A 144,179-nucleotide genomic window follows, 5' to 3' on the forward strand; every position below is an offset into this window, starting at 1 on the left:
TTGAAGTCTGTCACATCAAGACTTATCATAAAAGGCCAGCCCAGGAAAGAGTAACAAGCATATTTGTTAATGTGCCATTCAGGGTGGCTAAGGGGAGGATTTAGCCTCTATGGGCAAAACACAGAGATCAATGTACACACCAGTATCACTGTATTCATTCAATGGCTTTCAGACTTAACCAGGTCTGAGAATGATTTTAATTATTATTTGCCTTCACCTCAAGAACTGATAGTAACTCTGTATCAGTGATTGAATCAGGGGCTGCATGAGAAGGAGAAACTGGATTATCAGCAGTAACTTTTGTATAGCACAAATTATAGTTACTTTCTCTCTGATCCTAAATCCTTAAACTTTTTCTCAGATCCAAAGAGCCAAAAAATGAACTATGGAAGCTTAGCCTAGCCTGGTGAGTCTGACTGATCCTCCCCACTCCTCATATCCATTTCAGCTCCCAGAACTAGTCCCAGACTCCAACCCAGGACCAGGAATCCTATATGAAATGGACAGTCATGAAGATACATCCATACAAACAGCATTATGCAGATTGAACAGATTGTATTTATATATTTAGGGACACACATGCACACACACAAACAATGACTAGTTGTTCCTGTGTCCAGTCAACAAATGTACTTAATGAATTAGGTAAAAGTAAGGGATTTCTACTTAGGGGATTGCACTTTTAAAAACCAAGAATAATGAATAAATAACATTTTCTTCATGGTTTTCAGTATTTAAGAATCAATACAGTGTAGGTTAATAAAGCAGTAAGAAAGTTTATACTAAAGAAGGATGGAGGAAAGAGAACCATCTTAGGATTTAGAGTGTTGGAGAGGTTCCCCCAATATCCTCAAAATTGTTAGCGTATTTAAGGGTGGAAATGGCAGGAACCAATGCTTTTGACTAACTGTAGAAATTAATTAACTGTAGGAAGCCACAAAAGATAACTTGCTATTAGTTGTCTTTATGCCTTGGAAAAGCAAAAGCCACTCTGAACACATTCAGGGTAGAAGCATTTTTGCTTTGAAGACTGTGATAGATGGTAGATATTTCAAAGTTAGTAATGTGTGGATAAACATCTTTGATGAAGTAATATTTCTAGAGTTTACTTATCTAAATAAATGCCTATACATTAAGCCAAATATTAATGAGATTCAACTCTTCTGTAAGTATTTGGGGGAACAAAGCCCTAATGCTGATGTGGACTTATGATGAAACAGAGGTCAGCGATTCTCTGAATGGAACCAAAAGGGGAGGAAAACTCTCTGTCTCTGTTTTGACCACACCACTCATGTTTAAAGAATGCCCTGAGAACAATCACATTTCCCAGAAGTTCTAGACAAAAGCCTTAGCAACAAGCCAGTTAGAGTCACCTGCCTGGCGACTATACATTGCTGTATAGCCATTCCAGGGAAAAGGATGCCCAGAAGGTACAAATTTTCTCTGAAGCCAAAGACTGGCAAGATTCAGTATTGGTGGCATGTTCATCTTCATGAGATATTCCTTCACAAAATCCAGAGTTTAGTATCAAAAAATGCTTTAAAATTTTAAATATGTTTTTTGATGCATCTCCAGTTTAGCTGAATTATGCAGTTGAGCCTAGTTGGTATTTCACCAGTGAAAATGGACAGGAGAGTGAGATCAGTAATGCAATGAGCATAGATGGCCTTTGAAGGGCTTTGCATGACAGAGAGACGGAGAGTTTTAACAATGGCCATTTTCAGACTGAGAAATGAGTCAGGAAACAACAAAATATTTAAAGCACAGAAGGAAAGATGTGTCCTGGGAGACAGAGGAGGATGAACACACAAGTGAAGAGGGAGAGGAAGGCTGGACAAAGAAGGCAGTTCCTGTTTGCATTTAGGAAGCAAACATGCAAATGTAAAAATTAATGAAGGATAGACCTTAAGGTAGAAATCCAGCAGAAGCTAGGATTAATTTTGCTGTCACTCACCACTAGACTCTCTACAAAGACTGGAGGATGGAAGTGAAGGCCTAATGAAATCAGTAATGAATTTTAAATCTGCTTCGATGAATTCATTAATTGCTCCTCAGAAACTCAGACTACTATGGAGAATTGTGGTTAGCCTATTCAGAGATAGCAAATATAGAAATAACTTTAGTAAACACATGCAGGATACTAGGCTGATTTATGTTATATTTGCATACTCAAAATGTTTTCAGAAGATGGGTGTGGCAGCTTGTGCCTATAATCACGGGCAGGAAGATCATCTCCAATGAAATTAAAGTCAGTCAGAGATCTCTCTCAAAGAAAATTAGAAACAGAAAACAAGAAAATAAAACCAGAAAATTCAAACAAAAACCCCAAACCAACTAAAGACACACACACACACACACACACACACACACACACACAGAGGGCAGGGAAAATTAATGCTCCTAGCATGTGATTACATTTGGAAGAACTCAATATCAACAACCAAGTTAATTAAAAACTCATTTAAATATTTACTTTTGGTATGCACAAAAAAAGATAACTACACATTACACAAATCTTTTAATTCCTTTGAATTTTTTTTTCCAAAAAAAAAAAAAAAGCCATTCACTGTTTCATGAGCGGATACACTACTGTGGGAACTAAAAGGGGGCAGGGAAAGGAGGGGGAAGGGAGGATAGCCCACCGGTGTCTGGCCAGAGTTCCTCCTATGCTCTGGGCAGGCAGACTCAGGAGGACTGCCAGACGCTTTCCACTTGGCCCTGGGTGGGCATCTAAGCTACTGACCCTAAGCCACTGACCCCACTTATTGGGGGTGGACAAGGGACAGCCCCCGAAAACAGGGGGCCCCAGGGCAACACCCTGTAGCCCCGGGTTTATGGGAGAGAGGGCTGAGGGAGAGAGGTTCCCACACAGGCGAGAGTCTGCATGGTTGAACAGAGTCAGTCTATGTTTTTAGAGCTTTATTATAGAAAGGCAGAGAGAAAGAGAAAAGGTAGAAGAGAGACAGGCCATGGCCAAGAGGAGAGAAAAGGGAAATGGAGATAGAGAAGAAAGGCTAGAGAGTAAGAGGTAGAGAAAGGAAGAGAAGATCAAGGAGAGAGGAGAGGAGAGAAGAGAGTAAGGGGAGTAAGAGCAAGAGAGCGAGAGTGAGGAGGGGCCAAACAGCCCCTCTTATAGTGGGGCTGCTTTATCTTACTGTTGCTAGGTAACTGGGGAGGAGTTTAGCCTGAAGGTCAGAAGCTTGGGACATTGTCTACTTGACTACTAACCATGCTTCTTTTGTGGGGGGCTGAGGGGGTGGTAACTTTAACAGGAGCCAGGGTTCCAGGAGACATGAGAGAACTCCTTCTGTCCCATGTAGGTGAGTTATCACCACCGGGTCCCAGGGTTCAACATCTAGCCTCAACTGGAAACCAAGCTGTCTGTGTATAGCCCAATGCCCCACATACTACTTCTATTTTTTTTTCAAAATTCTTTGACATTATCTTCATCAAATGACCTGGTTTTATTTTTATTCCCCCAACCCTTTCTGCCAGACTTCTTTATAGGGATTCCATGTGCAATCATTTGCCTCTATCTGTTCATTATCTTGAGCTTTATAGATGATCAAGCCATAAGTAGCTTTTTTGATTTAGAAGTGGGGCTTGGGAAGGAGAGAAATTTTGTGAATATTCATATTATAGTATCAGACTATCCCAAGTGGCAACCAATGCACTGTCCCTTTGTCTCCAAACACAACCTTTGGAACCCTCTGAAAACACACCCTGGCCCTTTAATTACTATTGTCTTGCTGTAGCTAGTGTCGAAAGTCACTTCAGAATGAAAGAACTTTGCTTCTTGTTTCCTGGGTGTGTTTGCACTAAAGGAAACTCCAGCCTCCACTGCTCTGATGGCACCTGCTACTGGCAGTGCTTTGTAGTAGGCAGCTCTCCTGGCTACACACTTAAGCAGTTGTGTTTAGTGCTGCTGGTGAGATATCTGCTGTGAAGTTTCCCCTGGTACTTTCCAGGGCACCTCCCATGAAACTCCAGTGACTTCACGCATCTTCATTATTCAATGGCTCTCACGAACTCCTCCAGAGATGTCTGGATCTTGGTCTCACGTTCTATCATAGTTCTAAGAGTGGTAATCAACAACATGTCCTGAGTCCCAAGTGGAGAAAATGTGTTCTAGTCAAAGAACTGAATGAACAGAGCAAAGTAGTTAAGCAGGCACCTACAAAGAATGGCTGCAGCTGTGGAGCTGGAGTGGAGGGGAGGCTACAGGAGACCCTGGTGACTACTGTCTAGGGTTGCATTTAAGCCAAAATGATCAGAAGCCACTGGGCATTTTCATCAGGGGAGTGGAAGGAATTGATTTTTTCTGTAGTCACTCTGATGAAGCAGTAGAAAGGGGCAACACAGACCCAGAGAGAACAGTTGGATGGTATCAGGCTAGTTTACCAGTATGGATCAGTGTAATGAAAATGGAATGACAGAAAGGAGGTATTTTGATGGGAGATTTGTTGATACCAAGATACAGAGAATCAAGGAAGAGAAAAATCAAGGATTCAGAAAGGAGAAACCCTCTAATGCATTGCTGTGGTATTAACCTGTGTGATAAGGTATGGACTTTCAGGAAGGAGCCAAATGGCCTGTTCTTGTGGAGAGGGCAAGGATCCCCAGCAAAGAAGCCTCCATTTCCATGAGAGGAGTAGGTCACTGGTCTTCAATTCCCCTCTCTCAGTAAGAATAGCAACGTCCAGTGTTTGGGATCAAACCGCCTCTGTTTTTAATTAGGACACTTTCGATTATCCTTCAAGTTTTCTGATACAATTGCTTACTTTCACTCTCAAGTCTGTAAAATGTGAAGAAGAGTAATAGTGTTTATAGTTCAGGCGTAATCAGATAACAGACAGCACACCCAGGGCAGCTCGGGTGCAAAGTAAACACCCAGTAAATGTTTATTGCTAGCTGCTGAGAAGTGAATTAGTGAGAGGATCAAATGAGAAAATGTGTGTGGCCTAGAAAATGAAGCACTTACTACACGAAGAAAGCATCCCAAGGCAAAGTGTCTGGTCTTAAGAACTCTTTCATGGGTGTATTTTTCTATTAAAAGGAAGCTTTCTGTGTGTGTCTTTATTGGGAATGAATTTCCTTTTAAAAAAAGATAGCTCAAATGTCTTGCATAAAATAGGATCGCTTAGAAGTAGCTAGAGAAAGGGGAGGGATGTTGACAAGGAATGGTGGGGAGGGTGTTGTAGAAACAAGGCGAGGAGGCTGCAGCCCAAGTGGAAGAGCTGGCTTGTGGAAATCCCACCATTGTCTCAAACACCAGTAAATCTGCTCCAGACTACTTGAGCCAGTGGCATTTGGCTCCAGTCGTCACGGCTGTCAGGGATGATATAGACATCACACACATAGGAAAGAGATACAGGGAATTCTGAATAACAAATGCTAAACACACCATACAGTGAGTGGCACAGAAGTAGTTAATAAATATGAATTTCCTTTCGGACTGAGGTATAAGCCAACATCTCTGATCTTGAGGAGTTCGTGAGTTGGTTAAGGGTTCGATAATGAGAGGTGTGAGGGTATCAGAGGGAAAAAAAATGGGCATACCAGAGAGTGTGACACAGTACAGGCATCAGAGTTCAGAACAGCCAGCCATCAGCTGAAAACTTCCCTTGATTATTTGAGAAACCCTTCTGAATTAGAAGAAGTAAGCAATGTAAGTAATACCATATATATTAAGTGTTTCATCTATATTAATTTAATACAGTTTCAAGCATAGATTGTGGTAGGAAGTGTGTTCTAAATGGGAAAGACAGAAGAAGAAAGACTAACATATTTTACACGTCTATTGGAATGCCATGCTGTGTCTGCATTTGATGGAGTGCCATACTGTGTCTGGGCTTGCCATACTGTCTGGACAATATGATGTCATTCTAGTTTCTTAAGCAAGGAAATGACATGTTTTAGGAAAAGAAAATGACATGTTTCTTGTTATTCTAGCTTCTTGAGCAGGAAAATGACATGTTTTGGAAAAGATGACCTACAAGGAGTTAACAGGCTAAATCATTGAAGGGGGGAAATTTGGAAAGAAAAAGATTAAGAAAGGAGTTGGAAGCCATCATCCTGGCTGAGGTAACAGAAATCTGGACTTGGTCATTGGCAGTGGGAATGGAAGGAAAGAGTGATTCTGGATGCTTCTGTAATAAAATCACTAGCTAAGAAAAATACTGCTGGCACGAGATTGATGGCAATATATAAAATAAATACAAAAGTGCAGCCCAGTTGGTGACAGAAACAAATACAAGTCATTTATTTGCATTACCTTATTTTTGCCCTGAATATGACTCATAGCTCTGTTTGACTGTCGTCTGCTGCCATGAGCCCTTGTGTTGCTGGCATATGGAATCACTATTTCATTGCTCCCGAGAACTTGTTCAGTGAGCTCTAGCTGTTTCCTATTCAAGACACACTGATGCCTGGCTTATGGCTCATGCGATGCTCTTGTATTGAGAAAAGGGTTTAGAGTGAGTCGGAATCTTCCTTAGTTGTCAATGAGGTCAACCCATTGGCTTCCAAAGAACTCTGCTTCCCTGGAGGAGTGGCCAGTGGATGGTGGTGACTGACTCCCTGTGTTCATCTCCAGTTTAGCAATAAAAGAAAACCGAGCTACAGCTTCCTGCCATTGAGCATAATGCAGAAAAGCGGCCAGCTGTAAGGAAGAGAACGGTCACAGCCGTACCTTGTTCTTTGACTTACAGCCGCCAGAACTCTCTATGTACTGGGGGGTAGCTTCCTATCACATAGACTACCCAGTGTATGGTGTTTTGTTATGGCAGCAGAGGCTGGCTGATGTAGTCTCTCAACAGCCAAGTAAAGAGTTTGAGACTAAAATTGTAACACTCCAGAAAAAAAGTTGTTGGATATCTTTAAAAGGTTTTTTGGTTTACCTTAAACTTTTATCTGAGATAATGATAGTGTTAATACTTTCAGATTCTTTTGGGGTAAAGTTATAGCTTGGTGGTAGGATACTTGCTCAGCATTGGTGAGATCCTGTCTTTGATCTCTTAAACTGAAAGAAAAAGAGAGGGGAGATGGGGAGAAAGAGGAAGGAGGAAGAGGAAGCAGAGGAAGATGGTGAAGCAGAAGCAGCAGAAGGAGGAGGAGGAGGAGGAGGAGGAAGAGAAGAAGAAGAAGAAGAAGAAGAAGAAGAAGAAGAAGAAGAAGAAGAAGAAGAAGAAGAAGAAGAAGCACCAAACCAGAAGCAGAGGCAGAAGCACAAGCACAAGCACAAGCACAAGCACAAGCAGAAGCAGGTGGCAGAGAAACCCTCTAGACCAAGTTTATAATTATCTAATAGCCACATTTTAAAGTTAAATAGACAAAATTAGAAAAAAAACTTGTTATCTAACTCTTTAGATATACTTTCAAGATGAAACTTATTAAGAAAATGTTTCTTATTTTATTTTTCCAAGTTTTCAAAAAGCCGATGTGTATTTCATGCAGGCTATACTGCAAGTGATCAGCAAGCGTGTGTGTCTGGTGACCATAGCAGTGGATGCCGCAGCTCTAGACACTTTACTTTTTAAAAGAAAAATGTAGACAGAGTTTAGCTTAAATGCGAAGTTTTCAATCCACTCCTTGAAGGTTATTTAACTCTAAAGTCTTTCCTTTTTCTCTTCCTTTTAGCTTTCATATATTCCAGTTGTGCACACACACTCCACTAAATAATAGTTGGTAATAGATGGTTTGAGTCTCCTGTGGTTTAAGCATGTCTTACCCCCAGTTTCATGTTGTGATCTAAAACCTAATACACATGTACCAAGATGGGGCCATACGAAGCCTTAAGAGCTCTGCCTGCACAGATGGGATTTGTTACCCTGTGAACAGCTTGAGAGACTCTAAGTAGAACTTTCTGCCCTTCTTCCGTCTGCCATCAGATGCTACAGAAACAAGGAACTGCCCCATACCAAGTGACTTGATCTTGGACTTAGGAGCCTCTACAACTCTGGGAAATAAACTTGCATTGCTCCTAAGTTTCCCAGTCTCGTGTTTTTGTTAGAACAGTGCCCCAGACACAGAGAAATCTCTTTAGGGCCAGATTCCAGTACCTGAGCCTGACCGTTCACAGCTGCCACCCTATAGCTACTATCCTAGGCTGTGTCAAGTGCCTCAACTAGCATCGCTCCCCTTTGCGGCTGGCTTGAAGCCAAGTAGGAAACACCTAATGGGGAACACAAATCTGTTTTATTCACTCCAGTTTTGACAACTGTGAAGGGACATCCCAACTCCTGAGATCCTGGTCAGGCTGGGTGAGGCTACCTCTAAGATGTACTTCCAGCTAGCATTTCGTTCTGCGCCATCCTGTCTCCTTCAACTTCTCTACAGGAAACCGAGAGCAATGCCCCGCCCCTATTCAATAACCAAACAAATCCTGCTTGCATCACTCCACCTTTTGGGTCTGGGTACAATGAACTCTGCTTACGAAAGAATATTGTCTCTCTCTGCAGTGTGGAGTTGTGGCAGGAAAGGGCCAGGCTTCCTCTGATTTCTCTTATCTTGTAAATAAAAATTTCTCCACGACGTAGATAAGACCATAGCTCCTTCTGGCCCTTTCTCTTTACGTTCCTTTACTTTTACCACCGTTCTTTTTCTAAGCATTAACCTTCTTAAAGACCAAAAATATCAATGGGAGAGAGAGATAGCACGTTCAAAACAGTCAGTTCCATCATCGGGCTGAAGCGCGAGACAATTATCACCAGACTAATTGGTCATTAACAGAATCGTGTGATTGTTACTCTTCACTTGACTTGACAGGTTTGGCGTCATCTAACAAGGTGCGCGCGCCTCGGGTTGCATTTCAGAGAGCATATCCTGAGAGCTTTAACTAAAGAGGGGAACAAATGTAGGCAGCACCATCCCATGGGCTCGGTACAGACTGCTTAAAAGACTGAAACAAACAGAGAAAGCCACATGACCGCCGGCAGCCCTCACCACCTGCCTCTGAAGATGGACACAGGGTGCTCACCTACTTCCCCGCTGTGGCCATCATTCCTTCTATGGAGAGCTGTATTTCCTTGTGAGTCATTAGATAAACCATTTACCTACTAAGCCCCACTTTGTCAGGTGTTTGGTCACAGAAACAAGGGAAGCAGCTAATACACCATACAGAAAGCAGGGCATCCACTAAAAACATGGCTGCTTCTATTTTCTTGGTTCTTCAGGGTCTATCTGCTGGAGTGGAGATGCAGCTCAGTTGCACGGTTTGCACCGGATTTAGTTATTAACATTAGCGCTGCAACCTCTAACACAGTCCTCACCTATTTTTCATCCCTGAAAGAGCTCTACCTTTCCAGACACTCTTTCTATTTCAATGTTATTAATTCTGGCTCTTTGCCTTCACTTCCCAGAATGCTCCATTCACGAATGGACTCCTGAAAGCCTTAGGCTGGCAGACAGTCCTTTCACGAGGCTAAGTCCGGGGCAGAGAGCGGAGATACAAAGATCCTCTTTATCTTGAAGCTTGGTTTTATCTGTTACGTACTAGTGTCTGTCCCTGCATAGTAGAGCAAAACCAATCTTAGAGCAGTGTCACCCACGGAGACCACAGCCTCTTGCTTTTTCCTTTCGTTGTTTTACTGGTTCTCTGTCCTTCCTCAAAACTGAGGCCACACCAAGAGTGCTTTTACCAGAACAGAAGAGGAGCAATGAGGAAAGGTAGAGATGGCTATGAGAGTTTGAGTAGAAGGGAGGAAAATCCAACCCCGTCACAACCATTGGGTCCCAATAGCTTCAGAGGTTCTACAGAGCTCTGAGGTGCCCTTTGCAACACAGCATCAGCTAGGCATGGTGCCGCCAACCCATCAGCTCAACCAAGGTAAATAATTTATTAAAACTCATCCCACGGTTCTGAGCTGCACAATGATTTTCCAGATTTCTACCACTTCTGAAGTTCAATTAAATAGCTTTTTTTTAATGATTAAATGATATTCCAGTAAGATCGCACAATTTTAAAGACCCTAGTTGCTAGAACCACAGTATTGATGCTTAGACTGCACGTTTTGAAATTCACTGATCAAAATGTCATAGGAAGGTGACACGGAGTTTGGTTAAATCTCAGTTTACTAATCCATAAAAGAGATACTTCCAATAAATAGCGGGTAAGATTTTCTCCATTCTCAGGGAGAAAAAAAAAATTAGCTGCAGTAAAGTCTCCTCTTACTAATGCCCCACTTATAATCTAAACCCTACAACTGTGTAGAAAGACACCCTGATGCAGTAGCACGGGATTACATGTCCATTGTGTGATAACAATGGCTGGTATCTGATTGCATCTCAGAAACAAACTGGACCGTTTACTAATAACACCTGAAGGCGTCCCCTTGGGATCCACTGGGAGCCCAGGCAACACTCAGCCTCTCTCCTCTCCCTCATTTATTTGGCCATGAGTATTTATTAAACACGTATTTTAAGCCAAGAGCTGTCTCTAAGCCCTGGGTATGTGGATAAAATAAATATCTGCCTAATGGAGTTGTGTAGGGGTGAGAGCCAAAATCCAGTAAGTGAGAACAATGTTACAGGATGTTAGAGTGTGGTGAGCTCTTTAGAGGCTAGAAAGAGTAAGAAACAGTAGAAGGTTTTAAAAAAAGAGGGAGTTTTATCTTTATTTCCTTATTTAGTTATATATTTATTTACTTTTGCAGTACTGAGTATTGAACCCAGGGCCTTGGGATTATGGGAAAAGCACAGTACTAATGGCTCAGCTATCTCAGTATTTGCATACCTTCCCGCCCCACAAGAGGTCAGTGATATCATATTACATTTTATTTAGTTTCATTTATTCAATTATTTCCACCATCATCATTATCATCATTATTTGTGGGTTCTCTAAGGGGGACAGTTTTTGTTTGTTTAATGTTTTAAATATAATTGCATTATGTAGTTCACTCGGGTCTGGAACTTCCTACATAGCCCAAGCTGTCCTAAATCTGGTAAGCTTTCTGCTTTGCCTTCTTTCCCAGTGCTAAAAGCAAGTTATCTCAACCAGAAAGATGGACTGATTTTAAATGGGTAATAAGGCAACATTAAAAAGAGAACATCTGAACAAGGGCTTTAGCACATTTACTGTGTCCTTAGCCATAAATTTTACATCCTCATCTCTCTAGTTCTTTCCTGAAGTCTACTAGACATTGAAACTTGCTTGTAATTTAAGATCAGGACAAGTCCAGTTTATATTTCTCTTTTGACTGTTAGTCCTTAAACTCTCTGAGTTTTTATTTTATGTCGTTTATCTTTTCTATCATACTATGTGTTGTGAAAAATCTACCACAGAAGTCTGTTTGGACATGAATTTGTAGAACAGTAGTTCTCAATCTCTGAGTCATGGTGCCCTAGGGGGTCATATATCAGATATCCTGCAGATCCAATATTTATATTACAATTCATGAGAGATGTAACTTTACAGTTATGAACTCCCATTGAAACAATCTTATTGGGGGGGTCACCACAAATGAAGGACTGTATTAAAGGGCCATAGTGTTCGGAAGGTTGAGAACCACTGTAGTAAAAAGTCTTCATTAACTGGCCAGCAACTACACTGGATATTCACCAGCCTAGCAAGGAGCCTTTCTCAGGGTGAACTTTTAAGCACAATCACTCATGTGTGTGTGTGTGTGTGTGTGTGTGTGTGTGTGTATGTGTGTGTGTATGTATGGGTTGGCATTCCTTAGTTAACAAAATCATCCAGAAATAGAACTTCAAAAACCAAAAAACAAGATTTAAAGACATTTTCAGAACTATAGACTTTGGTGGATTATATCTTTGTTTTCTTTTTGGCATGGGTCCTATCTATAGGCTGAGTTTTACAACCTGAATGGCACTTCCATCTTGGGGTCAGCTGTTCTAAGGTCTGGGAGCCTACTAAGGTCTAGGGCTCTGTTACATGATCCATCTTTGCTATATATGGATAACAACAGATGTAGAAAACAGATGGTCAGATAGGTACATATATGATAAATAGATAATATTTTTGGTTGTGAGCCTAGCCTTTAATGGCTGAGCCATCTCTCCAGCCTGATATATAGATAATAGACAAGTAAATTAAAAAGATAATTTTACAAATACACAGATAATAGGTAGAGAAAGGATAGATGATAAATGATTAATAAGTAGATGGATAAATGATCCATGACTGATGGGTAGATGATTAGAGTGAGAGAGAGAGAGAGAGAGAGAGAGAGAGAGAGAGAGAGAGAGAGAGAGAGAGAGAGAGAGAGAGAGAGAACATGATAGATTGATAGATGTGTTCTGGACATGATAGATTTGTTCTTCCTTTTATTTTTTCTTTCTTTTTTCTTTTTATCTTTCCTTTTATCTTTCCTTTTATCTTTCTTTTTTTATTTTCCAGACTCTTAAGAGTTCAGGTGATTCTTGTGCACCTTGGTTAGGACCGATATTTCATTGCTGTTATTCTTCACACTATGGCTTCAGCTGTTAAGCCTTCTGGAGGAACGCAGAAGTAATGTTTCATCAACTATTCAGACATCCCCTGGAACAATTCCACTGATAACCAAAATTATCCATTGTGAAGACACTTTTTGTCTTAGTCAGGGTTTCTATTCCTGCACAAACATCATGACCAGGAAGCAAGTTGGGGAGGAAAGGGTTTATTCGGCTTACACTTCCATACTGCTGTTCATCACCAAGGAAGTCAGGACTGGAACTCAAGGAGGTCAGAAAGCAGGAGCTGATGCAGAGTCCATGGAGGGATGTTCTTTACTGTCTTGCTTCCCCTGACTTGCTCAGCCTGCTCTCTTATAGAACCCAAGACTGCCAGTCCAGACATGGTCCCACCCACAAGGGGCCTTTCCCCTTGATCACTAATTGAGAAAATACCTCACAGCTGGATCTCATGGAGGCACTTCTCCAACTGAAGCTCCTTTCTCTGTGATAACCCCAGCCTGTGCCAAGTTGACACATAAAACCAGCCAGTACACTTTTACAGTCTTCTTTTAAATATATTTTCTAATAGCCTAGCATTTACATGATGGGACTGATGAGAGTGATAGAGCTGAGGAGATTCAACAAGGTTTCATAAAAAAAATAATTTAAATAAATGTATGCTTCAACTCCCATGATTATCTAATGGCTCTTTCTTGTTCTCTCCTTTGGATGTTTTTTTTCTCCTACTTATTCAACTTGTATGAATAAGTTGTATTCATGTAATGCTGTATTCATTTTTTCATGCTTTAGAGTTTAGATTTGAAAATAAGAATAAGAACAAGCTGGGCAGTGGTGGCACACGCCTTTAATCCCAGCACTTGGGAGGCAGAGGCAGGCGGATTTCTGAGTTCAAGGCCAGCCTACAGAGTGAGTTCCAGGATATCCAGGGCTACACAGAGAAACCCTGTCTCGGAAAACAAAACAAAACAAAATAAACAAACAAAAAAGAATAAGAACAAATACCCTTGTACAGGGATGTCAGATCTAAGGGTACAGATGAAGCCATTAAACTGGAGGATGACTTCGCTTTGGTGTGCTAGAGTCTTGATACTCTTTTGGTAACACCTTGATATCATTTAAATGTAAATCTACTTCTAGTTTGGCATTAGTGCCTGGTTGCAAATTCCTTTGCAAACAAAGGGAAAATGTCCATATATTTGTGTCCAACTGGTCTTTTCTGTTCCATCTCATCCTCCTACCTTCTGTTATAAATGTCAGGTAAGTTCTGGTTTCCCTCATGTCTTCCAAGCAAAGTAGTCCATTTTTAGGTGTGTCTCTGATAGATGCTTATCCTCTGCACAGTTGTCCCATGATGCCTTCTCCACTTTCTTCACTGCTACTTGACTGATCCCTTTTCCTCTGTATTATACTCTAATGGAAGAAATATCAATGGACACGTTCAGCTGGCCAATTTGGACTCCTGTTTCTCCCACTCTTTTATAAAGGACTTGCAATGTGACTCAAGACAGCTCTCCTCTGCTTCCAATTGTTGGCAATAACTTGTCTCTTACCCACTGGTATCTTCTGAGTCTACCCTTGTCAGCAAGGACTTACTTCTTAGCTGTTCAGATGACAGCTCTTTCCTTCCCGTTTGTTCACATCAGGGCATGTTCTTTTCAATGTAAAGGTCCAGTGTACTAGCTCATGCAAAGCCTTCCTTCTGTTTCATTCATTATACAAGTCAGTCATGGGCCTCAAATTCTCTCCAGGCAGAACCTTAGCACTCATAGACTACTTGGTTTGTGTTCTACACCATTCAAAGGCTGTGTAACTTTGTAAAGCTGCTTGAATGTCCCATGCATCTCTGCTCTCACCTGAAAATTGGGGACAGTAAAGACAATAAGTTCTGTGGATGAACTGAGATGGTAATTTTAAAATGTTTATTAAAATGTCAGACTCAAGAGAGGTTTCCAATGAACACTGACTATGAATCATGGCATTCTCTAACTTTACAAACTAGTGAAATGGTTTCATTTATGAGCTACAGTAAATAAGGTATAAAGTTATATTGATGAACCACTTAAAAAGAGATGTACTTCCAGTGTCATTGAAGACAGTCATGGTGAATTCCTACAGTTCTGGCTCCTTCAGGAAGCAGAGTTGGAAGGATCGGGTATTTGAGGCTAGCCTGGACTATGCTGTGAATTCCAAACAGAAAAATAAAAATAAAAAACAAAATACAACATCAATTTAATTGAAGCATTAGTTTATCTTTTGAGTCTTTGTGTCCATAGCCTGGAAGGGAATAATTGTTTATTTTCTTTCCAGTTCTAATTTAATAGATAACTCTCTCTGCTTCCAGAACTCATTCTAATCGTGATAGGATAATGAACCATTGGCATTTAATTATGACATTTATGAAGGTGGTGGGTACCAATTATAATCTGAGAGACATGTTTCTTCATATTCTTCCTTACATCAAAATCATAATTTTAGAAATTAGATTAGATTTTTAAAGTAGTTTAAGTGATATCCTCTCTCATCGACACCATATCACACCACCCCTCCAGATCTATAACTATGTGACAGCTATTATGTGCTCTCAAGATGTCAGGACACATTCTTGCTTGGATCTGAGAAATCTCTTTGATGATAATCTGACAAATTCCTTACATTACTCACATATTTGAAGAGAAATCACATAGCCCCCAGAAAATATGTATCTCTCTGATTACTAGGCTTCTTTTCTAACAAAACTCTGTCCAACTTAATACTGTAGCCATGGTCTTTGTGGCGTGAGATTGTGTTCTTTTGAGAAATGCACAGTGATGATGCAGACCAAGGATGTGAAGGTTGGCTAAGTTTAAATTTTAATAATACTATGACACTCCCAAGGAGTGTCCCAGTAGGAAAGCAGTAGTGCATTCAATAATGCAATTAATCAATATTACTTTAGAAGCAACCTAAGTAATTAGATTAAATTAATGTATTTATTTCCATCCATGCACTGTTTGAATCCTGGGCAACCTATCTAATTTTTAATCTGGATTCTGTTTTCTAATTAGTAAATGAGTTTGGACACAGGTAAAATGAAATTATATATTAAAGTACTGTGTTTAGAATAGGGAAGAAGTGATCATTATAACTGAAGATCTGAACATCAAGCTTTTAGGAACTCTTAGGTTTGTTCATTCTCTATTGAGGATCAAGCAGAGAGACTTTGATGTCCTGGCTAAGCATGCTTCCCAAGCAACAGCCCTATAGCTTTTGGACTTTTTAGGAACAAATTTGTAATTGAAAGAGTATACAATCCAGGTTTCTAGTATAGCCTCCACCTGTAGCCTTATGCTTCTTATAACTAGTTCGTTAAAGGACATTGCTGTTTTATTTAATAAATTAACCTTTCATTCGCACCCCTAGGTAAAAAATGTATGATCTTTACTTATGTTCTTAGAATGTACCTTTTTTATGCTCTCAAGAATCATAACTAAATGTGTTTTTAGGGAAAACTGTGTTGATCACCTTTCATCATTTCCATCAATGGACATGAGTAGTTTCAAGGAAAACAGGTCTATTTTGAATCACAGTTTCAGCCTGTGATTTGCTGACTCCATCGTTTCTCAGTCTGTGGTTGGCAAAACATTATGGCAAAAGGGTGGTACTGCAAACTTGCTCACCTGATGGTGCCTGGGAAGCAAACGCAGACAGGAATGGGCCAGGGTTCCCGTATGTCTCCTCCAAGGATACATTCCCAGTGGCCTAGCTTCTTCACTTCAGCTTAAGTTTCTAGAGTGTTCCATACCTCCCCTCAATTCCAGCAGCTATGGGCCAACCCTTCAATATGAGTCTCTAGCGGCCATTCCAGCTCTAAACTACTACAGAGTCGTTTTTTGAAAAACAACTACTGTTTGTTAGTAAATACCTTTAGCAAGATCTATTCATAGCCTGGAGATGTAGAATTGCTCACTTACTCAATGTTCTCATGTCATCATATTCCAAACTAAGCCTTACATGTCCCCTATTTGGAAAGAGGTGGATCATAGCCTATATTATGCTACTATGCCTTTAACTTTTAATGGATCCATGTCATTCTGTCTGTTTCTGTATAATTTCAGATTTGCTTCATGAGAAAAGTTCTCATGCTGACAAATGATACGATTGTGTTTTAGGATAATGCAAATGCATCACATGTCTCTTCTGTCCCCTTTCACAGGTCCATACAGAAATGTCCAACTAATCAGGGTGCTCCTTCCAAGCTCACCTCCAGGCTGAAATACTCAGCAGGAGCTCCAAGATAGGAAAAAAAATGAATGAACCTTGCATGCTTATAGGAGAGCATGCTCACTGAGTAAACAGACCCTCTCATGGTTATCTTTGTACACACACACACACACACACACACACACACATCTTTACTTAGTGGAAAAGCAAGAACAAAAACCTTGTTAAAAGTATTTTTATTTTGACCCCAAAAGAGAGAGAGAAAGGTAAAGCTATTGAATGGTTAAATGTACACACCTTTTGAACACCTCTCTTAGATATAACCTAGATCAGAAGCCCATCTATAACTCTGTTACAAGAAATATATTCCTAATTTATGAAATTATATGCAAGAGACCATCTTTATTTATTTACCCAGTCACATCCTCCTTAAAAGAGTTCAAACAGCTAGAACTATTCCAGATGTTTTAGTTAGATTCAACCAGCTTTCTAAAGAAAATACAAACATAAATAAAATGTTTATTCAACCTTAAAATGTCCCTGTATACTAGTACTTTCAATTTAATGTTGCTTCTTAAGATGTCCCAATTTCTCCATAAAACCTGTCAGACAAGTCTCTGGAGTCCTAAGTGGTACCCATTACCAGTCATGTGACAATGACTAATTGCTAAAGCTAGCAGTATGCATTTTAATTATACCTTAATCACTTATTGCATTTAGTTTCTGTCCAGAAAAGAAGGTCTTGGAAATCACTCACTACAAAGGACTTGCTGATTTTTTTTGGGGGGGGGGGCGTTGGGGAGCTGGGACAGAAGTTCTGAGAAAGTACTATGTGGATGTTCCAAAGAAAGCAACAAATTTGAGAAGACTCTCTAGAGGGCAGTTCACGTGGGACCCGGCTGATGGCTTTCTCTCAGATTGACGCCTCACCATCAAGGCACATAGAGATGTCTGTAAGTGCACTGTACACCTGTGATGACGCCCGGTACTGCTTCAATTTGTAAATCTATAGCTCATTAACCGCATGGGGAGTGGGGTTCATCTGGGAGCTGCAGTGGGCTGCGAGGACTCTTCTCTGCCAATGCATACAAGTGACTCACTCTGCTCACCAGAACTTTCCTAAGGCTAGAATTCAGGGACAGCTGTCTGGAGAATGGCAGGGAGGAAGTTCACAAGCCACTGTGCCGGTTTGTGGTGGAGAAAGTTTCCTGTGGCAGCCAGAGCAGTCAACTAAAGCAAACATCAACATAGAACAGTGATGTTTTCTCATTATTTTTCATACACAGTTTGTGAAAGATCAGCATGAAACTTAGCATAGTCAGGCAAAGATATTACAAGCTTCTTGAGAAAGCCAGCAATGGAAAAACTGGAGACACCGTATTCTAGCAACAGTGTCCATGTGGAAACCAGGAATCTGTCCTAGGAAATTGCTCTGGACCACAGAGAAGGTTTAAAAAAAATTGGTGTGTGTGTGTGTGTGTGTCTGTGTGTGTGTGTGCATTTATATGTGTGTGTGTGTGCGTGCTGTGAATTCAGTCATTTTACTGATCTGCCAAGATGACCGATCACTTTGAAATATGTGGACTTAGCCAAAATGAAGTACACATGACTTCTCTTTTCACTTGCCTTTTTAAAATTTATTTTAAGGTCTTTATAATTACTAAATGTTCTCCTTTCTCAGAAGATATTCTGAGAGCAAAGCAAAAATATCACTCTTGTAAAGCCATTTCCATTCTTCCAAAGGTCTGCTGGCAAATTATTCCCGCTGATCTTTCCATCTTTCTAGCCTGTGCAAACACACCTAACCCATACTACATTTCAACAGATGGCGCTTCATTTCTTTAAAGGAAAGCAGCCGTGGGTTTAGACAGTTGAATTTTTAAACTTCTGTATTTACTGAAAGTGCATATGGTGCTATATGGACAAAGAAATTGTGCTGAAAGAAAAACATTTGTGCCTGCAGCACCTCAGAGGCTCCCGGGAGGAGAGTGTGCAGTCACACAGTGTACCTCTCACAAAGCCGGATTTGGCTCCACTGTTCTTCCCTTCCCCCAAAATTTGATATGTACAATGCACCCTCAAAAAGTTTCTTCATTTGAAATCCTTCCTCTCAGCTGCAAACAAGAGAAGTGTAGAAAAGATTGTTACCAAAGTGACTCGAGTGATTTTTGAGGAGAAAATGAAACATAAACCTGAACAATAACAAAAAGGTGAAATAAAATGGCCTCTGTATGACAATTTAAGCAGATGTTGGTGTAAATTTACAAGGATGAGAGAGCTCTAGAGCCTCCCTCCATCCACTCATAGTTCACTTAAAGGCCAAGAACGCCCCCAAAATCTGTTTCTAATTTTACAGAAATCTTTCGAAATTTGGCACGGTAGTCAAAAGTCCGTGGAAAAGGGAGGGGGCGGGTAAGCAACTCATGTCCCGACTTCAGCTTCCAAGTGGAAGACAGACTTGCTTCTTTTCAACAGTTTTCACAGATGCGGTGACCCACGCTGTGCAGTGAAAATCAGCTAACTTGCAAAAACATCTGGAAAAATGAAGGTTAGTGCGTGCCGTCTCGGGGACGGCCACAGAGTAGAGGCTGCCTGGGCTGAGTATGGTCAGAGTTTTCTCTTCTTTAGAGAAGGTGGGGATGTGTGTGTTGAGTATCACTTCCCGGTGTGTGTTAGGATTAGAAAATGGCTCTAAATATACTGTAGAAACATTTGTCTTAGCAGAACTGGAAAGGCTCCAGCAATTACCGCCAGATCAGTGGAACACAATCAAAAGCTCTGTGGGGAAGGAGAAGTAGGATCTAGGGTTAGACAAAATCTTGCCAATTTTCAGGAGGAACTAAGCCCAAACCGAATTTTCTTTCTTCTATGTAGACATGGCTGAAAACTGTCTTTGGAGTTACCACCCTGGCTGCGCTTGCTTTAGTGGTGATATGCATTGTCTTACGTCCCTCAAGAGGTAAGAAATTTTCTGATTCACTCCATCTGCCTAGCGTAGCCTGGAAAATGTACCAATGTGTGAACTCAAATGGGTGAACATTTCCTAAGTGCCTATTTTCCAAAGTAAGCCTGTTATTTCTAAGAAGACGTATGAGTTCACAGTTATGTTGTGTGTAAGACCAGAAATACTGGAGATTTAAGGGTAGGAAGAGCTTTACAGTGCTTTTTCAGCAATAGAAAAACCTGAGAGCTATTCTGTACCCCTCCCACCACCCCCCAAAATACACGCAGAAGACAAGCTTTGATAGGCCTCTCAAGACTATATTTTTAACTAGCATTGTTTTCTATTACTAGATTTGCCTGGTAGCAAGAAAAAATAATGAGTAAGAATAGAAACGTTAAAAAAAGAACCTATGGAGGCTTTGAAATCACTAAATAGTGCTTCCAAAAAATTTAAGGAAGATGTTCAGAATAGAAATCTCAGGAATAGCCATATAGGAAAAAAGTTAAACTCTTGTTCTATATATAGTAGCAACTAGCTATTCAATTAAGAGGCTTGTTACAGTTACACAAACATTATCAAGGTAAATTGGTTGGTTTTTTTTTGTTTGTTCGTTTGTTTTAGGTTTTTTGTTTTGTTTTTGTTTTTTTCTTTTTTTGTACAGAAAGGCTTAGGCTGGCAACAATGTCACTTGACTGAGACCTAGAAGATGTTATGCACTGATTTTGAAACTAGTTTTAATTTTAATATTATCAATTGGTAATAAACTATGTCCCTATCATTCCAAACCTTCTTATGAATAGCAATGTGAGCTTTTAAAGCAGAGATGTCATGTAACAGTGACAGAGACTGGACTATAGGATCTGGGAAGAACAAATGCTCAAAGTTGATCAGAACCAGGGAACATCTGTGGGTAAAGTGAACTGACTCTGCATAAGGGTTAGTGGTCCAGCCTGAGCCAGCGAACACGTCAGTCCTGAATTCTCTGTTGCTTTTTAAAATTGAAACATGTACAACGTACAAAAGCTTGAAGAGTTCAAAAATGTCCACGTCCTTTCACAGAATTGCAATGTGCAGAATAACCTGATGAAGGCAGTCTCCTTGGAGCTGCACTTTTAATTTTTAGCTTGCATCTTTATGTCCTAAAGCACAAGATTTCCCCTGGGCCATCAAGGTGTATCCTCCTATTGTCATTTTATTTAGCTAGACTCTCACCTCAATTCTTAGAGGACACACTCCCTCCAACCAGGAGCTTCTGAGTGCCTGGCCAGGTCTCTGACCCCTTTAATCCAGTCTAGTAGAAACCAGCCTCTGGCTTTTGCAGATACTCACCAGAGCTTGAGATGGATATTCTGCTCCCTCAAAAATTAACAGTTTTTGGAAGCAAAAGTACATGAATTTTGTTGAGACAGCCTTTTCTGTCCACAAGTGTTGCCCTTTGGACTTTGAAGAATATTCCCAATGAGAAGCATATTTATCCATTGCAAATAGCATATAAGGATAGATATTTGGGTCTATACTTACATTTATAGATATAGACATTTGTGTAATTACATATAATCCCAATCTTTATCTTCTTTCCAAGTTTTTTATGAATAGCATACTCAAAAATATGTTATAAACTATATATAACATAAAAGTCCTGTGTTTTTTTTATAACATAGATTTCTATTTTCAATGGAAAAGATAATTCTCTAAGTAATTTCCTGTTATTGTGAAATAATCAAATTAACCTCAAGATGAATTTTTTTGCATTCATTTACTTCTACTGCAGAAGTAAACAATGCTTAGGCCTGCTATCTGCACTGTAAAGTCACTGCCTCTTCATTGTTGCGGACACCTCAGCATGTCACCTGAGCAGCATTGTCTTCTTGTGTCCATACCTTCACCATGTCCAGGCTGGGGACCAGGCCCAACCTTACTCACATTTCTTCCATGGGAAGGAATGAACTAAAAAGTATGAAAAAGTGAAGACTTCCCATGGGAAGTCAAGGAAAAGTAGTAACGGAACAGAAAGGAGAAGAAAAAGCTAGGTAGGCCCCCTATACCACGTCATCAGAAATGTCACCACCGTACATTTGTCTCCTGTGCCCTTGGGTTGCTAGTCCAGGAGCTACTTGGCAAGGTAACAGAAGTCAAGAAATATCCATCTATTCCATTATTTATCAACTCAATGCACTGGGTCCCCCAAAATACCTCCTATCACTTGCTGTTGCTGAAGTTACAAAGCTTAGTAGTCTCAATTTCCCTCAGACAGGCAAACAAGGAATCATTTGTCACTCTACACACCCTAAAACACATGGCCCCAGCCATCATTATGGAGAAAGGTCTCTGTCGCTCACGTATAAGTGAAATGAATAGAGTTGGGGCAGAGGGGTCTTTTTGTTCTCAGGTGGAAGTCCACAAAGAATCAGCCTTCACTTTAAAGAAGTTGTGGGGGAGAGAAGAGACGCAGACAGTGGGAATGAGTGGAAGTGGAGTAGTGAATGAGAATTCCTGTTTAGCTCACTTACATATTAAAAATAAATGTGTTGCAGCTCTTTCTGGAAATCCTAAGGTATTTCATTTTCATTTTAATTTTAATCTAAACTGAAGACAAACATGCCTTTCTGCCCTGCAGGCCATGTGGTCCTTGGCTTCTGCCCCTTCACCTGACTGACTCCCTTTATTTTCCTGCCTCCATTTATTCTCTCTTGAGGATTTTTTTCCTTGCACCCTTACTCCAGGATGAAGATGGAACCAGGTAAAAAGTCAGCACAATATCCCTCGGCTTCCCTTTGTCTATCCTGATGCCAATCATACACACTTTCTTGCTTCAAGAGATTTACAAAGATGATAAAAATGAAAACCAGAACTAGAAAGTTTCAGAGGTCTTAGAATTAAAAAAAAAATCTCTATAGCCTTCTTTGAGTCATGATTTACATTTTATGAATATCACCCTTTCTTCCTCCATTTGTTTGTTTGTCTGTTTGTTTGTTTGTTTGTTTTTATGGTACATTACCCTAAGGAGTGATATATAAGCACTCAATACATGTTAGCTATAATTTTTCACATTTATTTATTTCATATGTGTGCCTCTGTGTATGTATGTAGGCATGTTTGTATGGATGTCAGAGGGCAATCTTTAGGGGTTGATTCTTTCCTTCTACCATAGGAGTTCCTGAGACCAAACTCAGGTAGTCAAGCCTACTGGCTGTAACCTTTACTTGCTAAACCATCTCAATTTCCCAACTATGATTTTTTAATTTCAAAATTTATCACACAAAAGGAATTGTGCCTACAACTCTCTCTTTTTTCTTTTACCTCCTAATATGGGGATATATATGTGATAAAATATGCTTCTTAGACTTTTCTGTTTGGTATATTAATTTTTTAAACATTTTCTCCTCAATTCTGGTTGTAGTAACCATTACTCTTGAGTGTTACCATGCTTCTATACTCAGTCTGCTTGGACCTAAAGCAATAAATAGTTTAGAAACTTGTGTGTGTGTGTGTGTGTGTGTGTGTGTGTGTGTGTGTGTATGTGTGTGTGTGTGTGTGTGAGAGAGAGAGAGAGAGAGAGAGAGAAAGAGAGAAAGAGAGAGAGAGGCAGACAGACAGACAGACAGACATAGACACAGAGACACAGAGACTGACAAAGAGAGGGAGCCTTAAAATTAAAAAAAAAACACAGAAAGATAAGGGGAGTTAGGGGCAGAAAGATAAGGGGAGTTCGGGTGTGAAGATGAAGGAGAGAAAGCATAAAGGACACACCATGTGGAAGATCACAGAGTCTCTAGAAGTGCAACTCTGGTGCTTCCTAAGGAAGTGCAGACACTGCCACTATAGCCTTGAGCCATCCAGACATTCTCTTCTCTGCCTTTGCACTCTCTTCCTCTGTTGGCCATTGCTGTCAATTTGGCTTAATACATTTTCTGGAAATTTGTATTGGATGCCAATTTTAAAGTCAGATTTCAAATAAAAAAAAAAGAAGACTTGGGCTGCTTTACAAGGTACTTGCCACAGCAGCTTCTTATTGCCTAGGACTGAAAGTAGTCTGTTCTGGCCGCCAGGACAACTTGAACAGAACTTTATTTTCTCACAGTTCTGAGGTTTGGAAGTCTAAGATCAAAGTGCCAACTTGTTTCTTTCTGTAGACTGCCTTTGGCTTACAGGCCACTGTATCCTTGCTGGACCTTTCCCTTATGTAGGTTTGTGTCTGGTATTGCTTTACCGTCTTATAATGACAACAATCCTCCTGGATTAGAGCTCTGCCATTGTGATGTCATGTAACTTTAATTACATCCTTAAAGGACCTATTTCTAAATACAATCACATTGTGATTGCCCTTTAACTTAGAACCTTTCAAAAGCTTTATTACATATGTATGTTTTATTTACGTATTATTTATTCATTCATTTGTTTGATGTGTGTGTGTATGAGAGAGGGAGGGAGGGAGAGAGAGAGAAAGAGGGAGGGAGGGAGGGAGGGAAGGAGAGAGAGAGAGAAAGAGAGAAAGAGAGAAAGAGAGAGAGAGAGAGAGAGAGAGAGAGAGAGAGAGAGAGAGAGAGAGAGATCTAGGTCTTTCTTCCTTCTTCCACTACATGGGTCCCATGATTGAACTCAGGTCTTCAGACTTGGAGGCAAGCACCTTTACTGCTGAGCCATCTCATTAGCCTTCACATTGGCACTTTTTAGGGGGCACAGTTCCACTCATAACAGCATAAGAACAATGCTCCATAACACCTTCTTTGAGATGTTGTCTGAACAAATTATTTAAGAACAAAAGGATAAAAGCTCATGACAAGCCCTCATTACAGGGAAAATAAAGTACAAATCCTTGACTAATGAATGCTTTGAGAAATCTCACAAAACCAGAAAGAACTATGAATCCAGAAATTGTTTCAATGAATTAGCAAAGAAATAACTACACATAGAAAAAGATATTATATAAAAATGTATTACTATTAATATGTATTACTCAATAATAGCTACTTATAACTTCTATAATGTACTGCAGAAGGTTTTAAATTCATAAATAATTTAAATAGAAAAGGGATTAATATCTTGTAAAAAGAATATTTTCAATGCTGTTTTTAGACAAAAATATTATAATTATAACTGTTATCACTCAACAATTACTTTTTAAAAAATCAGTTTGGTGTAATGCAACAATTTTGAAAGACGTGAATGTTTTCGAGATTTGCCCAGTATTAACACAGCTGTGAAGCAAACTCTCCATTTCTGAAGAGTTTAAAGCTTATTTATATGCTCTTACTTTGAAGGAGAAATGGGGAATTCAAAAGGTTAAGGGAAAGAACCAGAAAGGTCATGGGCATAAAAAATTTTCTGAGTGGAATGTATATAAATCAAAGTTGTAGATCATATTTCTCTAATTGTTACTCTAAAACAGAAAATGAATCTTAACAAAGTCCCTTTGAATATTGCCAGGTTCTCACTAATTTTATAAAAATAGTCAAAAGCTTTAGATAATTATATAATCCAAAGAAATTTATCTGCCTCAGATTTCCAAAGAAAATTCTTGTACACCTTCCACAGGGATGTCCAACCAGAGGCATACCTTGAAAAAAATACTAATCATGCTCTAAAGTTCAAGTTGAGGACATGTAAAAGCAAGCTGGGTTTTCTTTTTAAAGCCACAGAAGGTCCAACTGGGATTTAAGTATAGTAGAAATCAACACAGTAGGTACAACTTATGTAGAGTAGAAATCAAATAAACACAGTAGGTACAAAGTGAAATGATCTCTTTATAGATCAACCAATTAAATACAAAATCTCCCCCTTTCTTGCTACTCAAAGAAAAGAGCATATTGCTTATTTTTATATCTTACTGAAATGATTGAAATGATGTAGCAAAATAGAATAACTCATAATCTCTATTCACCTTTATTCCTATTCACAAGTAGAAGAATAGCATTAAGATCTGAATTGATTTTATACATACCAGGATTTTATATTTGGCAGAAAAGCTAATGTGCTGCACATGGCCAAAACCAAAATGAAGCAGACAAGCATCTAGGCAAGTTAAATGAGACAAGTTGGTCCAACCCTTTTAGATATAAAAACTCACCCTCCCAAAAGTTAATAGAAGACTGGAATGGTACTACAATATTTAAAGAAACTGGGTGAGCCGGCCTGTTGTCATGTGTGTGCAACCCCAGGACTCCAGGACTCTAAACAGAGGGTCCCAGTCATCTGTCTGAAGTTCAATAACACAGGTCTGTGCTATAAGCTGTGACCTTGTCTCAAAATACTAAATAAAAGAAGATTGAGTTACTACTTTTAATACTCCCCCCTCAAAAAAAATCTAATAAGTCCAGATGACTTCAACAGAAAGAAAAATTTCCCAACTCATTTTAGATTCTAGAAGCCAGTGTTGTATGACATTAAAATAAGCACAACAAAAGAACTCAAGAAGATAGAAATGCAGTTTAGCATACTTTATGACTATAATCCCTAAAATTCTCAACAAATTATGATAGCAAACCAAATTCAGTGATATTTTAAAAAATTATGCATCAGATCCATGGGATTTCTCCCAAGAATATAAGGTTGTTTTAACATTTTAAAATGAATATAATAAGCTTTCTAAACTGAAAAAGCCACACCATTAGCATAAGTACAGATAAAGGAATTTAGAATATCTTGACCATTTTAACACAAAATGAAATAAACTAGAGAGAAGGAATAGCGGAACACACCTACAATCAAAGCACTGGAGATGCAGAGGCAGAAGAATAGCTGCGAGTTTGAGGCTAGCCTAATCTTCTTAGCCAATTTTAGGCCAGCCATATAGGAGACCCACTCTCAAAACTCAGAACAAGAAAACAACAGAATCAACACATGAAGACATATTTATGATGGGGATTTATTAGATTAGCTTTCATGATATAGTCTTGAGAGTCCAGCAATAGCTCTTAGCATGTGGGAGAAGCTGAGAATTTGATAGCTGTTGAGCTTACATGGCTGGATGTTTGAGCATTCCCAATTGGAGTCCTGTAGAACTGATAGTTTTCAGTCCATGCTGGAAATGGAAAAGGTTGGGTTTAATGACTGTTACAATGGTGATGACAGTAGCAGCAAGGCAGTAGAGGCACACACATGCAAGAACAGAAGGTGGGCAGGCAAAACGGAGTATTACATTTCCCTCAGACTTCTTTATATATGGACCACCCTTGAAGGTGATGGTGGCTATTATAGGAGATGGATTTCCCTTCTCAGTTAATCCTTTAAAACATATCATCACAGATATGCTCAGAAGCACACATTTAGTTCATTCCAGATCCAATCAAATTTGACAACCATAACTAACCCAAAGTATATACATGAACAGTGAAAGTTCCAGAAAGAAGATACAAATAAGTGGGGAACTATCCCAAGTTCAGTGATTAGAAAGCAATATTTTAACATGGCAAAGATCTCTAAATGTGTTTATAGAATAAAATCTATATTTATATTCTACAGAATTTTAACAGAAATTGATAAATTGATCCTCAAACCCATAAACTAGCTGAACATTACTGAAAAATAAACCACAGGGACTTGTACTTCATACCTCAGAAATAATTACAAAACACTAGGCAATCAAAACATAATGTTACTAGCAGAAAAGGAGGTTTGTGAATGTGCAGAGTAACATAGTACACAAGTAAAGCTTTATGATGGAAGATTGCTCAGTGGGTAGAAACACTGACCCTGACACCTGGCAATCCACACTTGATATCTTGATGAAGGATCTCAGGTAAGAAACAGGATGCAGTATATGTATCTGTACACCCAGGATTCCTGCAAGGAGATGGAGTACTCACTGGCCAGATACTGTGCTGCAGAACAGACAAGAGAAGTTCTGCCTCAACAAGGTAGAATTCCTGAGTTGACTCTCAAAAGTTTTCTGGCCTCTACAAATGAATCCTGATCTTTTCTCTCTCTCTCTCTCTCTCTCTCTCTCTCTCTCTCTCTCTCTCTCTCTCTCTCTCTCTCTCTCTCTCACACACACACACACACACACACACACACACACAGAGGTGCACACATAGGCACACATACAAGCAATAATAATTAATTTTTTAGCTATCTCGACAAATCAGGTGGGACAAATATTAACAGAAACTTCAGTTGGAACAATAGGATGTTCATATGTAAAATGATAACTCCTGCCCTCATCCCCTGCAAATAAAAATTAACTTTAAGTGGACCAAAGACCTTAATAAAAGACCAAATTATTCAAACTCTCAAAACTCAGAGAAAATCCTAGGACATTGGGCAGAGTGATATTTCTAAACTATACCCAATTATACAAACCTCAAAAGACAAAGCAGATATATTAAAACATTTCAAAAGTTAACACATTTACGTTGCCAAGAATAACACCACGACACTGAAAAAGGCTGTCACAAAGTGGGAAGACATATTTATGAAGGATGTACCCAACAAACTAGTGATCCGGGGTCTATAAAGACTTTTAGCAACTCATAACAAGGAGGGAAATAGGTGTTTGAAAGTATGACTGAGGATGTACAGAGAAAATTAGCCAGCGCCTAATAAGCATGTGGATGGTGCTCAACAAAATCCAATATTCATAATTCATCATTAGAAAACTGCAAATCAAATCTACAAGGAAATGCCAACAAGGAAATAGCAGGAAAGTAAGTCATCCACTGAGACACAGTATGCAGAGGAAATGCAGGACAGCAGAACAGAGGGAACCAGAAAAAGGGAAGGTCAAGGGCCACTGCCAATCATTTCAATGGAGGATTTGTAGAGGGCACACAGTACCCTTTATGGTGCAGAATCGCCATATCTAGATAAGGAGCATGGGGATTATTTCTTTTTATTTATTCTTTCTTTCTGTTTTCTTTTTTGTATTTCCTCCTCCTTCTCCCCTTCCTCCCCTTCCTCCTCCTCCCATTCCTCCTCCTCCTCCCCTTCCTCCCCCTCCTCCTCCTCCTCCTCCTCCTCCTCCTCCTCCTCCTTCTTCTTCTTCTTCTTCTTCTTCTTCTTCTTCTTCTTCTTCTTCTTCTTCTTCTTCTTCTTCTTCTTCTTCTTCTTCTTCTTCTTCTTCCTTCTCTCTCCATCTATCTCTGTGTGTATATGTGTAACCACTCTACCATCAAACTATACCTCTAGCTCCATGTTACATAAAGATGTTAAGAAGTTTCACAGGCAGGACTGGAGTGCATAGAAGTGGGGTTCAACTTTGGTAATGGTCCTAGGGTGGGTTCCCCAAAACAAAGAATGAAATGATTTCTGAATATAGCCCTTCCTCAGTTCATATGCAGTAGCAATAAAGGAGTTACATCACAAGGGCAAGCAGGAATTAGAAGAAGATGTCTCACCGAAGGAGACTGACACTTAAATAGACAAGGATGGTTTTGTTTATGAATTCCCACAAAGTTCTTGCATGCCCTCTTAGACTTTATACTGACCATGTCCCATGATCTTATGAAAGTTTACAGTGGAAAAGCTTGCTGCTTCCTTTGAATAACTTGTTATTCGGTATAGATGCTACCTTCCAAGATGAAGAGCTACTCCCCTCTTTAACTACTCAGTAAGTCCTCTAAACTAGAAAGCTCTTTGCTCACAAGCAGTTCAGATTTCTTTCTTTTCTTGTCATCTATGCTTTGAAGCATAACTTTTCTACGTGTAGTGTGTTTTTTGGTTCTTGCTCTAGTTTTTATATTTGTTATTGTTTTACTACAAGTGTGCTTTCATGTAAACAATAATGGTAATGTACTCAGCCTCTATAATCCAAGTTTAAAGTCCAAGTTTGTACTGGTTGGTTTTGTGTGTCAACTTGACACAGGCTGGAGTTATCACAGAGAAGGGAGCTTCAGTTGGAGAAATGCCTCCATGAGATGCAGCTGTAAGGCATTTTCTCAATTAATGATCAAGGGGGAGGGTCCCTTGTGGATGGTACCAACTCTGAGCTGGTAGTCTTGGGTTCTATAAGAAAGCAAGCTGAACAAGCCAGTAAAGAACATCCCTCCATGGGCTCTGCATCAGCTCCTGTTTCCTGACCTGTTTGAGTTCCAGTCCTGACTTCCTTTGGTGATGAACAGCAACGTGGAAGTGTAAGCTGTATAAACCCTTTCCTCCCCAACTTATTTTTGGGTTTGTGCAGGAATAGAAACCTTGACTAAGACACAATGCATTAAGCATGTTTGTTAGCCTATCTAGTTCTCAATTCCTAACTTGTAAGGAGTGTTCACAACAGTATACATCTCAGAGGGATGTTAGGAAGACTTAATACACTCATATGTGAGAGTGCTTGCAACTTGTCAAAACTTAGTTGTAATATATCCTCTTCCTGACAGAAAATAGCTCCAGATCCTTTTTCAAAGTTGTCGGTCTTGACTCATATTTCATTTTAAATAGCTTTAGATACATTTTTCACTTACCTATTTCCTGCACGTATTCCTTTGGACCTACTCCAGAAATGAGCATGACCCATGTGATGCTTAGACTAGAGCCTCCATTAGAACAGGCTCTTCAGAAAGCTGGCTAGAGTATGGGACCAGTGATCTGGGGCCCTTTGGCCTCCACAGAGTGGCCTTGTGGCATCAATCCCAAGTCATTCATAAAAATGAGAACAAAAAGATCTGCTCGTCATTGTGTGCCTACTTAATACAGCCCACGCCTTCTCATGTTTCCTGACAAATGTGAGCATAAAGCTTGGCTGTTTCTGCTCTGATAAACATGCTCAATCTTTTAGGATTAGTCAATTAAATGGCAGACACAGCTTCATAAAGACACAAAGTTTTCAGAAAGAACTAGGGCGACAGCAGCTCATCACTTCCTTCTGAATCATCTCACAATTCATAATTTCTTAGATACATAATGGAGCTAACTTCCAGCTTTGCTTAATACGTTGAAAATTCAAATAATTAAAGCACGGCTAATTAGGGCATTTAAGTGCTGTATGAATAACCATGCTAAAGAGGAGCCAAATTGAATTGAAGGCACAGCCGAAGATGAAGTGTTAGATGGGCCAGTGTCAGTTGGTTAGAGTAGACAGATATACTTTGACAGTTACACTCTATTTCTTTTAAGCCCACAGAGTTTGTGACTGCAGGTGCAAAGCCTCCATTCTAAAATCACCCGATCATTATATTCCAGCATCAATCATTGTTTGGGAAATGATTATAAAACCCATTTATTCAGTCATTTGAATAATGAAATGTTTTAATGCAGCAGTGATCAAACTTGTTTAGCATGTTTATTTTCATATAAATTTTATATTGTTTTACACACATGCATGCATGCACACACACATACACACACACACACACACACACACACACACACACACACCACAATGACCAGAGTGCTTTCCCTGTGGTCATCCACTTAATCTAGGGCAGGATCATCCACTTGCCATTTCTTCTCTTCTTTGGGATCTGTAAAGTGGTTTGTGCCTGAAGGAAATCCCACCGTAGGCAACGCACAGGATCAATTTACAGGCATGCAAATGTTGAAAGAGATCATCCACATTTTCTGAGTGCTGTGATCACTATTTAGTCTGGTAGGAACTATTTTCTGTAACATGCAGATGCTATACAACCTTCAAGCTCTCAGAAACTTGTAGTTAGGAGGCAGATCTGATGCTGTGCAGAGGGACACATTGAATAAAGCAGATGTAGTAAAGTAAGTCAGAATTATCCAGAAGCATGGAAAACATTACCAACTACCAGACCTCACACAGAGGCTCTGTTTCAGTGAGTTTCAATTTGAGAAAAACTAAGAATCTTTTTTTTTTTAAATTATACTGGCCTTATTTAAATGTTTGTGTTTTCTTACTTATTTTTAATTTTTAATTTTTATTTATTTATTTATTTGAGACAGGGTTTCACACTGTAACCCAAGCCGGCCTGGAACTTACTTTGTAACATGTGCTACCCACAGAGGCATAAGAATTTCCCTGTCTGGGCCCTCCTGGTGCTAGGACCATAGGCAGAAGTGGCCATGCTGGGCTTTAGAAACATGTTTTCTTTGTCTGTTGCAATACTGAAGAGTGAACCCTGAACGTTGTCCATATTAGACAAGTGCTCAAACTCTGGGATATATCCATGGCCCCTTCCTTTTCACCTTTTATTTTGACAAAGCTTCTCAGTAAGTTGTCTAGACTGACTGTGAATATATTCAGTAGAATGTATAGGCCTTGAATTTTCTATCCCCTTACCTCAGAATGGCTAGGACTAAAGGATAGTGCCACCTGGCATAGAAGTTGATCTTTTAAATAGCACTCCAGATGACTCCAAGGACCATTTAGGGCAAACATTCAAATAAAGCAACACAAGGGTGAAAGATAGTGTATGTGTATGTGTGTGCATGTGTGTATGCATATGTGTATGTATATTACCATATGGATGGGTATATTTTTTAGAGAGAATGGTCAAAAACAAGGTAACATAATATCTATAAACTTGGTATTATTATTATCATTATCTAAAGATATTTCTTGTGTCTCTGCTTTTTGTAGAAGCAGGCACATATTAGTAAGAAAAATCAAACATGGCTCTGGATTTATAGTTGGAACCTTATGCCTTATGGAACTCATAGCCAGACATGAAAAATACACATGTTCAATAATGAAGTCCAACTCCAGTGACCCCTTTGTGGGGGATTAGGTGAATGACAAATGACAGTGGATGGTGCATGTCCCGGTGCTACACTCATGATCTTTGTTGTTCTATTTCTACCTCAATGCAATGTGACTCCACCTCCTCTAGTAGAGATGTGATAGCCACTGAGGTAGACACTTAGCAATCCCACATGGAACAGAGCACCCAATTCCAATTCTCCTTGTTCCCCTGGGGATGGATGCAACTGGGCTCAGCCTAACAACAGCACAGCTATGCCTCACATACTCTTACCTACAAAGGTACCGTGAGGTTAGAAATGACCTTACTGCCCAGTCTGTGCCATGAACCTTATCGTGTGTCTGCACATGTATATGTTATATATCATGCTTGTGGAGGTAAGTACTGTTCTCACTATGGCAATTAGTAATATGATTAATGCTATTTAAACACTTTACTGATATTTTTGAGCCATAATTAGACATATGCCAAGTTCTCTAAATAGATTGCTGGCATTTGCAACTAGTGTGTGCCCATATACATAAGTGACTAACTAGGAAATCATATGAAATATTCTATCAAGCACAACCTTTCTCTATCGTGTAATTCCAAGATTTTAAAAAGAGAATAGCAAACCCTGGTCATATTCCTGAGAAATCCAATAAATACCAAATGACCAATAATGATATGAAAGAAAATAATGTATGGGTCTTAAAAATCTTTTGGAAAATTGGCCATAAGCGCAGTATTGGTACTGGTTTTATTTACAATCCTAACTGTGATGCGTTAGTTAAGGAGCAGGCAAAGAGTAACTGATGCATTTTGTTACACTAGAATACAAGTGCACTTTTGTTCTCTGCCCTGCACACTAGCCTCCACCAGATCTGCATGGATCAAACTGAGGTTTAGTACATGTTCAACAATTACACAAACAAAAAGCTCCAAGGATCAAATTTCTTGGGAAACATTAAATAATTTTTGGAAGGAGTGGCTAGATGGCTCAGTGGGTAAGATATTTAATAAATATCTTATAAAATTGAGGACCAAAGTCTGGATTCCTAGCACCCACATGAAGGCTGGACACTAGGGGGGGGGCGGCAAGCATTTGCAACCTCAGTGTTGCAGGTAGAGTAGAGGCAGAAGGATACTGGGGACTTTACAGCCAGAGCAGCAAGCTCAGGCTCTCTGAGAAACCTTCACTCAGTAAATAAGACAGAAGATAAAGGAAAACACCAACATTAACTTCTGGCATCCATGTGTGTGTATTTGTGTACACACATGCAAACAGACACAGACACAGACAGACCAACAGAGAGATGCACACACACACACACACACACACACACACACACGGCACAGAGACAGACACATGTGAAAAGGGGGTACATTATTTAAAGATTACTACTGGGCTGACGAGACAGGGAGACCTGAGCTCAAATCCTCAAATATCATATTTTTAAAAGTCCAGGTATAGTCCCATGTGCCTGCAACACCTATTTTGCAGAGGGTAAGACAGGAGTAGTGTTGTAGAGGGTTGCTGGACCTTTCTGGTAGACACCTTAACTTTAGTCTTAGAGAGAGATGCTGTTAAAAGGAGTAAGGAAGAAAGCGAGAAGCAGGGTATTCAACTTCTGACTAAGTCATATCCCATCCATACACAGGAAGCACACACACACACACACACACACACACACACACACACAGAGAGAGAGAGAGAGAGAGAGAGAGACAGACAGACAGACAGACAGACAGACAGACAGACAGAGACAGAGACAGAGAGACAGAGAGGCAGAGACAGAGAAAGAGAAATGGAAGCAAGGTGAGGCTATAAACACTTAATGACTCACCAATAAAGTACCTTCTTCCACAAGGGTCCACATCCTAAATATTTTGTAATCTTCCCAACAGTGCCAGACGCTGTGGACCAAATATTCAAATACTTGAGTCTTGTAGGAAACGTTGTTTTTGTTTTCTTTTAAACCACAATAGCAATAAAAACCCATCGTCACATCAAATGCGTGGATCATATGCACACCTGTGGGAATATGGAATACACTAAAATAGCCTAGGCTGTTATTGTTCATTTAGTAACTTAGTTGTGATTGTGGGGCATGCTTGAACGTTCCTTCAAAGTGAATGAAGCATGAGCCTCATATTTTCAAGTGTAACCTAGTAAGCTGGGATAATCAGTGCCTTCTATCAGATCCTTTATTTTTATGTGAACAAGCTAGGGCTTAGGAGATTTACCAACGTATTATAGGAAACTAGTGGAAGAATACATGCCCATCCACTTATACTTACATGCCTCTTCCTTTCATACACATATCTATTCGATGAGTTCTTATAAATGTCTGTACAGGCTAGACACCAAAGATATGATGGCCAATGAAATAAGTTGGGGTCTTCGGGTTTGTGACAATGATTTGGGTTGCATAGGAGTTATAGAGCCATTAATAAAAGTCACTCAAATACACTTATAATTAATTTCAAAGACAATTTCTCTAAAATAAAATAGCTAATGCTTTGTTATTGTGACAATGCAACCTGGCTTAAAGGAGAGGGTCATGGAGAGCTTTTCAGAAGTAAAAGAATAAAAAACATTGAAGCCTAAGTGGAAATCATAAGGCAAAGAAGAAGGGTAGAAAGTGGTACAGAAGTCCTCCAAAGAGACAGGGGTGTTGGGGTGGTTTAAAGGAGAAAAGTTCCCCATAGTTGCCTGCATTTGAACATATTTTCTCCAGTAGGTGTCGCTGCTTGAGGCAGTTTAGATGGTGCAGCCTTGCTGGAGGAAATTTGTCACTGAGGTGGTGGGCTTTGAGAGTAAAGCTTCATGTGCCTTCTAGTTTGCACTCTCTTCTTCATGCTTTTATTTAAAAGTGTGAGATCTCAGCTACCTGGTCCTGTTGCCATCCTGTAACTTGTTGACATCCCTTCCTGCTACAATGGGCTCTTATCCCTTTGGAAAATCATAAAACCAAACAATCTTCCTTAAATTGTTTTGTTCGGGCCAGTTTATCACAGCAACAGAAAAGTAACTAATGCTGATGTTTATGGGCTAGAATTAAAGCCCAGCTTGTTTGGGGTCAAGAAAGTTATGAGGGAGGAGCAGGAAAGGCTGGTGAGAGAGGCTGCCCTAGACCTGCCAGAACCTGTAGTCCTTGTTTAGAATTTTATCTTTATAATGAGAGTCATGGCAAGCTATGCAAGACTGTTAGCAGAAGGATAATATTATGGTTCTCATCTTTAACAGTTTTATTTTCACCTGGGTGAATGCCAGACTCATAAATGCTATTTTGAGGTATTGGGCTTTCCTGTAACTTTGAGGTTCTAAGTGGTGGCCTGGAGAAGAAGGAGGTGGGAGGTAGGGAGGACAGAAGCAGGTCCATGAGGGGACACTGGGAGGGCATCACCTTATTGCCCATCTTGCTTAACCTGGCTGCCTTGGGCCTCTCTAATGAGATTCTGAGGAGGAAATAAAGCCATGCTAAAAAAAAATATGACAGCTTAGAAGGGTTCACATGTAGAAGAAATTTACATGTGGTTTGTAAGGTTACCCTTTCCATGAATTTACAGAGAATTTTATGATACTTAATGTGGTAGTCCTTGTTCTATTTCTTTTTGTAAAAGTGTGTATCACAATGGACTAAGAAACTTGTCTGAATTATCTACGGCCCTTCTTAAAAATTCAGAGAGTAAGAATTCTTGGTGATCTCATTCAACTGAGTGGGATTCTAAAATCCTTGAAAAGTGAATAGAAAGCCTAGCCAAGCTTTGCAAGAGAGGAAATGTGGCCGAGTACAGAGACAGGTTTGGGAAGTTCTGAGCTGTGTCTGAGCCTGGCTGTTAGAGTCACTTATGTAAGGTCCAATGTCATTGGAATTTTGCTTCCTGTCCTAGAAGTCCTCGATGGGTTTATTTTACTTCTGGAAGATAGTGTTCCAACAGTTCTACAATCTTCACATTTTTCTACATAATCCTCCAATCCATCCTCCCCCTACCCCCATTTGCTCATGACTGTCAGCAAACCAGCATCTATTCAGGCATTAAACAGGCACTTTGCAAAGGAGGAGAGGCTACCATTACCTGAGGGTGAACAGATGAAGAACAAGTTTAGAATTTAGTTGGACGATTAACCTTGTTGCTAATTATATGTTTCTTCCTCCCCCTAAGTTTACAACCCTGAAGGAAGCACAAGGAGAGCCCTTACCCTGAAGGATATTTTAAACGGAACATTCTCATATAAAACATATTTTCCCAACTGGATTTCAGGTAAATGGATCATTTCTTCTGTGAGTTTGTAAAATATATATTCTTGTCTTGTCAGTGCTAAGGCTCTTTTATAATATTTGGAGCTATTGTTCATCAGTTGAACTGAACAAAGAGATGGATTGTTAGGACTGTTCATGGAAACTTCTTATGCCACCGTTCATTCTGGGCTTGCACAATTGTTAGGAAGCTCCCTTGAATCTTAGCAAGAAAGCAGAAGTTAGCAGTGCTGTGTGGGAATATTGTCAGTGAATGACATTGCTCTTCAGAGTAAGTAAGAAGCAGGGCCTCACTTAGAGGAAATCAAGAGAATTTGACCCCATTGGAGCATCCATCATTATTCTTAACACTGGAAGGACAAGACAGTTAGTTCCCTCTTAGCTAGAGAAAGGACTGAAGGAACTGAAAAGGTTTGCAGCCCCATAGGAGGTACAACAATATGAACCAACCAGTACTTCTAGAGCTCCCAGGAACTAAACCACCAACCAAAGAGTACACATGGCTGCCACATATGTAGCAGAGGATGGGATTGTGAGACATCAATGGGAGGAGAGGCTCTTGGTTCCATGAAGGCTCAATGCCCCAGTGTAGGGGAATGCCAGGACAGGGAAGAGAGAGTGGGTGAGTTGGTGAGCTGGGGGAAAGGGGGAGGGGACGGGGGGTTGGAGGGGAAATGAGGAAAGTGGATAACATTCAAAATGTAAATTTTTTAAAAATCTAAGAAAAAGAAAAAAAGACAGTTCCCTCCTGTCAAAATACCTTTAAGGGTTACAGAAATGATATTCATAGTTCTTGTAATTAGAGCATGATCAAAGAAATGGTGAGGTTAAGTGGATGACATTATACTTGTGTATATAAAGGGTCATTTACGAAGATAGAGTATTGCCATTTTTCTTTTTTAAAACGAACATTTATGTGAAGTATTTGTTGTGCTAAATTAAAACAAAGGCCAAATACATGTATATTCATTATTGTAAAAGAAACCTGCCATTTTAAACTAGCTTGTCTCCTTTGTAATTCAGATAAAATAAAGTGTTATCATGAGCACCTGAATCAGTTAGAACAGGGAGGCTCTGGCAAACATGTCATCTTTATGAGATACAGAAGGGGCACATTATCTTCCCTTCCATCATCAGCTTCTGGGCGCTGGACAGGGAGGAAGACAAGGTATATCTGTGGAGCAGAGAGGGTTCTTTTGTTGTAAATATCATTTTTAAGAGCAATCACTTTCTGTTTTGCTTTCTTTTGTATTTAAAGAACAAGAATATCTTCATCAGTCTGAGGATGATAACATAGTATTTTATAATATTGAAACAAGAGAATCATATATCATTTTGAGTAATAGCACCATGGTATGTATCACCATTGTTCGACTCCCTCAGAAACCCTTGCCAGCACGCTACTGACCTAAGACCGCATTCAATCTCTCAGTGGGTGATCTGGAGACAACCCATCTTCCCACCTCCACCCCCCCAACCGCCTTCTTCTAGACACACTAAGCCTCTGCCCTCTTCTTCTGCTCTACCACATAATATCTTTTTCCCTTCTGTGTAAATATATGGCATCAGATATAAATTAGGAACTTAGGGTCAAGTGAACTGAGATTCAGCTCTTGTCATTAGTATGAAACATTATAACCTAGTAATGTAATTACCCTTGCTTGTTGTACCTGTTTCTTCTACTACAAAGTGAGACCAATAATACTTTTTAGGTTAACATGAAAATTAAATCCAATAACATCGTAAAGTGCTTAGGACATTTCTTAACATAGAATAAATGTTCAAAGAAGGGTAGCTGTGATGTCTGGTGCATGCTGGCCTCTCTTCCTGGGTTTCCAAGCCTGCTACATCCCTACCCTCGAAGGCCTACTAATCTTTCAAACTGAGCTTAGAGGATAGCCCTGTAGTCTCTGTAACCACTTGTAGAACATAAGTTCAATTCCATCACCCCTCCCTTCATGATTTTGCAGTGTTATACTGAATCACTTCTAGACCTGTTTAATTTGCTCTCTCAGTCATCTGTAAGATCTAATATCATAGGCTTTTAAAATTGTGTTTTAATTTTATTACATCCTCCCATAGTGTCTAGGAATTTCCCTCCTATGTACTAGGTATGGCATCTACTCCTTGAAATCATACTGAAAATGCATGTGAGTTTGTCAATGGTATGGTATCGCTTTATAATGAAAAAGTTATGATGGAGTATGGTTCCTATGTTCTAACCAATTTCTTCGTATTTCAGAAAAGTGTGAATGCTACAGATTATGGTTTGTCACCTGATCGGCAATTTGTGTATCTAGAAAGTGATTATTCAAAGGTATCAACTATTTAATTTTGATAAATGCATATATATAATCATTTCTCCCATTAATATACAGATTACTATATTAAAATTTAAGCTGTGTAAGAAATTTTAAATGAAACTATGAGAGAAGGCTCCTACCAGAAAGAGTCTACATCTATCTCTAAATATGTAAAAAGGAAATCGATCAATCCATAAAGCACAGCTGGAACACACACAATAATCTAACATACTTTTTAAAATTCTGAATATCTGATTATTCTCAAGTAGCAGAAAACACTTTTTTTTCCTAAGGTAAGGGAATTTTATTTTGGGATACTGATATACATCAGAAACAGATGAATTACGTTGTTTTTTGAGAACTCTTTGACACCATAACACATTGGTAAATTCTTGCTCAGGTTAACCCCCCCCCAAACTATACTGATATTCGAAATGGAAGAATCATTGTGTAGCATATTGTCATATAATCAAACAGGTATGCACGTTCAATATACCAAAGAAGAGGGCTCAGATTGCATATTTGAAAGTCTAATCCTTTCATGTGACTGACACTGAGGAATAAATGGTAGATAACTGACAATTATTTCGTTTCTCCCTCTGTTTGTGACAAATGCACAAAGAGACTTATTTACTTTCAAATTAAAAATTCTAGTAGCTCTTCTGAGATCACGAAACTTTTGACTCCAGTTTTCAGACCTTCCCTGAGATGGAGTTTCCTAGTAAGCTCTTCTTCCTTTTCAGATGGGAAAGCCATTCTGACCACTACCATCCTGGGGCCAGGGGCTTATTCTCCAGTAAACCAGGTCCATATGACTTAAATCCTCAGAAATATGCATTTCAGCCTAGTGGGAAATATCAAGGGATTGAAAGCCCTTTAAGAAACAAAATCCAAAACAATGCTTGCTTTATTCACTGAACCCAGCGCATACTCAAGGAGATAAAAAGTGGCTCTGTTCAGGAGGATTATTAAAATTAAAGGCTACTATTTATTTTCCAAGTTCTATGACTAATTTTATATAATATATATATATATGCATAATATATATATATATGCATATCCAAAGAAAGGAAGGCATTTTGTACATTTTGTAACAGGCTGTCAGGTGAAATTCACACTGACCAATTTCAGAGAGTAGTATCCCTTGCAGAGACTTCTGCAGACCCTAGAGGCTATGAGCATCACAGGGGCGCTCCTCAATCCAGAGAACAAAATGCATCAAGATGAGCCTTTTATACTATGAAATGATTTGGGGGTATTTTTTTTAATGGAGTGAAGTTTAGATAACACTGAGGTGCCCTCTGGGACCTGGACAAACAGCGCACAGGTATACAATACACATACCCGAAACCCTACTTTGCACTGAAATGCATCTGCTGTAGTGCCCAGTGAGGATCAATCATTGCACATTATTATTTGAATGAGCTTTTAAAGCTTTGTCCTCTGTCTTTGCCCCTCTCCCTAACAGCTCTGGCGATATTCATACACAGCGACATACTACATCTACGATCTTCAGAATGGGTAAAACACCACTACATTCATGTGGCTTATTTCTAAGACTTCTGGCTCTGATACGGGTTTAAGGCTATGTGATCTTATTACTGATAGTATGTAATTTGAAATATAAGTCAATCCACAGAAGAGCACAAACTTCCTATGACATATTCACCTGTTTATTCAACTACTATCATGCATTTTATACACAAAAGATCTTTAAACTTTCGAATTTCAAATAGAAAAATATAGATGTGCTATTTATGGAAATAAACACAGGTAATAAAAAGGTTTTTTTTAAATGCATGGGAATGTCACAATTTTAAGGAAGGAACCCACCACGTTAGAAATATGCAGGAGAAAGGACTTATAGCAACAGCCATTGTCTTGATTCATAGGCCACTGAGTAGTTTAAAACTGATAGTTTTTAAAAATGACAAAATGCTTTCTTTAATGCTCAAAGTGTTAAGTAACTCCTAGTTAAAGAAGGAATAATTGCCATTTGTATATTATTTTAATGTGAATTTCAGCTACATGAAATAGTTAGCAGGTAAAAGGAAAGCATGACTGTGTAGGAAGATTGAAGGAGGAGTGTACAATGGCTTCCAGGCAGAACACACAAAGTGTTAAAAACAATCCACAGGTATTTCACTTCACCTGATTAGAGGAGAGCTGCCTCCTAGGGAGGATGGATAGCCTTGAAAAGGAGTAAGGAACTGAAAACGGGGTAGCAATGTCTATGCAACCATTTAAAAGAGTTTAGACCTACTTTTGAGGACAAAAGGAAATCCCTGAAAGATTTTACAGGAAATGACATGATCAGATTTGTACTTTAGAAAACTCACGCTGGCTAATTGAGGAAATGGATTAGTGTGGTTCCTCATCTTAATATGATACCCTCTCTGCTGTTATATAAAAAGTAAGAAAAATTTCATGGCTTGCAGAGGTATTGCTTCTGGTCTACTGCCCCTTTTGTCAAGCAAAGAACTTTTTTTTTTTTTTTTTTGTCATCTCCTTATTTTAAATGTTCAGGGAAGAAACAAGACCTGCTTTTTTTTAAAAACATAGTCTCAGTTGATCTAGTGGATTTGGAGTCTCTTTTCTGTTTCAATACCATCATTAGGCAAGAAGTATTCACAGAGCTCCATAGCCTGAAAAGCATATACAGAAAAATACAAATAAGCTTCAGGAACCAAACCTACTCCTAAGAACCCTGCAGTCTGCTCAGATCGGAAGTGGAGCCCTGCAGAACAGTTTGGTTTGGGCTTTAATCATGTCCTTTTAAAAAAAAATTTTTTTTTTTGTGGTAAACATGCAATGTACACTAGCGTTTATTATAATGATTACTGAGCACATTATCTAATCATCATATAACCGTATGACTAACTCATAAACCCATGATAGCAGAATAGTCTAGTAGCACAACCTACTGACATTCATTTTGTTTTTTTTTTTCACTGTTCCACATGTGTGTTTCGCTTTTATTTTTTTGTTTGTTTTGTTTTGTTTTTCCAATTTTTATTAGGTTTTTTTTAATATTTTTATTACATATTTTCCTCAATTACATTTCCAATACTATCCCAAAAGTCCCCCATAGCGCCCCCCATTTCCCTACCCACCCATTCCCATTCTTTTGGCCCTAGCATTTCCCTATATTGGGGCATATAAAGTTTGCAAGTCCAATGGGCCTCTCTTTCCATTGATGGCCGACTAGGCCATCTTTCGATACATATGCAGCTAGAGACAAGAGCTCCAGGGTTCTGGTTAGTACATCATGTTGTTCCAACAATAGGGTTGCAGATCCCTTTAGCTCCTTGGGTACTTTCTCTAGCTTCTCCATTGGGAGCCCTGTGATACATCCAATAGCTGACTGTGAACATCCACTCCTGTGTTTGCTAGGCCCCGGCATCGTCTCACAAGAGACAGCTATATTTGGGTCCTTTCAGCAAAATCTTGCTAGTGTATGCAATGGTGTCAGCGTTTAGAAGCTGATTATGGGACGGATCACTGGATACAGCAGTCTCTAAATGGTCCATCCTTTCATCACAGCTACGAACTTTGTCTCTGTAACTCCTTCCCTGGGTGTTTTGTTCCCAATTCTAAGAAGGTGCACAGTGTCCACACTTTGGTCTTCATTCTTCTTGAGTTTCATGCGTTTATCAAATTGTATCTTATATCTTGGGTATCCTAAGTTTTGGGCTAATATCCACTTATCAATGAATACATATTGTGTGAGTTCTTTTGTGATTGTGTTACTTCACTCAAGATGATGCCCTCCAGGTCCATCCATTTGGCTAGGAATTTCATAAATTCATTCTTTTTAATAGCTGAGTAGTACTCCATTGTGTAAATGTACCATAATTTCTGTATCCATTCCTCTGTTGAGGGACATCTGGGTTCTTTCCAGCTTCTGGCTATATTCTTGATGTCCACCAAATTAAAAAGTACGCAAATAAAGATATCCCCAGATCAAATAATGATCATTAATTTCTTCGCAGTGGCTTAGATAAGATTTATGCCCTGCAACCATATTACCCATTTAGCTTTTCTGTAGTAAATCTAATCAAACTACTGTTTTTTTGTTTGTTTGTTTGTTTATGTGTAAACATTATGTGTATGTCTCTTGTTTTTTCACAACTATTTAATTTCCAGATATTTTCCTCCAGGTAAAACAATATCATTTTAGTTGGAGATGACAAATTGGCTGAAAGTCAAGTTTGATTAAATACTACTACTCCTACTTGTCTCTCTCTGAAGATTACTAAAAATCTCTAATCAAAAAGCTATTAGCAACTGATACCTACCACACAGGAGCAATTATGTTTCTCTGGTCTAGGGACGCTGGAGTTTACCAGTCACACCCAAAGGCAGGCCCTAGACCCAAAGGCAGGCCCTAGACCCAAGAATTCCATCCGATGTTTTTGCTGACTTTTTGTAGGTTATTTGTTAATTTTTATCTTCATTTTTGTGTTTTTTGAGAGAGAGACAGAGACAGAGAGACAGAAAGAGATAGAAAGTTGAGTGTAGAGAAGTTGAAAGAATCTTGGGAAAAAAAGTATGATCAAAATATATTCTATGAAAAAATTAGTCAAAAAAAAAAAAGAAAAAGAAAGTCTAGCACAAAGTAAAGAAGATAGTTCTGGTTTAAACAAGAAAATTTGTAGACGACAGCTTTTATAATACATCCCCTTTCTCCATCTTTTATGGCATTAGTGAATCATATAACCCCAAAATGGCAGCTCAGATGGCTTTCCAGTCATGAAGATTTGGATTTGTAGACTGACATTGCTCATGCCATTGCATAGCTTAACTGTACTCCATGGAGAGAACCTAGGCAGTGTTGCAGTGTCAGCCAAAAGTAATCTTAGAGCATTAATTTGATACAGAATTGTAAACCAGGTAAAGACTGTCTTCGGACTCATTGCCTTTACTAGATCCTTACATATCCATTGGACCCTGGCCCGCATGTGCCTGGTGTTCATGGACTGCCCTCTGGCTGCCAGAGTTCCCACTGCAGTGCACCTCCATAATGTCCTTCTTCTGAAAGCATCACCCTTTCTGATCAATGTTTTGCCTCATTGCTAGGTATTTATTTTTCTGTGTGACATAACAAATTCAGCAAAGATAAAGTGTATTCCGGGTCTTCCCAGGTGTCCAAGTGGGAAGGAGTAAGCAAGCAAGGTAGAACTGATACAAACCTGGGACCCAAAGACCAGAGGCTGTGAACGGAAACAAATGGGGTCTTTGAAAAGTCTCTTCAAATTGGTCTTAGGAGTAGCTACTGCTTTGCTGCCCCACAAAAACAGTCTTGATGAGACTACTAAGATGATTTTCAAGCAGTCAACCTTTCAGCCTGGCAACTTGCGGTTCTTTAGTACATAAACATTTGATATGTTCTCCTTGAAAAATCTGCAAGAGCTCCACAATGCAATTCTCCTGGCTGAAGCCAGCAGTGGGACATTAAACATCAAAGTGAGATTTTTGGCCAATAGAATATCTGAAATTTCCCCATGGGTGGAGAACTTTGCAAGCTTAAGGCACACTGCCCAGTATACGATCTGTTTTTCAGTTTAGCTTGAGATCAGATGTTCCTTTCCTTTTCTGATTTCAAGTCAGATCCCTGGGGAGATTGTCAAATGGCATCTTATTTTCAAAAATTTGAAATTCATATGCATTCACAGAGATGGGGGTTGTGAATGAGAATGTGGAAGAGCACATATTAAACTAGAGCACAATTATAGAAACTCGGAGCTGGAAGGCACGTCAACGACCATCTTAGTCTGGTGTGTGCAAATTTTACAGTCTCAGGGGTTAAATGACTTGAGCTTTATTTGGGGTCTGCCCAAGAACCACCAATGCAATTTTTAAGTCATTCTTATTTCTCTGTGTCTCATGGTTGTCTCCTATAAGACGGTGGGGCTCTATTGGAGAACTTTAAGATAATCCAGTCTATTGGTGTGTTGCCCACTTACTTCACCGTGAAGGTCAGAAAACAGAGAAGTTGGGTGACTTAAACCACAAATGAGCTGGGCTTCAACGCCTTATTCCCATGTACTCCTCTTTTGAACTTGCAGAAGTGAGGATGTTTCATACAGATGTCCTTAATTTTAATTGTCTTGTTTACTTATTCTGTTTATGAAGATTTTTTTTATTTTGAACACCAAGAGTTGTTGTGTTTTTACATATTTATTTTTTTCTTTCTTTCTTTCTAGGGAATTTGTAAGAGGATACGAGCTCCCTCGTCCAATTCAGTATCTATGCTGGTCGCCTGTTGGGAGTAAATTAGTAAGTGTTTAGATTATAGAAGTGTTTGATCATTTAAATAAAAGAGGAGCCATTTGATTTTGGCCTTTGTTAAATTTCCCTGCCTAAAAGGAAAGAGAGAGAGAGAGAGAGAGAGAGAGAGAGAGAGAGAGAGAGAGAGACATCATGACTATTTCAGTGGCTAAAAACGGGAAGAGTTTGGATAAATTGAAACCCGTTTGAGAATTCCGCAAAATCTCAAGCTCATGGATAGACTTCTTTAAATATCGCAGTCAAAAACTTTATCCTTATACTCAGCCAGAATGCGTTGTGCCAGAAAACTCAGGAAAAATATGGTTTTCACAAGTTTCCCAGACTAGCTTCAGACAACATGAAATTTTGTCCAAGCTCTTATTTAAGGGCTCTAAATAAAGATTAGATCTGGTTAGCTATTAATATTCAGGGGTTTATTTGACTACCTGTCAATATGCACAATTGCTTATTGGATAACAAAATAATTATATTATAGTAGACATTAATTCTTATTTGATGCAGATTTTAAATCATAATTAATGTGGGTTGGTTATATTTTTAACCTTATTAAATTATTTTAGTTGTGAATCCTTTTGCATCTGAATTACGAGCCCTTTTAAAGATAGTAGGTAAATAATTAAATCTATATTATCACTGTATTTTGGGGTAAATTTCCCTTATTGAATAAATTTCTACCATTTTAGGCATATGTATATCAAAACAATATTTATTTGAAACAAAGACCAGGAGATCCACCTTTTCAAATAACTTATACTGGAAGAGAAAATAGAATATTTAATGGAATACCAGACTGGGTTTATGAAGGTAAGCTATATTTCTTTTCTACTGTTGATATATTAGGCTTATGATTGAAAACAGTTTCATATACTCAGTAAAAATTAGTTGAATGCAATATTCTTTTAATGAGCTGGTTGTCCTGAAAATAGGTTGTATTAATAGCTTATGGATAGAAGGAGGCTAGTCTTAAAGAAGAAAACCTTGTCAAAGACCAGTAGAATCGATATTCATGAATGTTACTATAAAGTGGAGAAGATTTATATTCCAAGAAGTGGTCCTAGGCTGCTGAGTTAATGCATTATCCAATGTTTGTTTTGCTTAGGAAAGATACCTTTCCTCCCCCACCCAAGCTAAACAGCCTCATTATTTTGCAAGAAAATGTTCTTAGGGTTTTTTTTTTATTAATATATCAACACCCTCTTGAATTTTATCCTTATTCTAGGTCATGAAGGACACAGGACTTAATTAGACTTTAAGAGGTTGTCTACTCTCTATTCCTCAAGTTTATTTCTTTAAAAAGATACATGTGTAAATGTATTTTTACACAGACACACAGACACATGCATACATACCTGCATACACACAAGCACATACAAACAAATTAACCCTGGTTGGAAAAATTCTTGGGAATGAAACTCAAACTCTGTTGGTAATATCACTTGCCAATACAAATCACAGCCTTCTTTGCCTGCTTCAGGTATTGTCTACTTACTATCCTACTTTGTCTATCTATGGCTATACTATAGTCTCTTTGGGCTACTTTAGGTTATTTTTTTTTAATTGCTCCAAGGGGAAAATTAATTATTACCAATGTGTTTATTATTTATTTTAAATGTTACATTTCTGGTTAACAGCAATTACTAACAAGACTAATTGACATTTGATATAGAATGAAATTTAAACTGTTCCTCTTAATTCACAGTATTTTTTTTAATAAGCAAAGTATGGCATATGTTACAAACACATTAAAGACATGATTTAAGTTAATAAATATTTGTTTAGAAGTATTAACAATGGTTTTAAAAATAAGCTATAATTATAAATACTATGTAAATTCATATTTTTTCAGAGGAAATGCTTGCCACAAAATATGCTCTTTGGTGGTCTCCAGATGGAAAATTTTTGGCATATGTAGAATTTAATGATTCAGATATACCAATTATTGCCTATTCTTATTATGGCGATGGACAGTATCCTAGAACTATAAATATTCCATATCCAAAGGTATGTGAAATGCTTCTAATAAAGGGCTTCATTCCCTTGATATCCAAATGAGCAATCATTACCATGAATAGAGGTGGGACCAACACACTTGGAAAGCTTCTTGTCCTTGTATGTCATAAAGCAAACACTGTACTGTGCTCTATTGTTTATGTGGACATCTGTTGCTTTGGACATCTGGCTATGCTGGAAGAAGTAGTCTTTGCAAAATCTATTGCAGAATCTTTGAAAAAAACATATGGTCTAGATCATGGAGGAAAAACAAGCTTAACTTAGTTTTAATTATATATATATATATATATATATATATATATATATATATATATATATGTTCTATGTTCCAAATTCAGGGTAAAAGTTCTGTTTCACAATTCTCTCTTGAATTCTCCTGTAAATGCAAACCAGAAAGGAAAATTCAAATATTGAATTTGATGTCTTTGTCAGGTAGTGTCAGGCAAGATCTCTTGTGGACAGGTAAGTGACATTTTTGAGCCTCCATTTCCTCCTTAAGACAAGGAAAATAAACATCATACATATTATTTATTTACTTCCAAAACTAGAGGAAAAGGGACTGAGTATGCAGCAGAAAGGCTAAGTGACATGGAGAAAGCATTGTGACCTATTTTAAAATCTAGTCAAAGGCATGAAAGAGGAAAGTCAGGAAAGTAATTTACCTCTTATAAAATAATTCGGTATTTTTTAAAAATATATATATATATATATATAGTTTTTGGTGCTTTGATTTTCCAAACCCTGTTGATGAATGACTCCAGCAGGTCCCAATATGAGATAGGATGGATGTGGCATTTGCAAAACTGGCTTTTGAAACAAGCCAAAGACACCCCAAAGAGAGAAGTAGAAACATCATAGTTATGTTAAAAGTCACTGAAGAAAAGGAATGAGATAGGAGACAAATGTTGAGATGTAAGTCCCCTCAAGGGCAGAGGTAAAGAAATGGAGAGGCTTGGAAGTGGAAAGCCTGATACTTGGAATACAAAATTAAGAGAACGGAATGTGAGCAGGAAGAAGTGAGGATGCGCAGAACTGAGAAGTGACTCCCACTTATCTGTAAGTGTGTGCCTAAGTCTTCGTGTTTCTTTACAAACTGGGGAAACTAAAACCTCTAGCACTGGATGGAGAGATGAGAAAATTCCAAAAACCCTTTAAATGTCTCAAGAAAGACTTTAGATCTGTAATTCCCAACCTATAGGTGTCAACGCCTTCGGCAGGTAGTCGAAAAGATTCTTTCACGGGGGTTGGCTAAGAACTTTGGAAAATATGAATATTTTCATTACAGTCACAACAAAATTACAGTTATGAAGTAGCAACAAAAACTAATTTTATGGTTTGGGGTCACCACGACACGGGGAACTGTAATAAAGGGTCACGGCCTTCAGGAGGTTGAGAATCTCTGCTTTGGTTCAATAAAAATTAGCATTTAGTCACCGCACACGCACACTCTGCTCTCAAGTGTGGTGGGCTCACATTTTAACTGCAAGATTCTTTCCGAAGTAAAATAACATCCATTCAAAGACAGTGTCTAGGCATGAGACATGCTGTCACGTAAATTTTAGGTATGCGGTAGCACACGAAATGCAAATCAAGAAAAAAATGTAAAAGCCCACAGACACCTTATTTGCCAGTAAGATTTCCCCCATCCATTGAGAAGGAAGCAATAGTAGGCTGTGAGGTATAGGGAGGACAGGAAATTTGGTCATTCAATCGGTACGTTTCATTTAGCTCTGCTTTTTATTCTCTTTCAGACAGATTTCCCTACCCTTCAGAACATATGGGTATATTGGTTACTCTCTTCGTACCAATAATGAAACACCTGTCTCGACAATCAGGATAGAGGGTAGGGGTTTTAGACGTGGACTTTCGAATTCCTGATCATTTCTCCTATAAATCAATTCTCTCATTAAACACCTGATACACGGTTGACTCTGGTTGAGACAACATGGGTAACTGCCTTGCAAGTAAAGCAGAAATGAAGTTCCTGGCCACTATGCAGAACATCTTCGACTGTTATTTATTTAGCTTTGTTCACTTTTTAAAATATGCCATGAATCCTGAGGTGACTTTAAAATATTGGTGGTCAGTAAAACTGTATGAGCTTGTAAATTTCCATTTTCTTGGCAGGCTGGGGCTAAGAATCCGGTTGTTCGTGTTTTTATTGTTGACACTACCTACCCTCACCACGTGGGCCCAATGGAAGTACCAGTTCCAGAAATGATAGCCTCGAGGTCAGTGATCTCAAACCCCTGTCTCATATTTAACCAAATTTTACCATGTTGAACTTTCTACATCAGGTTAGACATCATTTCTAGTGAGTTGAAGATACACACACCAGAAAGCAGAAAATTAGCATGCAAGATGCATGCAAATTAAAAGTCACAAAATACGTTTCTTGAACTAGTTTTTAAAATACTCTGTTATCCATTTAAAGACACGTTTAAAGATGACCACAGTGATAAAGCTAAAGCTTTCTGGGATTTTCCTTGGAGGTAGAAGTGTTGGGACCAACGTGCAGATGAACAAGTCTTCAGCATGAGCCCATAAAATCTGATCAAGTTTCCCACAAGCCAGGATTTATGGATCTATGTGCTTCCTGGGACATTATAACCCAGAAAAGACAACTTTTCTCAAACATTAGCATTTGTCTTATTTTGAAAAAGTCTGTGTTGATTATCTTGATGCAGGATTATATGCCAAGAAAATATTTTCTGACAGACAGAAAAATGAAGTATTTGGGATAGAGAGATGTTTCAGTCTTTAGGACTACAGTGATCTTGCAGAAGACTGGAGTTTACTTCCCAGGACTCACATAGGGCAGCTCCAGGAGACCTGATGCCCTCTTCTTGCCTCTGATAGCACTGGGCTCATGTGTACAAACCTATACTCAACCCAATGCATAAACACACAGTCAAAAATCAATTCTTTTTTTTCTTTCTTTCTTTCTAAGTTTTGGGTTGGTTTGGGTTTGGGTTTGGTTGGAGATAGGGTTTCTCTGTAACAGAGCCCTGGATGCCCTGGAACTTGCTTTGTACACCAAGCTGGTCTTGAACTTGAGGTGATTGCCTGCCTCTACCTCCTCAGTACTGGAATTAATGTTCTCAATTCTCTAGTATAACTCAGATATGCCTCTCTAAGTGCCCTTGATTATAGCAAGCTTTCAGACCTAAGTTTGACCTCTGTGTCCTTCTGGTGAAAATAAAGGACCCCGAGAGCCCCACCTGCTGAGCACAGAGGGCCTGGCTCTTCTCCTTCAGCTATACCAAGGAGAATTAGACAGAGGCAAATGACTGCTCACAACAACCTAGTTAATAGAACCTTGAGTATGTATTTTTTTTAATATTATTTTCTTTTTTTCCTCCAATTTTTACTAGGTATTTACTTCATTTACATTTAAAATGCTACCCCAAAAGTCCCCTATACCCTCCCCCCACCCCCGCTCCACTACCCACCCACTCCCACTTCTTGGCCCTGGTGTTTCCCCTATACTGGGTCAAGTAATAGAAACAGCACTTGAGTCAAGAGGCATGTTAAGCACACTCAGCTCATCTTTACATATTCTAATCAGTACATTATTATTTCAAATTGATACAGAAGCAAAGGCCTACACGGCTAAATAATTTCACTGAGGATGGATACTGTGATAGAATATTATGAGATCAGGATTTGAGCCCTAAGCTCCTTCTAGCTTCTAGCAAAATATTAGAAAGTTCTAGAATTTGGGCTGTGAATTTTCATTCACAGTCAAGTATAATCATGACATTAATTGACACTTAAATATGTTATAAAGTCCATCAAAGCTTTTTAGATCATCTGATTATTATTAATATATTTTCAACACTTGACAATAATAACAGCTAAAACTTGGCTTCCACATGAACCCACAAGGAAACAACGGTGAACTTTTCACTATATTTGGTTCCTCTGCACCAATTAGAAAGTTTTTAAAAAATGGGATTATAGGCAGAGCATAGAAAATGTAACACTTTCATCCCTCTTCGATAGATATATAGCGTTGCCCTTACATCTTAATTTTGTTTTCCAAAGATTGGGAGAAAGCTCAAGTACAAATAATTTTCTTAGATGAATAACTTCTTACTTATTTTAGCCTGCAGATCTATTTAAATACTATTCTCACAGAAAGTCTGTCTTTCTTACCTACTAAACATATATCCTATAATAACAACTGTCTTTTAGAAACTATAAATGAAGATTATTATTTAAATGTGGTAATGACCTGATGGTTGAGACTGTCTGTTTTGGTTTGTTGGCAGTGACTATTATTTCAGCTGGCTCACATGGGTGTCCAGTGAACGAATATGTTTGCAGTGGCTAAAAAGAGTGCAGAATGTCTCAGTCCTGTCTATATGCGATTTCAGGGAAGACTGGCATGCATGGGAATGTCCAAAGGTAAAGTGTACTAAAGCTACTGGCAAGTACTTCTGAAAATGGAAACGGGTTACAGTTTGATTTATTAAGCAGGATTTGGTGTATTCAACCGCTGATTGTCAGGTCGACCAATGTACTGTGTGTTCACAGAAATTCCACCATTTTTATCAAATATAGCACAGCAGTCGTTTTCTTGAATGGCTTTTGCTTTGAATACAAAAAGACATGATGCCGGGTGGTGGTGGCGCACGCCTTTAATCCCAGCACTTGGGAGGCAGAGGCAGGCGGATTTCTGAGTTCGAGGCCAGCCTGGTCTACAAAGTGAGTTCCAGGACAGCCAGGGCTATACAGAGAAACCCTGTCTCGAAAAACCAAAAAAAAAAGACATGAAATGAGCCAACGTGACATTAGGATGATGATCCATCCATTGGAGATCATCAAGGCAGTAGTCAACAGAAGCGAAACAAAATAAATCATAGAAAGAATGGGTTTGTTCCAGAAATAGATGTTTCACACAAAATTGGAAAAGAAATGAAAATTGGAAAAAATTGTTAAAATTGAAAAAATTACAAAAGTGAAGCAGCGTCTAGTTTAAAAATTAAAGGTGGGTGCTTGAGAGCAGGGCATGAACCGCTTGATCGCTCTGCACTTTATGCTGCTGTCCAGGTATCTTTGAGAACACTCCCTACTATACTAATCTAAAGATGGAGAGCTTGAAAATAAGGTACAAACTTACCATCAAGCTTCAGTTGTTTTTATTCTTCAAATTCAAACATAGCCTGTTGAAATTAATGATTCCAAAGGAACTGTGCCAGTTGGAGTCATTGAAATATGCCTGTCTCTAAGTACTCATTTTAGATACTAAATTTTTAAATTAAAAATGGTTTCTTTAAATAAAAATATTGCTGAGTACATTTTGGGAGAGTTCTAATTATGAAAAAATATTTTATTAAACAAATGTAGAGTTAACTTATTTTATGAAGCTAAAGTCCAGATCAATCAAAGTAAGTCATTAAATTCCATCTAAGATTTAAAACATTTTATTTTATAAGGAGAATGATTTATTCTGCTTGGAAATATATCAAAGCCATACTAGGTAGCATTCCCTAAGCTAAAACTGCTTTTAGGTCCTTATCTTGTCAAAAAAAAAAAAAAAAAAAAAGTCTTGTCTAAGCTTACAATGATTTGCACGAAACCAAGTTGTTGTTGTTTTTTTTAACTTATGAGTTTATAACAAAGCAAAAGGATACATTTTAAACAGTAGCATTGGAAAAACTTGATCTCAATTAAACTAGCTAGTTAGAACTCACTGATCTGATCTGATTGACTGGCCCCGGTTGGATATATCTGAAACATCCTGGAATCTAAGCATTATTAACTCAGCTTTAACATGACTAACTTGGAAACTATGAACAGACAAATAAAAAAAGTGATTCATTTGCAATCTGAAATTCTAATTTATCAAAATCTGAGACAACATAACTTAAATGGACAGAAAATATAAAATGTCCTCACAAAGGGAAATCGAAGTTTCTGGAAAATAACCTTTATGGCTAGAGAAGTCATTGCATTTAGAATATTTTGACTGAACTAACTTATAATTTTCCACCTACCATACTCAGGATAATGTGCTTGTGTTTTGAAAACCAATAATGTTTGAGGTAATCAATGTTTCACTCATGTTGCCAGACATGAAAGAGGTAAAGAGCTTGCAAAGTTATTCTATAAAAAAAAAAATTGGCAAGCTTTATTAAGAAATGTATAGCTTGTTGTGTAGTGGTGGTGTACACCTTTAATCCCTACACTCAGAAGGTAGAGGAAGGCAGATGTCTGTGAGTTTGAGGTCAGCTGATCTACAGAGTGAATTCCAGGACAACCAAGGCTACACCAGACAGAAACAAAAATGCTGTATCAAACAAACAAACAACCCCAAACAACAACAAACAAAAAAGGAAGAAAAGAAATTTATAGCATAACAAACAACCATCTTTTATGTTATTCTCGCCTCTCTAAAAATAGGCTAAATTAATTTTTATTTTCATGACTGAAGATTGTCAAAAGGTTTCACTCCCCCCCTCCCCATCTTGAAATCTTTTTCTCTGTGAGGTACTAGCCTACCACTATAGCACTCAGGAAACTCTTCTTAAGTGCTCCAAACTCTTCTTAAGATTGCCGGTATTTGAAGAGTATATATTTCTCAAGGTCTTCTTTTTGTTTTGGCTCTGTGTGTGTGTGTGTGTGTGTGTGTGTGTGTGTGTGTGTGTGTGTGTGTGTGTGTGTGTTTGATTATGAGGATGTTGGTGCATATGTGTCAGGAGACAACCTCAAGTGCTATCCTTGGGAATGTTAACCAGTGTCTTTGTACAGTCTCTCATGACACTGGAGTTCATCATTTAGACTAGACTGGCATGCAAGTGACATGCAACATACCTCAGGGGACAGTGCTGTGATTACAAGTGCATGCCAACATTTTGGCCTCTCGTTTAAGTGAATTTTAGTGCTGGGACTCAGGTTATTACTCTAGAATGCAAGCACATTCCCAGTATGATAGAGATCCATTCTTGAAATTTTATCATTACAATTCTTCTCTTTCTTTCTTCCAAATACTTCCATATATCCCTCTCCACTTTCCTTCGTATTCATGGCCTCTTCTTAATTGTCACTGTATACACATATGTATATATATATATATATAAAACCAGGTTATGTCTCTATATAACTTGGTTAGCCTGCACAATGTTACTTGTTTGTATGTTTCCAAGGATATTTGTTACTGGACAACCAATGGGTATGCTCCTTTCTTTTTCTTTTCTTTCTTTCTTTATTCATTCATTCATTTAAAACTCCAGACTTTATTCCCCTCTCGGTCCACCCTCCGACTGTTCCACATCCCATACCTACCACCTCCCTGGCCCCTGTCTTCACAAGGATGTCTCACCCCCACCCGGACCCACCAGATATCTAAACTCCCTGCAGCCTCCAGTCTCTTGAGGGTTAGGTGCATCTTCTCTGACTAAAACCAAACCTGGAGTCCTCTGAGGTATATGTGTTGCGGGGGGCAAGGGGGGCGTATGTCAGCTGGTATGTGCTTTCTGGTTGGTGATCCAGTGTCTGAGAGATCTCAGGGGTCCAGGTTAATTGAGACTGCTGGTCCTCCTATAGGATTGCCCTCCTCCTCAGCTTCTCCAGCTTTCCCTTAATTCAACAACATGGATCATCAGTTTCTGTACTTTGGTTGGGTGCGAATATCTGCATCTGACTCTTTCAGCTGCTTGTTGGATCTTTTAGGGGGCAGTCATGATAGGCCCCTTTTTATGAGTACTCCATAGCCTCTGTAATAGTGTCAGGTCTTGGGGCCTCTCCTTGAGCTGGATCCCACTTTGGGTCTGTCACTGGACCTTCTTTTCTCCAGTCTCTTGTCCATTTCCATCCCTGCAGTTCTTTCAGACAGAAACAGTTGTGGGTCAATGTTTTGACTGTGGGATGGCAACCTCATCCCTCCTTGATGCCCTGTCTTTCTGCTGGAGGTGGGCTCTACAAGTTCCCTCTCCCAATGTAGGACATTTCATCTAAGGTCCCTCACTTTGAGTCCTGAGAGTCTCTCACCTCCCATGTCTCTGGTACATTCTGGAGAGTCCCCCCAGTCTCCTACCTCCCGAGGTTACCTGTTTCCATTCTTTCTGCTGCCCTCAGAACTTCAGTCCTTTCCCCCACCCTCTCCTAGGTGAGGTTGCTCCTTTCTTGGAGATCACTGTTCCAGTTCCCAGCTTTCCTGAGTTGCCTAGAGTTCCTTATGTAAGGGTGAGGCCTTGTAGGCTTTTCCCTATCTACCTTGGCACGTCCATTAGTGTTATCCTTGTTGAGCTTGTTTGGGCAGTCATGTTAACCACCTACGTAGAAACGTTATTTTCTAGTTAATGCATTTCCAAGGAAAGCCAACAACACTTCTGTAGGAGGAAATTCCAATGATTAATTGGCTTAATATAGTAGGGATTCATGGTTCATTTATACAACCAATGGCAAGTCCAAGAAAATGAGGCATTGTCAGAGTAGGTCTTCTACTCCATAATGCAGTTCAGAAACCCAGCTGATGGCATTTCTGTTATCTTAATGTGTGGTTCTAAGTCATTAACATTCAACTGGAGCAGAAAGAAAGGAATGGGGGGTAGGGTGGATGGTCTGAGTGAGATGTTTTTATGGGAAGGGCTACAAACGGCTTTTTTCTCTTTCTGTTCGTACTGTTTCTAGACCTTACCACTTGACTATGTCCCGCTGTAAGAAAAACAGGGAAACATGATTCAGCTACAGAAAGACAATCCTGTCCCAGAGTATAACTGGTGTTTCTTTCACAACTGTCTACTTAACTCCCTCTGGGTGGTCTTTATCCATAGCAGATGTTTCCAGAACTATTTGTCAAAAAATTCTCAAAATTATTTCTGTTGATCTGAAGGTTCAATATCTCCTTACTCTATCCCCACTACTGTATCCTTGGTCTGAGTCTTTATCAGTATTTCCTAAAAACCAGAATTTAAGTGGCATTTTTGGCCTCCTTCCACCTTAGCCACTACCAAATACGCATTGTCTCTCATGCTTATGATTACATTTTCTATATTAGGTAAGTGAAGTCCTTCATGGAATTTACTCACAGACCAAACTGCCTGGATGGCACCACAGTTTCTCCAAGATCTTGCTGATGCCTTTCCTCTTCCAAATTCCCTGCGGCACTTTCCTTTCTGACCCCTAAGCTTACCACACTAATCTATGCCTAGTAACTCAACCCATAATGTTCTTTATCTATCTAGAAAAAAGGACTATTTACATTTTATGGCTTCTAAGTATTTATATATGAAGTGATACTTCTGCCTCTTGCTAAAACCTAAAAATACGAATGTTTAGGTTTCTAGCTACCTCATAAGGAAAAAGGACACAATGGGAACTTCACTGTGGACTGCCTTCTTCTGTGTCACATCACATGCTTTATTTGGGCTGAATTTCCACACATATGTGATGATTCTAAGACCAGCCACATGGAAGAGTGAAGGAGAAAAACATCTGAAATTAGGTTTCTCAATGATTTGTCTGTATATACTGAGCATGCTGCTCTAAAACACCTTTAACAAAGTCTCCTGAACTGGAGGCTGGGTTGTAGAACACCATGCCCAGGCAGATTAACTGTTCAAAATGTCCAAATTATACATTTGAAAAAACTATTCTTTTTGTGCTTTAATCTGATCTTTCTTTGTTTGTAGAACCAGGAGCATGTAGAAGAAAGCAGAACAGGATGGGCTGGTGGAGTATGATTTTTCTATCTTTTCCTTTACTTTAACGGCACCCAGCATATTCAGTGAACTGACTTTTACACGGTGTATGTGTTCCATGTCGTGCTTAGGTATCAAACAAGGAAATGTGTTTGGTATGATTTGTGATTAGTTGTGTCTGGAATTTTTCAATGGAGTTAGTGATATATATGGTTTGTTTCATATAAAAATAATCATCGTTTAAGGAAACCAATTGTATTTTGTCTCCTACATTAATTACTACAAAATAAGTTGGAGAATTAGACAATGCCACATGTCACAAAAGTACATCAAGCAATCATTTGCATCAGGTTGGCTGCTGGGCTGAGATTTAGGCACACTGTACAAAAGGGGACACAGGTATCAATTTTAACCTTTGGAAGTATATTTAGTAATGAAAATTCTATAGTCCAGAAAAAGAGTATAAAAAAATACTTCAAGTGAAAACTTTTGGAAATAATTTCTCATCCTCTGAATGCATCTGCTTTATTGGATAGCTTTCCTAACTAGCATCAATGAAATTAACCTGAGAAAATATAGATTATGTATATGATTTAAAAACTCATTCAGGTAATTGTGTGGGTGTGAGTGTGCTCACACACATGCATGTGTGTAGTTCTTGGGATCAACAAGGGCCAAATATACTGGACAAGTATCCTATCTCAAGCTACCTCTACAATCCTTGTTTTCGGTCTTTAAACAAATTTAAAAAGCTGGTCATAATAGTATATATTAAATGGTAATTTTTAAAAAGTGGTTTCTTTAGAATTTATTCAAGATATTTAAACAGCAAAAGACACAAGAAATTAACTGGAGATGTTTTCCTGTAAATGATGTACAAAACAAAAGAACCTAAATTTTATTTCTTTACATTTAGACATAAGCTCTGAAATCATAATGGTTTCAACCCTGACTAGGGTTGCAACCAAACTATCACCAGCTATTTAAACAATGCTACATACCTCTTTGGTCTGTGGCTAAAACCTCTTGGTTAAAAACAGAACATGAATTTTATGGTTTGGTGTCTGAAAGCCTGTACTTCTGTCTAATCGTTAGCTCAGCTTACACATTATCTTTTGCCATTTAGTGAGGATGGCAAAAAAAAAAAAAAAAAAAAAAAAAACTGTGAGAAGTAACCTTACTTCCTAGGTAAGGTATTTTAAATGGCTTTGCACTTCACTCAGAGATAAGCAATTTATCAGAAAAAAATCTAAGCGTGATAAAGAAACCAGGGCAGGGCCCTGTTACAACTGAGGTCATCACAGTTGAATGTCTTATCTAGTGTCCAGGTGTGACTTGCTGCAAGAAGCACTTAACTCAGAATGCATTATGGCCCTAGCTCTGACAACGTGAGAGCGGAAATATTTCACACCCTCTTTACCTGACCTAAGTTACCTGCTCATCGGAAGCAACTGTCTTCCATGTGCGCAGAGAAAGGGACGAGATAACAGCCTTTGCCCAGCAAAAGATTCTTCCTGTTGGCCTGCTCCTAATATCTTAAAACAGAACAGTCTGTCCTGGTAATTTTTTATTTTCAGTACAAATGAAATTGTAAGCTTTACTCAGAATACAATCTTTTTAGAAGTCCCTTAATTGACTCACTAGGTATGTGAGGAATATCTGTTATTATTATTATTATTATTATTATTATTATTATTATTATTTGTTATTACTAAAGGCAGCTTTATTGGGAAGCTGCTCTCAGGTAGGTGAGTTCACTGGCCCTAAGGACCAAGGATGGGGAAGACACCATGGGGAAAGAAGGGGTAGGCGAGGGAGAGATAAAGAGAGAAAGGGGTCTGCATACAGAGAGGAGAAGCAAGGAATAACTTTTCACCATGTTACATTAAAGTGGTCTTTGGTGGCTTGGGTTCCATTTGAACAACTAAACCACACAGAACCCATTGTTTTTCACACTATACAGTATGAGGGAGTAAAGAAGCTGCGTATTATAATGCTGCCATTCCTTGCTTGAGAGCAAAACCTTTCTGAAATGAAGAAGCAGCTTTGTCAATGGCCCAAACTAGAGCAGTGCACCCACCAAACACTTAGACTCAAGATGCAAACTGATCTGAAGCAGCTTTTCTGATGACTTATGGTGATGGATGCATAAGCCATCTCACCTTACTCAACTTTCCACTGTTACAAATGTATTCAAAGATACACCAGACATTTCTATTTCTATTTAGCGAAGTTTTCTTCAGCAATGATTATTCATGGCTGAGGCAGTGTCCAGGATATAGAATCTTTTCCTGTGCCTCTCATGCTGCCTTATGTCTTTTCTCTTATTAGAACTGTGGTCCTTGGATCTAGAGCTAATGCTAATCTAGTAGGGCCACATCTTTCATTTTTATCACAATTGTATCTGTAAATCTTCCATCCAGGTGGAAACAAATTTATAGAAACATTAGTTACCCAGTAGAAATATGAGACCCATTGCATTTTAACAATGTATGATCACAACATAGGAGAAATAATTTTATCAAAAATATTTCCAGCTTCAGATCACATCCAAATGTCATCAATAAATAAGTCAATATAACTTCTCCCTACTACCTGTTTGATCAGAAATTGATCTCAGAAAAGATATAAATAAGAACAAATGTTTGAAGGTAGGAGATACTACTGGTATGTGTGGATGCTTAGTATTTTCTTCACTCATAAAATAATGGAACAGCTTGGGCTACTGTTCCATGGACTTAAACCAGACAGAGAGATCAGGTTTTAAGTTCCTCCTGTATGATATAGAGAAGCTCTACTCTCATGAGATTTTTCTCAGTAAGTTGTCATCATTTCACCAGAGGACAACATGTAAGAATAGTCATAAAGATAGAGCAGGTCATTTTATTTTACAACAGGAGACATATTACCCTATGAGGCATTTTCAGAATTCAGATGTCTGTACTGGTTAGGATATTGAGTTGCCACTAGCTCTGTTCCAGGAAACTTGAGTGACTGGGAGTTGAGTGCAATAAGATCATTCCCAGCAGTGTGTGCTGAACTTCACAAACTCAGGTTACACGGTCATTGTGTTTCCTGAGCTCAGAGCTAACCCTAACCATGCTTCACTGTTCCTCTCAAAAGTGCTACTAAAATCTGTGGCTTCTAGACCATCATATTTGAATCGTTCAAATGTCTTCATTAAGTTGTTGACATTAGGAGCTTAGCATTAGACAACTCAAAAATCCAAAGTACATCTGGGGCTGGAGAGACATCTCAGTAGTTAAAAGAACTGGCTGCTCTTTTCAAGTACCAGGTTTAATTCCCAGCACACACATGGTGGCTCACAACTCTAACTCCAATTCCAGGGGACCTGAACACCTCACTCAGACATACATACAGGCAAAAGACCAATGCACATAAAAATAACAATAAATTGTTTAAAAAAATATACTTTGATCAAATGCCCCCATTTTAAAGTTTGGTTTGATTAAATGTCAACATTTGTTTGTGATTCCTGCAACTCAGTCCAAACCGTATCACCTTACGTCAGAAATTTATTAAATCAGGTGTCGCAAAGCTTGGGCCTCCAGGGGTGGTAGGGTGGGGTAGAGGTGTGCATTAGCAAACAAGCACCAGTCAGCACCTGCAAGTTCCTATTAGATTGACTGGAAAAGCTGTCCTTTGAAAATCTGGAATTTCAGGTGTGGATGACAGGTGATAGGAGAGGTGACACACCAGGACTCTTAGCCACACATGACTTATAAAAATAACTGGCTTTTGTGCAGTTTGTCTTTTATATATAACCTCTGTTCATTTCTTTCAGTTCTTTGTTTCAACACCAGCTTTTAGCCAGGATGCCACTTCATACTACAAAATATTTAGCGACAAGGATGGTTACAAACATATTCACTACATCAAAGACACTGTGGTACGTTCCTTCCAAGATTTCTCTCCTCAAAGATCATTCACTTGAGGTTGCTCAAGTGACGCTCAGCTTCACACAACATAATGTTTGTCTTTTTATAGGAAAATGCTATTCAAATTACAAGTGGCAAGTGGGAGGCCATATATATATTCCGCGTAACACAGGATTCACTGTAAGTACCGCATGCAGCACGATGTACCGTTTAAGTTTTAATTGGAATCAACCAATGGGCGTACAAGCAATGGACTGTACTGTCTATTCAGCTAACTGAAAACCATTCTGTTGCTCTTTGGTTACTTTCAAACAGCTATGGTTTCATGAAGACTGCATATTCTTTAGTCACTCAACAGCAAGATTTCTTTCTGAAAAAAAAATTTTTATTAGGAACTTGTATGAAAAGTCTAAAAATTCTCAGATAGCTATTGATTCTAAAGACTAATTTTACTCTTCAGCACTTAGACCCATGAACAAGCTTCAAAGAGCCATAGCAGGTAGCCCACAGATATGGAGACCCCTTTGTAGTGATTTGGTGCTGTCTGTAAAAGCCATCAGTTATTGAGGGATTACTACCTATCAGATACTGTAAGTTAGGAATGGCTGCTCAGAGGTTGTAGATGAGAGAACAGGTAGCCAGAGCATGTAATTCACTTGGCTAAAGGCCATTGAATTAGTGAAAGATGAGACTTTGGACCTAAAGCTTATGAATCCAAGACTATTGCTGTTACTCTCAGGAATTCTTTAAGTCTTTTCCTTTCGATCTGTCCTACACACTGTCTCACAGAGCTGCCTCAAGACAGTCGTTTATGGTACATTTAACTAATCAGAAGTCCCTGCCTCTTTTTTTCAGTCTGTCAATTCTTATGCTGTGTAAATTGGGGATATTCCCTCGATACTCATAATCCGATTGCCATTAGATGGAATTCGGGAGCAAAGGAACCGAATTAGTCTGATCTTCTTACTATGCAGACAGTGTTAGAAACCTATTGCTAATCTATGAAATCATTTGAATGGGAGTCAAAGGAGTTTGACTTACATAGAGCAGCCAGAAAAGTGACTAGAGTCAGGAAAATGAGGAGATAAAAAATGAATGGAAGATAGATTTCAGGCATTTTGGAGAGGGGGCAGGCTGAAGACTTGGAGATCCTGCCATGGTACTAATGATGGCCAGGGGTAACTGAGACCTGAGCTCAGTGAGCTGGATGATGACAGTGAACTGTTGACTAGAAAAACAAGACTATGCCTCCTTTCTTCTGTGTCCTTGGAACCAAGGCTGACATGGGAGAGGTCCTGTTCCTATTTTTTTTAAGTGGATGAAAGGAAAGGGTAGATATTTAGGAAAGATGGGATAGAATATTATCATCTGTGAGGGGGAAGAGAGAGGTGGGAAAGTGGACAGGCTGCAGTGTTAGAGAGGGAGACAGTGCTGGGAACTTTGACAGCCTGGGAATGCTACAAGGGGTCGCTGGGGGAAAAGACTGAGCAGTTAATTCACACACTGTTTGAAAGGATGTGGGAAAGGCAAGGGACAGTGAAGACTGGAGCCCTGTGACATTAGTACACACATAAATAAAAGAGACACACGCGGGTTTTGAATTTCATACTGGAAATGCGTTGCATTGTGTTGTCTCCTTTTTTTAAAGGAACTTGTTTATGACACTGAGGACACCTGGACAGCTAAGCCCTCCTGAGAATTAAAACAAACCTTGTTTACGCTAAACTTTTCACACTCTATTATGCTCTTCTTGAGGGAAGAGTGAAAAAAACAAAACAAAACAGACAGCTACTTTCAGATATTCAGATATATTCACAGAGGAATCAAGTTATGTCACCAAACTGGATTTTCCACTTCATCATCTATTAAGGCAGAAAGGAGCCTGCACCTGGGCAGTTAGGTAGCAAGTTTGCTCTCCTGTGGTTTGTTCCACAGCTCAGTGAATTAACATGGCCTATGATACCTTCAGTTCATCTAGCTCAGATGAGTTTCCTGGCATGCTAAGTTTATCTACTACTGGGTGTGTAGAATAAAATCAAAATGTGTTCTCGGTCATAGACAAATAGCATAGTCCTGAGAAACCAGTAAACATTTATAATGGGAAAGGAAAAGTGTAATATTAATTTAAGTAAGTCAGTTTTCATGGTTCATACTTAATGAATCAGAGTAAGATACATGGGTCACAAAAACAGTGCTGAGCTCAGTTTTACCCTCTCCGATGATTTGTAAGTTACAGTAAATGCCCCAACACAGTTGTGCACAGCAGTAATTCTACAGAATTTCATTAAATACATGTTTCTGTCCATGCTACTTATTTATATTAATGATGGTACGTTTGTACTTCAATAATCAATACTTAATATTTTGTAAATTCATTTCAGGTTTTATTCTAGCAATGAATTTGAAGGTTACCCTGGAAGAAGAAACATCTACAGGTAATTTAGACCAACCAAAATAGCACTTACCGGTAGACACACACAGAGATAAATGAGTAAAATTGAATAATAACCCTGGGTAGATGTAGAATACTTTTTGAAGTGTGAAATGTCATAAAATCCACTTGTAAGTTAGGGCAACTAATTCGGAAAATGACATATACAATATCAGCATAAAGTCATATGCACCCAAAGAATTAGCCAACTTATCCTGAAAAGAGTCATATGGGAATTCTTATGGTGATATAAATAATAATTTTACTTAATTATAAGACACTTGAGAAGTTTGGAGTTGAGCTGGGCGGTGGTGGCGCACACCTTTAATCCCAGCACTTGGGAGGCAGAGGCAGGCAGATTTCTGAGTTCAAGGCCAGCCTGGTCTACGAAGTGAGTTCCAGGACAGCCAGGGCTACACAGAGAAAGAAAAGAAGAGTAGAGAAAAGAAGAGAAAGTTTGGAGTTAATTCAGGACTTTTATTTACTAATGCACATTCATTGAGCACTGGCTATGTGCTACACTGTTTTTACTTTTGTAGTGTGAGCTTTGCTAGGGCTCAATTTGCTATAGCCACATGCATCTCTCCATTAATTATTAAAATCTGATCCAATTGTCCTGTTGATGGGTGGAATAATAACCAAAAGACTCCTCTCTGCATACAGAAATAAAAACAGTGGTTAACATTGTTGGTGCTCTGCTGTAAACCAAATAGCTTCTTAGCTGACTTGCACCTGTAATCACATTTAATTTTCATAACTCTATGTCGCATATAATATTATTGAGGCTGAGATTTGAACATGGGTAATGCTGTTCTCTGAGCCGTTACTGTTAACTCTCCTCTTTACAATTCCAAAATCACACAAAAATTCATTCATGTAATCTGTAAGAGGAAAGAAAATAAAACCTATTATTTATAGTCCTGTATTCACACCTGGATACACACTTACCTTTCAGTTGGGGATTCTCCTTCTCTGGAGACAACAGTATCTCTATACCCCCTGTGTCATGCTCAAGGCTATCTCAGGCTAAAAGAGAAAGACTTTGGAGGTGGAAAAACTCACCCTGGCAGTCAGTATGGGCTCTTGGCAGAGCACCACCCAGTATTCCCAAAAGGGGAATCTGATACAGTGTGGGATGAGAGATCCAGAAGCCTATTATTTATTAAAACTAATCACTCTATTCCAGGGCCACACAGAAGGCTCTGCTCATGTGAGTATGGGGACATAGAGGAATCAAAGTGTAGCTTGCCCTGTGTGGGATGGAGGAGGCATCCTCCCTAGTTGGAACTTCCAAAAGCCATGTGTCCCGTTGAAGGGATGAAAAACGCAGAAGACAAACAGACTTACTTCCCATTTGCTCGTTACTAAAGTCCTTCCCCAGATAGAGAGAAAAAGAGGGATCCTTTCTTGGTAATGCTGCCAGAGTGTTTTGTATGTTTTGACTTGGAGAAAGGGAGGGAGAGAAAGAGAGAGAGGAGGCGGGTGGGAGGGATGGACACCGAGAGAGAGAGGGACACACACAGAAAGACTTCTAACTACTTCAGAAGCACTTAATGGATATGAAAAACATGACTACCTCACTCCCAGTGCAAGTGTTCTATAGCTCTCCCATTTCAGGAAAACCACAGAGGGCTTCTCTCTCAAACATTGTGCGTATTCAGGCAAAAAATGGATCAAACATCAAGCTACATCAAAACACTGTGATTCCCCTCTACTTTAAATGATATTGGCAACAGAAAAAATAGAGTGGGTTTGATGTCAATATGTAAATTAGTCACTTTACATGGAGTAGTACATTTTGATAAATACAATCTCAAAATTTCAGCTTAGCTTTATTTTCATTTCCCTCTAGAATTAGCATTGGAAACTCTCCTCCGAGCAAGAAGTGTGTTACTTGCCATCTAAGGAAAGAAAGGTGCCAATATTACACAGCAAGTTTCAGCTACAAAGCCAAGTACTATGCACTCGTCTGCTATGGTAGGTGACGGACCTGATGTAAGCATGGCCATCCTCACTGCCTCTGTCATCAGCCTTGTCACTCCATCGGATCACTTACAAGCTTTTCCTTTTTGGAGCACTTGTTACATATAAGAATCTTACTGAATGCCCAAGGCTTGCCGAATGAAAAGAATAGGAAGGTATTAATCTCTCTTTTGCATTTGAGGAAACTGAGCTTACCAGCTAAGGTATGTGCCTCTGCCAGGGCTGAAGCAAGAGCTGTCTTCCTCTTATCCACATCACTATGAAGTTGCACGCAGATACCATCTACCAGATAGGCACAGAAGGAGAAATATCCAAACAGAAGTGTTCTCTCTGATAAAAGGGGTTGTTCTGCTTCGGCCTCATTTGTGGGGAAAGCACAATGAAGACAGATTATTCTTCTAAATCTAGTTTCAGTGATGACAGAAAATGAATCGTTGTCATCTAATCCTTCCTTAAAAGTTGGAAGATATTTTGAGTAACCCATTCAAATATTGACAAATGAGCCATGGTTGAACAACCCAGAAAGAATTTTCTGGTTGTTTAGAGCATGGTTTCATTTCACAAATAATTTGCTTTGTAGACAAGTTAATTTCATGCACATGTTATCTTGAATAAATAACAAGAAATATAGGCTAAAATAAGACTACAAACCAATGAAATCAGTGACAATTGGGGGTTTAGTAGAATCTCCACTTCTATAATTGTTGCTTTCTCACCCTAGCTAACCCCAGCTTAAGGGTATAGGTAACATACTTGGGTAATATACATAGCAGGAAATTTAACAAAGTGCACACCACCCTCCTGTTTCTGTTATTAATGGCTCTGATGCAGGTAGGTGACTGAGAGAACAATGGAGCTTTTCATCATTTGAAATCTCTACTCAGATGCAGAGGCCTCCTGTGGGTTTCCTGTAAAATGGACAAGAATTAAGGCCACCATGATATGTCACTTCCCTTAATCCAACAATCTGGTTCTAGAACCAGAGCCACAACTCATTTGCCTGTGTAGACATGAATAAGCATTTTAACCTGAATGCTCCCTTCAAGATGGCATAAGATGTCAGTTTGAAATAACACTTTCATAAAATGTTTGGTCAGTGGAATCTTTGAAATGTCAAGAGATTGTTGTTCGTGGCCATATGTGCTGATTGTGATTATGGCATTTAAAGGTAAACATTAAATGTCCCTCTCAAGTTATATGCAACATTTTCCAACCCCAACTCTATATTTATGTAACATGTATCAAAAGCTTTCATGTCAAGCACATAGCATCCTTGAACTAAGGATGCTGAGGCATCTGCTTATCTCTTTCTCTCTCCTGGAAGGCTGGGTGCGGCTGATCTCTTTAGTTGTTCTATTTATAACTGTAAGAAGACTGTCCAACAGAATACACAGCGGCATCATGAAGCATCAAAAGAGTTACTGTCATCTGAAAACTCTACCAAGATAGTCAGGTTTTTTTTTTTCTATTCCATTGGCTGATAAAGGCACCAGGGTCACATTAGCATACATGCATTCATACTGCTATGTACTCTGTATTTGAACAATGCTATAACTCTCTGGAAAAGCATGCTTATACATTTTATATCACCTCTCTTTTAGTATCTACTTGAGGCTAAATGTTCACTGAAGAATAGGTAAGGAACCAAAGACTAAACCCTGATCAAAAGTTGGTGGGAGAGTCCTTTCTAGAACTTGAATCGCCTGACTTTTCTACCACTCACCCTTCCTCGGCAGTATGGTAATTTCCCATTTAGCAAAAAATACACTGTGTGGGAAGCACCACATCGTCTGGTGTTTTTGAAGCTCCAGTAAAGTGAGTCACTCCGCCATCATAGGAAAAACCTTGAAATCTTTCCCTTTAGGGTAAGAGTAACGCCTCGTTATGTAACTTTCAAACTCTCTAAAGGACTGTTGAGCCCTGGAAGACAAGACGAATGCAGGTAAAACCATATCAGTAAAGTAGATAGAGTAAAAACAGTACAAAATAGGAATTTTAGGTACTGATGCTGCGTCTCTAGAGCCGTGTCCTCACCCTGCTGTGTCATGGGTCATTACTTTGTCTCGTAGTTAAGGATAAAAAAGAGATGCAGGTTTCCACTGCTAGAAACATATGCCCATGAAAATTCCATATGATGGATGTTAATAAAGCCTAGAGATTTAAACGGCCTTGTTTCCTTAGATTCTGGCCCTAAATATCACATGCCTGTGTGTCCCTTTTGAAAACTTTTAGGAACCACTAACTCTCAGGAAAAGCTTTTCAGTTACATTCTCTATTACTCTCAAGTGTCACAGACAGGCTGCTGGTTTTGGAGAAAGCCACAATAAAAAGCTCTTTCTTCTATCCTCAAGTCATAATAAGAAGTAGGGCAGGAAATAACAATATTAGCTTTATTATTTATAAAGGCTAGTTGGGGAATGTGGTGAAGGAAAGGTATGTGCCTTCCAACATTGTAGCCCACAAGTACAGTTTTACAAACATGGGTACCCTTGTACCTGCAGAATTTGCCCATGGGGCTTGGCACCTAATACGCGAAGGAATAAATCCAAAGCATGTTTTCCACAGGGAGTAGGCTGCCAGGAGCAAGCCAGAAGGCTCCATTCATAAGCAGCTCTCCTTAGAACATGGAGAAGTCCTTCTTCTGCTTTATTTGGATCTAAGGACACTGTTCTTTTTCGTTTGTTTGTTTTGTTTTGCTTTTATATTTTGGTTTGGTTTGGTTTTTCCAGACACGGTTTCTCTGTGTAACCCTGGCTGTCCTGGAACTCACTCTGTGACCAGGCTGGCCTCGAACTCAGAAATCCACCTGCCTCTGCTTCCCGAGTGCTGGGATTAAAGGCGTGTGCCACCATGCCCGGTTAAAGACACTGTTCTAGGGGCTGGTGAGATGGCTCAGTGGGTAAGAGCACCCGACTGCTCTTCCAAAGGTCCAGAGTTCAAATCCCAGCAACCACATGGTGGCTCACAACCATCCGTAACAAGATCTGACTCTATCTTCTGGAGTGTCTGAAGACAGCTACAGTGTACTTACATATAATAAATAAATAAATAAATCTTAAAAAAAAAAGACACTGTTCTAATGGGGCTCCCATAAGGTGGAAGAAAATATTAGGAATGACAAAAGCATCTATTCCAACCACTACATGTGTTGCTTCCTAACCCACTGAATCCCTTGGCCAATGTGCTCTTTAAAAGTACTCTGAGAATTATTTTATTCTGTATTTCAGATGAATAATAGTGTTTGTTTGTTTGTTTGTTTGTTTATGTGCATCTCATCAAGCTGTGTGTGGTGGCGCACGCCTTTAATCCCAGCATTCGGGAGGCAGAGGCAGGTGGATTTCTGAGTTCGAGGCCAGCCTGGTCTACAGAGTGAGTTCCAGGACAGCCAGGACTATACAGAGAAACCCTGTCTCGAAAAAACAAAAACAACAACAAAACAAAACAAAACAAAACAAAACCAACCAACCAACCAAACAAACAAACAAAAAAAAAACCCAGCCAGTTTCTGAATGTTATGATACATTGTAAGCAGTGAGTTACTGTGTAGACAGCCTCCACTTTGAGGACTGATTTATCAATCACTCATTACAAAAGATGCTGACAGTTTATATCCCAAGTCTTCAAGTCTAGAGGTTGATCTAATAACAGACCACATCCAATGGTTATTCTCTGTGCTGGAGGATAAAATCCTGTCTGTTGCTCCATTGCATCAATTCAGCAGACTTCCCAGCTCTTGGAGCCTTGGCTCGAATCTCTGTAACAAACCCTGAAGCCCACCTGTCCTCATGACCCCATCCTTCCTTCTTTTTTTTTTAATTTTTAATTTTTTTATTATGTATTTTCCTCAATTACATTTCCAATGCTATCCCAAAAGTCCCCCATACCCTCCCCCCCTCTTCCCTACCCACCCATTCCTATTTTTTTGGCCCTGGCGTTCCCCTGTACTGGGGCATATAAAGTTTGTGTGTCCAATGGGCCTCTCTTTCCAGAGATGGCCGACTAGGCCATATTTTGATACATATGCAGCTAGAGTCAAGAGCTCCGGGGTACTGGTAGTGCATAATGTTGTTCCACCTATAGGGTTGCAGATCCCTTAAGCTCCTTGGGTACTTTCTCTAGCTCCTCCATTGGGAGCCCTGTGATCCATCCACTAGCTGTCTGTGAGCATTCACTTCTGTGTTTGGTAGGCCCCGGCATAGTCTCACAAGAGACAGCTATATCTGGGTCCTTTCAGCAAAATCTTGCTAGTGTATGCACTGGTGTCGCATTTCAATAGCCTCTTCCTCCTGCCTTAACTTACTAACCCCCAAAAATATGACCTAAAATAGCATATTAGAAAAGGAAGCAATGTAAAAAAATTTATTTGTGCGTGTCATAGTCACAAGGATAAAAGATGTTAGCTTTTATCCACCAAAGCAAACTGAACATTCAACAAATGAGACGAAATCTAGGTACTGATGAAAGTCACTTAGAAATAAATATACAGCTGGAACTTTTCCAGTGCGGTGTGACAGCTTCCCGGAAGGCCACTTGCAGCTTCTGAGGCCTTTCTGTGTAACTAATTAGGTTTTTAACTATTAAGGCTCACTCTGGAAAAGCTACAGCGCTGGTAAGGCTTCTCATAGTTCTGTTCTTTGATTGGGCTTTGACCTGATGGGTGTGGTTTAAATGAAACTTAAAATGTCTGCTTCTCTAGGGTTAAAAAGAAATGTTCATAAAGGCAGCAAAGAGTTAAAAGATGTACTCGTCTTGGCGCTCGTCGTAATACTACAAGCAGTCCTGGCTGACAGTGACCTGTTGTTTCTGACAGTAATCACAATTTTGTTTCTGTTCTGCACACAGGCCCTGGCCTCCCCATTTCCACCCTCCATGATGGCCGCACAGACCAAGGTATTGTCTTGCATCTAAAGGTATCCTGAGTTCTCTAGTGTCAGCCCCTTCAGAGGGCAGGATAGTTAGCCAACCCAGGCGAGGTGAATTGTGATGCCATGTTATCATCATAAAGTTCATTATTCCACAGATTGAAATATTGTTTGCTTTAAACCTGGTCACATGAAGTCAAGGACTTCTTGGTAGTGGGGCCGTGACATAATAGAAACCACACCACAGAGATCAATTCTTTCTTCTTCCCTGGCTTTCTAACACCACAGAAGATTAGAATTAGAAGGAAAGCATATTCGTGTAACTTCTTTCTCCTCAAAAAAGAATTCCTGCTTTTCCAGGAGGAGGTTTTTTTTGTTTTTTTTTTTTCCTTTTATCACCCCACACTGGCAAAAATTTCTAGACATCACTTCTTACTTCTCCAATTTGGTTCAGAGCAGAGGGTGATTATCACGCCAGCTCTTTTGTTTGTTTTGCTTTGTGTTAACAGCTATATCACATTGTTGCCATGTGTGAAAGTCCTGGAATTTGGGGATACGTTCCATTTTTGACTGCTGTCATCATAGCTCTCCTATACCTTGAATTTGCGATGGTGCTTAAAACGATTCACAGGTCAAAGATGGCCATTTTTGCTTTCCACAAAGTTATCTGTATTTAATTTTCTGGTGTTCTTCCTGCTGGTTCTGCATTATCCTCTGATTGGTCGTTAAACAACACAACCAGATTGGAGTTGCTGGAGAACAGGGGGGATGTGGGGCAAGGGGATGCTCCTGCCTTCAGCACTCAGACCTGCAGCTGTCCCTGGACACTTGGCTGACAAGTCAGGACACTACTTGGGGATTACTTTTGTGTCAGTTTAATGGATCAAGAATAGGTGAAAATGAAGTCATGAAGAAAAGGCCAGCTGCTCCGGATAGGACAGGGAGTCTGAAGTAGGACAGTAGATTTCATTTCATTTTGAAGTTATTTTTAATCTGGATTCTAATATTGATGAAAAATAGGTTAGATGTGTTTATAAGACACATTCAACATTGAGAGAACATTTCAAAGCAATACTACATTCAAGTCCTGAATTTTTGTTTTAATAGAAATCTCCATAGATATTTAAAGTTCTCTTTATCACCACTCTAAAATATAACTCAACTTCCTTTCCCCCATAACATGAATTTCTATATCCTAGCTTTTTTTTCTTGATGTTCTCGTTACATTCCAGGCAGATACTAATCTTTTTAATGCTTTTGAAGTTTTATTATACCACTCTCCATATACATCACATATATTTTTATGTTTTCTAATTTAAGAAATGACTCAAATTCTTTTAGAGAACAGAGCCACCAACTTGTCTAATGAATCAGTATTCATCTGCGATGTATTTGTTATTTTTCTCATTCTGTCAATCAAATCTCTGAGAAGAAGGCAACTTGAGGGCATCCAGGTCGCTGTGATCAGAAGGCGTGGTTGCAGGGTTTTAAGCTATCTGGTCACATTATGCCTGCAGAGAGCAGAAAGAATACAGGAAAGGGGCAAGGTAGACCGGCCTCTCAGACTTTAACTTACTTCTAGAAAGCCTCTACCTCTTAAAGATTCTAGAACCTTCCAAAACAGTGCCAGTAACGGGAAAGCAAGTATCCAAACACAGGAGCCTAATGAGAAACAATATTCATATTCAAACCATACCATATGCTTATCACAAATATAGATTCTTAGAGCCTCCAGTCAGGTAGATTTTAAACTGTGCTCGGTAATCTATACTTTTGATTAAGATCTAACTGCTATTTTATATCAAATTCTGTGCATTACATTTTTTTAAGTTTTTTTTTTAAACCCACTATCCTTTTCATTTGGTGCCAGCAATATTCATTCAGCAAATATTTTTTGAGCATTTACTAAATTAGGCCATCCACTGTGGTACTATTTCTCTAAAATGATGGAGACCAGATTGGACATTTATTCCTACCCTCAAAGAATTTAGAGATTAGTGGGTGATGCAAATGTATGAGCAGGCAACAATGAGAAAATGAAATGCAGTGCTAAGAGAAAGGAAATATAGGAAACATAAAGACATACAGGGAAAGCCCATATCTGGGTTATTTCAGGTAAGAAATGTATCTTAATGCTCCTCATCAAACCTGAGATACTTGAATACAAAAGAAATTGATGCTGTTTGAATAGCAGTGTTGGTTGGCGGATTGAAATAGCTGCTTTTACTCACAAAGTACTCACTGTAGAGAACAGAACTTGGGGGAGATGGTAAAATTTGTTTAGCATACCAATAGGATATTCAGGTGGAACTGGTTGGCCTACAGTGAGCTGATTTGGTGATCTGAGTGTCAGAGTAGCAATTGTACTGAAGATGATCATGAAGAAGCTCTGAGCTTATGGACATCTTGGTGTCAATGGCCTTGAAAGTGCTGAGATGGTAAATTAGTAAAAAGTGAGCCAACTGCCATTTAGAGCAGAGTCTAGAAAACAGGGGTAGAGGAAACAAGGCTAAAGCAAGGTAGGACCTGCCTAAGAAATTAGTGGGAGTTTGTTTCGACAAAGCCACCAGTGCTTCTAGTGCATATGTCTGTGAAGAGAGAAGAAAGGCTGGCTGCTAGCTGGGAACAGTTAGTGTTTTGTAAGATGATAAATACTTGTTGTGTGTTGACTGAAGAAATTACGAGGCTAAAGGAGATTGAAGAATGCTAGGTGCAGAACATGGCACACGTCTGCAATTCCAATGCTGAGAGGTAGAGAAACGGCATCAGAAATTGGAGCCTAGTCTTGACTACATATGTATCCTATACTGTACAAGCCCCAAGAGATAGAATAAGAAAAGTCCTTGACAGGTGGGGGGCGGTCGGGTTCAGAAATACATGAAGAGATTAATCTCCTGTGAGGAGAAAGGATGAAGAGGTTGTGGTGGGTTCATGAAAGTTTGAAAACCTAAAGAAAACAGTGGCTTTCATTTCCATTCAAAGAAGAAAGTTGTTTGAAAACAGCAGATTATACTGGATACTATGGAAACCCAGAGAGTTGGCACTTAATATTGAGGTCCCATTTGAAGTTTAGTTGCTTTGGGCAGTGCAGGTTCTCATTAAAATAAGTAACCGAATGACCTTACTTATCGGTTTCTCCACAGATTCTTTACAAAGTTTAATTAATAGAAATGCATTTCCTTAATATGACTTTTACAAAAAACAGAATATAAGATCTATCACTTTTAAAGTTCAACTGAGTTTTATCATAATAAAGTATGTACAAACATATGGAATATGGACTCCATACCTTATACTAGACCCTCGGTGAGAGAGCAGTGAGCATAGGAAGATGAGCAAAGGAAAAAATGTGGTGGACTATAACCACCCCTTACAAAGTGAGGGCTCATAATGCTCCATAGAAAAGTTCAGTCGCCACCTCTCACTGTTACCATACTCCTGTGAAGTTCAATTTGTGCTTTAAGAAGCAGGACAACTTTTTGCTCACTATTTAGAAGAACGTGGCTCCAACTACAGAGGCATTGATTAGGTTTTCAACCAAACCTGGTACTTCATTAAGTCATAAATTTGAAGGTTCATTAATTAGCAAGAGAATGGCAATGAAGTTAAAAATCATACAATATGATAACACCTTCTATTTCCAGTCTGTGTGGTCAGATAACAGGAATAGCAATCATGAGCCCATTACCTGCTCTCTCTCCACTCTGGCCTCATACAGGGTTGACTTCTGGGGGAACTCAGCAGACAGACTCCACATGAGGGAAGGCAGTAGCTGGATTCACTTAAATGTGTACATTTAATTTTTATGAGTTCTAACGTGTAGTATGTCACAAGTATTTCTTTTCTGATGGGTTACCCAAAACTAATGTGAAACTTATTATGTCTTTTATATAAATCTTATCCAAAGCATTTCTACGTGTGCTAAGATGAAATATAACACATTTTGGAGCAAAGTGCCATGAGCATATGAAAACAGAGAGCTCTACGGGATGTGGTTTGGCAAACAGGGTCTCCAGTTCACTGTCTTCAGTGACCGCTTTTCAAAAATGAATGTAAACAAAATCTTCAGGATTCATTTTGTAGCAATTACCATATCTCACAAGTCATCTACTTCTCTGTTTCACAGAAAAAAAAATTTGTAACTCTACATATTGTATGAAAGACTAATTTTTTTCATGAAGATGCTAGTATCAAATTAAAACTTATTTTAAAGAGATTTCTTAATATAAACCCATTTACATGTATTGCCAATCTATAACACTCAGAGGATCAACTGATTTATTCAGTTTGAAACATTAAAGTGTGAAATATAGCTGAGCTCAAGGACGAAGTGTAGCTTTTGTTTTGTTCTGAGGGAGGGAGGGTCTTAGGCTTTCAACTGCACTAATCTTGAATTCACTGTGTAAACCAAGCTGGCCTTGGACTCACTGAGATCCTCCCTTCTCAGTCTCCAAGGGCTGAAATTCTGGGCAGGAGCCACTAATTCTTACTGTAAACAGCAGCAGCATTTAGATTGTTTTTCAGGCACAAGACACAATACTGTGTGTTGCTCTTTGACTAAGATAGACAACAGCTTTGAGAGAAAGACTTTGAAAGAACCATGTACGTGGCAGTTTGTTTTCGAAAAAGATACATTTCTATATTAATCAAATATAACAGGAAAAGGTCAAGATATAAATATAAAAATCTCAGAAAGGAGATTTAACTCCTCATGCTGAATACATTAGGTTCGCAGTATGTCACCCTTTCACTGAGATGGGTCAATCATCCGGAGACTGTATTTCCCCCTTTCACTCAACGTTTAAAGAAATGTCACCTAGTCAGCCTTGTGGCTTCAAAATGAAAGACTGCAGTCAGATAGGGTACAAGATGGTCAAATGAGCATGGTTGCTCTGATAGTTTTGCTTAAAATGCTGGAATTGTTAGGGGCTTTGAGGACCCTGGTTGGATATGATGTCCTCGCACGTTGGCATCTCCACTGCATCATGACTGTGACTGTGGCAGACCCTTAGTCACATCAGGGTCACCCATCCAAGCCAAAGGAATTTCATGAAAGAAGTTATTTATGTGAAGAGTATAAGTTGAAGATGAACATTACATCATATCCTTTTTTTTTTAAAAGAAATACAAGTATTAGAAGAAAACAAAGAACTGGAAAATGCTCTGAGAAATATCCAGCTGCCTAAAGTGGAGATTAAGAAGCTCAAAGACGGAGGAATGAGTAAGAAATTCTAAAACTTTCTCACTTATTGATGTGAAGGTGAACACTTTGCTTGCTTAAAATAAAATCACTGAGTAAATTTTATAGTCCAAGCCATATAAGCTCTCATTTAAAATAGCCTTTCCCTAACATTTATTTTTTGTTAAACATTTTAATATGATTATAAATACAGTTGACCATCTACTTTTCCATATCTCCCTCTCTACACTGACATTTTTAAAAGAAGACTTTATCATGTTTTAATTTTAAAATAGACGCTTGTAGAGCAAATAGGTATTTTGAGGGTTTACAGTCATTTGCAAATTAGACCTGAAATAGGTCATAAAGTCAATTGAAAGTACGTTCTTAATCCTCAATGATTTACTGGCTTGCTTTTATGCTGTACATTGTTTACAAGAAAATAACATGCATGGGATGAAATAATTATTCTCCCTCTTTCTGTTTTCAAAGCTTTCTGGTACAAGATGATTCTGCCTCCTCGGTTTGACAGATCAAAGAAGTACCCTTTGCTAGTTCAAGTGTACGTAATCTTTTGTGTAGTGTAAAAGCTATTTACTGAAAATATGTTGGATGAAACACACGTTTATGAAATAGAATGAACCATTCTCCTTGGTAACAGTTCCTATTGATGCTGTTTTTATATATTCCCCTAACTAATCAGGGTAAATAAAATATGGCTACTTAAAATAGATCGAGGAAGTTTGGAGATTTGAGATGGACTCGCCTACATTGGCTGGGTTGAGTTTCCTTGGGATGGCAAATTGCCGAATGTGTCAGAATACCTTTGAGATAGAGAGATTGCAGCCAAAAGAAAAAAAAATAGTGTAAATCATCTTAACATCTTATGTAATTGAGTTAGAAATGAAATAAAGGAATGGAATACATTTAGTGGAATCACACCCAAAATCAGTGCTGACCTACACACAATTTGCTTAAAACACCATGCATTTTTTTTAGTATATCTTATGTCTGCTTTTAGCAAGTGGCAGGTGGCAGAAATGACGAAAAACCCACACATATTCCTTGAAATGCCAACCCTAGATGTATCCGTTTTGGGGAATAGGAGAGGCTGTGTCCCAAAACAACTTCCTTGTAGCAAACCTCTGGGAAAAGCCTGGTCACCTCTTGATTTAGAGCCAGCTCTAATGCTATTGATATTGAAATTTTTATCTCATAATGGGCCTGGGAACTGTTGAAATTTGTGCTAGACTCCGGTGGGAAACTAGATTTTATTTTAAAAATTCAGAAATTATTTTTTTCTTTTCCTTTAGGTATGGTGGTCCTTGCAGCCAGAGTGTTAAGTCTGTATTTGCTGTTAATTGGATAACTTATCTCGCAAGTAAGGAGGGGATAGTCATTGCCTTGGTAGATGGTCGGGGCACTGCTTTCCAAGGTGACAAATTCCTGCATGCCGTGTATCGAAAACTGGGTGTATATGAAGTTGAGGACCAGCTCACAGCTGTCAGGTGAGCAATTTTCAACAAACTGTCCACACACGACAAGTGCAGCATCACTACTGTAGGCCCTACAGGGGCCCCTGAACACGATGGGTGTGTCCTGCCTCTGAGCCATAGTTTCCGTCAAGTTTACAATTCCTAATGACTTCATTCTTTTTCAGTCTAGCTTACTGACTTGGTACAAATGTATTATTATTCTTAAAGGAATCTTCTTGGTCAAATAAGGGGAAAGCTGTTCATGGGAATGGGCTAATAAAGGTGAAGAAAACTGCTTGGTAGATCCAAGGCATTCCAACCGTACTTTTTATTGATTACCATGGCCCACAATTGAAAAAACAAAAAGAAAAAAATTACATAAGTTTAGTGATATCATCAGTAAACCTGAATATCTTCAATTGTTGTCAGTCCTCCTCTTTAGAATTGGTTCAGATTTTCATAGTCACTGCACATCCTAGGTGTTGGAAGTTCATTTGTGAATAATCTTGCTGTCGTTTTTACTATGCTATCATGAGAGTAGATGCCAATTCTCATTTGTCAAAAAGCTCTTGTTATCATATAATAGATGTGATATTCTGAAAACATTTAGAAGGAAGACAGATCTAATTTCTTCTTTCCCAGCTATATTTCTAACCACAGTTAATGGACCCATTGTCTTTTTTTTTTAAATCTAAAACAGTGTTGATGATAAAACACTGCTGTACTAAGGACAGTAATCAGGATTGCCCTAAACTCTTCTTACTGTGGAGTGAGGAAGTGAAGCTAGTGAATAAGAGTCTACCAGTCTGGAAGCTACGGGCTAGCTGGCTGGTTGCACTCATAGATATAGATGATTTTGCACATGCAACAGCTAAAGACTGAATAATGATTCACAACAAAGATCAATTTAAAAAAACTCAGTAGAATATCTCTTATCCCTTTAGTGTCACTGATATTAGCAATATTGATGAACATATACAAAACAAATTTAATTTAACAGGTAGGAAATAGGTCCAGACAGCACTCTATCTATCTATCTGTCTATCTATCTATCTATCTATCTATCTATCTATCTATCTATCTATCTATCTATCTATCTATCTATCTATTGTATTTCTGACTCTAGTCAAAGTAGAAAAATTTAGATTCCTATGTAACTAATTTTATTTTAGAAAGGCAGTCATGACTTATCCATTCGATATTTCTTCCCTTTAGTGAATAGTCATTTATGCACAGACAAAACGTGTTCAGTTAGAGCAGTCAATTTTAATAAGAGATAGTAAGTTAATGATTACCTTGTTAAAGAACATCAAAATTTATAATTCACCTCTCACCTTTGGAAGCTACATGATCTTCATTGATCCAGATTTGATATTATTACTATTAATTTATTTGGAAGAATTTTGTCCAATGAAGAAACAGTTCAAGATTAACTCCACTGGAGCAACAGAGGATTTTGTATTCTGCTTTTGCTTGTTTGTTTTTGTTTTTGCAGTGTTAGAAGGCAAGTCCAGGAGCTAAATCCTTACCTACTGAGCTAAAGTCTCGGCTTAGTTTTCCCAGACTTTGATGTACCCTGTAAAGACTATGAACACATTTGTTGGCCTTCCAGCTTTAATTTTTTTGGGTAATTTGCTAGAGGCATAACTTGGGCCTTGTCTGTTAATATTTGAACTATGCAAAACACCAAGGAATATAAACCAAAAATTTGGCAAAGGCATGAAAATAAAAAAAAAATTATACATCGTGTCTTGAGTTTAAGTGCTTTCTAAGGTTGACAGAATTATATGGTGGTTTGTTTTGGCTTTGGCTTAAAACAACCGTAATCACACAGCTCACTAACAGCAAACTCTGTCATGGTATTTAGACCATTGATTTACTTTCACAGATATAGTACTCAACAAGAAATGAATCCTTAATTTGTTCTTATGGATGAAATAAAAGTATAGATCTGAAGCCCCTGTAAGGACCTTAATGAAAATTGTTATTTCTGGCATTCAGTGTATAGGACACAGAGTCTTGAATCCTTGTAATAATACTAAATTGTCTTTAGTTCTTGATTGCAGATGTAACAGAGGTAGGAACTGGTGGCCATTTCTTTCCCTGAACCTCTTTTCCTAGAATGTTATCTGGAGAAAGAAAGCTCTCCTGAGCTTTATATATAGGGCAAGCATACCACTACCATGTGCTCAGCCACTTAATGCATGCCAGGTTTTAATATGTGTCACCATAACACTCTGTACAAAGCAGTGCAATCCTTGCTTCCAATGCATTTACAATCTGGTAAACATGGATAGGTGGTGCTCTAAGGGGAAGCATTACTGTTAGATGGGATTTTTAGTAAGTCCCTCATGAAGCATAGATCATAGAGCAGCTGCAAGACCCATTCAGGCAACACATGCAGCAGTGCAGAGAGCTCCTTGGCTGCCCCTAGCTTTGTTTGAAATCTCTGGTACATGAACATGTAAAAGAGACCTTGGGATCCAGTTCTTCACAAAAGCAAAGGCTAAATAGGAAAGAATGAGATGAGCCCGAGAGTGATGCAACCCCCTATCTCCCAAGGCAGCCTTTTAGGAATCAGACAGTGAACACCTAACTTGAAGAAACAGGTTTGTAAGCCCTCGGCTGTCACTCTCGAATCAACCCAGAAACGGAATCGTTTTCCTTGAATCTCTTATAAAATTTTATATAGGCGAATTTTCTACATGTCAACAGAAAACCATGCATGTGCATTTGAAACAGCAGTAAGTACCAGTCAAGGCAAGCTAATAAAGGCAAGCAAAGTAGAAAACAGAGGAAGAGCAGACCTCACCTCATAGCCTGCCCGTGCATGAGAATATCTGTAAGGAACAGATGGTAGCGAGTTCACAAGTGCTGGAGGGGAAGGAACATGGTTTCTTCAGGCTTCTTGGAAAATTCCACATTTAAGACAATCACAAAATTTCAGAGATTATAGGGTCAGCTCCATTTATTGGGAGTATATTCGGCATTGTATATAGTCCCATAGTCTTAATTTTATGTGATTTAAGGGTTAATGATGAAAAATTAAAAGAGAAAAAAATATATTATCACACTTACAGATAGTGTCAAAAGAAAATTTCTCAAATAGCCTAATCAGTCACTAGGTTCCAAGATGACCTTAGCCCAGAGTCACTTTTTTTAAGTGGGGAAAATATGTAAAGTTCAATTTAATCTCTAATATTACAAAAACACCTTATTCGTGTGTTACTTCGACTGTGTTGATTAATCCGTATTACCAATAGTTTCTGATATCTCGCCTTCCAGGAAGCTTTTCAGATTTTGAGGATGAAATTTATGGAGCCTTGTTGATCTCAAAAGCTTGTATTATCTAGCTAACCTTTAGCCTAGTTCTGCCACATTAAGTGTTAATGTATCATTTCCATGTTAACCACTAAACTATCATTTCCTGTAAATGTCATCCTTTCAGAATAAACCTAGCCAGGGAGCGGATAAGAATTTCCTGTTCCTGGGTATCACCTGTTATTTGCTTTGTGCTACAGATGCAAGGCAATATGATTGTTAGCCTCTGGAAGATCATAAAATCATGACCGATTTTATGGCTCAGAACTGTCTTCCAACACCAGTAGTGAGACTATCTTTTAACAAGAAAGCGAACCTTCTCTACTCCCATTTTGATTTTGAAACGTGTGGGAGAATGGCTGAAGGGCCGGCCACACATCTCCTGCACATCTGCTCGCTTTTCCTTGATCAGCTTCCACACAGGTAGCAATTTTCCATTCGCTACTCCATTTCTTCCCTGTACACTCAGTGTCCTTCAGAATTCGTGTCGGGTAAGCTGTGACTAACGGGGCCTCTTCCCATCTGTTTGTCCCGGGCATTTGCCCAACTCCTCAGTGCGTCAGAAACGTGCATGCTGAGTCGATGCAATGAGAGAAATGGTTGCTATAAAATCCATTTAAGTAATTCTAGAGAACTGGCAAAAAGGGTTCAGAGGTAGAGCACTAGCATAGGAAACCTAAGGACCTGGGTTCGATTCCCAGAACAACAAAAGAAAAGGAGAAAGTCCATTATTCTATTAAAAACAACAACAACAACAAACAACAGACATGCGTGTTCTACTTCCGGAGAACGAACGAGAAAGGCATAAAGAGAAAGCAGAGGCCTCACCAATATGTTTTGGAGACTGTACCTCACGGGGTCCCTCCCTTCCATCTGTCTGCTGTGGCGCTCTCCAGGGCCCACTCACTCCCGGTCACCCCTTCTTTCTTCCCTTGCTTCTGATCTCTACAAAGTTTACTTAGGGCTCTCAACCCATTCTTCCAATAAGTCTCATTTTCTCTAGAATACAAGAGAATCAAGGTAAAAATGAACAGCAAACATTGTTTTGGAGGCTTCCCGGGACTTTTAAAGGTTGTTGGTTCTTTTTTTTTTTTTAGTCTGTTATTCCTAAGGGAAAAAATTATTTTGAAAACGTTTTGGAAATGTGATGGAGCCGAGCAAATCATTTAAACATTTTAAAAGGATACACGTAGATATATTTTGTTGTCCATACCATAGTAAATTGGAGGGCTCCTGTTTCTGAACAGCAAGAATAGATTTGTTTTTCTGATGAATAGGACTTAATATCAAAATGATGGTTATCAACAATTATGCAAATAAAGTGATACAACTTTAATAAAAATTGAATCAGCAGTGAAGCAAAATTCCTTTCCAAGATCCAAGGATTTGGAAATTTGGTACTAGTAGCAATGTCATTGTATTCTAACAAGGCAATCTGGCTACAGGCTTTGATAACTCACAAGATTCAAACACTGGACCTGAGGACCCTGGGATCAATAAGGATGAAGAGTGGAGTCTAAGATGATCCTTTTATCCTCTGTAGAAGACATAACAATATTATTTTAGTTATTTGTAAATGCAGCCTTATTATGCACGTGTTTAAACAAAGAAATGGAGCGTTTCTATTAAATCTTTGGATTAAATATGCTTGTGTAATGAAGTAAATGTCATGTGTACACAATTAAAATTCTAAAAATTTGTTTCTTTCACTTCAGAAAATTCATAGAAATGGGTTTCATTGATGAAGAAAGAATAGCCATATGGGGCTGGGTGAGTTGTTTTATACATTCTCTGCCTGTTACTCGGTTCGGTAATCCTCATTTTCGAAAGTGTTCGCTTAGAAGGTTTTTCATGAAATGTCAGTGTTGCAACATAATTTAATCTGTCAATAGAAACAGTCAATTTGGATAATACCAGCTTTGAAGTGGTGGTTTTAAGTGTTTGTTCCTTTTTTTCTGATTTAATTTCTTCATTGTATATCAAATGAATCCATAATTGACACATTTTTACTTAATTTTTAATACTAAATTGTAGCATATTGAACTGAACTATGCCCTTCAAAGGTTTGATTGCCTCCCTGATTTTGGATTTAATATTTATCTTAAGTTTTATATTTCTTTTTCATAAAAATCTGAGCTAAGGGTTGAAATGATAGGAACTTTTGGTATAAAAATTGCTTAGTATCTATCTAGACCAGTATAATCCTAACAGAGCTGTTAGGCAATTTTGTCTTTGGGTTAGATCAAAGTATCCCTTAGACCCAATGTGCATTGGTCCTAATCTGAAAGGAAGCATTGTTTGTCTCCTTAGCTCTTGGTCATGGAGATGACACTACCCCCACTTGTAAGGACTGATACATTTATTAACAATAAACACAAAAATGAGTGCCAGACTTTATTAATTGTGAGCAATGAAGTCATTGGACACTCTAGGGAAGTATTGGGAAAGTTTAAATTTGCCCATTATGAATTATGATAATTACCCTTCAAAGAAGTCTCCCTGCTTCACATTTTGGTCTGGATTTGGACATTTGCAAGTCACTTTGCAGCCAGTTGGGCTTGGGGTGTTTGTCTTGGCTGTTTTCTGTGAGAGCAGCCTGCACAGGATGGATGGAGGGAGTGAAACCCCTGCATTGAACAGAATCCTCAGGATCCAACTCAGCTCTGAGCTCAGTGACCGGATGAAGGGCTGTTAGGAATTTGGAGAAAGTTGTTACTGCAATCCAGTTGCTCCTTCTCAAAACTATCCAATGTTAAGTTTCTAAGCAGGGTGGGATTCAAATGGGTAGAGAAGCAAGTGAAATGTTTTTATAGGGGAATATTTCAGATAAGACCTTTCCTACTATCCATTTTTTGTTTGTATTTTGGTTTTGGTGAAATGTCTATAGTAGATCTTTGACAGAGTCTCGTTCTAAGGAAATCATGTATAATCATTAACATTTTGCTTAGAGCAATGCTTTATTTTTCCTGTAGGTTCTGAGTAACCATAAACTAGAACATTCCATTTCACTTACTGAACACGGTTAGGTATAAGTTTGATAGAGAATCTTCTATATGGGCTGACCTGAAAACTCACTCATCACCCAGCAGTGCATTTATATCAACCCAGAATCCTTCAATAAAAGAAGCTTACCATATCTGATTGTGTAAATACCACCAGAAGAAATAGTATTTCATTTTTATTGCACTGCCTACTCTTTCACATAGCCATGGTCATGAAGCAGACTTGTAGGAGCAATTTTTAAAGAAGAAAGCAATGAGGGGCTTGTCAATGCATGCCATACCTGAGTAGACCCCAAGTGGCTTGAGGAAACAAGGTGCCCATAATGCTATGCCCCTTTATATATCAGTTCTTACAGTTTGGGACAATCCATTAACCCATATGTCTGGTCTCTGACATCTATTCCTTCATCCTTTAAATCATCATTATATCTCAACTAGGTCACCTGTTAGCCAATTTATTTTATTTTTTCTGACACAGTCTCATGCATCTCAGATTACCTATCAACTACCTAAATATCTGAGAATGACCTGGAACTTCTGTTCTTCCTAAATCTACCTTCCAGGTGCTGGGATGACAAACACGAACTACTTTCCCCAATTTTACATGATAGTGGAGTTCTACCTTGGTTTTTATGCATGCAAGGCAAGCACTATATGTACAGAATCACATCCCCAGCCCTCACACTAGGATTCTTATGGAAAAAAGAGTGATCAGTGGGAGTGGGGGTGTCTCTGACCTCTTTGCTTACTCTCTTCCTTCCACTCGATTGCCTTGTCCAGCCTTGATATGAAGGCTTGTGTCTAGACTTTTGACTAGATTTGACTTTCATATAAGGGAAGAATATAGAAAATACATGTTTATTGAGAGATATACTTGTTGTGCATAACAGCAGGGAGGAGTGTAGTTAATTGTGTCTGTGAGAGCTAATAGAGATACCAGATATGAATCAGCATCTTTGATAGTCAATAACAGTTTAGTAAATGGGCATTCCAGAATGTGAAGACCACATTTATTCTCATCTTGATAAAGCAAAGAAGCATTTGTGAGTCAGTCAAGAGTATGAAAAACTTTGAAAGGCTAAAGACTCATAAAGTTTGGAGATGTCTGGAGAAGTAAGTCATCAGTTAACAAGGACCTACTTGGCCACACAAAGGAAAGCGTGTGTAGCTTTTTGTATTCTGTGCCTCTGTGATCATGAATCTATGGGTTCCTTAAATGTTAGTATGACCAGACAGGGCTCAAGTATGGTTTTCACCCATCAATGCTCTGTAGGCCATTGGAGCAAACTCTGCGGTTTCAAGCATGATATGATTTCAGAATCTGGCCTTTTGCAGCCCCTTTTCTTCTGAGTCTTATAATTCAGTTGCTTGTCTGTCATCTCTCCAGGACACAAGATACATGGGCATCATTCTTAGTTTTCTCCAAACTAACCTTAATATGGTCTACTATAAAACAAATCTTCATCATCTCTGAAGACATCATTTACTGAGTCATCCAAATTAGAAAGCTTAAAAGCTTCTTACCTTTAGGCCTCTTTCCGAGTCCAAAATTCTGATAAATTCTCTTTTTTCCACTTCAAACTGTTGAATAACTATTACTATCCCCAATGGCATTGTTTAGTTTGAGTTTCTTCATGAATCATCGAGGCATAACTTCTCAAATGTTAGGCATATATCTATCACCCAAAAAGCTTATTAAAACACAGCTTCCAGATCCTTACCACCAGAGAGTCTGCTAAGGCTCAGAAATGGCACTTATGATCATATTCTAGATAATGCTGATGCTTTTGGTCTATGGTCTTAGGTTGGGTAGTTTCTAATAAAGTTATTTTAATTGCTTTTTAACTGACTGTGGACAGGCCTCAACAACTCTAGGGTTGTTTAAAATGTTGTCATTGTAAAGCATTTTTGTTTTGGTTTTTGGTTTTTATTCTTTGACAATTGTGTGTGTGTGTATACACAATTGAATATTCATACATACATACATACATACATACATACATACATATATTCAACAGAACATTCCATAACAAGATACAAAGATACAATAAGACTAGACACAAGCCTTCATATCAAGGCTGGACAGGCAATCGAGTGGAAGGAAGAGAGTAAGCAAAGAGTCAGAGACACCCCCACTCCCACTGTTAAGAGACTCACAAAAACACCAAGCTAAGAAGCATAACATATATATATATATATATATATATGTGTGTGTGTGTGTGTGTGTGTGTGTGTATATATATATGTATATATGCAAAGGACCTAGCACCGACCCATGCCTGCTTCATGATTGCCATGAAACACAATTTTAATGTGTTATTTTTCTACTTCTTTATACTTTGAGGTTCCATGGTGATCATAGTATAATAAATAGCAAATATACATCCTGCCCCAGGTCCTTGGCTACCTTGTTCCTGCTGCCTTTTCAATCCTGTTTCTCCCAGATCTGATATGTAGCCAAACTATGATTGTGCTTTGCTGTTTCTGTGGCCTTATAACTTCCTAGCAACACTTCCATGCACTGCCTCCAGCACTCACCTTGTCCTCCCTCTAAAACAGAAAAAACACTCATTCCTTAGGATCCAGCCCAATGCAACAATCTCAGTGTCTCTTTAACTCTTCACTCTTCTTCTTAAAGGAACAGGTACCTCTTTGCTTCTTCTACAAGCATTGAGGTTCTTCAAGAGAATGGATTGTATAATTTTTTGATAGCTTTTTTTCTCAGATGTTTAGCAAATATGTAATCATGTCAAGCATCTCTGATATTACTTAAACTGAATTTAATCGTGTACCTTCATGTTCTCCCATAATTTGTCTCACTCATATCAAAAGGGTTTTTTTTTTTTTGGTCAGGAAAATAGTCTATAATCTAATAGTTTGGGAAACAGATATTTATTTAGAATAGTGTTTGGCCCCATGGAAGACTAAGAAAGAAACTTTTTAAAAAAATTTGTTTAGCATAAAAAGTATTCCACAATTATTTATTACTTCCTTTTCCACAAATATGTATTAACAGTAGTTTTCATGGCTTTATCTATGAGAAGACCTGTTGATGTTAATAATCCCACCCACTGTATTGGTGTCTTAGAAAGATAATGTCATGGGATAGAAGGTGGTCTGAGAATAGAAAGCAAGGATACAACATTAACACTAGGGACAAATTGCAAAGGCTTGCAATTAGCCAGAGAAAGAGGCATTTGGAAGAGCCCATAGTCTTACAGTTCCCTTAAAGACTAGTAAGTAAGAGTCTGTTGGAAACTGGAGATATGAAGGAGGAAGGAAGACTTTAAGATTTGATTATAACAGGTTCGCAGATGCTAATATTTCATATCAGAAAAGAAGTTATCTTTTCCTGTGTAGTATTAAGCATTTCTGTAGCCTATTAAGTAGGTCATGTCTAACCCCACAAATACTGTTTAAAATTGGTTTTTCAGTAAGCTTCAAATCCTACATTTTCTTTCCAGATACAGATTTTTTTTTTTAAAGAAGGAAGGAGCATTTTTGGCACCACTTTTTATTATGTGGGTGAGATAACCAAAGATTTATAGCCCTCATTTTAATCAGTTGCAAAATATGTTATGTCTCCATCATGGTGTTTAAAATATGCCTGTTCATTCTAATGTTTTCTAATGGGTATGGGTTTGCCTTTGGGCCATTTGCCAATACTTCGATACATTTTAGGATTTTACTCAAGAGAAAGGCTATTGGTATGTGGGACAGAAGGCCAGGAAGAGGTTTTAATGCTCAACACTGCTCAAGAAAGCCTATAACATGTGTTAAAATCTTGAATGCAATGAAAAATTAAAGCAATTATTCTTACTGTTCAGGAACAGGGAGAGGTTTGTGTAAACTATTAGAAAAAGAAACTACACTTGCAGCCTTCGCTTTGTTAGTGAAGACCTAGCCAGGTGGTGTTGAATAAGCAGCAGTTCATTATTTAATCTTAGTTCCTTTCTCTTGCAGTGACTAATTATAAGCGATTTGAATTGCTATGTGAGAACAATGTAAATGTAGAAAGAATACACTTCTAATGAGGGACCATGTTAAACTATATTTCTGCCAAAAGAAGTTGCCCTGGTGTGGGGAAACAGGAAATGTCATGGGTTGCTAAGGCAGCCCTTCTGGGTTTGAGCCCTACCTCAGGTTTTTATTGATTCTGCAGCTACTGTGTGAGCTTCAGCTTTTCCTTTATAAAAATTCATCAACAATTTCTTTCCCTGGTCACTGTGGGAATTACGGGAGATAACAGTGGAATTATGTATTCAGTAAATATGTATTTTTATCCCTCCTGCATACCAGGCCATATTTTCAGTGTTGGGAATAGATCCATATGCAAAACAAACAAAACTCTCTACTTGCGAAGTTGGAGAATAGTGGGAGAGAAAGATAAATAAGTACAATACAAAATGTTGAGAGATGGGAAGGGATATTCAAAAATGCAAAATAAAACAAGATAGAAGGGAAGCTAAGAGCTAGGTGTAAGTGAATGGTTCGAAACTAGAAAGCTAGAGAGGCTGTCTGGAAGTGAGTTAAGACCTGAAGAACAGACGTGAGGTGTGAGGCCAGCTGCTTTCATGGGGAAGAGTTATCCAGGTGGAAAGTCATTGCTTTTGCAAATGTCCTGAGGCCAGATCACATTTCCACAGTTCAGAGAACAAGTGGGAGACAAAAGAGGACAAAAGAAACAAAAGAAGACAAAAGAGACCAAAGAGAAAAAAATGCATAGCAGGGGGTAGGGGCTGGGGGCTGGATGGACAAGACACATGGTGTGGATACCAGTCCTCAGCCAGAAAAAGTGTTAGCTAGTTATTGTTATTGTTGGTAGGTAAAATGTCCCAAAGTGTATGATAGCTTAAATAAGAGCGTCCATACCCCTGTTTTAAAATTCTGTGCCCTTCCAGGAATGATTTTAAAGGCATCCTTCATTTCAACAAAATGGCAAGGCATCTAAGTGCAGAGGACACCATTCTAGAATTCTCTTGGCCAATCTGCTCTGTGGGCACATTTCTTACAGCAGCCTCCCACTCCACCAAGGATCCCCACTCATGAGAGAGCAGAAAAAGTCAATGTGGGTTCTTTTCTAGCCCTCTTCATTTCTACAATAGGAATTGCTTTTCCAGGATGCCTGGGGATTTAAAGTTGAACCTCGTGCTGTGCCATGGATGCAGTATGATTTTGCTATTACCAATTTCTAGACAATATTTGCATCCAATCTCAAAACAGAAAAATATATATATGTGTATATTTGAACCCAGTGCTGTAACCTAATCCCTGGGTTGGTATATATTAATAATGTGTAAGGTTTTGAACACAGATGTTTGAGGAGATCTTAATATGTACTAGCAATCACAATGTCCTATCATGTATTCTCTTCTTGGAAACATGGAGACCAGAGGGCATACCAAATGTTATTATTTTAGTAAATGCTCCTTTTCCTGTAAAATCATGAACAACGGAAGTCTTAGGTTCACTCTGCTCTCATTTGAAAATGAAATTAAAGAGGAAGGGAAACCTTGCCATCCAGGAACAGTTCTTGCTGTCCTACTAATTAAAACAAATTATTTTCATAAGTGAAATTTGAAATCATGTAGACAATTTCACTTACCAAAATGATTTTCGAAACCCAAATGTTCCTTCTGCTTTTAAAAAATCTATTTTTCCCTATTAAAACCTAGTTTAGTTCTCCTCCAAATATAAGAAAAAGAGGCCACAGTATAATTGGAGCAGCCTATTTTATTCTGTGGGTTTGCAGCCAAGGGCCCTCAATAAAATTCCCCAGAGATGGAAAAATAAAACCATAAAGTACTTAGAGGATTCTTCACTCAAGGAAAAACACAACAGAATTCCTTCCACTCCTCATACTTCATGAGTTTTAACAGTGGACATGCTTGCACCTTTCTGCTCTTCTCCTTCTCTGCCTTCCTCTTCCTTGCACTGCCCCTACCCCTCTTTAAAGATACCAACAACTTTCCTTCGTTTGGGCTGCTGTGACAAGACTCCCCAAAACTGCCCATAACCTATATAGCAAACAACTGCAGCCATGTCAGACTCATAAAATGGAGAAAGCTGTAGCTTCAGTGTCCACCTCACGGAACTGCCCTGAGTGCTAGAAAGCATCTTACAGTTTGGAAACAATTCCCTTTTTCTGTGCATCTCTTTCAAGTAGAATCCTGGTTGGTTGGTTAGTTGGTTGGTTGGTTGGTTGGTTGGTTGGTTGGTTGGTTGGTTGGTTTGGTTTCTTGTTTAACAAAGACCTAGTTAGAAAGCTCTAAGAAAGAAAGAAAGAAAGAAAGAAAGAAAGAAAGAAAGAAAGAAAGAAAGAAAGAAAGAAAGAAAGAAAGAAAGAAAGAAAGAAAGAAAGAAAGGAAAGAGAAAGAAAGAAAGAGAGAGAAAGAGTTTTCAAGTTTTATAGAAACTTTGTAATTACGTTTATCTCTTAAACATTGCCTACCCTGTTTTCAGGGACTTTGCTTTTATCCAGCCATTAATTGTTATTTGACTTATCAGAGATAAATTTACAATTGTAGTTTGCTGCTGATGTACCTGGTAGGCATTTAACCTACTCCTCAGAGTGACTCAACCACCCCCCCCATTCTTATTATGTGTAGACTTTAAAAACACAGAGATGCTTTTGAGCTTGTGTCTGGGGCTGACCAATTACAATGTCTTTACAGTCCTACGGAGGTTATGTTTCATCCCTGGCCCTTGCATCTGGAACTGGTCTTTTCAAATGTGGCATAGCAGTGGCTCCAGTCTCCAGCTGGGAATATTATGGTATGGAAACATTTCATAAACGCTGCCGTGAAAACATTTAACACATAATTATTCTATTTCTGAGGTTGCTAGAAAAGCAAACTATGCAGTAAGGTTCACCTCAGCATCACTGGGGAAAATATAATCTATAAAAGAGGTTGTTCATATAACTCATTACTATCATGCTTTAACTTACAGTGGTTAAAAAGAGAAAGAACTCTTCACAGATCCTATATATTTATTTTCTCCCACAAACCTTGATCTCTTGTGGAAAAAAAAATCTTTAACATCAGAGCTAACTGTTTTTGAAGGCACATAACTCCAGCAAATGATTACTTTTAAGCATATCTTTTGCAAAGTCAAGGGCCAAGGAATGAATATTATATACATACACACACACACACACACACATATATATATATATATATATATATATATATATATAGAGAGAGAGAGAGAGAGAGAGAGAGAGAGAGACAGAGAGAGACAGAGAGAGAGACAGAGAGAGAGACAGAGAGACAGAGAGACAGAGAGACAGAGACAGAGACAGAGACAGAGAGATTATATATAAATTGGGAGATAACTATTCCCGTGAGTGCCTGTTTTCTTTATTAACCCCAATGTAAACTGCTTATTCAAAAGTAATTCTAATAATTGTGCAAAAAATATAGCTTTTGCTATTTTCTCTTTTCCACACTGGAGTAAAAATGAGACATTCATGCCTTACAGAGAATCTTTATTCAGAAAGGTATATGACTGTGTGTTTGAATTTGTGTCCATGGTGTTGAGGCAAGTAAGTCTGGGAGACACATTTTCATCCAAGATGAAACAAGACACTAGTGAAGAGACCAGAGGAGGTGGATTTTGCAGTTTATTTTCAAATATAATGAGGCCGTTCCTATCTCCACATTCCTCCAAGGAGAGCAACTGAAAAGAGCTTAAAAGCAGCCTGTGAAAAAGAATCACTTAGCCACTTGTGTTTCCATAAAGTCTCTGCATTGTTTCTGGAACCTCACTGAGGTGAGCTGCAGAAATGACATCTTCATTGAGATGTACCATGACACCAAGTAAAGCAGGAGTGTACCTCAGAGTCTTCCCACGGGAGAACTGGGGCACACTTACTATTGTAGGAGTTATGTAAGATCGAGAAATGGCATGTATAAAATGGAAATAGCATGTTCCTGTGTATTTTTACAGCATCTATCTACTCGGAGAGATTCATGGGCCTCCCAACAAAGGACGACAATCTTGAACACTATAAAGTAAGCATTTCCCATTGTATCTAGGTCACTAATTTATTTCAAACGTGTTAAGTAATTTTAAAACAGTGATTCAGAGTTTGCAAATTCAGTTCTGGATCCCCAGGCAAAAATTATGATCTTTTGTTAACTGCAAAAGCATCACTAGAAAGAAATTTTACTCTTTGAGGATTCTATTCTCTCTCCAATCTCCTCTCCCTAACCTCCCTTTTCTCATCTCTGCTCCCCACCCCCAACGCCTCCACAGCTTGAGCGGGGATCATTTATGCCTAAGGTCTCACTCATATGTAACATATGACACATAAACTTTCAGTTTTTCAAACTAAGAATCAGATGGAAGTCATGCAAATGATGATGAAAATGTGTTGCTCTGACTCTTAAATATTTATCAACCAAAGCAATACATAATTTCAGTATCGGTGCGAAGTCCATTGCACAATGATTTAGCTAGTTTTCTATTAGAACTTTGCAGCAACTAAAATGTTAATTTTTCTTCGTTTCCAGAATTCAACTGTGATGGCAAGAGCAGAATATTTCAGAAATGTAGACTATCTTCTCATCCACGGAACAGCAGATGGTGAGGTTTAAGCAAGACTCTTACACATAAAAATCCTGAGCCAGCATCACTGTGTTTAAGGACATTAAGCATCCTCCTTTGCCTGTACTCAGGGTCAGTACCTAAGAGTCAGGGACATTTCCATATTTGAGCGTGATCACTCGCTGCTGACAATGTCAAATGCATGACTAGATAATTGCTGGTGTTCATTTCCAGGCAGTGCATTGTCACTCTAGGCTTCCTGGTATTTAGCAGCACTTTAACTCTCTCTTTCTCTCTTTCTCTCTCTCTCTTGCTCTCTCTTTGTTGCAGATAATGTGCACTTTCAGAACTCAGCACAGATTGCTAAAGCTTTGGTTAATGCACAAGTGGATTTCCAGGCGATGGTACATGATCCTTGTTTTACCCTAGTTCATGGCCTTTGACTACCACCAAGCTAAAAGAGAGGGTTCTTGTGTGTGTGTGTGTGTGTGTGTGTGTGTGTGTGTGTGTGTGTGTGTGTGTGTGTATATACCTGAAAGCATAACTGGAGAATAGAAAGAGCAGAGTATTAGTAAATGAATCTTGGACTTTTTCTCAAGCCCATGAAGGGCCAAAGGTAAGTCATACCACCACCTATGGACTTTGTATAGAATATGATAATTTACAGGATTAAACAACCCAAATATCTAATGGTTCTGCAGGACTAGGTGAATATGTGTAGGCATATGTTTAGAGTTCCTACAGAACCTAGGAGTCTCAGAGCAGTTAACAGGTTCTGTCGATTCAGGAAGAAACAACTGCAGACTGTCCCTGGAATCTCAGTGACCGCCTGAGCTCCTGCAGGTCCACTCAGAGTCAGAGAAAGGTTCCTCTGTGTATGCTCAGTGTCTGGCACCTGCACTCCAGGTAGCAAAAAGAATGTGAAGTGAGATTAGAGGAGGCAGTTAGACCAACAGTGGGGGCAGCCATTGGTAGCCATGTTCTTCTCCCTTCAGCAAATATATTTTCTTCCCTCAATTGCTTGTATAGGAGAGGACTCCAGGATGGGAGTATCTCATTTTTTAGAGGTTCAGATTTTTTAAATGCAGGTTAGAGAAGTGAGATGAGATCTGTTTTATGGCCTCTGTTTATTCTGACTTCCTAAAAGAAACTCAGCTAAGTAAATTTATAGCATTACATCACGACCCTTGCCACACTTATGCAACGAAGACAATAATCTTACTGGAATCTCTCCAAATATAAAGTTTAAAATTATATTATCCCCTCTCTTTTTTCCTTTACAACAATGTTTTAAAGTCCTATCAAATGTATTTATGATTATATGTGATTTACTACATGATTTTTTTTTTCTGAAACAGAGGAGAATTAGATTTACAGGCCAAACACCTCATGGAATTTTTGAGCTACCATGGTCCTAGGGAAAATTAAATGCAATGCTTTTACTTTTCAAATGAAAAACGCAAGTGGCCAAGAAGCAAAGTAACAGACTTAATGCACCAGTTCTGTCTAGGACCTAAGACTCTTGATTCTAACCCTAGGCTCCTGGCCATTTGACCAGCCCATCCTTTAGAATCTAAACCTACAGTTAAGGAATATAAAAGAGTACTGGGTATTAATAAGGACTCTACATCTTCCTACTCCAAATGTTCACATGTAAACAATTTTATTCAAGGGTTCTTAAAACAATCTTCCAAAAATATTAGGAAGCTTACCTAGATTTCAGAGCACAAGAATTTCAGAGCCAACGCTAGGTGGGTTTTTGGGCTCTAGGAATAAAACATGTTTTGTTTTCCCCCTTCTTATTGCAGTGGTACTCTGACCAGAACCATGGTATATCATCTGGGCGCTCCCAGAATCACTTATATACCCACATGACGCACTTCCTCAAGCAATGCTTTTCTTTATCAGACTGAACCAATGCAAGTACTAGCGTGTAGGACAGTCTGAAGGCTTCACATTGACGACTTGGACCATGAATATTGTAAAAACCGCTAAAACTTTAGGAGGGCTCAGAAGGTTAGGCTCGGTATTGTTTACATTTTCCTATGCTCTGTGAAAGAAGAGAAAAGGGGAGCCACACATCTTGCTTTGGACACAATGTTTTATTACCTGTTCATTGCCGGGTAGCGGAAATAAAGTCAGATGCTCAGGTTATAGCGTGATGTTTGTGTGCACTAATTCCACACTACATGTCCTATTGGGAAAATTGCTCCTAATAGGAAAAAGACATGCCTGACACATGGTCACAGAGGAGGAGAAGCTGGATGAGGTTTTGGGTTTCTGTAGTGAGAACCTCAAATCCTGAGACGAAAGGCACAGTTCAGATCACGCAATGAATCGAGTCTGAGATGTCTGCACTTTCTGCTCTACCTCCAAGAAATGTTTCTTTAACTTTACTTCCAAAGATTTCTCCAGCATTTTCAGATGTGTTGGGTGAGGATAAAGCCAAACTTTTCAATTCGGGTTCCGTTTAAGAAATATATTAAATCTGGAAGAGATTACTTTGAATCTCTGTAGTAATTAGTAATTAACTCGGCCTCAGATTCCTAAATTACTAAGTTAAACTAACAAAATTAAAACTCTGAAGGAGGAAGTTTTGCATCTGTAAGGTCTCCCTGGAGTTTTACATTCTAAAGCTCATTTTAAAGAATAGAAAGTTATAATGCCCAGCATCAATTAGAAATTTTGGGCAGTTTGCCAACTCTGTGATTTCCACAGAAAATTTTTTAAAGCCACACCAGGACACCAGAAGATACACAGGAGTGAATTTGGAAGCATCCACCAAGACAATGTCTAGAAATCTAGAAGGTATGTTTCTCAGCTCTGGACTTTCCCTGTGTTCTCTCTCCTTATCCCAAACTTAATTCTTCCTTTCTGCTTACAAGATACCATGTCTGAAAGCCTCCTTTCATTTCTATATCTGGAAGAACCAATCGGAGCAAGGGATAGATAGATGGTTATAAGGTCCATAGATTACAGTATCTTTTAGTTTGTTTGTTTGTTTGTTTTTTCCAGACACTTCTCAACTCCAAATCCTTTCTACTGCCCTGTTTTAAGACATGATTCTCACTGGCCACATAGCCCTGCCTCTGACAGTAACCGAGGTGCTGAGTAGTGGGGAAGGAATATGGAAGGACCTTTACAGATCCAAAAGGCCATCCATCTCTCCCTGCACTAAGTGACTGATGTCACGAGCCACAGAGAATTATGCTCCCTTACTTTCAATTCTCCACAGCACAGCATCTGACGTAAGACCAGAAGAGCCCTCAGAGTTTGCCTGCTTGGGAGGAGACAATAACCATAGGTATTTCCTAGAGCCACTCTACCCAAGACTTGCAAACAAGATGACTATCAGCATCGTGTTATATCAGCAGACACATTGGTGGGCTTTGCAAAGCCATTTCTATATTAATAGACAGAAAGTGACTTTGAGTTTCAGACCTTTGCTTCTGGCCTCACAGAACTACCGAAAGACAAATCTATTCAGGCTGTTTCCCTACTTTGAAATTTCCAGGGATGCTCCCAATGTACCAATAAATCTTTACACTCAACTCCCTGACACATGGAGCCTTGGACAACCCTTCCCATGAAGGTTTACCAAGCCTTTCTCCAGTCACCAGCCTCCATAAATCTGAATTTCTTCCAATATGCCATATTCCTCCACATCTCTACACACTGTGGAAGCCTACTGTAGCCACTTGTAACCATTTGTGGCTGTCTTAAAGGAATACAAATTAAGTGCAATTAAAATATAGCACTTTCACCGTATCAGCACTGTGGAGTAATAGGTGACATAGGCTAGTTCCATCACCACAGAAAGCAGTAGTGAATAGCCATATCCTAGAGTGATCGCCATGGCCCGAGTCCTCCAATATACTAACAGAGAAAGCTTTACAAGTGGCTTATGAGGTGCGCACCTCTATACTCATGAGCGATTGAGGTTTTCTACATTGCCCTTTATGGATCCAAGCCTGAGCTTCTGTGTAGAAACATCTAGGTCCTCCTCAGGGCTTCACTATGTCTGTTCATTCATTAACAGGTTCATTCAACAGACATGTGTTGAATCTGGCTGTGTACCAGACATTGCAATACGCTAAGGAGGGAAAGGCAGCGATTTGACTAGAAATTCGTTAGTGTTTACATTTTGTTCTGCTCTACTAGATTCCTCTTTGGGCTTGGAAGAACAGAATGGCAGTAAAGAGCAAAGGGGGGCTGTTTTAGGTTGAAAACACCAAATTAAATGGATGCCTCTAGAACACTGTATCTCTTTTCCTTTAAAAAAACTGGCACACTAATATTTCTATTTTTTTCTACATTTTAGTCTTGGATGTATTTGGAGAGGGAACTCCTAACGTTACAAACTGCATATGCAAAGTATATACCTATCCCAACCAAGAGATTACTCTGTGGTAGTGGCCACAGGAATACTTAGAAAACTTTCAAAGTTTTAAATGATAATCTATATTTCTTAGAGGGTTGAGGAAGCAGAAGCAGGCACATGAGAAATTTGGTTAAAGTTAATACAAATAGGGAACTTCTGACATTTTTTTTAATGTATCTACCTCCGATTGCAAAGTGTGTTATTTCTTTCCTTCAGGGAACATTTCCTGACTCCCTGTGTTGGCATGGTGTGTGTACTTCAGGGGTTATAAGGATGAATGTATGTGACAATTTCTCCATTTGTAGGCTGTTTCAGGAAAGGCGACTTAACGAATCTGATTTTCCCAACATTTAAGCATTTTTTTCAGAAGCTGACAGATCTTTATGCAAATGTTGTTGCCAAGCTGTTTGTAATGGTGAAATTATACTTTGACAGTAACTCTTTAAAATATATTAAACCCAGCTAAGGTTTTTTTGGAAATGTTGCCAATTAAGTGACTTTAATGAGCTTCTTGATGGTAACGTAATTAAAATTCAGATGTTCTAATTGTTAAAAAAAAATTAGTTCTGGGAAAGTAAAATAAGCAAATGTAAAATGAATTAGGACTAATTTAAACGGTGATTATGTGGTCTTCTTAGAGGAGTCTACCAAAACAATGCTTTCAATTATGCTGTTTGTAAGGAAGAAAGAAGGCACCTAACAGAGATTTCAAATTGAATCAATAAAGCAGATATTTTGAGTTTATCCAATAAGGCAGGCTGAAAGATCGTGAGTGCAGTAAATCCTTCCCAGTTTGAGAAAGCTCTATTGCTACACTTCCTCTGTGTAGCGGACAGGTACCTTAGCAATTTGGAGTGGGATCATTTTTAATTCAGGGAGAAATTAGGGTCTGGAACTCTCCAAGCTATTCAGGGAGAAAATGATTTGGCTTGCAGAAAAAGCCCCTAATGACCACCTGCTCAAATCATTGGCATGCAAACCCAGCATGCTGGTCGAAAACACTTCTTTTGACACACAGGTAATGTCTTTGGCAAGCTGGAGACTTATGATTTCATTTTGTTCTCTTCTAATTAATACTCAATTACTGAGTACTTTATTTAAGGACCTGCTATTACACCCTATGTTTTAACAAATATTTGCTGCTATAGCAATGCACCCTTTGCTCTGTGGTTATGGAAAGTCTGTGTTCTGTGAATGAGAGAGACACAGTCAGGCCGAGGTCTCAGCAATGGCCTGACTGACAGGCCAGCTTCCTTCTTTGATAATTACTGTTCATTGACCTGCTAAGACAGAGTCATCTGTGCCAGTCATTAATTGCTTGGAACCGGAATGTTTCTCACCAAACTAGAAAGTAAACTTTGAAAATGTATGTCTTAATGAAACACATAACAGAGCTTAAAGCTAATCAGTATGGTAAAAAAAATAAATAAAAAGAAAGGAAGAAAGGAAGGAAGGGAGGGAGGGAAGAAAGGAAGAAAGGAAGAAAGGAAGGGAGGGAGGGAGGGAAGATAGGAAGAAAGGAAGAAAGGAAGAAAGGAAGAAAGGAAGAAAGGAAGAAAGGAAGAAAGAGAGAAAGAATCCACTCAAACAAGATTTAGGATGATATGGAACAATCCTTTCAAATAGCCTTTGAATGTGTTGTAAATGTCTTATATCACACTTACAATACGTTACTTTTCCAACATTAAGAAGTGAGTATAAAATTACATGAAACTATTAAAGAACTAATAAAATTTTTTAAAGAAAATTTGACTAAATACTGATTTTTTTAAGACACACAGTCTTTTGTATCCACAGAAAACATTACTGCTCTCTTGTTTGCTTTAGAAAATTAAAGCAATGTTTTGTATTAAATCATTAATTTTCATACATCCCCTCTGTTTTCTTTTCCTTACAAGTGAAATAGACATAATCATACTTCCCATTCCATGGAGCTGATTGTAAGCTTAAAATATTTACTATTTGTAGAACTAATGGTGTGCAGCTCATAAGAAAAAAAGTGTTTTGTAGATGTTTATTTAATACATAAAAAAGCACCTTTCATTGTTTTAAAAAATGAACTGTTAAGAAATTAATTGAGTCTGAAGTCGGGAATTTTTTTGTCACCTCAGTGAATTTAAAATGTGTTAGAATCCTTACTCATTTGTCTAGAACTCTCCAACTACTTCTTGAACAATGGCCTTTTAGGAATGACTAGCATTAAGGCTATAAGTCTCCAAGGAGGCTCAACTGTCTTGGTACTTATCCTGAATGAGTGATTCGCTCTTCCACCTTAGCAACTATCTGTCTGAAAAGCCTAATATTTGATTTCCCCCTTTGAGGTCCAATGTTTGACAGTCAACTTTGAGGAACACAAACAGCCAGAGCAATATGCTGGTGAAGACTTTGTATGCACTTCTGCTGTGAGCTACGACACACTGTAGAGACCCATTTCCATCTCCCTTGTGGGTTTATTCCCCAACCATATTTCTGCTTTAGAATCCAAGACATGTTTTATTCACTTACTCCTTGGTTTTATCCTTATCTGGGTCTCAGATAAGGATGCTTATCTACTTACTTACCTTTGAGAGAATGTCTCGATTCACAAAACATAGCATTGCTTTTTACCAGTCAGAGTCTTTCAGCCACATTCCGTACTTTTGCTTTCTTGATTGCACTTAGAGATATCAGAAATTATCTTGTTTATGTGTGTGTTATTTTTCTCTTCCAATACCTGAAGCTCCATCTGTTACTTAATCTCTCTACCTCCAGTACCAAGGCTGTACCTAAAATGAAGAAGGAGAAGCTCAATGAATACTTGCTGAGTGGTTACCCACATTCTGTGGCTAAAGAGATCCACAAAATTAGAATTTTTTGTGAGATCTTCTGAAAGAACAGTTTAGGCTTCCTGGAACCTAGCATATAACAGAACTTTGCTGCCCCCCCCCCCACTTCCAAGAAGAGTAAAGGAGAAAATTCCAGAGAAGGATGTGTCCCAGAGCAGAACAGGGTTAAGGGGGGGGGGGGTGAGTCTTATTCAGAGATAGAAAAGACATCAGTCTGTTAAACAAAAATAATTTGGATTAGGAAAAGGAAACAGCCTACTGCATTGTCCCAACTTAGATACTGACTGCTGCTTCTTGATGAATCACCAAAGGGACACCACACAGTGAGCACACTTGGCACAAAGTGTTCAGACTGTAAGACGTCAGATTACTCTCTGAAGTGCTACCGAGGAACCTGACAGCTCTCATTTAAAAATACTGCTCTTCTCCAGTTTCTCTTCAGGGTGTAGAAATCTTTACCTTGTATCTAATACTAGTTTTAAAGACATAGTTTATTTAATAAACATAGTTCAAGTACCAAAGTCTTATTTTACACTATAAAACACTTCTCCCATGCCTGTCTTGGCCTTTTGATAGATCTCAAGTTTAATTCCTAAAAATTTTATCGGTTCTCTCTTTTAAATTCTGATGATAATATGAAGTCATGAGAAGCAACTCGGTGGAATGTGCCTCGCCGAAGCTGTACATTGTGGATTGTATTTCTGCCATTGATGATTCAACATGAGTTAACTGAACTTTCCAAGATCCCACTGAGGCAGATGAGGCTAGCTTGTCCTTCTGGAAATTGCCAGAGTCCAAATAACTGTGCTCTGGGTCTTTTGTTTTAGGTAGATCTCTCTTCCTAAGGCTCAGTTATTCCTTCCATCTCTATGCCATAGGGTAGATTTATGGCCTTCAAATCGGATGGGATGTTAATGGGTCTCACCAATTCCCTATTTGGGGGATGCACTGGGAAATGTTTCATCGGATACCCATCATAGATCCCCAAGAAATACTAATGTAGAAATAGTTCCCCCAACTTAGGCAGCATTGAGAGAAAACTATTTTTGATGGGCTGTGCTCACTGTCACCACCAACATCACCATCCATACCTTCCTTGGCGACACATATTTAAATGTGAGTTGAAATTTTATTAGATAAATTCTTAGACAATTTGGCATAAAGTTCCCTGTTAAAGTAATCTTTGATGTCATGTAGACAATCAGAATGGGTGAAGGTACCCAGTGACCAAGGATGGTCAGTTCTAGTGAGGATGCTGCAAAGTCAGGGTGGGAGGTTGGGGGGGTGAGTAGAAGCATCTAAAGCATGAGAACTGCTGTCTCTCACAGTAGCCACACAAAAATAAGGGTCTGGTGTCCCCAGACCTTCCCAGTTTCAAAGGGAGAAACCAAAAGAGTGAGTTTTACATGACACACAGGTTATCTGTTTCTACGTTAAGTGTAGTGTGCTTTATTTCTTTTGCCTGTAAACTATAGCTGAAGCTCTGTGCCCATCAGTCTGATATGAAACTGCAAATCTGAGGTTAAAAATATATGTACTTGTGATAAAAAAGTAAATTATGTGTAATGGACTTATCACCTTCAGGACCATGAACTCCTGACTACTAGTGTCTAAACAATTACAGTGTTTGTAGTGAGCTCTTTATCAGCCATTATTAGAATTTAAGTATAGTTAATGCAGTGTCTGCTGAGTGGTTTCTCAATAAACATAGATAGGTTGATCTTAAAGTGAAGCTTTACAGTGCTCTGTAATGTAATGACTATTGAAGGGTCTATAGCTTGTTTCTGGCCACAGCGAAACTGTGTGTGTCAGCAGAGAAAGTTACCCCACATGTAAGTCTCACTCATGCCTAGACACAAGATGATACCAACTTTCCAATCTTCCTGCTGTTTCTTCATTCCATAGTGTCCTTTCTGATTTCTTCTAGCTAATGTCACTTGCACATCGCACACTCCCATGGCTGCTCTCCTGTCCACTCCTACCCTGCAGCCATGGGAATGTAGGTGGGGGAAGGGTTGGGAGACACTTTCATGATATCAGTTAAGAATGGTCCCCAAATTAGCATGGGGTATATCATACCAACCACACTCATTCTGACTGAACAAAGGACAGGCTCCAGGCAGGAAGAAGACTGAACGTGTACATCTTAAACTTCAGTTCCTCAGATTACAATTTTAGAATGACAAAGAAAACTTCACAAGAGTCACTGGAAAATGTCTTCCAGGTCAGGTCTGACTCCTTTGTTACTTAACAGCTATCAAATTTTGTTATAACAAAAGCCAAGTATACCTACAAATTGCCAAAGAATCTTCAACATTCGTTATTTGCTTGTTTGCAAGTTATAGTATTAAGAACCATAAAATATTATTTACATAATCTTCTTAAGTGAAAAAGCCAAGTTCTAGGAGAAACACTGTATGATTTTCTTCTATAAGATACTTGATGTACCTTTGTGTGGATTCTTTTCAAAATAATTGTAAATTTATCAAATTTTTTGATGTATGACAAATATTCTAAATAAAAAACAATTCTCACATCAGCTTTGTGTCATAATTCCCCCAAATACATAAAGTTGTAAAAACTATGAAAGTATGGTAAACAAATGTAACTTTCAAAAAGTATATAATTTTACCAAAAAATATCTATTTTTGGAAAATATCTGAATATTTATCATATACATATATATGTGTTTATGTAATTTTATAAATATATCCATGTATTTTATAGCTACATATGTATATATGTACATATATAGAAATTCTTACAATTCAATAACACAAAAATGAACATAAGTTTTAAATTGGAAAAGGTCTTGAATGAATATTTCTCTTCAATAAACGTAGCTGTTAGAAAAGTACAAATAAAAATTCCAATTAAGTACCCCCTGGTTATGGGTACTGAAGTTATTTCTGTAGTAGTCAATAGATGTAAGCAGCAGGTCTATCAGTCAGTGGTGAAGGGCTGAGCAGACTGATTATACATATACATATACATATACATATACATATACATATACATATACATATACATATACATATACATATACATATACACAAATGTATGATATATATGTATATATCACATAAAATTAGTGTATGCATGTGTGTATGTATATAAAAATACTATTTAAGCATAAAACTTTCACATATCATAATATGAATGAATAGTTATATAATACTAAATGAAAGAAGCCAAATAAAGGCTATTTTATATTTCACATACACAAAATGTCCAGAATCTGCAAATCCAAAAGGGCAGAATTCAGTTTGGTGGTTGTCAAAGAGTTGGAAGGGAAGGAAGTGAAAAACTGTTTACTGGATATGAGTCTTTATTTTGGAATGATGTGAGTTGGCAGACAGCAGAGGTGTTGGTTAGAGAGGTAAACACCACTGGTCTGGTCATTTTAAAGGGGTAGTGTTGTTATGAAATTTTCACCTAAATAATTTCTAATAAGCCTGGGTTTTTTAGTATAAATAATCCACAGAAACTTCCATGTCATCTCTATAAACATTGCAGCAGAGTGTCTTCTGTAGAAGAAAGGACGTTCTACACAGCTCCTGGGACCAGGCACTCTAATGGTTTGGAGATACCTATTTTGATCTATTCTTCTTGCCAGGAAAAACAAACAAACAAACAAATAAACAAACAACAACAAAAAACATCACCACCAACAAAAATCCATTTTTCTTTACAATAAAGTTACGATTTAAGCTCTACTTACTCTAACCGTACCTCTATTAAAGCAAAGAAGAAACTCACAAGATTAAGCCAATTTCCTTCCATCCCAGGTCTATGTGTTACACATTGTACTTAGCCTTGCAGCTGTGAGAAACTCACTTCCCCAATTCCTGTGTTCTGGTCTTCCAGGTCCCTGAATACTCTTCCAAAGAGTAACCCTCATTCTACCCCTGACTGTCCCTGTCTTCAGTCTAGACTCTAGAAGCTGGGTTGCCAGTCTTAGGTGCTTCTCATACCCTCTGTGAAGTCTTTAGCTGCTGAAGGCAACAACAACAACAATTCAATCAAGTGGTATACTAAACCTTGTGACTCAGGTACCTAAAAATGTAACCTTCATTGTCACTTGGGAAAGGAATTGGAAGTTTCTCCGAAATATGAACATTGCCGGGCAGTGGGGGCACACGCCTTTAATCCCAGAACTCAGGAGGCAGAGGCAGGTGGATTTCTGAGTTCGAGGCCAGCCTGGTCTACAGAGTGAGTTCCAGAACAGGTGGGACTACACAGAGAAACCCTGCTTTGAAAAACAAAAGAAAAGAAAGAAATATGAACATTGAATAGTCACATAACCTAAAAATTCTGCACAAAATAATTAAAGGTATACCCACACCAGATCTTGTTCACAAACACTGAAAATGGCATTATTCACAGTGGTTTAAAAGTGGAAGCAATCCAAATGCCCATCATATGAGAAACGAACAACCGAAGCACTGAATTGTACATACACTGGTGTATCATTCAGCCATATAAAAATGAATTACTGGTACCTGCTGCAATATGGATGAAGGAATTAAAGGTATTGTGCTAAGTAAAAGGTGTTAGACACTATAGGCTACATGAGAGTGGTTCTAATAGTATGAGGTGTGAAGCATACTCTAACATATAAATATACTGTCAAGGGCTAGGAAAGGGACAAGAGGGAGACTGGAGATGAGGTAGAGTTTACTTTCTTGGAGAGATGGCAATATGCTGAAAGCAGCAATGGTCCGTTCTCTGAGTCTACACAGAAACACCTAATCACACACCCCAGTTGCCATTGTTGAACGTTTTGAGATCTTACACTTGGCTATCTGACATCTGTGAGTGTGTTGAGACCTAAATCTGATCCTGAGGGGCATAAGGGCTGCATAGAAAAAAATGATAGCTATTTCTATTCTCAAAGACTTGCTTCTCATGCATGAAGTGAAGGAAAATCCTGGTCTTACTCAACAGAACTATTTTCCATTCCATTCAAACTATTGTCTTTAAAATACCTGGCCCACATTTGAGTGTCAAGTGAAAAGCAAAAATAAATTCAACGAATCTGCTGTTGTAGTTTTGTAGACGAGCCACTAAATGGTTATCATATTTTGGACCAAGATATTCACTCAAATGTACTTTTGAATTTATCATTTTTATTGAATCATCTTCATCAATGTCAACCATGCTATATGATGCACTTCTGAGAACCATAAAATGTTAGAAGCAAATTGGTAAGTCAAGCCATAATTCAGATATTCAGGGCAACATTTTTTTGTGATGCCATGCTTTATGCCTAGAAGCTATGGCAAAGGGATCCAGAAAGAGTTTCAATAGTCATGGTCTTTGATTCCTTGTTTACTGGCTTATGGTAAAAGGTGTGGATGCTTACAGACCAGGTAGATGAGAGGAAGCAAGAGTTTCTCTTCAACTTCAGGAATAGTCAAGAATTCATTTTTTATTTTGATCCCTCAACAAGAAAAGATTTAGATTAAAATGGAGAGGGATTCTTACTGAAATGGGGTGAGAGGTAAGTCTAGTTGTTCCCCACAGCACAGCAGCAAAGAAGGGATCTCTCTAGGGACCTTTCAGCAAGGGGATGGCCAGGACTAGAGACCTTCAGCTACAGACATGGCCTTGGCCACAGAACAAATGACTTCAGTAATCCATTACAAAGTGACAGCATACAAAATCGTTCTCTAGGTTTGAAGGGGGGAAAAACATTAAATGATAAATTGAACTAAAATAAACAGGATTCTATTTAAAACCAGGCAATAGGCTGCGTGGCTTTACACAACATCTTCCATAATTTTATCACTCCAGTGGCACCAGAAAGCTGGGCCTATCTTCACAATCCATCTGATTACATGTGACTTGGCGATGCTAAGCAAGTCCCAGGCGGGGGCAAAGCTGATTACAAAGCGCAATGAATAGACAACGGTGTTGATGACTTCATTTTACATTTCTGTATTTTTAGTATTCAGATCTCAAATGTTACATTTTCTAATGGCTGAAGTTACTTCCTTTCTGAGAAGACTTTGAAAACGACAATGTTTTAATTGGTTCACATTAAAGCCTCTTAGAAGCTTGAAGAAAAAAAATCTTTCCAGATGAGCAAGAGGTTGGATAAATGTAATGACATATGGTTTGGTTTTTTATAGCTACAATATGCAAAAAATAGTAGCATAGCACATGTATTCAATGATATATATGTATTTATACACATAAATATATATTCTGCTTATACATTATGAGATAAGATTCTTTTGTACAAATGTGATTTTGTTTTCTTTCTCTTTTTTGTTCGCTTTAAGAATAAAAATAACAACTGAAACTTAGAACAATTTTAAACATCTCATTATACAAGGGATCTTACAAAAGATAAAATCAACGACTGTTAAGCCATGATGCCACACGGTACCCTGCACAGACTCGTAAGTAAGTTTTCGACAAGGTCTCAGAGCCTCAGGGCAAGAAAACTGTCCATCAGTCTTATTAGAGAGCTTCCCCTCCTCCACAGCCATCCTCCAGATCTTTCCAGATGGATGGTCATGAACTAATTCTTAAATATCTCTCATGAAAGGTATTTCTCGCATCCTCTGCTCTCTTAGAAACCCCCAGATGCTCTTCCTTTGCCATCTCCGCATCCCTTAGTCCATCAAGTCGCCCATGAGCACATGAAAGGCATCCGATCATTACATTCCATGAACTGATTTAAAATTTTCTCATTGTTTTTATATAACACTCGTCAACCTTTTCTTTAATCTTCAAAGCCAAAACTAAGCCAATTGACATAAACAGTTCCCTCAAACTTCACACATTAATTTATGAAGTTTCTTTTTCTTTTTTTTTTAACTCTTTTGAAGGTTTCCACCCACTTTGACAAAACCTTCTTATGGAGAAGAATCTTGTAACCCACAGCAAATTCTTTGATATCCTGTGCCTCTGGACTTCACATATTTCACCTCCCTTCTACTCAGTAACTGAAAGGGCACACTCTTGATTTCCAGAACAATTGGTGGACTGCTGCTAATATGTGAGTCCTAACAAGGGTCTATCATAGTTTTCTTTTTACTGTTTGGTGTGAAAAATATTATACATATGCCATGCAAGCAGATCCACCTAATGCATCAGTGATCTGAAAACTACCAGTATTGCCTGTGATGTCTTTCCACTCAACCCTCACACACCTTTATATTATATGTGTGTGTAGATATATACATATGTACATAGGTATGTAAATATGCAGCTTACATAAACTGAAATAATTTGTTTTGGTTTGCTTCTTTCGACAATTACTGCAATAAAAGATTTTTTTTTTCTTACTAGAAAGTTCTACCCAAGGCAATTTCTTCTGGCCTCAACCAAGAAATAGCCACAATTTGGGCCCATGTTAAAACATCAGTTGCATCTGTCCTTGAACTCACATTTCTGGATCTACCCGGGATGGCACTTACTCTTGTGTGTCCAGCCTCTGCTACATTTTTGATTGTGAGCCTAGCCTTTAACAGCTGAGCCATCTCTCCAGCTCCCAGCCTCTTTTAAGACACACATTTTTGTAAAATTCATCTGCATCACTGTGGGTATCAATTCTTGGTGTCTAGCTTTTGAATAGTATTCAATTAGATGTATAATTCTGTGTTATGATTTATCAGTTGTTTCTCTTGCCAATGGTATTTCAACTATCTATCATTCATAGCTAAGGTAAATAAAACTTCTTTGAACATTTACTACAAGCCTTTCTCTTAGTACAGTGGTTGTACTATTCAACGTTTAAGTTAAAATTTGTTGTTGTTTTGTATAACGATGTGAACCAAACAGCCAGAAAAATAAAACCAGACGTGTGTTGAGGAGACTTCTTTGTACCCTACCATTGACGTGGCTCCACGCTGTGTTCTAGAGTTAAGTAAGCTTTTGGCAGTGGCTCATGTGTCCTTCCAAGTTCAATGCAATTGTAAGTAATTATGCATTTATTCTCCTTCTAACACACAAAGTAGGCTGATATATGATTACTCCATGCTTCTGTCTTTTTCAATTAACAACCTCTCTTGAAGTCTTTCTATATTGATAAATAAAATCTGTCTGCGTTGTGTGTAAACAGTGCTATATGGATGGCCCCCTCAGATTATTGCTAACATGTTGTAATTATGCAAATCGCTGCCGTAGAGCTATCACTACCTCATTACAAATATATGGAGAATTAGTTGTGCAATTAAATTTCAAAATGATACTTGAATTTTTCTGGGCCAGGGCTTTGATAACTTTATGGACATTAAGAAAGTGTCCTCCAAAAGAGTCATGACATCCTGTATTCTTTGAACAATCAATCCATTATAACCCTTCTTCCTGTACACTTGCTGCCAGAATGTAGTATGAACCATTCCCAGACACTTCAGTCTCCGTATCCTCTAGAGTTGTCAGAAATCAATGGACACCAACCTCACACCCTACATGACATCAGGCCAGAGTGAAGCCCTCTGCAGGACCAGCTACACAAACTTTGCAAATAAAAATGAGGAACCTTGTAAGAATTTCAAGATGGTGACACAGAAGGATTAAAGCAAGCATTGAGCTCTCTAAGCCTGTGGGCCTGTATAACTGTCTAGGTTGACAACACATGGAAGGTGCCCTTGATCTTAAGCCTCAGAAAGAACAATAACATTTTGCTGATTATGTACCTTCTTTTACCTTAAACATTAGAGTAAAAATATTTTACTATATTTATAAAATAATCATTACTCTATTACAGGTCAGAAAATCAACCTTTCAGGAAGTTAGATGATATCTACCATTATATAATACAACTGACAACCAAGGCCCTCCATGCTGCCTCCAGTAGAACAATTCTAGGCAACCTCCTTGCAAAACACACAACCATTCTGCTTCAGGCTGAACCTTTTTCTTTTAATTTATTTTTTAATTAGGTATTTTCTTCATTTACATTTCAAATGTTATCCCAAAAGTCCCCCAGACCTCCCCCCACTCTCCTACCCACACACTCCCACTTCTTGGCCCTGGCGTTCCCCCGTACTGAGGCATATAAAGTTTGCAAGACCAAGGGGCCTCTCTTCCCATTGATGGCCGACTAGGCCATCTTCTCATACGTATGCAGCTAGAGACACAAGCTCCGGGGGTACTGGTTAGTTCATATTGTTATTCCACCTATAGGGTTGCAGACCCCTTTAGCTCCTTGGGTACTTTCTCTAGTTCCTCCATTGGGGGCCCAGAAACTTAGAATACTCAAGATACAAGATACAATTTGCAAAATACATGAAACTCAAGAAGAAATAAGACCAAAGTGTGGACACTTTGCCCCTTCTTAGAATTGGGAACAAAACACCCATGGAAGGAGTTACAGAGACAAAGTTTGGAGCTGAGACGAAAGGATGGACCATCTAGAGACTGCCCTAGCCGGGGATCCATCCCATAATCAGCCTCCAAATGCTGACACCATTGCATACACCAGCAGGATTTTGCTGAAAGGACCCTGATATAGCTGTCTCTTGTGAGCTATGCCGAGGTCTGGCAAACACAGAAGTGGATGCTCACAGTCAGCTATTGGACAGGCTGAACTTTTTTAATATTAATCTTTTACATACATGCCTACCACTACCCCTGCCTCACACATAAATAATTGAACAACTGCATTGATGGGAAATGAAGGCCAAGAAGAGGCTGGTGCTAAAGTTACTATTGAATCTATACACTCAAACTTAATTTAAAGCTTATCTTAGCACCCATATTGACCTTATCACAATGTCTATTAAGAAGCTTATTTGTTCCTCCTAGTATGTAGAGAAAGAGAAGGGCACTATACAGAATGCTTCGGGATTATTATCAGGCTTATATCATTGGTGCCCTTTTCTCTAAGAGCCAGAATTAGTAGGGTGGAGGGAGCGTTATAGAACTATTTTCTGACAAAAGGGGGGTGAGTTACTTCTAACATAGCAGAAGGCAAGTAAGGAAGAGAAAAAAAGAGAAGAACCACTGAGAGAAAGTTTTACCAAGACTCTGGTGCTATATTTACGGCTTTTGAACATCTTAAACATCATCTGCACAACCCTCTCTTAGGGATGCTTCACACACTGGTAGTATCAGAAAAGGGAGAAGAGAGGAGGATGAAAAATGGGAGATGAGAAAAGGAGAGGAAAATGGAGACAGGATAAAAGGGATGGAAGGTGACAAAACATTTGATAAAGGTGTGGCTGTTACACTCCTGACACTTGCAATCATAAAGAGCAATCTAGTCCTGCGCTAAGCTGGTCCACACTTCTAAGCTTAATCGGTGCAATTGAGTTAGTTCTGCCAGACTTGGAGCTGGACACCTTTCTCTGCTCTTTCACCCCATCTGCTGGCTCTGCCAAGAGCTGTCCTTGGCTCAAGACACCAGCAGCACCAATGAGAAAGTGAACTTGATAATTTATACAGCTGTGATTTCAGCTTAACCTGCTAATAGATTTCCTGGGAGCCTTGATAAAATGCAGGTAGATCAGATCTGACGCATGAGATTTTCTGTTTTTAATAGGATCTCATGTATGCTGCTGGTCCTTGGACCTAACTCTAGGGACCAGGGCTTTATATCATCAGTGACAACTAGCACAAAACCCCTCAGTAAGGTCTCTCAACTGATGTGGAAAATGGTACCTATTTCTTAATGTAGCTCCACATCCACCAGTGAGTTTAATGCAGATAATGAAGAATTAAGTTCATTCAGAGTGCTCCTCCAGTTGTTTCAATGGTCTATTTCCACGGAAGTTGTCAGTTATACCACGGAGTTGATACATTTGGACACCCAGATTTAGGTGGGAAACGCTGTGGTCTTGTCATATAGAATATGAGCTTCATTTTAAACAAATGCTTAACCACTGATCTCCTCACAAATCGGCAGTAGAATCCCAGAGAATGTGTGGCTTGGCCAAAGTCCCCTAGCTTACTGATGATAGCAGGGAAGGGAACATACTTATGATCATTGGAGTTTCATGCTGTCTGTTCATACATCCTGGTTATTTCCCATCTTATATTTCCTTCTGTTGAAATGGCTAGAATTGTATCTGCTATATGCTATAATTACTAAGGACCTATATACATGCTGGAAGTTATAGAAAGTAACAGCATGCATCTCATCTCAATAGTTTGCCTCCTGTATCTTTCTTTGTATTCTAATGCCCCACCCCTTCTCAGTAAAATTAAATTTAAGTCATTTTTATTTCATTTTAAGATGAAAACAGAAATAATAGACCCTTTGCTATCAGCATCAGTGACTTTGTGTATTCTCATTTTGCCTTCTGTGTTTCATTAACATGGTGCACATTACATTTTAATTGACATTTAAAATCTCCCCACAAAGAGAATACAAATTTATTCCATACAATGTGGATGAGTGGGTTATTGATATGTGCATACTGGGTGAGTGATTTGTTTGCCTAGATGAATGATCTATCACTTATTCAGGAACTCAGGATATAGCCAAATATCAAATCAAGGGATAAGACCCTCAAATGAGACTAGGCTCATTTGACGTCAAAATTCACTTGAGAGAACTTTAGCAGTTTTTCGCGCCTGACTGAGATTGAAGGGTGGATCTCCAAACTGCCCTTTCCATTCCCAAACAGAAAGGCACAAGAGTAAATAAAATGTTTCCGGACCTCTGCGGTCTCAACCCGGTAACAGCGTAAAAAGCAGATGAGCAAATTGAGTGGGCGAGTGAAATCATTTGAACAAAACCCCATTATTTACAGATGAGAAATTTATATTGTCAGCGTAATATCTGCAAGGCTAAACAGCCTGGAGAGCGTATAAAAGCACAGCACCCTGGTGCAGAAGGGCAGAGCTTGGGCCCAGGACACACTCAAAGTTCCCAAGGGGACTCCCTCTGTCTACACCTGTTCACAGCTCAGGCTCACAAGGTAAGAGGCACACTGTGCGGAGGGGGCTGTCTGGAGGACGTTGGACAGTGAACTATGTTTAAGTACTATGAATTAAAATGTTCTTTTTACGTCTTTTACCTTATTGATAGGACGATGAAGAGCACAGTTTAGATCAAAGCGCTATTGATTAGATTTATACCTACTTTATCGTGATGAATTTGCAAACTACTTAGAGAAATAATATAATGCACTTATGAAATAGAAAGAAAAACAAAGATTCAGACCAGTGCATTTATTACAATGTGAACAGTATGTTCAACTAAGTAAATACTCTGAAAAATAAATATTTTTGCTTTGACTTGAGAGATGCGCGTACTACTTTGAACAGAAGGGGCTTCTTAATTTCACAAGAAAATGTGTCCATTACCAAGACTATAACGGCAGTTTTTCTTTATGAATTAAAACCTTTTTTTTAAAGCTTTTGTTTTCTAAAAGAAAATATTCAGTCTCATCTTTCAACTACCCAGATTTCTAATAAATGTTTCGAGGTATCAAGGCCCTTTGTAAATTAAAACTAACATCTTTAAAGCAGAAAACAAGCGTCATCAATAGCTGGGAATGTCTTCATATGAGTTATAAAATAACAGTTATTTACCATATAATAGTTGTAAATAAAGTTTAAAGTAGCTACATCTGGAATGAGATTCTGTGCATCTCTTTAGAAAGACTAATCAGATATTCTGAAGTCCTTTCTTAAGTTCATAAGGAAAAACCCCAATTCACAAATGCCAGCAATGGAGTCAACCATCAGGCATAGTGTGTTTCAATACATCCCAGGCCGTTGTTTCTCAATCTGTGGGTCATGACACCTCTGGGGGTCAAACAACCCCTTCACAGGTATTGCATATTAGATATTTACATTATGATTCATAACAGTAGTGAAATTACAGTTATGAAGTGGCATTGAAAATAACTTCATGCTTAGAGTCACCACAACATGTGGGACTGTGTTCAAGGGTCACAGCATTAGGAAGGTTGAGAACCATGTATCTAAGGACTTCTTATTAAGGGAGATAAGGAAGCAGAAAGTGTTTATGTACCCTACAACACCAATGTATCTTAGGAAAATAAAATAATCTCTTCTTTCCTAAATCTAAGATTCTTTCTCTAAGACTTTCCAAACAGGGAGTAATACTGTGCCTATATCCTAATTTTAATTTTGATAGGAAAGTGTGGTGTTTTTCTTTTTACTTTTTTCAGAAATACCATTCTCTTTCTTTACACTAGCCAAAAGAGGAGAGAAGTAAGTGTAAATTTCTTACTGGATACAATGTTGATGCTAACATAATATATTTAATTCTAAACAATAGTAGTAAAGCTATGGGTTAATTATTTTATTTCTCAGAAGTTTCTTAACTTTCAAAAGGTGGCTAAAGGAAAGTGAGTTATATCAAGAGGTTGCACCAGAGGACATATGTTCTCACTGTATTGTCTGTTCAAAATCCACCCCTTAAAAACATGACCAGGGCCATCTCAGAACCTTCAGGGACTTTAGGCTGAAGGGTTTCTTTAGGACTGAGTTGGCATTGTTCAGTCTTTTGCAAGAGGCTTTCCAATAGCATTATGGTCCTAAAAGGAAACTGTTTTTTAACTCTTCAGTATATGTCAAAGTAGCCATGTATTGTTGATCATCAAGATAATGAAAGCATAACTTCTATTATGCTGTTTTGTCTGATTGGCCAGTTCATCAATAACTACTTATTATTTCAGGAAGCTACCACTCCAGGTATGACAGTCTCTATTTTACTGCTGAAGACAGATAGTAAATATGGCTGAGATGTTAAAGAAAAGATTGATGTTTTTAAAATGATAATATTTGTAAAATCCTTATTCCAAACCAAATGTCATTTGCTAAAAATACTCATTTCATTTATTTATGGAGAAACATAATGAAACTTGGGCTGAAATTCCCATTTCTCAAAAATAAAACATTAGAGTTGGAAGGTTGCAGAGAGAAGCCTGAGACACTGTGGACTCAAGATTCCAACTCAGAAGACAGAAGAGCTCACTCTTTCGAGGCGTCCTGGCCCACACGCATGTAGACCCACATCCTCGTCACCAGAACCCTGGTATCTTCTGGTTTCACAGGTTATCTGTTTTTGCCAAACAGACAAGAAACCAGGTGTATGCTGCAGACAGACCCACAGTGTCATTACTAGGAAATGCCATTTTCTAGACTGAGTATAATTACCAGACAACCAAGGGACTTTGGAACTTCAAAAGCAAGCACCAGTTTTCCCTAGGATACTAATCTTTAATTTCTTAGTTGTGATTGTTCAAGTTGCCAGGAGCATTAGTTCTTATTGCAAATTGCTTGTCTTTAAAATGATTTTTTTCCCTTTAATTTAGAACAGGTCAAAGCACCCTAAAATACCTCAAATCTGTTGGCCGCTTTATAATTACAAAGTCTAGACCAAGTTACACTATTTAAAATATAAATGAATAATACATCTGAACCGACAGCTGGTATGCCAAGTTGTAGCCCGAGGCGGCTTTAAGATGGTTGAAATGCAGTATAATGTAAATGCTTGGAAGTGAAGGACGATTAATTGAAAGCCAGACTGATAGCGAAAGGGTGGTGTTATGGATAAGGTGCCACTCAGGCTAACCATATGCAGCATATCATCTACAGAGGGTATTTTAAATGTTTATTGTGGACACTTTTATTTCAAGTCTGGAAATGAGCCTTCTAAACATTAACAGAAGTGTCCTACATTAATGAAAAGCCTAATAGTAGAACAGATCCTTTGTGTTATTTTTTTTTCCTTATCAAAATTCATGGGGGTAGGGGAGGGCGTATATTCTATTTGAATTTAACATGGCATTGGAGCCATAAGCAGGATAAAACAGACAGGATAACTTTTGTCTTGCCGTACTATTAACTTAGTCAAAATTGAGCTCATTTGGACTGCCTGCTCCCCCATCACCCCCTACCCACCCCCACTCTGTGCTCCATCAGGCAGAAAAAAAATGAAGACCGTTTACATTGTGGCTGGATTGCTTATAATGCTGGTACAAGGCAGTTGGCAGCACGCCCTTCAAGACACAGAGGAGAACCCCAGGTACTGAACAGTAGTCTGGCCTGTCACTGTGGTTAGAATAAAATCTGTGAGAACCGTGATTGGTGAGTAGAGTCCCAGGGGTTTGGAGGGACGTATTGAACACACAATGGTGATAAAGGTGGGCTGATCTGGGATATGAATCAGGATACATATACACCAACAATGGGGTGGCTAGGCTTACAAGCATGTCAATGGGAAACTGTAATCCTTTGGGTTCTTCAGATGATAATCTTTAGTACCTTGTTTTAACTATTTCAACCCCAGTTCCTTTTTATGTCTTTAAAAATAACATTGTTCTTTGTTAATTACAAAAATCATATATATTTAAGATGTAAAATGTTTTAAAAATGCTCAACATTTTCAAGTGTTCAAATATATATCTACTGTGCAAAAAAAAACAATTCAAAATATATAAAACTAGTGTGTTACTTTCCTGGGTTTTAAAGATTTTTAAGTACGTTTTTTAATTGGAATAGCATTATATCAGTTTGCCCCTCCCTCCCCTCCTAGTCCCTTCTCACTACCTGTATAAACTATCATGCAAATATCTTTGAGCTTCTATTGCCATGAAATAGATTTTTCTCTTGAAGCTACATTGTCAACTTGCTCTTTTATTATTACGTATCTGATTTGTATGAGTTACATGCTTTTCACATCATATACAGTATTTATTTCCATATTCCTCCTCTTCTGGGCAGAAGTTTTAAAATTTACCCAGGAAGAGTGCTACACAGGAGGTCTGTCCATATGCATTTTGCCTGCATTTCTTAATACTTTCTGGGGTAGATTTCTAACAATGACACTATTGTGTCAAAGGGCATGAGTGAATTTAAACCAGAATTAGTACAAAAAAGCCTTGCTGGTTTGCCCTTCAGAAAAGCTGTCAGAGTTCATCTCTCTTCCCATTGGCAGTAGAGAAATATTTTACCCTCTCTACTGCTTAATAATTTTAATTTGACAAGTGAAATAGTATACCATTTGTGGTTATTACATTGATATCCCTGTATATTTATCATGCCAACCAGTTACATAGGAATATCCACCAGGAATTTTCAAATTAGCAGATGGTGTTTTTGTCCCTTTCTCCAATCTTTAGCTACTGTATGGCTAAGTAATTGAGGGTTTTTTTTTTTTTACATTAGTATATGCAAGACAAATTTGGGGGCATAGATCTGTTGCCCAAACACATGATTTGGGATTCTTAAGGTTTTAAAATATTCAAGTCACTGTTCTCCTCTGTCATATTAGCATAATCATGAGTAGATTAATTACTTGAAAAGATTTCTATCATCCTGTTTCAGAAAACATTTGCGAAACCTGTTGCTAAATTTCAGAATGAGTATCTTCCAATACACTGAAGTTCATACAATGGACAGGTGCTAATGCCTTCTAAGCATTGGTTCTCAACCTGTGGGTCATGACCCTTTGGGGGGGGGCGTCATATATCAGATGTTTATGTTATGATTTGTGACAGTGGCAGAATTACAGTTATGAAGTAGCAATGAAATAACATTATGGGTGGGGGTCACCATAACATGAGGAGCAGTGTTTAAGGGTCACAGCATTGGAAAAGTTGAGAACCACTGCAAGGCAACTGCAGAAACAGCAAGCTCACTACTACGTGGGACCTTCTATTTTGTAGCGAGGAGTCTTCTCAATAAGCCTAAGTGTGTACTTGTGGATCACTACCCGTGGAGTACCTGCTTCTGCAGTACTATTTACGCTGATTAATCATTTCCACTCACAGATCATTCCCAGCCTCCCAGATAGAAGCACATGAAGACCCTGATCAGATGAATGAAGACAAACGCCATTCACAGGGCACATTCACCAGTGACTACAGCAAATACCTGGACTCCCGCCGTGCCCAAGATTTTGTGCAGTGGTTGATGAACACCAAGAGGAACCGGTAAGAGTCTGAAGTTGTTGTACACAACTTCATATACATATTAACTTCAGTGCATATTAAGAAATTCTACCGACTCCCCTAGGCTATCATGCTCACCCAACAGGCTTATTCATGTTGGATATTTCTGATGTTGACCATGCTACCCCTTGACTTTTGCTCTATAGAAATCTTTATCCACACACAATTGTGACAAAAACATTTTATTATCTTAAACTGCAGTGTTTTTTAGAAATTTTCTAAATTGGAAACTGAGTTTTTATGACCTGCTAGGTTGAGAATGTTATTCTTACTAAAAGTTAGAGAAAACTCACAACATGCAATTGAGGGGTTCAAGTCAATGACTGTGATCCGATTAAGATGATACCTTAGCTGTATTGATCATTGGTAAAGTACAAAAAGCAGCTGCATCCATTCTTTTGTAACATAAAATCCAAGAAGTGCATTTAAAATCACAGCCTAGCTAGTTGCTGAGCCTAAAGAGAGAAGGCGGCAAGCAGGAACACAAACCGATCATAAGGCATACATTTTAATGTTGGATTTTGTTTTGAGGAGTGTTGGGGGGTTTGCTACTTCTAGGCTACTGCAGGAAATTATCCATAAGAGTTTCGCAGAGATGGTGGAATTTCACAATTTCTTTGGAGGATAGCCCACATGGAAAAGGAAGTTATGCATACCAAGTAGCTGAGGAAATCTAAAAATCAGGAAAAGGACATAGATATATCTGGGTGGGATGAAAAGGGTAGGAAGAGGGTATGAGACAAGGAGACAGGGCACATATATCCTTGGAGTGGAGAGTAGGGCAGCAAAGAAGATACCCATAGCGGTCAGAGAAGACCTGAGGGCTGACAATGTCCCTGCCAGTGACTTATAGGTAAGGCATGACTGTGAGAAAACACAAATTTATAGACTTGAAAACGATTGTTCTGCTTTTTCTAGAGTGGAAATGATACAATGTGGGCAAACTAACACAAAGCGAGCGACCTGTAACCTCAGCTATTTGTTGTCTGATTAAGATGAACGTTCCAAAAGGGCGATGTACAGCACGGGTCTGCAGGCTGCTGGTTCTGTCGCCCCTGGGTTCTTCGCACACGCTTGCAGCTGATAAGAGCCCACTTTGCTTCTCTCCCGCTAGAGCGTTTACTTTCTTTAATCTGTCATCATATGGTTCTTCTCATAATAATTCATGACAGTCCTTTGCTTTCCCTCGGATCAGTTAACTGACTCTGACTGGCTGTTCATTTAATAACGAGTACCTACTATGACTGTGAGCAACATGGCGGAGTGGGCAGCCTTCCTGTCCTAAGATCAAGTAAAACGTAAATGAAGCTTTAACAGCCATGGCATGAGGAAGCAGAGGAGGTGAAAATGGCCCCTGGAAAAGGAAGGGGTGGTTTAGTGTCTTTTAAAATGGCATTAGCCTTTCCCCACAAAGTTTCAATCCAGATCATTAACGGAACTTCAAAATAATTGTGTAACCAACCGCTCTCACCTCCCAAACTCCTTAGCCCCCTCTCCTTTCAGTCCCGAGCCTAAGGTTCCCACAGCTTATCAGGGAGAAACACACTAGCAAAGATGCAAAGCTTCAATTCAGCTCCCGCATTTCTTTCAGGAACAACATTGCCAAACGTCATGATGAATTTGAGAGGCATGCTGAAGGGACCTTTACCAGTGACGTGAGCTCTTACTTGGAGGGCCAGGCAGCAAAGGAATTCATTGCTTGGCTGGTGAAAGGCCGAGGAAGGCGAGAGTAAGTCTCGGGCTGATTATCTGATGATTAAAAACAACAACAAGAAGTAAAAAGACTATCCGATGGGGGAAAAAAACTGTACTGAAAACTTTTTTTAAAAATGCAATATTTAATGAAATGATCATAGTCTGACTTGAAGTTACATATTCTTTTAACTTGTATTCATGTGAAAATAAAAATTCAAACATGTAACGACGTTATCCACATCTACCACATGTACTCAGCCACCACAGAGCTAGCCACACGATGTTGGTGAAAAGGAGAGCAAGTTTCTTAGTTGCTTGCTTAGATCTTAGTCACACATTACTCCTGAACCATCTCATTTTCTTGTGACCATTTTGATTTGCATTTGAAATGAAGTGGGAGAAAAATTTATGTTCAACTCTGATTTTTTTTTAAAGCGGAGTTAAAACATACTTGCTGAGAAGATTGAAATGAGGGGGAACTAGTACGGAGGCTGACTTGTAAGCGCTACCCGTCATGCCTACAAACCCAGTGGTGCAACTTCATGGGTGTCTGTAATGTGTAACAAATATTCAGAATTCCACTGTAGAGAATGGGGTCCGGGGCGGGGCGGGGGGGGGCATAGCTGAAATTTTAATCCCTTCCTGCTAAATTTTGCCAGGCTGCTTTCACAGTCAATGACTTTCCAGAGCACGTTGTATTTGTGTTGGGTTTTGGAAAAACTAATCGTTTAAATAATAAGGTATGCGTTGTCAACTAACTAAAATCTTTAAGGCAGAGTGGATTGCTCAAAAAGGCAAAGCTACACGAGCTTCGTTTCAGGGTAGAGAACCAAAACCTTCTAGCTTTTAGTGGTCTCCACCTTGTACGGTCTTGTATAAGGGGTTTCAGTGAAGTGCCCCACCACCACCACCCAAATGTTATTCTCTACAATTCTCACCCACATCACCAATGATCAGCAGTTCATAAGCGTTTATTTAAGAGAAACACTGACTCAAGCCCTTCTTTTCTTAGCTTTCCAGAAGAAGTCGCCATTGCCGAGGAACTCGGCCGCAGGCACGCTGATGGCTCCTTCTCTGACGAGATGAACACCATTCTGGATAATCTTGCCACCAGGGACTTCATCAACTGGCTGATTCAAACCAAGATCACTGACAAGCAAGTGCTTTTGAGTTGATTTTGAAATCTATTTAAAATTTTATAAATGTAGGTTATACAGCCATTAGCCGTTCCTGGAGGATGACTCTTACATAATACATATGATGAATGTCTTATGCAAGAATATTTAACTTTTCTATGGAAGTTTCGATCCACTTAGCTACTCACAAAGCATCCACTGGATTTCTATGATAGACCAAGTACTAACAAAATCAGTATGAATGAAATATGGAGAATTAAGTCATTACATATTAATGTCACATTAAAATTGCTGAAAGTTTAACACACCCCAAAAAATGTCATTTTAAGTGGCATTATTTACTCAATTTAAGAGCAGAGGTGTGTGCCTGGGTGTACGTTAGTGGTATAGTGTTTGCTTAGCATATGTGGGGTCTCTAACTCAGTCTCCAGCATTAAAATAGAACAAAACAAAACAAAACAGAAAAGAGAGAGAACGGCACAGGGCTAAGAGAAATCAAGTTAAAATGTAATTTATTAATAAATCCTATTTTTATAATTATTTACAAATACATGTTTTTGAAAGATTTCTAATATGTCATCCTTATATGAAAATTAATTCAAGTAAAAGTGCTGAGGAATTTTCTAGTAGAGAGATAAATTTTTATTAAATGACATTGAAATGTCTTCAGAACAAATTAGTTATATCATCTGGTTACTATAATTATTCTAAACAATTCTCTTTTTTTTTCCTTCATAGGAAATAGGTATTTCACCATTCACAACCATCTTCACAACATCTCCTGCCAGTCACTTGGGATGTACAATTTCAAAGCTATATCCTGAAGCTATATTGCTTTGCATGCAGATGAATACACTTCCCTCTAGCATTGTGTAACCCAACGATTGTATATGGATTAAAGTAGTTCCAGGATGTTGATAAAAATAACAACTTTACAGTATGAAAATTCTGGATTCTCATATTTTTTCTCCTCATTTTAAAGTTCCCACCCTGAGATTATTTTTCTGTGATATAAATTGTAAATTATCGCAGTCACAACACCTGGATTATACTAACAGAAGACATGGCCACCTGGTAACCGTAGTGGTGAACCTGGAAAGAGAACTTCTTCCTTGAATCCTTTACCATAAATGCACTCAGCTTTTGATGTATTGAGAATAGATTTAAATAAATATTTCATTCTTTGTTACTATGGTCTCCTTTCTCTTTATTTCTCTGTCCTTCCAGACTCTCATTCTTTCTCAGCTGGTGGCCATATCTCAAATCTACTATTAGAGAACAACTCCATATTTTGAATGACTGTGCAGTACTTTACCATGTTGAGCTAACACTGAAGAATCAGTTGGTCATTTCAGATATTTATGTTTTATTTTGATTTGAAAAAATGTCATCAGGCAGCATTAGACTCAAAAATCAAATCTCTCCTGGGGCCAAATAGCAGCCACACTTGCTTTTAAAAGTCAGGTACCTCTCAGTTTAATATTATGCCTACACACACACACATACACACACACATGCACACATATGCACACCCCATTACACACATGCCTGAGCTCACACACACTCCTTGTGTATTCAGACACTTATATACTTGTCTCTGCTCCATTTATTCAATCAACTACCTGATACAGCAGATATCTGAGTTTTTTCCACAACACCCATATTCTACTCACCCAGTTCTGCTACGGCCAATGTCTCGACTGAGCCTGACACTGGTTGGCAATGCCTGAAATTTTCCTCTGTGTAACACCATGGCACCCTCTGTTTCTTCAACTCTATAGCACTGCAGTAAGGTAGATTTACCCACTAATAATATTTCAAAGTTTGTAATTTAGTAAGAAACTTGTATAACTTGATCTGCAGCTGTGAATTTGGGGTCAAACCTCTAAACCACAATCATTTTATAATAGGTCTTAGAAAACTTCTCCTGACTTAGAAACTTTAACACTACAGTTATTTAAGTGGGTTGGAGTTGACAGAAGGATCCCAAGAAGACAGTTAACTCCTTTGTATGTAAGTTTCTCATGTGAAAAAGAGTAGAGCAATCTAAGTATGCTCACATCTCTATCTTCCAATTCTCTGTATGTGCTTTACAGTGAGCCCTCGAGGATAATAGGACCCTAAGACGGTTGTCATGGAAGTGGTCAATGCAGGACACTGACTTTGTTGGCTTCCTCCAGACCAAAATAATCCCTCTCTCCTCCAAAGCACCTCACTGTGGGAGGCTCACAGGCCACACAGAAAACAATTTTTTCTCAAAGTTGGATTCCTCTCAGTTCTTGTATTTATTTGTTAAATAAATACACATGTGTGTGCTCCTGGTGAAGGCATTCATCTGGAAGGGAAAACAAACAATATTTCCCACAGTTCTAGCTAAAGCGGTTCAAGACAATTCATTGATGGACACCACGTTTTCTTTCATGTAAACTATCCTCTTGTGTACTTATGGATTCACAGATGACTTAATAGGTTTCCATGTAAAAATGTGTGTGTGTGTGTGTGTGTGTGTGTGATTTATAATGTCAAACAAAGGAGATCACCTTTGTGTATGTTCTAGTTGGGTCACAGCTTTCAGAATGACAGAATATACTCATCCAAAAAAAGGGGGATGGGGCAGGCAGCGGGTAGGTTACAATCACTGTCTAGAGTGAAAAGAAGAGAAAAACAGTGTGAAGGTCCACAGTCGTCAAGCCCAAAAGACTGAAAGAGATCAAACCCAGATAATATAAATCTACCCTTAAGATCCAGGGTCAAATTAAAGTACAATGCCAAGTGAGCCAACATGTTGATATGTGTATGTATAGAATAATATGGAGATTATAATCTCAGTTTCCGACAAATGAGAAATGACGAAGAAAGAAAAGGATAGGAGGGCACTTTAAAATGTGACTATGATTTGTAATGGAAATTTGGGCAGTTATTAAAGTTTATGTATGTGATCGTACATTGTTCACATCTATAAAGCAGATTATGTGAGGATTCTGGGAGAAAATGTCTGAGACACCACAGTCATAGGCACCTCCACTTTCTGGTCTAAGATGAAGAAAACATTATGAAACAGAAGAAATGAGCAATGAACCAGGAAGATTTTACAGGTTTAGACTGAACTGAGTTCTGATGGGAAAGGCTGCTTGACCTGCAAGCACACAGGCAACAGTTGCCCAAAAACAGTAAAACAGAAGAGAGCCTCGGCAATTGCATAGTGCTCTCTAGGGACAACAGAATGCAATAAAGGCCAGAAATTAGCATCTCTTAAAAGCCTTTGTGCCTGCACATTAAAATAAATGATATTAGATAGCTCTTGAAACAAGCAGATCAAGAACAAATTTCAAAGAGCTAAAGAAAAAAAAATACTAAACCAAAAAGAAATGAAAGATAAAATGGATGTGTTAATAAAGACAAAATTAAAACAGTGAGACAGAAAACAAATAGAGCCCATGCTTAACTCAGTTACTCCTTTGAAGGGAAAGTACATCAGAACAGACAAGTAACTGAAGCCCTTCCTCTTTGTTGTTGTTGTTGTTGTTTTTAATGAGAAAGGTCAAATGCTGAATGAAGAGTAATAATTGAAAAATAATTTTTCCAAAATTTGAACTTACTTGAACAACTGGATATTAGTGTATTTTAAAATTTGGCTCTTGTTTTAAGATACAGAATCTCATGTAGTCCAGGCTAGCCTCAAACTCTATATCGCTGAAGATGTCCTTGGCCGGCTGTTCCCTTTCTCTCTCTCTCCAAAAGTGCTGGGTTCGCAGGCAGATGCAAGCTTACCCAGATAATGAAGTGCTTGGATAAACTCAGAACTTCATGTATTCTAGGCAAACATTTTTCCTACAAAGCTACATCCCTGGTCCCAAGTGATTAATACATTTTTTTGTTTGTTTGGTTGGTTGTTTTTTTGGTTTTTTGAGACAGGGTTTCTCTGTATAGCCCTGGCTGTCCTGGAACTCACTTTGTAGACCAAGCTGGCCTCCAACTCAGAAATCTGCCTGCCTCTGCCTCCCAAGTGCTGAAATTAAAGGTGTGTGCCACCACACACCACACCTGACACCTATATATATATATATATATATATATATATATATAGAGAGAGAGAGAGAGAGAGAGAGAGACTGGCCTTGACTTTCCTATATAGTCAAGTATGACCTTGAACTTTGGATCCTGCTACCTATAAATCCATGTTGCTTGGATTACAGGTGTGGGCCACCATGCCTGATATATGGTATGCTTTAAAAGGAACCTAGGAGCTACATCTCCAGATCCATTTAAAATTTTAGCATGAAAATAATCTTTATAGGAAAATATAATTTGTCAATATTACCGCAAATACAGAGGAGCAATCTAGACAATTCATTAATAAAAATAAAAACCTCTCCACTCAGCATTTTATCTCAAGTCTGCAATAAAATTGTGCTTAAATCTAAATGAACAATTTATGAACATTGATGCAATTAAAATACTAAGAAGGAAATCCAAGTGTATATTAAACATAGTATGTGATGACCAGGGGAAATGACACTATCAAGGTAAAATGACTTTATATTTTAAGTTCCTTTAACATAATTCATCATATTAATAGATTCAAGAAAAAGCACAGTGGTAAGTATCTCCACCAGTAATAAAAGTCAATGGGCAATAGTAAAGTCATACCCCCCATGAAAGAATAATCGACAGATACTCCTAAAGATTATATATACTTCAGCTTAAAGTTTCCACTTAGTGGGAAGTGTTGGAAGAATCCCCCACAGAGTCACAAAGGAGAGATACTTGTTATTTTGACTGCGATTTAATGTTGTTTTAGAGGTGTTAGGAAACATAGCTTAACAAGAGAAAATACACAATAAAAGAAAGAATATAGTGAAAACACATCTACTTAAGAATGTATCTGTGCATCTGGAAAAAACAACAAAAGAATTGGTGGGAAGAGTACCACAAACAAAGCGACAATTTAACATGTTGGAAGAACATAAAATAAATATTCATATTAATAACCTCCAGGTAGAAAGGAAACCAAACGAAACAGAGAACAGTCAATTATCTTTACATGTGGTAGCTGTGCTCTACAAAGAAACTATAAATGAGGAACTATTTTCCCTATCAGGAATGCAGATTTAATCTCTCCAAAGTCTTTGATAGCATTTTTTGTCAACTAAAATACCATTTTCCTTGTGTAAGTTTGTTTGCCAATTTCCTTGGGAAACAAGCCAACTCCATCACCACTGAAAACTGCTCTTTCACATAACCCTTTTCCTGAATAGCTCTTAGCAGGTATTAAAAAAAAAAAATTCCTCTGCAGCTTCGTGATAGCAGAGCATGCCTCCTTTGCCTTCATTCTCAACATCTCCCATGTCACGTCACCTCTCCAAATCTGCAAGGCAGCCAGCCCTTACTAAGAAAAAATTGACAGTTTCTTGATCCTGAGTAACAGGACTTCACTGTTCATAACTTCCCATCTCGGAACAATGCTTTCTATCGTGGTGCTTTTCAAACAATTAGCAGTCATTTCATGAACTCACAAATGCAGCCACTTGTTGCACTTAGGAACACAGACAGTGCCATGTGAGCATGGTGCTTGAGCACAATCAAAAACAGAGACATAAGCAATAAAACAATTAACCAATGCAGTCTGAGCTTTTTTTTGTTTGAACTCAGCTTAGGAAGCCATATTAGATGATTCAAAAATTTCATCACTTTCCCATGCCTATAAATGGCCATGGAAGGGCTGTGGGGATGGTTGCTGTGGCTACAAATACTTTTCAGAGAGAAGATGGCTGGACTTTGAATCTGAAACAAAGCGGTGTGTTAGTCTTGATGGTGATCAAGGAGCACTCTAGAGCAGTAAGAATAAGAAAAAAAAAAAAAAAAAGGTATCCTCTTAAGCCAAGATTCCAGGAATTGGAAACAGAAGAATGGCTGGAGAGCCAAAGAAAACAATCCCTCAGGGTTCAGGGGTCAAAAGTGGAAATAATGAAACAAGGGGCATCTGTTCAGTGGAAACTTTAGATGCTTCACTTCTAGAAACAAGTAACTGTGAGCTAGCATAAATGCTGGCCCGACAGTGGGCTACTGAAGACAGACTTTGTGAGCTTACTGAAACACTGAACCATAACAGGTTCTGGTCACGCTGTTGATTGCCAAACGGTTCTGGACTTTGTGTGATGCTAACATGCCTATTGTCCTCAGATGTCACGATCTAGTCTAGGGTTATGAAAGTGACACAAAACAAAGAAAACCACAAATGTGGGAAAAACACCAGAGAGTCTTCTCATTCCTTATGCCTTTGGCCAGCAGTTTCATGGAGTCTCAGAGGAAAGAGGTCCACCAATGGATCATGTTCCAGCCTTTGACTGACTATAACACACCACAAGAAAAAGTGGAGCGACTCTCCTGGAACCGAAAGAGATAAAGGGACAGTAGAAATCAGTGCAGGAGCTGAGTCCCCTCCCTGAACAACAGAACAGGGTCCCATCCCTGAAACTGAAGTGACAGAAAGGGAGACCAACTCCTGTGAGCTCTCTTTTGTTCTACACCCCCACACACATACATACACAGTGGCACACATGTGCCCACACAAATAAGTAAATAAATGTATTAAAAACAATTATTCATGAACTTTTATCTCAAAACTAGAGAAAAATAGAAAGCAAAGCAAATCTCCAAAGCAAGAGAAATAAAATGAGAGGGTAATTCACCAGGTGTGGTGGTGCATACCTTTAATCCCAGCACTTAGAACACACAAATTCAGATAAATGTCTGTGAGTTCCAGGCCAGTCAGAGGTACATAGCAAGACTCTGGGAAACAAACAAACAGGAAAAAAAATGAAGATTGGTGTTGTACTTTATTAATAAAGTAATCAACGTCTAATAAGACAAGAAAGAAAGAAGCAGAAATGAACCCCGCCCCCAAACTGTAACATGAGTGAAAATACTTTCTTACCTGAAAGGAAACCATAGATGAGGGGCTCACAAACATAAATGAGAATCCCACATCAGAGACTCTGTCCCAGTAGTGTAGAAGAGAAAAAGAGCGCAGAACTGTGAACTACATAAAATAACCTTGCAATAAATCACAAAACCTTTGATGTTTTCCCATTGACAGACATCAGAAGAATGTTTGCATGATCATCTCAATAAATACAATGAACTCATTTCTTGGCATTTAAAGTGCATTCGTGGTTGTTGAAATTTTAAATGGGAATACATCGTGTATAAAACAATATAGTAAGAACAATAGGACTAAAAAGGTTGTGACTGCCTAGAAAGAAAGGAAGAAATGGGAAAATACTTGCCTATCTAAAGGGAAAAGGGAAGTGGTCTGTGAAGCTAAATGAGTTGGGAAATAACTAATTTTTTTTCACTTTTTTTTCAATTTTTTATTAGATATTTTCTTCATTTACATTTCAAATGCTATCACGAAAGTCCCCTATACCCTCCCCCTGCCCTGCTCTCCTACCCACCCACTCCCACTTCTTGGCCCTGGTGTTCCCCTGTTCTGGGGCATATAAAGTTTGCAAGACTTAGGGGCCTCTCTTCCCAATGATGGCCGACTAGGCCATCTTTTGCTACATATGCAGCTAGAGACATGAGCTCTGGGAGTACTAGTTCATATTGTTAGTTCCACCTATAGGGTTGCAGACCTCTTCAGCTCTTTGGGTGCTTTCTCTATCTTCTCCATTGGGGGCCCTGTGTTCCATCCTATAGATGACTGGTGAGCATCCACTTCTGTGTTTGCCAGGCACTGGCATAGCCTCACATGAGACAGCTATATCAGGGTCCCTTCAGCAAAGTCTTGCTGGCATGTGCAATAGTGTCTGGGTTTGGTGGCTGATTATAAGATGGATTCCCAGGTGGGGTAGTCTCTGGATGGTCCATCCTTTCATCTTAGCTCCAAACTTTGTCTCTGTAACTCCTTCCATGGGTATTTTGTTCCCTATTCTAAGGAGGAATGAAGTATCCACACGCTGGTCTTCCTTCTTCTTGATTTTCTTGTGTTTTTAAATACGAATTAAGACAAAAGAGATGATTGAAAATCTAGATGAAATTTGTAATATGTTTAAGATAATAGAATTATTTTTAGATGACACAGTAGAGACTTTTTTTAAAAGACCTAAGAGTAAACCAATTTTATAGATTAAATGGAAGCCTCAAGATGGGGCTGGAGGGGTAGCTCAGAGGCAGAGCGCCTGCCCAGCATATTGGAGCCCAGGGTTCCCCAGACCACAACCACCAAACAACCAACACTGTTTCATGAGAAAGGCACCAGGTCCAAATCGTTTCCAAGTGAAATAGGTGAATGTGGCTCTGTAAATTATTCTAGGGCCAGTTGTTGGTTTTTTTTCAAAGGAATATTTTAAATATTATAGCTGTAACACAAGTACTGTATATAACTAACAATTGATACAAAACATAGCAAAGAGGAGAACATAAAGAAAATCACAGAGATTAATTTCACTGATGAATGTTGATTTTAAGTAGAATTCAACAACACATCTGAAGAATTCAAAATATATCACAATCAGCTGTGATTTATTTCAAGATTATGAGGGAGGTTCACTACTAGGAAATCTACTAGTGTCACATGCTGATCACAAACCAAAACGAGATGGTTTCATCATTAACTCCATATCTGGTACATTGGCCTTTGGCAGAAAACAATTCCCATTCTTCATAAAATGTGAGTAAAATTCAATTTCTGCATCATGTACTGAAATCAAGCCCACAAAATGCAGCAAATGGTGACCAAAGAGTGAATAATCAGAACACCTGTGTGTTCTTGATGGTAGCACAATATGGAAGATACAGGAAAAATTGTTGGGTGTTTTGTTGGATGCTTAAACCTTATGAAAACTAAATAAATAAGTAACCTAACTCCATACGATACTGGCTGATTGAGTCAAGTTCTATGGACAAAATGGTGAACTAAGTAACCATAAAATGGGCTAACAAGATGGCTCAGCGTTTAAAAGCATTTGCTACCAAGCCTGATGGCCAGAGTACTATCACCAGAGCTCTTTTGGTGGAAGGAGAGAGAACCAACTCCCACAAGCTGTCCTCTGACCACCTACCATGACACATGCCCCTTCTCTCCTCTCCTATGGTGGCTTGAATAGGAATAGCCCCATAGATTCATGTGTTGGAATGTTCGGTCCGTAAGGAGTGGAGCCATTAGGAGGTGTGGCCTTGTTGGAGGAAGTGTGTAACTGCTCAAAGCCTGGATCAGCGGCTCACAGTTCTTTTGCTGCTGCCACTTGCATGCCACCATGATGATGATGGACTCTGAACTTTAAGCCAGCCCCAATTAAATGTTCCATCTAAAAGTTGCCATGGTCATGGTGCCTTTTCACAGAAATAGAAACCCTCTGACAACCACACAAGGCTATAACAACTGATGCCCATGTGATGTGAACATGGGCATTCTCCATGGTTTTCTTTATAACCGAAACCTGGAAACAACCCAAAGTCCAGTAAGAGTAGAAAAGGACAAAGTCCATGTATTCACACAATGGAATATTACAGGGCAAAACCCACATAGAACATCAGGAATAAATCTAGCAATGTGTCACAAAAAGAAAATAAACACAAAATAGCATGCACTGTTTTATGCTATTTATATAGAGTTTCAGAATAGTCCAAAGTGTACAGTGCTTTGGTGATAGCTTTGTGGTTGCCTCCAAGGACAGGGATTTAAGTAGAGCATGGGAACCAGATTGTTTTCTGAAGGGAAGGGACGACTGGAGGAGAAAGATAAACAGTGATTTGTCTAAGTATGTAGCCATCAATCTGAGACCAGGGGCAGATCTGAAATAGACTGTGGAGGGGAGCTAGCTGAATTAATGGGAATTGGGGATGAGCAGCAACGGGCCAGAATCCAATCTAACAGCCTGCTCTCCCCGGAGAGCCGGGGAGACCCTGATTTGTAGCTTTTGTCAATTTTCATGGTGTGACTACACCCACCAGGGCAGATCTCAAACTGAACGTGGATCTGGCAAGAGGTGTGTATTTGCCTGTGCCTACTGTGGCAGCCAAAGACAGCACACAACGGGATGACAAAGAGTGACTGATGAATGGGGGCTCTGAAGGTCTGCCTTCAAAACTAGTGCAGTAGCTAGCTGGACCAGCACAGTGGGAAGCAGGCACAGCAGTGAGAGAACATTGATTTCGGAATAGTGTGGCACCCCCATACAAAGCACATGCTTAAAGGTGATGCACTTTAGAATGATATGTGGTAAGGCTACTGGCTAGCAGATGTATGTTCCTTGAATGACACTTTAAACATTTTTTTTGTAACTTTTGCCTTTAGCCTAATCTCAAGGCTTTATTGCGTGTCGAAGCAGAGAACTCCCCGATCTGGTGATCCTTAGCTGTGAATCCAACACAGAGCACCTTCAAGTCAGGATTGCCAAATACTGTTATGCTTGCATAATTTAAATCATATGTTTATACGAAACTATAAACTATATAACTATAAACATAATTTATAGGTGGAAAATGTACTTGTTTTAGGTTTTAAAATAATAACAAAATGTAAGTGCAAAAGTAACAAAACAAATATAATAAATAATTATGATATTATATGACGATACAGAATTTTGTTGACCCAAAGTGTTAAAGATTTGAGTGGATAGGACAGCGATTCAAACCTCATCTATTCTCTTTTCTTCCCTCCCAGGAATAATGATTCCCATAATTAGTGTTGATTGTTTCCTTTAGTAATTTAGGTTTATACTGTCTATATACTATAGAAACCAAGTGATGTACAAGAGAACATATGTGCTTTGAAATTCTACCTAAATTGTACCCATTTTAAGCTAATTTATTTTGCCATGCTGTGCTTAAAACCTAGAGACTCAGTCATGGTAGCCAAGTACTTGACCTGAGTAGAGTATCATGTTTTAATACCTTTTGGAAATATTTAATGTTTTAATATTTATACTGTATTTTCAAATATTTATCCATTGTGATTCTTATGTATCTAATTTTATTAGTATATATCATTGCATTATGGGAATAAAATCAGTTCATTCTACAATTGAGGGATACTTCTAATCTGCAAGAAAAATATACTATGATTATAAATAATGAAAAGTTGCATATTTAAGATTTTGGCAGAGAAGGTATCAGCCAGTAAATGGATAATGTATTAGAAATATTAATATTTTGCTACTCACATTTAATAACTTCAGGTATTTTATGTTCTATTTAAGATATTAGATATGACAATTTTTACATTAATAGCAAAGGGATGATCTCTAATAGAAAATTGCAAAGATAGTCAGCAGAGAGTCCATAAAACACAAATGAAATCATGCCACTAGCAATCAGATAAATGCACAATGAAGCATGATGCATGGGAAGGAGATGGACCAAGTGTGATGACATCAAAGGCAAGAGGAGTGGCCAGAAAGAAGGACCTACTATAAATAACCAATGGGGAAACAAGGCATTTCATATATTGTTGAGTGTTTAAAATGTATCATAATAAACTTTGAAACAAAGAAAACACAGGAGATAAGAATGAAAGGAAGGGAGGGAGGGAGAGAGGCTGGCTGGCTGGCAGGTTGGCTGGTGGGTTGCTATGTCATAGTCTGTATTGAAAGGCCAAGGATAGCCAGGAGATGCTCAGAATAACCCAAAGGTTTTATAGTCACAGCTGGCGATTCTGGTTAGGTTTTACACCTCAGCTACCCCCATCAACATAAACGGCCTCATAGCATTATGTGTGCTTATGTAGACTGTATTCTGTCCCTCTATGTTCAACTGTGCCACAACACACAAGATCTGTCAATGACTCAACATTTTAGCTCATCTCTGCAGCCCATTTCAACTTTTCTTACCAACTTTTGCCTTCTCAGATGCCTTTGGGCTTAGGCCAAAGCCATTTGCATTTTTTCACCTAAGAAAACCCGTCTCCCATCTCCCTCTTCTCTCTCTCTCTCTCTCTCTCTCTCTCTCTCTCTCTCTCTCTCTCTTTCTCTCTTTCTTGGAAAGAAATTAATATTGAAACTGAAGGCAAGCAGTAGTTTGAGAGGCAGTTCAATAACTCAGTTGAAAAATAACAGCTTAAACTAAGAGAGTGAAAGCAGTGAGACCAGAAGCAGTAGGGACTGTACTAAGGTGATGCTGTGGGTACCACGAGGCGGCAGTATCTTGGATTTCTGGTTCAGCATCTAAACAGTGTAAGGCTCTGAAGAGTAGGCACTTAACACGGAGCAGTGTTCGTGGCTGTGGGCTTGGTTTGGATACAGGAAAGAAATGATACCCAGTTGAACTGTGAATTCCATCCTACAGGAACATAAGGCATGTGTGTGTGTGTGTGTGTGTGTGTGTGTGTGTGTGTGTGTGTGTGTGTGTGTGTGTGAGAGTGTAAGGTTCTATTGTGTCACAGAGGAATCATCAAGCAGGATTATGATAATGGACTAAGAAGAGAGAAAGAAGTGAGAATGAAGAACGATTGGACACCATGGCGGTCTTTAATGACTGGCCAGGAAGAATAGAAGGGAGAGTGCCATAAAGCTTGTGTGTGAGAGGGATGTAGGAGTGTAGTCTGATAGGGTGATGGGTAGATCTTAAAGCTATATTTGAATAGTGCTGGAACAATAAATGAATTTATTGGGTATTAAGAGGGAAATTAGCTAATTAGCAGAGCCAGTGGGTGTTTGTTAGTTGTTGGTTGACTGAGTTTGTGATCATTGGTTTAAGGTGAGAGGAAGGCAACAAACTGATGAGCCCCCTCGCTTCAGCAGACCTTGTGGAAAACACGAGTGGAGAAAGGTAGCATTAAAAAAAAATGTCCTCTTCCCTTTCCAAGAGGCAGCATGGAAAGGTGAGCACAGCACAGAAGGGAAGCCATGTCTCTCCCTGCCTCCCACACCAAACTGCACAGGTAATCAAGTCCTTGCTGAAGAGCAACACAATGACAGGAACTTCCACCTGGCAGAATCAGAGTTCAAACTCTCGCTCTGTTGAAACCTAATTTAGAAGCCTTTCTCCTTCGGAGTGACTTCCCCCAGGGAAATCACAGGTTCCTGCCAAGACAGAAAACGCCTGCTTCTCCCTGCTCACCCGATATTTTTGAGTGGTCCCTCTCACTTTTTTAACAATTTTAATTTTATTTTTTGATGTTTGAAACATTTTCATCTGACATCTGGAACAAATGCAAACCATTTCTAGGAAACTGGATTATTTTCCCCCAAGAGTCACATGTGTAGTAACACATCTCCCTTGACAGTGTTCGATGCTTTCAGATGCTTCACAATGTTGCACTCTGTCTAGAGACACAGAACCCAGTGACACAGCAGGCCAGCATGACACATGGCTGGTGGCTCAAATACCAGCTAAGTGAGCACCTGGTTAGGCTGCCTCAAGTCTGGAAGCCCCAGAAAAGTGACCCTGCTAATCCCTTTCTCATACCTCGGTGAGGCACCGAGGAACCATTCCGAGCTCATGGAGCCAATGCCTCACAGAGAACTCTTCCTAAGTGAATCTCACTAGAAGAATTACTTTCAATAATCCAGAAGCAGTAGTGACATTATTGATCTTCTGGTACACATCTGTTATTGTTGTTATGACTTTGTATGCTGGGAAGATGGAAATAATAAACCTTCCCAGGCTCCCTAAAGGTTCATAAAATAAAACCTCAAGACAAGCAGAGATCGCTTCTTCATAAACGGACACTGTTTCTTTCTGTGTTGCTAACGGATTTCCAACACCTTTGTCCTTTCAAATTTATCCCCTTACAATCCTCCAAATCAGAAGCCAGTATCAAGCCAGACCTAGAAGTGCAAGCCTATAATCCCAGCTAAAAAAAGGGAGGCTGAGGAAAGAGGGTTAGAAACTCAAGAGCAGCATCAGTTAGGAATGAATTTGAGGCCAGCCTGGGCAACTTTAAGACCCTCTCTCAAAAGGTAAGAAGATGCCTAATGATGGAACTCAGGGAGAGAGCATTTGCCTAGTATGCCACTGAACCCTAATTTCTTTTTTATTTATTTATTTTTTTATTTTAGGTTTTCCTTTTTTTTTTTTTGATTTGTCGACCACTTTTATTATTTTTTTCTTTTATTGGATGTTTCCTTTATTTACATTTCAAATGTTATTTCCTTTCCAGGTCTCCCCTCTACCCTATCCACCCTCCTCCTGCCTCTATATGGGTGCTTTCCCATCCACCCACCCACTCCCACCTTCCCACCCTAGCACTCCCCTACACTGGGGCATCGAACCCCCTCAGGCCCAAGGGCCTCTCCTCTTATTGATGTCCAACAAGGCCATCCTCTGCCAGAGATGCGGCCAGAACCTTGGGTAGGTCCGTCCATGTGTACTGAAAGAGAAAAAGCTATAAGAATAAGCCAGCCAACCACCCCCCTCTCTCTGTCTCTCCCTCCCCTCGCCCCTCTACTCAACAGTAGACGATTTGGACACGATTTGTCCAGCTGTGAAGAGGCACCAGTGCTTGGTTTGTGGCCCCAGTCCATCTTTAAACCTATCACCCCTACATCTGCTCCCACCCTTTCTCTCTGACCCAGATCCTCCTGCCTCTATGGTATCTTCATTCTTGTGTCTATGCTGGGCTCACCTGGATAATTCCGTATTGTCTCTTCAACTCAAGCTTCCTCACCGCAATTGCAAAATCCTGTTTGAGTAGATTCACTTCCTGGAGGTCAGGACACGCATTGCTGAGAAAGGAACCCACAGAAATAAGAGGCATTCCCCATGTAGCAGGTTGACAGTAAACAGCTTGAGATTTATTGCAGAACAAAATCTACTTGAGAAACAAAAAGGAAAGGTTGCAGTCTAAACAGCAAGGTGAGGGGGCTTTCGCTGTCCATTGACAACTGATCTGGACGTGAGCGCAAGCGCAATTATCAGTTTTCCACGGGATGGTGGTACGGCAAAAATAAATAAATAAAAAAATAAATAAATAATAAATAAATAAATAAATAAATAAATAAATAACAAAAATAATAGGATGGGGGAAATAAGCCTCCTGAAAAATAAAGGCATTGTGACTGTGTCGCTTAGGAGGGGAAACAGCATAGCTCTTAATAATTAGTTGCAAGGGTGTGAGAAGTGGGCCAGGGATAATTAGCAGGGGACGCTGATCATGTGCACATTCGCAGCGAGCTGACAAAAAGAGGAAGTGAGCCAAACTGCAGCGAGAAGCTGGGGCTTTTTAAAAGGGAAGTTCTTGACCATGAAGATCAGACTACCAAGGGAAGCTGTGTAATCCCCATCCTTAAAGAGCTTTAAAAATAGGATAAACAGCCATCTGCACAAGATGATTTATGCATTGACCTTCAGGAGGCGGGCCCGATCATCTCATGAAGTCCCTTCCAAGTGTGGGATTCTATGATTTAATCAGTATGTGATTTTTCTCAGCTCTACATTTTGCGAGATAACCAGCAGATGGGAGCCACAAATTCCCCAACATCATACCAAAATCATGGTTCCTCACACTGGTAGGGCCCAGGCAAGCTTGCCAAATTGGCATCCATTGAAAAAAATCATTGAAGGACCCACCTCAAACATTTATTTATCTCCTTGTGGGTGTCTGGACCACCCATGTCCACAAAATAGAGATAATCTTTATACCGATTGTGTGCATTCAGCTTTGACTTAAATAAGAGTCACATTGAAAAGGGGAGTCTCATTTTGAAACCTGAAACAACAGCTCTCATAAAACGGTGGTGGTGAGTGTGTGTGGGGGGAGATTTACAAACTCCAGCTGAAGGAGAAACGAGGTCAATTAGACACAGCCCTTCCCAGGAAACGTTTTATAGCAAACTTGAGCCTTACTTGCTTTCACTTAACAGACACGGCTCGTCAATTCTTTGGGCATATATGTAGTGCTTACTATAGCCTAGGTTCAGTACAAAGCCACAGGGAGACAAACACCATCCATCCGCCACAGAGCTTAGTCTCTTCCAAAGGAAGAGGCCATTTTATTTATTTATTTTTTTTGACGCAGAGTATGCAATGCAGTAACAGGATGCAGAATAACCAATGGGTTGATGCCAAGAAAACAATCCAAGTCTGAGAGACCTAAGGGACTTGGACTGTGTCTGAAGGTTAAAACGAAGCTGGGGGGAGGGGGAAGATAATAAAACGTTTTCTGGAGCACTCAGGATAGCCCGAAGAGTGGCTGGTAAACCCCACGGAGTGATATTTGTATACAGCTAGTGCTTAAGGTGTAGAGAGAAGGGTAAAAGGCCAGTGGGGGAGAAGGAAAGACCCAGAAGTGAGGGAAACCGAGAGGTCACGAGAGCTCTCACAGGTCATGCAAAAGAACTCAGACACAGCATAGAACCAAAAGACAGAAAAGCATTTGCATACGATTCACCAAAATGAAGGGGTCACTAGGCAGGTATTGAGGCATCAAGGAGAACCCAATAAGGCTGAGCAGGGCAACAGCATCTGGCTAGGGTACTCTTCCTTCTCCTCCAATCACTGCTCCTTGGACTTCATCCCCCTGCCTCCCCTTGTTATTCAGACCCTCAGGTTTGCATTCGTGGCCACCTGAAGCTTCTACATCTTAAGCTTCGGCCAAAGACAAGTCAGGAATACACTGGTCCCATTATCTCACTGGCAGACCCCAAATTCCAGCGAAGGGGACTAACCATGGTCCACGGAGACTTTTTCGGGGAGAAGGCGTTCATTACAGCAGGGAACAATATTGCTGCATGCACCTTAGGGGCAGGGCGGACTTGTTCTCTGAACCGGAAGGGCTGCTTTGTAGGTTTTCTCCGTGTGAATGTAGGACCTTTGATTTGTTTGATGGGGACGGATGCAGACAATCAGTGTGGCGATGGTCACAGGTGTGTGTAGCTCCTAACTGGAGGCTGGGAGAAAAGATGGAGTCTCCAGTCGTTCCAGGAACTACTTGGCCACACTAGCAACAGCTGAGGGCAAGCGCCAAGCCTCCGGCACCTCAATCCAAAGAACAGGTTTCTCAAATTGTGTTCTTTATTCAGAACTTATAACGGCTGGCAGGTTCTGCTCCCATATATGAATTTTCAATCAGCGTGCTTTTATTCAAATTGTTCTTTTGTTTCATTGTGTTACTAAAAAAAAGTATGACAGGTTGGCATGCTTGTTTATGTAAATGTCTGGAACTGTAATTTCGTGTACGTTAAGTACAGATAATTACACAGACTACCTTAATCTCTGAGGACCTAACAATCACCTTAACAGCACTAAAATTGGACTTCTCTTAAATTAGTGCTGAGGAAGTATGTATTAAATATTTTATTAATAAACAATTTACCTTTCTCGATTCTTCGAAGAATTTTAATTTTTGCGAATAGAAACGACATAGAACAGTATGTGTGCAGTTATATGAATGACCACTAGATGGCACCATACATCTTTTCTTCCAATTTTATCTCCCTAAACTAGCTGTTTTAGAAAAGGAATTTGTGTTCTTTCGGGAGGAAAAAAAAGAAAAAAAAGAAAGAAAGAAGATTAAAAAAAAAAAGAAAGAAAAGAAAAATAAAAAAGCCATGGTAGTTTTTGCAACGCTTTTTGAACGTTTATTAGTGTCGCGGCCGGCATATTGGTGAGACTGTCTCACTTAAACACCACTGTCAGGCTTGCTCGGCTATATTTCCCAGGAGGCATTTTTATTTTCAGTCTTTATTATCAAACCATACTGTTTTATTTTTCTTGTTTTACATTTTGATATTGTTGCAGTCATTATTTCCCTTCAATGATATCGGTATTTCCACAATCTTCCTTATTTACAATTGTCCAAAACAAAATCCAACTTCATTTAATTCTGTTACAAAGGAAGGAAAACACGAATTTTGTTTAAATTCTCAATAAATTATAACAATAGCAAAAATAATAAAGGTACATGCAATCTGGGAGGAAGTTACATCTTTCTTAAATTTTTGTCAGTAGTAAAATAAACACTTTTGCAACTGTGATACACATTTTTTTTGCAGGAGTGAATGTGTGTAAACTAAATTAATATTTTAGAAAGGTTGTATTCATTATTATAAAAGCTAATAATGTGGGATGACTGATCATGTACAATTGCAGAAGTATACATTTATTTGTGTAACTCAAAGAGAATATTTTACTCCATATATATAATAATGCCAATTGATTAGCAAAACAGAAAACAGTTATTAAAAGGGGTTAAAAACTACACCAGGCATAAAGTAATAACTTTAATCTTAATCATGATAACTTTGTTTAAAACAGAAAGGAAATGTATCTGCTAATTATCTTCTCTGGGAAATAAAATTCATGTTTTTAAGACTTTTCAGAATTCTCTACATTTTCTATAGTGATATATATTGTGTTCATAATCAAGACTTCATGGAGATTGCAAAAAATGCTACTTTCTAATAGAGACTCATTTATTGCTCAGATTGTCAGAATAATTGCTTACTAAGTGAATGTTCTTCGTGATGCTCCAGACTAGGAAAGCTGCCGAGAGCAAGTGGAACTTTTTGAGGCCTCTCCTACACATGTTCCAGCCACTACCCTGAGAAGAGAACCTGCTTGCAGGTCACAGTGTCTAGAGTCTCTGAAGGACTCTGTGTCTTAGCCTTCAGCCTCTCACTGGGAGAGCCTTCATCTTCCAGCAAGTGGCAAGTCAGAGGTTCTTAAAGTTTTTGAGGTCAGAGAACCTGTGCTCTCTTAAATACTGGCACCATATTTGTATGGGCAGTATATGTTTATGCTTAGCATATTCTAAACATTGAAATTTGAAAACAAATTGGTAACTGTTTGTTTACTTTAAGTTAGAATTCTCCCACTGTAGGTTAACATAAATATAATTTTTACGTGAAAAATACCTTTTACAAAACAGATAAAATACAGAAAGACAACGGCCTATGTTGTCTCTGATGTTGCACCTGGTGTCTCTGATTTCTTCTTGCCTGGGAAGATGGATTTCTGCTTTTGCTTCTGCACCCAATCCCTGTGCTCATTCTACGCAGCTTCTGGACATCTCTATGACACCCACAGAATAAGAAAGAGTAAGAGGCGGCAAACGGCATCTTTGATGATGATGATGATGGTGATGATGATGATGATGGTGATACTGATCATCAGAAAGAAAAGCATTTCAGGAAACCCAGAACTGTGTTCCCAGGTTTTCTTTTGAGATTAGTTATGGAACTGGGTTGTGGTCACTGAATTATAATCATTACAAAGCCTTCCTTCCTCTGCTTCTTTTCTAATATATTTTGCTAAAACTGAAACATAATTTGGGGAGTACAAACAGTGACTCTTCACATCCCATTCTCTGCCATCAATCTCGGGGACATGTTAGCTGGACCTGCCCGTCATGTTAGAGGGGACTGAGGTCGTTGACCTCATCCACACCTCCATCCTGTCGCTGCCACGGTCTACTTGGTTTCTCCCTGTTACCGTTTAAAGATAATTATGCTTCATGCTTTCTCATCCTCCTGTTCCCTAGCTTCTTGATGAGCCTGTGTCCCTGCAGCTGACGCCTTGCAATGCTTTCCGTTCCAAATCTTGGAAGAGGCAACTATAGATTTATAGATTGAGGATACAACACACACACACACACACACACACACACACACACACCCTTCACCACTCATTTCCGTGAATACATTCTTTGATTCTGACCCTAACTGTGATGCTCCGTGATCTCTGTGTTGTTTACTTTTCTGACGACATATGAACATTATTTCTTTGGTTCAATCTCTACATATCTACACTCACAATCTCTCTGTCCATCAATCATCATCGATTAATGGAACCTCTAGGTTTCTCATTAGTTTGCCCTGCAGCCTCCCCCCTCCTTCTATCCAGCTTTTATATTCAGCATCCTTGCTTTCTTTGAACTGTACACCTGATTGGTTGAAAACAGCATTCTGCTTACTCTGCACCTGCGCTGATAGAGATGAACATATCTAGAGAAAATCACTGATGATATTAACTCAGATGCAAGGTTGTGAATATGAAGAGGGGACCAACACTGCCTAGCAATTGCATCAGATTTCCCTAGTTGTTAACTATTCCACTGTCATATGTGGCTATGTCTTGCCTTCTCTTTCTTCAAATTCCAATACCTCATTCATCATGGATAGTTCTGCCTCCTCTGGGTAATTAACTGAAGTAATTACCCACCCACTTACTTGTGTGTGCAAGTGTTTCACTTCCCATGATACTGTTGTTGAGCGGTCTATGTTCCCCGAGACCAGCCTCCATGTTGAGTCCCAGCCTATGTGTTCTGACCTATTTAAGTCATAACTGCAGACATGTTGCTTCCTTACCTCTACTCTTTCAGCCACAATCACTTGGCTTTATTTCTCTGATTTAGCAAATGAGCTACCTTTACCTGTTTGACTTTAAGTAAGCTTTTGTGCCTGGCTCTAGTTTGAACCCGAGCTAATCAACACGTCTGTCCCCGTTTCGTCAGCAACTTCCAGATTGCCAAATCCAATGATCAATACTTAGGGCTTACCTTCCTTGAGATGTTGGCAGCATTTTCCAGAGTTGTTCTCTCTATCCTTAAAAAAACCAGACTTCGCTTGGCTGCCAGAACAGAACACTTTGCTGTCCCGATTATCCTCTGTGACAGCTCCAAGAGAAGAAGAGAGAGAGGCGTTGGCTGAACTGGGATTTTACAGGTTTCTGTAGTCACTAGGAAGTTAGGCCAGAGACAAAAGCGCTCCACAGAGAAGACCTGTGCTTGAAAGGAAGTAGCTGGCCTTTGTGTGACCTAATAGGGAGACACTGTCCCTAGAAAATAATCCAGATAGCAGATGGCTTTTACTCTCTCTGGCTCTGAAGATCAGAGATACAGGCAAGGGGTAAGGAAGTCAGAGACAATAAGTAAGAATAAAGGCTCAAGTAAGATTATTATTATACTAACACCACACATACATCTATTGTATGTGTTATAATTTTTAATTAGGTGCTGTCACATTTATTCACTTATTTGTTTACAGTATCCTGGTTTTTATCCCAATCGTGTGAATGAAGAAACTGAGATTCACCAAGTTAACACAGTTGTTTGCGGCTATGTAGCATTTTTTTTTTTTTAAAACAGAGTCGAGGCTAGAACCCAGACCCAAGAGAACCACGAAGGATAACAGCAGCAGACAAGTCTCCAAACAGAAATCCATGGCAACAGAATGAGAAGCACCACAGGATTTGGTTCCAAAAATCAAGAGCTTAGAGCTTGGAACTGAGTTTCAGACACAAGCAAGCAGAGGGCTGGCCGGTAAATCAGGCCCAAGGGGCACAGTGCGTGTATGGTGAAACTCAAGAAGCAAATGAGCTAAATTGAGCACACGTGGAGGGAGACCATACATTATGGAAAATGCTTCTCTGTCCTTTTACTTCTGGAGCTAAAAGTACTCCGCGCTCCCTGGATTAGATGTTAAGGCAGTCAACCCCATCTGCGTGGGAGTTACTTGACTGAGGTACAGTGGCGGCGAGAGAAGCTGGGGTTTCTGTCAATCAACCCACAGATTAACTGAAGCTCCAGCCTCTGTGGGAGATTTGGCATTCCCTCCTAGAGTTGCTCGTCCCATGTAGGAAAGAGGCAAATGCTGAACTTAGCGTGATGGGCATGGGTGGATGAGTGGGAGATAAGATGGGATTCCATCTGAAGGATTTAAAATAGTTCCTGGAAGTGCAGAATTCCTTAGAAGCCGAATAAAAGAATCCACATTTTGGGTTTTGTCCCCACTTGCTGTTTGTGATTCCTTGTTGGGTATCAAAATGCTTTAAGGTTCAGGAATGACAGGTGTTGAACGAGTATGCCCAGCGACAAAGGTGTATGCACTACTGCTCCCTGTGTGCACACCCTCAGTGGGGTTGGCACTCCTTTGTTGGTGACTAAGCATTTGAGCACATCGCCGGTCTGTACTTGAGTGTCTGAGACTATAGCATCCTCCAGCCCCTTCGGTAAGGAGATTTAAATGCTTGCACAGTTAGAAACCAGAACAGCTTGTCTCCAGACTTCTCCTGCCCTTTGAAGATCCTCTCACTGTGGTCACTCTCACTTTCTATCCTGTGACTTCCTCTGCCCTGACTTCCAGAAGCTACCTTGAAGCTTATTGGTCAGTTTCTGAGTTAAAGCCAAATGTAGGAGTATCTAGGATTACCTTTAGTATTCTGGGCCTGGCAAGTGTTTAGAAATGAGTCTGTCCTTTGGGGAGCTTCCATGAGTATCCTGTGGGGTCTCTGCTGGACCTGTGGTCCCAGATAGACCTGACTATGGAAGATTAAGGACAGGGAGCTGCCCATAGTGGATTGTGTAGACATATCCCCATTTTAGACTTCATGATTTGCTAAAATGTTTTCTTTACCCTTTAAAGGCCTCACCTTCATGATTTAGTTATGTCTTACAGGTTCTCCTTCCACTTGGGGCGTATCACAGTTCTGGCCGAGCAGACAGGCTGGACATCCCTTTTTACCTGTGAATCTCTCTGTAGCTCTCGATCATTCAGCATCAATTTTAGCTCCTGGATTCTGATTCTTTATCTCTCTAGGATTCTATGAGCCAAATGCTCCCTCGGGGGCCCTGACCATTGTTGGAAATCTCTGCTCTTTGAATTCTGGAGCTAGACGTGCTCCAGCCTGTCTGGATTTGATGTGTAACGTGCTCATCTCCATCTGAGTGGGGGAAACAGCTCCCTCATCCCCTCCTTTCTTCTCTCCTGGGAGATTGCCTTGGACTCTTAAGATTGGACCATTCCTCTGAGGTTGCCCTAGCCTGTTAGAAGGGGCCCCTCCCTCTGAGAGACTTCAGGGGCGTCCAGTTTGGTCTTGGAGAAAACTATCACTAACTGACATGTTAAAGTCTGCCGAATGGATTTGGTGGGCCACTGAGTTCCCGGCCTTGCTTGGTTTGTGGTTACATTTATTTTAAAAAAATAAAAATAAAAATACTAATATCCCTAGTGATTGCAAACATAATAGTATAAAACAGTGAATTCAAAATAAAGTAATAAATGATATATTTTAGTAAAATGAGATCTTTTTCCTAAAATATTAAAGATACCACTTTATAGTTCACAGTTTTAAGGGTTGAACCCAAGGCTTCATTCAAGGCAAGGACTCTGCCCCTGTGCCACATCCCTTCATCTGCTGTCTTCATCCTCTTTAAAACATGTAGGCCCTGATCTTCTGAGCCTCCCACCTATGAGAACTGTGATTCAAGACCCTCTAAGAGGGTTCCCAGAGGTGTCTTGTTGCTAAGCTTTCGGTAAACTAGAGTGAGAGAAACATTCTTCCTAACAATGCCCTCTCAATGCCTGTCTCCTCCGTATCATCATTTCCCATCTTGAAAGTAGTTGTATCCACTCAAGTGGTGGAGAGAAAGTTGTGTATGGTGTGATCTAGCTATGCAATACTGCATCGGTTCTATCTTCGTGTCTCAGTCTCTAGCTTTAATTTTAAAACTCTATTACACAAGAAACAAAATAAAAACTAACCCAGTAGGTGGCACCTGCAGAAATACATACAGAGCATGTGTGGCAGATTGTATTTTCCAAAAATGGCCATAGCAATATTTATGTTCCCACATATTCTCCCAGAGCCTTGACATCCTTCCATCAAGCAGCACAGTCTATTCTCTTCCCTCTGAATATGGAACACCCCAAGCACACACTTCTAACAAATTTCAGTGTACTATAAGTGATGTTGCCTGACTTCCTAGATATGGTTAAAAAGAAGAAAAAGTCAACGTAGCATCTGGGTACTTCTCCTCTCCCCCTTCCCCTCCCCCCTTCCCCATCCCTCCCTCTCTTTCTTGTTATATAATTTGTGGGACCCAGTGCAATCTGAAAATAAGCTTATTCATAATTAAGATCTCTAAGCCAAAGACCAGCTCAGAGTCATCATACACACACACACACACACACACACACACACACACACACACACACACCACACACTCACACATGGAACCTATGTACCTGTGCCACAGGTCACAGGTCACAAAGCCCATTCCTTCTTTATCTTCTTACCCTGGGAACTCAGAGCTAGGGATTCCAGTTGCTAACTGTCTGCCAGTGAAGGCTGTTTTGATACAACCTCATAAACAAGAACAGCTTGAACAGCATACATTTATTTCTACAGTTCTGGCACTAATGGCTTGTACCAGGGTACCCCTTGGGTCAGGTTTCACTGAGCACCCTATTTTTGTTTTACATACAGCAATCTTCTTGCCCTGTTTTGTTGTAGAAAGCAAGGGTACATGGCTGCTTTTTATAAGAGCATTTAATCTTTTCATACACTCTGCCCATATTTTCCAATTCTCCCCTATATCCCCATTTGCACATGCCTTGATTTTGAAGGTTGGATATGACTTGGGGGACATGAACATTTAGTCCACAGAACACCCCTTGAATTACCCCTTAAGCACCAGCGTTAATTACCATACATGTAAGGGGGCAAGCATGCAGATGATTCTAGACTCTGACCATCCAACTTTCTAAATAAAACCCAGACTTCACCAAACAAACAAACAAACAACAACAACACCCCCACATCTTCACTATGCCCTGTCCAGAGAATCTATGAACAAACTTTTTTTGGTGTTTGGTTGTTGTTGTTTGTGTTCGTTTTTCTTCCGGCACTATGTTTTGGAGTTGATACCCAGCCACAGAAACTAAAATAACATTACTGTAGCTATCACAACCCAGTCATTCACATTCTCCCTCTCTCTCTCTCTCTCTCTCTCTCTCTCTCTCTCTCTCTCTCTCTCTCTCTCTCTCTCTCTCTCTCTCTCTCTCTCTCTCTCTCTCTCTCTCTCTCTCTCACACACACACACACACACACACACACACACAGGAGAACATCTTCTACATCTCTTGCAATAACACCTGTACCCTTCACAGGGTTGACAAAAGAAAAGCCCATGTCACTACACTACCACCATCACAACCCACTAGCAAGAGAGTCCAATGGCCTTCCTGTACCACTGCTTCCTGGCCATCCATTGAGGCATGTACCAGCATTGAATCTCAAGTAGCATCCATACATTTTGGCCCTCAGGATCTGGGCAATAAGAGCTGTTACTTATTTCACATTCACCAATGAGAATGGTCCCCAATTCAGATTCAGGGTTATTCTTCCAAGAATCACATCTATTAAAACCCCCAGGAGAGTAGAGGCAGAACTTATGTATCTCTTATATTGGGGTTTCTATGAAACAGTAGCCTGAGACCAAAACCTCCAACTGATGAAACCCTACATTTTCATTAACGGCGAATCATGACCCATTCTGTAATCACACACAATCCCTCCGACTTAACGGCTGCTGCAAACCCGGGCCTCTGTCCCTTCTGCCTGCTTATTCGAGTGTCTTTGGGAGCAGTATCTCTTGAAATTTAAAATGTCCAACCCAATGTAATTTAATATGCCACAGCATTCTAGAAAAGAAGTATAAAAATAAAAACTCTAACTAGAAGGTTAGGCTTTTTTTGTTGGGCTTTACAAATTTTGAAACCATGACCACTGAAGCTCATCCGTTATACAAAATGATATGATGAGTTATTTTGAACATGTAGGAATGTTCTCACACTAAACAGTCTTCTTACCATAGTGAATTTATTCCTTGCAGAACTTGTTGAATTATCTCTTCAGCTTTTGTTAGTCCTCTACTTCAGCTGTTCTAACTGAAGTCATCTTCCCCCTGAATTCACTCTCGGTTCTATATTAACACGGGAACCACCTCAGAGTCATGCAAACATTAGCTTACACTATGCATACTATCTAAGAACATAAATAGTGCCCTTTATTTCTTTTTGTTATCCAGCTGTCAAATAAACGTTCAATTCTCATAAACTTGTTTTCTATATTAAGCCACCTAGTGATTATATGAGAAACATAAACCATTATAAAAATGAAAATGAAAAATGGAAATAAAACCACAATATATTCCCCAAAGGAATCTTGTCGAATAAGGCTGGC

At 39.0% G+C, this 144,179-nt stretch overlaps 2 protein-coding genes across 3 annotated transcripts; both read left to right on the forward strand.

Annotated features, from left to right (window-relative positions):
• The first annotated feature begins 19,025 nt into the window (after positions 1 to 19,025).
• Fap (fibroblast activation protein alpha) lies at positions 19,026 to 93,479 on the forward strand. Of its 2 annotated transcripts, XM_085830730.1 has the most exons (26): positions 19,026 to 19,159; positions 19,486 to 19,570; positions 36,301 to 36,399; positions 37,654 to 37,748; positions 38,638 to 38,712; positions 40,167 to 40,219; positions 44,905 to 44,977; positions 45,673 to 45,793; positions 46,836 to 46,990; positions 49,127 to 49,230; positions 51,274 to 51,409; positions 56,638 to 56,682; positions 60,452 to 60,556; positions 60,655 to 60,725; positions 62,927 to 62,980; positions 64,829 to 64,953; positions 69,802 to 69,849; positions 74,944 to 75,042; positions 75,493 to 75,562; positions 76,314 to 76,508; positions 81,512 to 81,566; positions 89,473 to 89,572; positions 90,749 to 90,813; positions 91,315 to 91,387; positions 91,679 to 91,752; positions 93,157 to 93,479. In XM_085830730.1, the coding sequence occupies exons 1-26, from the start codon at positions 19,154 to 19,156 to the stop codon at positions 93,259 to 93,261; spliced, it is 2,286 nt and encodes a 761-aa protein (XP_085686856.1). In that variant the 5' UTR covers positions 19,026 to 19,153; the 3' UTR covers positions 93,262 to 93,479. The 2 variants fall into 2 exon arrangements, with proteins under 2 accessions (XP_085686856.1, XP_085686857.1); XM_085830731.1 differs by lacking the exon at positions 91,679 to 91,752.
• Positions 93,480 to 113,409: 19,930 nt separating this feature from the next.
• Gcg (glucagon) lies at positions 113,410 to 118,313 on the forward strand. The gene is made up of 4 exons (XM_021156704.2): positions 113,410 to 113,516; positions 115,264 to 115,425; positions 117,035 to 117,172; positions 118,151 to 118,313. Exons 1-4 carry the CDS (start codon positions 113,425 to 113,427, stop codon positions 118,311 to 118,313), a joined length of 555 nt encoding a protein of 184 aa, XP_021012363.2. The 5' UTR covers positions 113,410 to 113,424.
• The last annotated feature ends 25,866 nt before the right edge of the window (positions 118,314 to 144,179 follow it).

This window comes from Mus caroli, unplaced genomic scaffold, assembly GCF_978045245.1.
Source record: "Mus caroli unplaced genomic scaffold, Mus_caroli_1 scaffold_2, whole genome shotgun sequence".
Taxonomy (NCBI): domain Eukaryota; kingdom Metazoa; phylum Chordata; class Mammalia; order Rodentia; family Muridae; genus Mus; species Mus caroli.

Excerpts from the sequence above, each read along its gene's own strand:
- Fap (XM_085830730.1), top strand. Across the intron at positions 49,231-51,273 it reads CCAGAAATGATAGCCTCGAG|TGACTATTATTTCAGCTGGC; the intron begins GTCAGTGATCTC and ends GTTTGTTGGCAG. Across the intron at positions 56,683-60,451 it reads GAACAGGATGGGCTGGTGGA|TTCTTTGTTTCAACACCAGC; the intron begins GTATGATTTTTC and ends CATTTCTTTCAG.
- Gcg (XM_021156704.2), top strand. The coding sequence starts at position 113,425 with ATGAAGACCGTTTACATTGTGGCTGGATTGCTTATAATGCTGGTACAA. Across the intron at positions 115,426-117,034 it reads ATGAACACCAAGAGGAACCG|GAACAACATTGCCAAACGTC; the intron begins GTAAGAGTCTGA and ends CATTTCTTTCAG. Across the intron at positions 117,173-118,150 it reads AAAGGCCGAGGAAGGCGAGA|CTTTCCAGAAGAAGTCGCCA; the intron begins GTAAGTCTCGGG and ends TTCTTTTCTTAG.